At 41.6% G+C, this 144,179-nt stretch overlaps 1 protein-coding gene and 1 long non-coding RNA gene across 4 annotated transcripts; one reads left to right on the forward strand and one right to left on the reverse strand.

Moving 5' to 3' along the window:
* Positions 1–42,796: 42,796 nt before the first annotated feature.
* Oma1 (OMA1 zinc metallopeptidase) lies at positions 42,797–104,203 on the reverse strand. Of its 3 annotated transcripts, none has more exons than XM_027402327.2 (9): positions 104,072–104,203; positions 94,134–94,646; positions 84,952–85,180; positions 82,746–82,919; positions 82,542–82,649; positions 77,825–77,953; positions 75,193–75,267; positions 54,134–54,283; positions 42,797–43,251 (listed from the first exon to the last, which is right to left on the reverse strand). In XM_027402327.2, exons 2-9 carry the CDS (start codon positions 94,619–94,621, stop codon positions 43,039–43,041), a joined length of 1,566 nt encoding a protein of 521 aa, XP_027258128.1. In that variant the 5' UTR covers positions 94,622–94,646; positions 104,072–104,203; the 3' UTR covers positions 42,797–43,038. The 3 variants fall into 3 exon arrangements, with proteins under 3 accessions (XP_027258128.1, XP_027258126.1, XP_027258127.1); XM_027402325.2 differs by lacking the exon at positions 104,072–104,203 and adding an exon at positions 102,008–102,090; XM_027402326.2 differs by lacking the exon at positions 104,072–104,203 and adding an exon at positions 101,995–102,050.
* Positions 104,204–106,456: 2,253 nt separating this feature from the next.
* LOC118238213 lies at positions 106,457–108,485 on the forward strand. The gene is made up of 3 exons (XR_004767980.1): positions 106,457–106,559; positions 107,359–107,501; positions 108,114–108,485. It is a non-coding gene; the product is annotated as an uncharacterized LOC118238213 (long non-coding RNA).
* The last annotated feature ends 35,694 nt before the right edge of the window (positions 108,486–144,179 follow it).

Raw genomic sequence — 144,179 nt, forward strand, 5'->3', positions numbered from 1 at the left:
GATGGGGTGAGATTTCACCAGCCAGACTTGAAGGAAGTCAGACATACTATACTGAGGTAATGAGCCCCATGACAGAACGTGGATTAATATAAACAGGCTCATTTAAGTTTTAAGAACTAGTTGGGAACAAGCCTAAGCTAAGGCCAACCTTTCATAATTAAATACAAACTCTCCATGTCATTATTTAGGAGTTGGCAGTCTAAAGAAAGACCAATTATGCTCCCCAGCTAAGCACTTAGGGGAGATTGTGATGACCTCAGTCCATCACAGCACTCAGGGGTTATTTGTTAAATTGACACTTGACCCCAAGGTCAGGAGTGCTCTGTTAGGGGAGGAGCACACTGGGCATGTCTTTCCTTCCCAACAGGAGGACAGCCTGGGTGAACAGGATTTCCCTGGAGGACCCTTCCCCTGCTCTGTCCTATTGGTGGCATCCAGGAGACAAGGGATCTTTCTGACTGCATTTCAGAGATCTCCACAAGCTGACTAGCCCAAGGTGAAGACCTGTGTTTCTGTGTGGGGAATGGAGTAGCAGGTTATTCAAGCAGCAGAGCCTGAATATACCTGTCTCATGGGCTCCTCACGATCGATGCACCAGGCAGAGCTGGGCCATTCTGTGGAAGGTAGCAGGATCATAACGAGTCTTTCTCTGTCTTGCCAGCCACCTCCCAAATAATGACATGAAGACTTATTAATTATGAGAGCTCAGCCTATAGCTTAGGCTTGTTCCTAACTAGCTCTTATAACTTAAATGACTTATATTAATTTATGTTCTATCACATGGTATTACCACTTCCATCTTGTACCACCTGTTTCCTCTCTATGTCTCCTGGCATCTCCTGTGCATCTAGATTCTCTTCCTCTTCCTTTCTCTCCCCAGAAATCCCAGCTATACCTCCTGCCTAGCTATTGGCACTTCAGCTTTTTATTATACCAATCACAGCAAATTCATCAAAGTATACAAACATCCCACAACACAGGACTGTGAATTTGATAGGTACCTTACATGCAGGTGTCTCACGGCCTGAGGACAAATAGGAGCAGGATTTAGGTGAGTCAAAAGTGTGCAGAATAGAAAAGGTAGGTATAATTCTAACTAGGGTGGTCAGGGCAAGTTTGGCTAAGAAGTGACAATGCAAAGAGTCCAAGGGTTTCAGTACTGCTGGGAGAACATCCCAGGCAGAAGGGAGAGCAGATACAGGAGTACCAGATGGAGACAGCAAGACTTCTTCAAGCCCCGGATGTGGTATTGACAGAAAGAGAATAACAGGAGGAAACTCCCTCCTACCTAGTCCACTTCTTATCTACGTTCCTCCTGGCATATAAGAGGAAAATAGTCCCCTTCTGTCTTTCTTCCTGCTTGTTCTGCTTCCAGCCTTGTATCCTGTCACTAAAAGAGAATTATACTGCAGGTCCAACTCAACTCATCTATGGCATGATTTATAAGATAGCTAACTTTAGTCTGCCTGAGATGTTGAATGAATGTAAGACAGAGAGCATGGATTTAGTCACTGATGAGCCTGGGAACTGTGGCCTGGGATCTGAGTACCAGGACAGGGTGGGATTAGACTCTTTCTTCCACAGTAGCCATGTAATCCAACAGCAGCAGTGTAATGTGCCGCTCTAAAACCACTGCTCAGTGTGGACTACATAAGAAATGCCAGGCAGTGATGCTCCCTCCCATTCCATGAGAATAAATGGAGTCACTGCAGACACCAAAGGCAGAGAGAGCATGCGGAGCTCTTGTATGGTCCCTGCCTTCACCTCCATCCTGCTGGTCACCATTTTCTTCTGAAACATCCTGGCCACTGCCTCTAACTCCACCACCTAAGGCTACAGACTTGCTTGCTTTCTGGGCTCCAGTTCTTCTTCAGCACAGGGCCACCTGCCAGAAGCATGACTGAGAAATTGCTCTCTTTTCCAGGAAGAGACACTGTGGCGCTCCCCCGTCTCTGCAGCTGCACACTTGAGAAAGCAGGAGTCCACACACAACTTGAGATGGTACAGATTCTCAAATATTGCTCTAAAGCAATGCTTCTCAACCTTCCTAATGCTATGACCCTTTAATACAGTTCCTCGTGTTGTGACCCCCAAGCAGAAAATTCCTACTTCCTTACTGTAATTTTGCTACCATTAAGAATTATAGTGTAAATACATGATGTGCAGGATATCTGATATGTGATGCTTCTGAATCTGTGAGGCTTGGGAGAGGTCTGGGCACCTGCATTTTTAACAAATACCAGTAGACCACACTAGGCATTCTCATACTCAACCATGAAGTAAGGAGGAAGGGAAGGAGGAGTGGTCAGAACAGGCCTAAGGACTCAGTTCAGTTCCTTCAGAGTGGCATGAGATCCTCACCCCTTGACACCCGACTAACTACACTGCAAAATGTTGACTCTGACCCCTTACAATAGTGACCCCGAATTCCCTATGCACTATGTCCTGTTTAGATTTTTTTCTATATCACACATCACCTCCAACACAATCTGACTCTCTTCATCTTCCCACATTACAGCAGAGTTCCAAAATAAGCAAAGACCAAATTGTGTTCACTTGGCATTTGTTGTTTCCTAGACCAATGGGACATTATTTACAAGTATTAGTGCCAGGAAGGGACATGCCAATGAATGCACTGGACACACAGTAGGCAGGCCTAGGCCAGGCTTGAGTACCAGGCTGCTTCTCTGAGGAAGTGGCATGGGGTGGAAATCTATGCGATGAGGAGAATTTGTCATATGAAGGGAACATGGTAATAGGAGTGAATCATGAAAGCTCTCAGGTAGAGATGGAGTGATCTAATATAAGCAAGCTACTCTAGGACATTACCCCCCCCACACACATACACACACACTCTCTCTCTCACTCACATACACACACACAGATACACACACACACACACACACACACACACACACACACACACACACACACACACTCATGGTAGGAACTCAAACAGGGCAGGAACCTACAGGCAGGAGCTGATGCAGAGGTCATGGAGGAGTGCCACTTAGTGGCTTGCTCATCATGGCTTGTTCATACTTTCTTATAGAATCCAGAACCACCAGCCCAGGAGTGGCCCTACCCACAATGAGCTGGACCCTCCCATTCAATCACTAATTAATAAAAGCCCTACAGGCTTGCCTACAGCCAAGTCTTATGGAGGCATTTTCTCAATTGAGATTCCCATCTCTCAAATGACTCTAGCTCACATCAAGTTGACATAAAACTAACCATCACAATTGCAATGGCCACTCTCCTGAGACCCGCAACTAGCCTTTCACCTTCTTGCTGTCTCTGACCATGTTTCCCATCCTCTGACAGTCTGGGGAAGTTCCCTCTGCAGTGGAACGGCACATTACACCACAACACGCGTGACCTTACAATGGAGCAACAGCTGCAACTCCTCTACCTGTGCAGTAACCCAGGAGATCTTTGTCTTTCTCCTTTTAAGATTTGTTTGTATTTATGCATATACATGCATGTCTGTGTGAGTATATGTTACATGCATACAAACCCATGAAGGTCAGAAGAAGACATCAGATCTCCTGAACCTGGAGTTATTGGCAGTTGTAAGCTGTCCAACATGGGTGCTTGGAAGAAAACTCTGTCCTCTGGAGGAACAGCAAGTGCTTTTGTTCTCCTGAGCTCCCTTGGCTCCCCAGATCTCATCTCTCTGATAAGACTTTTGGGAGGATAAATCTTTAAACCCCTGAGGAGCAGATTAGCTACATTTATGAATCTTCAGCAGGATGCAAAGAGGGAAGTATTTCCCATGGAGGTTTCCAAGGTGCTCCCTGCTGCCTGAATTTGTTCTCATTTATCTATGGGCTATGTTCCCAGATCCACAGTGGATGCCTGGAATGTAAGGTAGTAGGGAATCCTATATGCCATGCACTAAGACTTTTCCTGTGTACCCTGCAATGTCCATGGTGGCAGAGTTAACTTGTCCTTCTATAGTTTATGTCCTTTTGCCCCTTAGCATCAATATCCTTGCACTGGGGAGCTGGTTTCTTGAACGCAGAAATGTAATAAACAGTTTACTTCATAAGCAAGACAGTTACCAAGGTGACTGATGGGCAGGTACAACATATAATGTGGACACACTGGATGAAGAAGCAAGTCACATCCCAAGTGGGAAGGAGAGGAATGGCAAAAGACTCCATTTTACAGCTAGGATTAAAGGGCACTTTAAACCTATAATCTGTTCATTTCTAGAATTTCAGTTGAATCTTTTGGGACATCTGTTGACTTTTGATAACTGAAAATGAAGAAAGTAATGTTGGAATAAAGGGAGACTACAGCATTTATTACTCCCCAGAAGCCTGGGCATCAAGCTACAAGCTGGTCTTAATGATGCTCAAGGCAAAAATCACAGGTTTCAGAGTGTATGGCCTCAGGGGAAAGTGCAAGAAATAAGGCAATTTCAATACTGGACTGGATCTATGATGACAGTTGTGGCAGGACAGAGAACCCTTGATCCACATTGGGAGTGTGGAGAAAACCTTCTGGTGGGAGCAAAAACAGAAAGAAACAAAAAACTTCAAACATGGATTTGCATTCCCATTCTTATTAAGCTGCATGACTTGGAGGAAATTAACTTCTCCGAGCTTGTATTATGATATTTATACAATGAGCGTAATAGTGCATACAGAATGAGCTTAATGAGATAAGGACTAATCAGAAACGTGGTGAACATTTGCTGAATTCTCACAAAGTTGAGGTATTATGTGTGTGTGTGTCGTAAAAATACACACATGCATATGTGTGTGCGTGTGAAGGCAAGAGGTCAACATGGAATGCTGTGGTCTGAATGTGGACTGTCCCCCATATGTGCATGTGTTTGAACACCTGGTCCCCAGCTGGTGAAGCTCTTTGGGAAGGTTATGGAACTTTTAGGATGGAGCTTTGCTGGAAGAATTAGGTCACTCGAGTGGTCTCTGAGGTTTCATAGCCTGACCCCAACACCAGTTCTCTCTGTGTTTCTGAAGTACATTGTACAAGGTGGCCTCCTGTGCTTGTCAGGATGCCCACCACACCAGCAGGGACTGTATCCTCTCAGGAATAGTAAGTCACATAAATCCTTTCTCCCTGAAGTTGCTTTTGCCAGGGTATCTTATCAAAGAAGTAGAAGAGAAACTAGTAAATCAAGTATCTTCTTCAATTATTCTCTGTGATGTTGGCTCTGTCAACTTGTAACAAACTAGGATCACCTGAGAGTCTCAATGAGGGACTGTCTACATTGAGTTGGCCTGTAGGTATATCTGCAGGGGGCTGTCTTAATCAAGTTAATTGATGTATGAGAACCCAGCCCTTTGTGGATGGCACCATTCTGTAGGCAGGAAGTCTTGAACTGTATGAGAGTGGATAAATCTAGCTGAATACAAGAAAGCAAGTAAGCAAGCATACCTGAATTCATTTCTCTCTGCCCTTGACTGTGGATATTCTGTGACTAGATTCTTATTTATTTGAAGTTCCTGCCCTCACTTGCCCACAATGACAGTATATAGACTGGATTTGTAGCTGAAATAAACACCCTTCCTCCCTTAAGTTGTCTTTTGGTGTGCATTTTACCACACAGACATAATGAAAGTGGACTCCCTTGTCTTATTTTTTGAGACACTATCTCCCACTGAACCTGGATCTTGCCAATTCTTCTAGGCTAGCTGAGGAGCAAGCTTTTTGGACCCACCTATCACTGCTTCCCCCCCATGCTGCTTCCCCCATGATGCATGCGCCGCCATGTCCAGTTCTATGGGAATACTGACGACAGGACTCGGGTCCCCATGCTTGTGTGGTAGGCAATTCAGCAAGCCAGTATCATCCCTGCCCTTGATCAGGGCCACTCTTTGCACTAGTACCCTAATAAACATCACCATTCAATAGAACAATTGAGACACTGGCTTAGGAGAGGAGAACTGAGTAGATCTCAAAGCAGGGACTCAAGTGCAAATTGTGTCTGGAGAGGTGCAAAACCCACAGGAGACACTGGGGGAAAGCAGGCAGTCAAGGAACACATTCTGAAACTAGCTACTGTGGGTGACTGTGCCCGAGCTTATAAAGAACCTCTAGAAAAGTACACCATACACATGACTTGGAATTATCTCGGCCTATGGTTAATAAGGGAGCTAGGGCACTGATAGCCCTTTGTGTCAGTCTTTAGCTGACAAATGCCCCCAGGAAACTCTGAGCCTACAATGCATACTGATAAAGGAAGTTCTCAAGACCCAAAGGCAGCCCCCCTAAAGCTGAAACTGGCCATAGAAAGGTTGTCAGGACTAGATGCAAACCATAAGAGCCTACAAAGGTAGGACTCAAAACCTATGTGTCTCCTATAGACTCCAGAGGTCAGAAAACTTGCCAAAGACCACACAACCATGAATTGGAGATACCAGGATTTGAACTGGCATGACTCCAGAGCTACGCCACAGTACTATCAAGCACATCTCCTGCTGTGGTTGTCACTGTCAGGGTGACTACTGTCCTCTGGGCCCCCCCTCTAAAGACTGAACCCCAAGTGGTCAAGTGTTTATTATACCCATGTTGTGATAGAAAGAGACAGACTCAGAATCAGGGCTCCTTTGTTCAGTCCTGCTGCCCTGGTCACCATGCAGACCATGACCCCCCCCCAGCATCAAGATCCTTGTTCTGAAATGGATAATCTCATCAGGTGACTGCTCAGGAAGCTTCTTAGCATCTTTGTTTCCCTCAGCATATGTGGTGCCCTCTTGTTGGCCCAACCAGTGGGCGTCTCTCCTGTCAGGGTCTCCACCCCCTGGAGAATAGGCTCCTGATTAACCAGGACTGATGGGAATTTATGCTCTCACAAAAATCCTCCTCTTTGGGAACAAGAGAAGATTAAATTGTTCACAGGAGTCGGTAACAGATGGTTGGCTCCGTATTCTTTCAGACTGGGACCCCCCCAGAGAGAGTAATTGAGGGCATCCTGTCACATGAAGGGGACTCAGGGGCCAGGGAGGCTGAAGGATGGCCTGGAGTCCTCTCTTCAGCATGTAAGTCACTCTGATGTCTCCCCATTTCTCAGTGAAGTAGAAAATCAAATAACACCCAGAAGGAACTGCGGCAGTTTGTAAATAGGGCACGCCAGGGTGCCTCCTGTCTTTGTATCTCACTTCATGCACTTTATTCTGGTGTGTATGAGTACTCTCCAACACCAATTTGGAGATTTCCCAAGCATCTGGCCTAGGAAACTAAACTTGGCCAATTTCTAGGGACCCCTAGACAGGTCTAGAGGCTGATGGAGCCAACTCATCCATGTGAATGTGGGACCCTTCCAAAGGCCCACACAGGCTCCTATCGATGCTTTGTAGCGCATCCTGTCCCTTTCCAAAGTGTCAGGAAAACTTGGATTTTAATCCCTGTCCTACACTGAAAAGCAGTATGTTCATGAGCAAATCACTTAGCTTTACTGATCTCTCTTTTGAGCATTAAAATGTGAGTAGAGATCTTTACCGTGGAATTCTTATTTTATGGATTACAAGCTCTAACACAGGAAGACAAGCAATAGAGAGCCTCAGATCCTGCACACATTTCCTCTCATTTGCCACAATGGCTCACACTTGGACAAAATGACTTAAAGACTTTTGGATAGAAAACCCACTGGAGATGGACTCACAAGCAGTAATTTAAATGCATCCAGCCCCTGTCTGCGCCCAGTCCCCTCACTGTGTTGGTGGCGACTCTGCTTCTCCTTGGTCTCCCCCTCACACTGGGTACTTGCAGAAAGCGACATAGCCTAGTTTGGTTCTGATGACGCTTGTCTTCCACATCACAGGAGGCTTCCTCCTGGGACATCTCCCAGTGAGTGTAGTAAGAAGGTTAGAATTCCGAACGTATGAAAATCCACCTATATTTAAGCCCTCCCCAGTCCTTACATTAGCATGCATGCTTCCTCAGCACCTCCAGCTCTTCGTTTTGCTTCAAATTCAGCCATGCCCAGTAGGATTCTAAGGGAGGAAAAGGACATTAGGAGGCGGCTGGTGACAAGTGGAGTTAGCAAGGTGTACAATATTCATCTCTCAGTTTTGACAGACAGACATATCAAGGTAAAGAACAGCAGGACTTTATGAACTCCCTGCATCATCTCTGCAATTAGTCACTCTAAAACAAAAGTCCATTTCATTAAAATAAAGTGTAAAATGCCGTGTATTGTATGTAAGACTCCAGCAAATAAACAAATGATCGTGTTTATGCTTCTAAAGAGAAATAACCAGCCTTTTGTTGCTTACATGTAGTAACCATGGTTACCATTCTGCTGCTAAATAGTTGTTCATCTTAAATATCTCATCTCATTTATTTATCTATTTATTTATGGCTAAGGGCCTCAGCATATGAGTTGCATGCAGTGTGAGATAGAAATTCTCCCTTTTGCAGCTAAGGAAACTTGGACTCAGAGAAGTTAATCCCCTCAACCAAGAACACACAGGCCTTGATGTCAGAGTTGGACATAAACCAGAAGCTCCAGGCCCTGAACTTTGTACAGTTAGCCCTCCTGAGCAGAGGTAGAGAAACCTGTCTCTCTCCTAGTCACACTTCATTGCTCAAAACAAGCGACCTGCTCCCATGAAGGAAAAGAACTTGACACCAAAGGTTCCGCATTTAGGATAAAGAAAACCACAAAGACCTGTGAGCAGTAAGAATGGCAGGTGAGCAGTGTAAGTGGGAAGAGGTTTCCTTGGATGGTCAGAAGCACTTTTTTTCCCTTGAAATAGAGGTTGGTGTGAGCACTGTTGCATTAGACACAAAACATATATATGTATGTATGTATGTATGTATATATATATATATACATACACACACACACCAACTAAGGAAGGATCTATTTGGTTCACAGTTCACAGTCCTTCATCAAGAGAAGCCAAGGCAGGGACCTGGAGGCAGGAATTGAAGCGAAGGCCATAGAAGAACACAGGTTATTGGCTTGCTCTCCATGACTTGCTCAGTGACCTTTCTCTTATAACCCAAGAACACTTGCCCAGGCTGGCCCCGCCCATTTTGGGCTTTTTTCCTCATCAATTAACAATTATAAAAGTGCTCCACAGGCCAATCTGATGAAGGCAATTCCTCAACTGCAGTTTCCCCTTCCCAGGTATGTCAATTTAACAACTGAAGCTGTCATAATCGCAGTAATATACATATGACAATATTCATTGTTGTTGGTTGTGTTTTTATTAACCAATAATCTACCTTAATATATCCTAGCTCCACCACTTAATTGTGTGAGATTCTAGTTTAACCAGGCACCCCAGGGAATACCCAGGATGTGGGCTGTCCAGTGCTGACAAATCAGAAGAGTGCTCCACCCTACTCTGGCAAGCCTCTTAGCCCCACGTCTTACATTTGTAACATGGAAGATAGTAACATGCCCTGTTGTGAGGCTGAAATGCGCATCATTATAAGTGTACAGTGAATCCACTAAAATCTAGACATATCAATATTATCAGAGCCCAAGAATTGGATAGAAGGAATATCAATATTCCTCCATTCCAGATGAAGCCCCTGAAGTCGCCCCAGGTAATGAGACTCACCACCACTCACCTGCCAGAGCCAGCTCTTTGGAGCTACAAAATTTCAGGCAGAGCCTGTTCACTCTACTGTAAGCTTCAGGCAGCCATCAATCAAGTTTATATCCAAGGCTGCCAGCCCATACAAAGTAGCCTTTCAGAAGAACTTCCATGAATGAATGAACTGTTCAGTAAATGTGGTGTGCTTAAGAATACATGGCAATCACCTTTGTTTAGATCAGCATTTCCCAAATGCCTTCCTTCAAGATACACAGTAGTCACAAAACAAACAAGGGTTTCCTCTGAGAAATGAGCAAGCCCCAGGACACTAGGATAAGCAGTGGAAATCACTGTCTGGTATTTCTTTGTCTTATCTTTTGATTTCGCCGGTACTGTGTTACTGAATGCTTGGTATCCACATACACTTAGCAACAGGCATTTAGGGAACATCAACTCTGCACACTGTTGTCCGGGGGAGGCTGGACTAGACCCTGGGCATAGGTCCTTACTGTCTGGTCCATTGCCCTCGTCCTCCAAGCCCACAGCATTTTCTATGATTGTGGATGCTGTCATTGCTCACTGACCACCCATAAGATTGCTGAGAAGATCAGCTTCTCCCTGCAGCTTGACTCTCGGAGCACCCAGGTATTAACATTCCATGCAAACAAACACATCATAAAAATGAATCACCACTGTATTCTGGCTTGCTTCCAAAATGCTTGAGGCATCACAGGCAGTTTGAACTTCTTCCCAGTACCACCCTCTGCTCATGAACACCATGATTGCTGCTGAAAGGTGGAGGATAAATCTGGACATCCCAAGAGGATGTTGTTGAGGGCAGCTCTGCTCTCAGTTCATTGGCCAAAAGCAAAGCACTCAATGATGAGGGGCCCAGACTTCTACCAGCTTCAGCAGCCTCCTTGGTCATTTATCACAAGTAATGACTGATCAGTCACCTGGCGTCTACAGAGGGAGGGAAATCAAAGAAGGGGCTTGCTTAGCTGTCACAAATGCTAAAGAATAGCAGCAAGGGGTAGGGTGTTGGAATAGCGGCTGCTCCACTGGGGAAGACAAAATGGCACCTTCTAAAGGAAGTTCAAAATTGTTTTGAAATACATCAGCCAGTGATTGGGTACAAAGTCATTTATCAAAATGAGAAACAGAAGAGTTTACCAACTCTTCAATCTTGGAAAGGACAGAAAGGTAAACTTTCCTGCAATGTGCCATTTTCCTCCTTACCCAGTCATGTGATGCCCAATGACTTTCTGTGCATGACAGGCCACATGTCCCCTGATGGAGCAGTGGCTATATTTCACACAGCCAAGGTGTGCAGTAGGCTGTGTGTGTCATTCGGTTTGTGTGACAACACTGAATGATGTTCGGATCTGTGACTCAGAAACTGTCCCCATGATTAAATGACCCATCACTGTATAGGCACATATTAGTCCATTCACTCTGTCAATAGATCTTTATTGGGGGCTGATTACATGCTAGATATCCTGCTAGCCACAAGAGACCCAAGGGTCAGCAACGAAACATGGCGTGCCTTCAAAAGGCTTGTAGAACACATGAGAGTGTGAATAATTAAGTAAACTGGCAAGTCCCATGAGAGAAATGAAGGGAAGGCTTACGTGCTAGTGGCAAATGTATCACAGGAAAATAGGAACAATGGCAGTCGGGCAACACTTCTGTTTGGATTGAGAACTGCAGATGAGCAGAAAGCCTCTCATTTGAACATTGTTGAGACCCATTAGAACACACTACATATGGGTGTCTTGCCTTTGTATGGCAGCAAGCTTAACCAAAGCAAATCATGCAAAAGAAGGCAATCCTGTGAGATGAGAAGGCCGAGGAGGCAGTTTTAAGGTGTGTGAAGTAGCTTAGCAATGTCATCCAGAACCAGGTTTTCCAGCTTTCCACCTCACTATCAATCACAGTGTGGGCTTTTTTTCTTTTGGTGCAGTGGATGGCCACTTTAGCTCCAGGCTCCAAGGAGAGCCAATATTTGGAGGGAGAAAATGCTCCTTCCCTCACCTTTTCCTTTGATGTAATCCTCTCCTAATGCCGCCCATTAGACATGCCCCTCTCATCTTATTGGTTAGAATCATATCACATGACTACTCCTAACCAATCATCAACAAGATTAAAGAAACTACTACAATCATTTTGAATATGATTAACCCACTGGTGGCTTCAACCCTCCTCCCCAGAAGTTAGTGAATGCTAATATCTGACCTAAAATGGGATTGGTGGCAAGGTGAAAGTCAGGAATTTTACAATTAAAAAAATAAATAGCTGAAGCCAAGGAAGCATGTAACTTATCTCACAAAGTTTCATTCTGGATCACAGGTGATCTGACCCCAAATTCATACTCTTTCCCTGCCTGAAGTATGGAGTGAGAACTGTACCAAAACAGTGTGGGGTTGGTGTTCTGCCCCAAGATGTCAGGCTGGTCCTTGTGCTGAGCTTGCTAACAAAGAAGCCCAATTATGGGAGGAGAAAAGAGGCTGGGGACAGCATGATCCACATGCACTTTCAAGGAGAAATCTCTGGTCAGGAAACATGAAATGACTGTGACTCGGGAGAGACTAGGGTCTCAGAAATGAGGCAAGACAGTCAGCACCCAGCAAAGGGATTGGGTGAAATAATCTGCATTGCTCAGATAGCCGGTAGACTGCAGAAAAGAGGAGGTGGGAACAGGGTGGCCCATGAGAACATTTCAGAGGTGAGCCAGTTACATTTACAGAGAAGAGAAGAGAAGAGGGATGACCAAAAGGAACAGGAAGGTGCAGTCAGAGGCAGAGGAAGGAGAACAGCACAATAGTCAAAAGATCTCCAATGAATAGTGACCCCTACATCTGGCAGAGCATCATGTGGGATGCACCCATGTGCCAATCTAAAAGTAAACTGTCAGAGAGAGTGTCTCCAAAGAATTAAGGCAATTCTTTGGGAGAACCAGCACAATGCAAAACGAAGAGGCAAACTCAGCAGTGGGAGCTGTGTGCCATAATAAACTATGGGTGTATCAAAGAGCCTGAGGCAAGAGAAGATTTAAAGGTGAAACTGAGGAGGGCTGCAGCCAGTCTTCTGAAACAACAGTCCTGAGCCACAGTGATTAACTAGTGTGTCATTAGTGCATGGTTGTCAGTTGCTGGGCAGATGCCATTGAAGAAATATTTTTATATATGGTTGCAGTGGCCTCTGTGTGTGTGTGTGTGTGTGTGTGTGTGTGTGTGTGTGTGTGTGTGTGTGTGTGTGCAGAGTTGTGACTCTTGCAACCTTTTGTGGTGCTTGCCATCAGGCAGTCATGCAGAAGAACCCTACCCTTATAACTTCCTGGGGATTGTCACTTTCATTGGCGGCACTGGGGTTGACACCGAGACAACATTTTTATTATGAAAAATTCCACACGTCTTTCACATGCATGAATGAACAAATGAATAGGGTATGAAGGGAAAGTCCAGATAAAATGACTCACAGTTGGAATCCGGGGGTAAAGGAGGCAGACTGAAGGTTCTTACGGGTAAGCTGTAGATCTCATGCCCCAGTTCCTCATGGCTCTGAGCTCCACCCATTTCCACAGGTGCTTACAAAGGCAGCCCCTGACACCTTTCTACCTTCTCTGAGGTGTGAGACCTCTGACCAGAATCTTTGGAGCAATGCTTACATTTGTTTGTTTATTTATTTATTTATTTAGAGTGTGTGTGAATGTATATGCCCCTGCAAGCATGTGCACACACGTGCGTGTTTATGTTCATATTTTTGCCTGGAGGTCAGAGGACAATTTGTGGGAGTGGTTTTCTTCTTCTACCATGTCGATCCCGGGGACCAAGCTGTTATGTGACACTATTCCTGGAGAGACATGAACAAAATGCCTTCTCACCTCAGATAGGGAACTGATGACAGACCAAAGTATGGACACCACCTGTAGTGAGATATTCACCTCCCCCACCCTGCACTTGTAGCGCTGACGATGCCCACTTGGACGTGGTCACAGGTACAGATGTGACTGGTTAAAAGGATTGAATTGGGGCTTGGAAGGGCCTTCTTCGGTCGCAGAGAGCATTCTGGTGGCAGAGTCTGCATGCTTGGATCGGGAGCCTGCCACCATCACTCGTTTCCTGTGTAACTTAGTTTCTCCTAATAAACTCCACTTCATCTTACTGGTCAAGCATCCTGATTTCCCTGCCCAATAACCACCAAAGTCCAACTTGGTGAGCCAGTGGGTTTTATTGGTGTTACTTATAGGTATATAGGTGAGAAGTTACTTAGAGCAGAAAATAAAGCAGACAGCCACATCACCCAAAGCCCACCACAGCATGTGAAAGCTCGAAAAAGCTGGGACCCTGAAGCACAACCTTTAGGCAGCTCTACAGGTCGGAAAGCCTCCTTTTCAGGTGGTTCAGTTGGTCGGAGCCTCTTCTACACAACTAGGCTGGTTTCTGCTTCTTGTAGACTGCTTGGCTGATCTGTCTCCTCTAGGCTGGTCAATCTCAGTCTCTTTCAAGAATCTCAACTGGTGTGAGCATCTTCTTCATAGCTTGACTTCATAGCTTTACTTGTGAGGGAGGAACTCTTAGTAGCCCTCATTGCTCATATACTCTTGGGGAAAGAAGGGCCTAATGACTCTGATCAATTTCAGAGACTTCCTGATTTCTGAGGCTTATTGAGTTGTTTACTTCCTGTCTTAAGGAGCATCCCTGAAGAATGGAATGTTTCAGCATCGCTAAAATATCCTGTTGTTTCACTTCCCTTTTTACATACTAAATCTTAAAGATAGTGCCTATCAAAGCAGGAGCGAATGGATAAAAAATATGTGGTGTATATGTTCATGGAAATGTTTAGTCATAGAGAAGGATGAAGTCATGCTGTTTATAGGAAAATGGAAGCAACTGGTAGCACTCATATTGAGTTAAGCAAATCTCGGAAAGATAAATATTATGTTTTATTTATGACTCTAAGACTTTATATAGAACATAATGTACTTACACACTTTCATGTATGTAAACATGACGTGAAAGTAGAAGCAAAACTACCTAGAGGGACAAAGAGGACTAACAGTAGGAGAGGGGACAAGAAAAGAGCATCGAGGGTAGAAGGTAATATGTTCAACATACAATATTTACTTGAACAAGAACTTTAAAAAATAAGAATTTTAAGTGTCACATTTTCTCTCATGCAGTGGGAGTGAAGAAAAAATAAAGTCTAAAAATCTCACAAAGAAAGCCATTTTGGATGATGGATAATCATCATCATCATCATCATCATCATCATCATCATCATAATAATAATAAAAAGAAATGCTTAAAACACCCACAGATGCCTGGAGGAGGGGCTGACACGGACTCAAAGATCACCTTGAATATGAGGTAGGGCAACTGCACAGAACAGCTTTGGGAACAGATGAAGGGGCTGGCTGAAGATGACAAAGTGCATCTGGGAAAGGCACTCAAGGACAGCAGAGAGGAGGTTGGCCTCTAGGCCCCAGCTTCACAGTTTGAAGGTGTCTCATCTTTACCAGGTCCTGGTGGGAAGCGCTGTCTCAGGCTGCTCCTAGATCCTTCCATTCTGAATCCTCAGGATAAAACAATTCCTCTTACCCAGTTGGTACAGTCAAGGACTTCCCTCCCTTCCAAGAACCGGATGTTCATTGTCACACAAGTGAAGCTTGTGGGATGCTTCTGCCAGGGGCTGAGGTAAAAGCAAGTTCTTTCTTCCTACCATAAAACTCAAGGTTTTGTCCTTCTACTCCCACGTTGAAAACCATGCTTGAAGCCTCCCCTATGATCCCTCCAGCCACATTTCGGCAATGACCTGACCCACAGTCCTGAACCACACTTGAAAACACCCCTTTGTCACCCCTTCACTAAACCAGTTTGCTTGGAGGCATAGTGTTCTTCCCACTTGTTTCCTCATCGCCATTCCAAGAAGTGTGTGTTTCTGGATTCCTCTAGAAGCTGCTCTGAGAAAGCAAGCACTTCAAAGAGAAAAGAAACTAAGAATGCCTGTGAGGATAACTTTGAAGGTGGAGAGGTACAACCAAGAAGGCATGCAGAAAAACAAGAGTGGTTTTGGGCAATGGAATGTCCTACTACTGTGGATTCCAGAAATAAGGAATACCTGCTACTATACCCACCAGAGGCTAATGAGCTGTGGTAATCATATGCCAACATCCTTCACCACTAGTTGAAGTACATTTGGGTATATAGGTCTTAGTTCCCTAGGACTACTAGTCTACCTTAGTTCTCCTAGGAGAACTGGTCTACCCCAGACGGGCAAAGGGGCTTATCATAGTAAGAGAAACTCATTATAAATGGCACTCAGCATTATCTGATAGACTTGACCCAAGTCAGGATGAGGGGGTAATGGTATGAGGAATCAGAGCTGAGCAAACTTCTATGAATTCTGCTCAGAGATTTTCAGGAATTGGTTACTCATCTCTTGTATCTGTAAGTGATATATAAGAAGGAGTGAATGAATGCTATGTACTAAATTCTTCATAAGTTTTCTGGGTTTCTCGGGCTGCTTACTTAAGTACCTTTTCCTAAATAACAAAAAGCCAAAAATATATCCCTTAATTTGATATCTGCCACCCACTTGTAAACTTGTTCTAAAGCTGAGGTTGAATAATTAGGGTATCTCTTTCTCCTTTTCCTCCTTCAAGCTACCAACACTCTTCACACAGCTGTGATGTCAGAGCAGAAGAATGTCACTGTTATAGTTAATATTATCAACTTGACAGGATCTAGAATCACCTGGAGATGAACCTCTGTGGGCATCTGTGAGGGTGTTTCTAGATTGGGTTCACTGAGGTAGGCAGGTACCTTAAATATAGGTGGCACCATTCCATGGGCTTGAGTTATACATAGACTAAATAAAAAGAAGAGAGTGTGTTAAGTGCCAGCATTCATTGCCCTCTTGTTGAACACAATGTGATCATATGTCTCATGTTCCCAACACCATGTTTTTTCTACCATGATGGACAGTACCCTCAAACTCGGAGTCAAAATAAACCTGTATTTATTTCAGTCACATTTGTGAGGTATCTCTGTCACAGCAATGAGAAAAGCAATTAAGATAGAAATTTGGTACCCAGAAGTAGGACTGTTGTAATCTACATGATCATGTGGTTCTTAGAATTTTGGAACTGGTTTATGAGATGTGGAAGAGTTTGGAACTTTAGGCTAAAAACACCCCTGGCTGCTGTAAGTAGAGCTTAATGGACCACTCTGGTGGGAGTCTGAAAGAACAGAATGCTTAGAGAAATACAGACACTGGGGACCCATTTGGTGGGGTTTCAGAAGGGAAGAAGGACTCTATCAGGAACTTGGCCATCAGTGTTATACACCAGCACAGAACCTGGCTGTATTCTGCCTATAGTCTAAGAACTGGAATGAGGCTGGGTTTAAAAGTAATGGACTGATTTCATTGACAGAGGAAATCTCAAGATAGGCCAAGCCATAGACTGTCTTGCTATCAATGAGAGAACAACAAACAGCAAGAGGATACAAAAAATGTGTCATTTGCCTGCATCAGAAGGCATTTTAAAGTTGCAAAGTGAGTGCTAAAGCAGGTATAATTATTAAAGAGATTAACACTGTTAAAGATAAACCTGTCCTCCATATTATAAAGTATTCTGAAGGCAAGACTCCACCCTTAGGAGCCCTAGAGAATTAAGAGATGGCCATGAACCTCTAGGGTGGGATGTTATGACTTTAAAGTGCTATGTCTGAGTATATAGTTGACAAGATGTGGGCTTGTGATAGTTAATACTGACCATCATCAACTTGATAGGCTCTAGGATCACCTAGGAGATAATCATCCTCTGGCATGTCTATGAGAGAGTTTCTAGATTGTGTTAATGAAGGTGGGAAAAATCTACCCTAAATATGGGTGGTACCATGCCATGAGCTTGTGAACTGAACAAAAAGGAGAAAATGACCTGAGCATCAGAATTCATCTTTCTGCTTTCTGATTGTAGCAGCAATGTGAGCAGCTGCCTCATGCTCCAGGTCATAGGTGCCAAAGAGTAGAAAGTAGAGCCCAGGGAGGGAGGTAGAGGATAGTAACGGTTAATGACCCCAAGGTGCAGTTAGACAGGAAACTAACTTTGCCATTTGGTTGCACTGTAGGAAGACTGTGGTTACAGCGACCATGACGTAATGTAACTTCCAACTGTGAATCAAAATAAACCCTTCCTGGACTAGAGAGATGGCTAGCCACAGGTCTTAGGGTTTCTATTGCTGTGAAGAGAGACTATGGCCACAGCAATGATTATAAAGGAAAGACATTTCATTGTGGTGTCTCACAGTTCAGACCTTCAGTCCATTATCATCATAGTGGGACATGGTGGTATGCAGACAGACATGGTGATGGAGTGGTAGCTAAGAGTTCTACATCTTGCAGGCAACAGGAAATGAACTGTCTCACTAGGAGTGGCTTAAGCATGTATGAGTCTTCAAAGGCTGCCTCCACAGTGACACACTTCCTCCAACAAGACCACACCTACCCCAACAAGGCCACACCTCCCATTAGTGCCACTCCCTTTAGGGGCCATCTTCTTTCACACCACTACACCATGCAAACATGAAGATCTGAATCTAAATCTCCAGAGCCCACATAAAGCTAGGTACAGCATTTCTACTGCAAGATGGGAGGTAAAGAGAGTAGAATCCCCAAAAGCTCGCTGGTCAGACAGCCTGGAGTACACAGTGGTAAACAACGAAAAGACCCTGTGTCCAACATGGAGGAAGGTAAGGCTCAACACCTGAGGTCCCTGACCTCCACATGTGCACGCGCGCTGCCACTGCCAACAAAAGTCAGTGCTTTTAGGGGTTACGTGTGGAATCTGGGATTTTAAAAAGAGAAGCCCTGATAATTGTAATTTCTTAGACCACTAAAATTCATTATCTCCTGTCTTCACAGCACCCACTGGGAATATATTATTGTTGTCTCAGAAAGGCTAAATGACAGCTCAGAGGTAGCAGAGTCATAGGCCAGGAAAAGGGCTCAGGAGACTTGTCACCAAACCTGACACCAGAGTTCAGCCACTAGGATCCACATAGTACAAGGAGAGAATCGACTGCTGCAAGTTGTTCCATGAATTCTGTATACAAACTGTGCATATGTGAGCATGCAGGCACATGTGTACATACACATGCATGCATATGCACGCATGCAATATGTGTGTTAAATAAATAAATGTGTTTTTTTTAAGGAAGGAGTAGAACCATGGCTACAACTTAAGTGACTGTGAAATTCACTCTCAGCTACTAGGCAAACAGAGAGCTTAAAGTGGGATAGGGGTTGGAGTCTTAAAGTTTGCTGTTCAGTCCTTTTTCCTTTCACAGGAAAGAAGATGGAGGTCCTATGGCCGGAAATGAATTGAAAGGACAAACACTGGCAGTGTGAGAGTCCAGACTTAGTCAGAATTCACTGCTTACAGCCAGGTTGCGTTTTGTTGTAGACTGGAACATTGATCCACAGAAAGCAGTGGAGAAGCAAACCATGCTCCCTCCCCCCCCCCCCGACTAGAAAGACAGATGCCATGTTAGGAGAAGTAGTGCAGAGAAGAACTCTAGCAGGTCACCCCCACCCACCACCTCATCATGCCTGAACAATCACTCGGGCTTAGTGACAGCCAAACCCCTTATTAAGCCTCCTGTGCTATTGCTACTCCTGCCCTCGCTGAACTTACACAGCTCATGTTGTAGGGATTAGGGGAAAAAGTCCCTCCACCCTGAGGCATAACAATAACAACATGGAAGCCAAGGGGGAGGCAGTCATTCAGCTGGCTTGAAAAATAACGAAGGTGACATTTAAGAAGCTCCTCTGGCCTCCCTGTCACTGAGCCTCATCATTAATTTAACTGTCTCTGTTACTAACTTTCTAGTTAGTCTTGGAGGGTGGAGGGCATATCTTGTCTTCTGTGGCCCATTAGAGATTCGGGGGAATCTTTGTGTCCATCTCTTGGTCCCCTGAAATCTAGTCTCTGTCCAATTCCTGGGGCTCAGATGACATTTCTACAGGACAGTATAATTGGCTGCTGTTGGAGGGGGTTTGAGGGGGTAGGAGGGAGACAGGAAGGGTCCACTCCAATCAACACACTGCCTGGCAGACAGCGGCTGTGTACCTGGTGCCCACGATGGATCACTTTACTCTTTTGTATGCTCCTCACTCAACAATCCATTGCAGGTGCCTCTCTGTGCCAGGCACTGGGCTAAGTTCTGTCTATGCTCTGCTACAACAAGCAGATAAGGTCCCTGCCTCCCTAGAGATCACAGTCTGCAGCTGCCCTCTCTCCAATATGATAGCACTAGCTTCATGTGGCTTCTTGAATTTAAACTTAAGTTGAATACAATAAAAACTTTAGGCATTCATTTGTACTGGTCACATTTCAAGCACTCAAGTCACACACACATAGGTGAGTAGCAGCTTCCATACTGGGTAGGCAGGAAACGCTTCCCTCATCACAGAGAGTTCCTCTTGAGAGCACTGGTCTAATCAGACAGGCATACCCTCTAAATGTCATTGTCTCTGCTCCCCACAGAGACTTTGGGGTGCATTTCCCCCACTTAGAGAAAACAGTGTTCAGCTGGTCATTGTGGAGACAGGATTTGATGCTGTTGTTTATTCCAGCCCCAGACCTGTCAACGAAAGATCCCCAAATCAAAAGCATGGGTAGCAATGTGGTTATAAGCTGTGTGGCACATCCAAGCTGAAACATGAATGCAGGGCCCAGCTGTCAACCTCTCTGAGACTCTTTTCCTCATTTGATGAGAAAGCATAGTCATTTCATGTTCTTCTGGCTGAATGATAAGATAACACCTGAAGATACCATGCCAGCAACAGAACAGAAATCCTGTGCCAGGTTGTGGTATAGATAACCAAGCTGAGCTCAAAATAAAACATGAATAGCAGCACACTGGGATCAGACACAGAAGATGAATCTGGGAGTCGTTTGTTCAGAAAACTCAGCCAGGTGGCAGTGTCGAATACCTTTAATCCCAGTACTCTGGAGGCAGAAGCAGGCAGATCCCTGAGTTTAAGACCAGCCTTGTTGGTCTCCTGTAATGATAACTCTTTCCGCCAGCCGCCTGGGATCTGCAGCCACTTTAGGGCCCCCAAATAACACACAGAAACTTAATATTAGTTACAATGCTGCTGGCCGGCGACTAGGATTACGGTCTACAGAGCAAGTGCCAGGACAGCCAGGGCTATGCAGAAAAAAACCTGTCTCAAAAAAATAAATAAATAAAGGAAAACTCAAGAAAACAAAAATTTAAACTCAGTGGTACAGATGCAGAGTGGGTTTGGGATTTTGAACACTATTGTTGCATAATGAAATTACTAAACCAAAAATAGTATCCCAGTTTCCAAGGGTGAAACATTGAGGAGCTGCTTGGCTGTGTGGCTCTGGTCAGAGTCAAGCCTTTCTCTACAGCTGTATTATCTGCAGGCTTGACCCCATCAAGTCAGGGGTTGGTGACAAGAAAATAGTGAAGAGGCTCCTGGCAGGAGGTTGAATTTCTCTCTCACAAGGCTCCTGGAGACTTCTTAAGACATGGTATTGGCTTTCTCCAGGAAAAGAAAAGGGGGGCTGGGGGTAGGAGGTGAGAATCACATCATCATTTTAAAATCTAACCTCACAAAAATATTCTATGATTTCTGTTATTCATTGGAATGGCATTCATTCACTCATTCAGTTCACTGCCATTCATTCCGGTCATTAAGAGAATTTCACTAATCTTTGTGTCCTTCCTTATACGGGTTTAAGAGTAGAATGGGGGCAGGGGGAGCTAGAGAGATAGTTCAATGGTAAAGATCATTTCCTGATTTTGCAGAGGAACACAGCTCAGCTTCCAGCACTCATGATGGGCAGCTAGCTCTCACAAGTGCCTGTAATTCTAGCTCCAAGGGAACTGATGCCATTTTCTGGCCTCATGCCCTAAACGTACGAAGCACACACACACACACACACACACACACACACACACACACACACACACACACACGTGCACACACACAAGTAAAAATAAAACAATTCTTTAAAACAAAACATAATCACTACAGAAATGACAACATATGATGTGAGGTTAAAAGCATATATATTTAGCTTAATCTAGCCATCCCACTCATGTACATGACTTAAAACATCAACATCATGTGATGCTTGTGAGACATTGTTTAGCAATGAAAAATAAGACATAAAATGTAAACGAGAATAAATTAGCCTTCACTCAACAGAGAGAAGAGCTAAGCCCTGCACCTTGAGAGGAGAACTATTGCAGAATTTGTGAACACGTGTTAAAACTACAACATGAATGGGTGGAGTGCCCAGAGCTCCCCTGAGCTTTGAACTGTCTATCTATGGATAACTTGGAGGTGAAGACACAAGGTCCAAGCATATAAATGCCAGGAGCTTTGGGTCATACCAGGAGAACATCAAGCAGTCTGCCCCTGTATGAAAATGTGGCACCATTGCAGTATATCAGCAATGTCGTGGGGGACAGGCGAGAAGGCACAATATAATCAGTTATGGGTCAGTGTACACACATCCTTTCTCCAAAATAGGATGTTAACTTTGGAGAGATAAAGGAACCAGAAACATTTCTATTTACAAACATTTCCAAGTGTAAATATGTTGCATTTCTATTGTAACATCTGCTGTAAATTTCTGTCTCCTTCCCTTCACTTGACACCAAGTTGAACAGTAAAGAAGAAAACATAAAGGAGGGAGGGAGATAGGGAAAAGGAGGAGAAAAGGAGGGAGGGTAGAGAAAAAGGGGGAGAGAACAGGAGGGAGAAAAGGAGAAAAAGAGGAAGAAAAGAAGAAATACCCAGTACTTGTCACCTACCCTTTGTGAGAGATTCTGAGAAAAGTGTAAGATCCCACAATGCATAAGGTTTATACTTGGAGTCCTCATTAAGTTTTTGGCTTTCAATACTTCCTGGGAATGTTTGGCAATCAGTGTGTGCACAGGAAGGTTTAATCTTGTGTTGCATCACCTGAACACTCAGGAGAAAAGGAGAAAAAGAGGGAAGGAGGGAGGGAGGGAGGGATTCTTACTGAGCTCTTTCCAGTCCATTTAAATAACTCCTGGTAACTCTCTTATCAGGGATCAAATCACATTATTGGAAACAGGGAAATCTCCACATATCTAAGTAGCTGTCTGTGGTCCTGAAGAATCCAATTGTTCTCCAGGATCCAATATGAGGCTGACTTAATATGTGCACTGATTTGTGGAGAGGCATGATGAACTTCCTATGTAATATTAAAATTAAAAGAATATTAAAAATCTTAATATGGAGGTACATGCCTACAATCCCAACACTCAGGAGGCAGAGGCTAGAGTGAGAACGTCTGTGAGTTCAAGGCCAGTATGGTCTTGAATGGAAGAAGTTCCATTTGAGCAGGGCTAACTAGCAAGACCCTGTATCAGACAAACAAACAAACAAATATTAATGTTGACCAAGACACAACATTCATAGTCACAGCTTACCCTACCCAGGACTTGTCACCTACCCTCTGTGAGAGATCCTGAGAAAAGTGAAAGATCCCACAATGCATAGGGGTTATACTTGGAGTCCTCACTAAGTTTTTGGCTTTCAACACTTCCTGGGAATGTTTGGCAATCAGTGTGTGCACAGGAAGATTTAGTCTTGTGTTGCATCACCTGAATACTAGTGTTGAGAAGCTATGATGAAAATCTTCTGTAAGTACATAGAGTTTCATTTGGCTGTGTGTTTAAAGGGGTCATCTAAACTAAAACTGAGATAGGTAGGTATTGCTTTAAAAAATGTTTCACAAATTTCTGTAGTGATGAAACTATTCGTGAACTTTTAGAGATGAGAAAACAATTACATTCAATTGTTACTATAATCCGAATTTTGGATTAGATCTTTGAATAACTATGTCAGAAAGTAAATGAAGATTTTCAATGGCATTTTAGTGTGAGCAGGCATTTATGTCATTAATAAATTAATTTTAAAAATTTATTTTTATCTCTGAACATTATTAAGATCTCCATTTGTGTATGTTTTATACATGAAATGTTAATGTAAAAATAATGGTGCAATTTGCTTTCATAGAAACATGTATACACTGGCACTAGAATCTGAAAATGTCTATCCATTGTAGAGGTATACAATCAAAGACCAGTGCTGGGAGCCTCATTGTTGCTATTAGGCTTCAGTCTCGTGCTCATTCTCCTAGAGCAATTAAACATAATGGAAAGGCAAAGATGACTGAGAGGCTAGATCGACGATAGAGGTGCTCTAGAGATGAAAGCTCTTGAGAATCAGAGCTATGGCTACTCAGAGAATATCCAGGAGAGAATGGGAGAGCCGGCTCTGAGGGCACCTTCATGTAATCACAGTGTCCAAGGAAAAAACGAAGCCATCCCCAGTCAAACTACAAACAGCTGAAAACCAGAACACTGTGTATCCAACATGCAGAGTGCACATCAAGATGAGCAGTGGTGCAGGCGTTCTAGAGAAAACCAGCAAAGGCACTGACCTCTCCGTGCCTGAGTTATTCCAAAAGGCTGCTGGTTTTTCTTGTTTTTATTTTCTGTCTTGATGAGAAATGTGCTGATGTTCACCCTGTCTCAAGGCAAATAGAACACTGACATATAGTTCACAGTTCATGTAACTGGTTTCGTATTCTTCCGCCGGCTCTGTCGCGCTCTGATCTATCGCTCCTCTTTCAGAGGAGCCGTGGAGCATCTCCGGTTGTGCTGCTATGCACTCAGTCAGATTCTTTTCATCTTTCACTGCAAGACAGCAAATTAAGGGGGGTGGGCTGTGACTTAACCCATTGATTAATGGCAGAGCCAGGATTTGGACGCAGATCTGTCTGGAAGATCACTTCTATATCCCAAGAATCTCCATCCTGGATCCCCAGTCTTTCAGCATCTCAACCCGTTTAGGGTTTTGGAGACCGCCACAAGCATTCTCAAAATTTTAAACAGTCTCGTTCAAATGACACAACAATGTTATGTCTTAACAAATTCAGGGTTTGCACTAGATAAAATCCTTCGAGAGTCAACTGTAGACGAAAATCATATATGTAGCACGCTCACTGGTGGTTGGAATATAGGGAACCAAAAGGAAAGCTTGGGAGCCCTTCAGACCCGAGCTATTAGAGCTGGAACTTCTACCCTCAATTCCCGGTTTGCAGTTAGATGTGTCCATATGCTGAGTTGTAAGAGTTGGAGTATGGGTTGAAATAATGCCATACTCCTCTCTGGCAGCTCTGGTCCATGACACCCCCACCTGAAACCCCCAAACTCTCTCTCCCTCCATGACCAGACCTGACTGGGCACAACAGTCTTGGCATTTGTGTGTGATGATGGACATCCACAATGAAAGGAACCTCAAAGACAGTTGCCAGTCTCTGAAGAATGCTTATTTAAGACATTACATAGCAAGCTAGTGGGTATAGTGCCTGCTGAGCAAGCATGAGGACCCGAGTTTGGATCCCAGCCCCTACCAAAACAGCTGCACATGGCAACAAGACCCATTACACCCTCAGTGGCAGGCAGAGACTGGAGGCTTTGGGGGCCTTAAATAGCCAGCCAATCTAGCCAAATTGGCAAGCTCTAGTTTAGTGAGAGATCCTATTTCAAAAGGGAGGAACATGACTTCTGCACATGTATATCCAAAGACATACACATATACACACATATATGCTACATACAAAAAAAATCAGAAAAATGGATTTTACACCTCAAGGGAAACTTTTATTGTTTGAAAATAATATGGGAGATCTCATATTTTTACTCACAAGATAAATATCTTCTTCTATGGCCTTTACTTTTACAGAGCATACAAGACCCACAGTGCTTATTAAGTACGAAGCCACTGCCTGTTAACTTGGCCTGGCGTTCTACAGATCCCTCTTCTGTAAAATAGGGAAAATCACAGATAACCTCTGTGTCATGGCAGGATCTAAAGTATTGAAGCTCACAAATCATTGTGGGTGGAGCCTCTAGGAAACAGTGACAGCTACTGTGAGCTCAGCTCCTTCTTCTGTCTAATGGGGCCAGCCCACATATTGCCTGTCCCATGGGCTGTTTGTGAGATGCCAATGAGAGGGTGCGAAAGGGTTTGTAAGGTACACCATGCTCTGAAGATGGGAACACACACTGTTAATTTTCAGTCTTCCTGACTCACATATGAAACACGTCTAAGAACAGTGTATTCCAGCTGAGAAATTAAAAGCTTTGTTCCTTCAGTGTCAGACCATGCCCCTGCACAGATCAATGCTGCTGAAGTGGGGAGAGAGAGAGAGATTTAATTACCTTGAGCCTTAGTGTCTTCCCCGCTGAGAGCAGAGAGCTCCTGAGGAGAGGAGGGGCTGAGTGTAGAGGTGACAGCCCACCCCCTCCCACTCTGTCCATAGGTGGGCACCTAGGGAAGCCTAAGCAGCAGGCAGGCTCTAGCACCTTTGTAGGGCCAGACAACTTGACAAAGAAAGAGCTGGCCCCAAGGAAAAAGTGTGATCTTGCGTCTCTGAAAGGCCAAAATTCTATTTGTGTGTGACACCCTGTTAGAAAAGGGCTAATGTCATCCTGGCTTGAATGGCAGTGAGTCTCACATGACACACACTGCTATGTCTGCATCCACAGGTATGTATACTCCATGGGATACATGTGTCCACAAGCTTAGTATCACAGATGTAGGTCAACACTTGACAGTTATACATGCATGTATCTATGGGTCTGAACACATGCTGCATGCAAAATGCAAATGGGCTGTATATAAATGTTGTGTCTGTTTAAATAGACCAAATTGCACATTTAGATGTGGGTCCCTTGCACATGGGTCTGGGAATGGCTATGTGGCCCAAGGGGGAAAATCCATGCCTTTGCAGATCCATGAGGGTCTGTACACATAACTGTTATATGTGTCAATATTGATCAGAAACCTGAGACTGGAAAGGCAGTGGGGACTGCCAACTAGAACTATCTGTGGGCAGAGTCTCAGAGATCAACAGTGAATAGACAAGAGCTAGGAAAAGATGAAAAAGCAAGGGGTTTCTGTGCTCAGAGAGAGAGAGGTCAAGGATCACATACTGAAGACAGGAGGTGCCCAGCATGAGCTTGAGGAGGGAAATTGGAGTGCAGGGAGGAACACAGTGCACAGATAAGAAAGCAGAGCATTCTGGCCAATGAGTCTACAACTGCCCAGGAGTCCCAGGCAGGAAACTCACCACACCCCCAGATGTCTTCTTGAAGCTGCCCACGCAGCTACATCATGGTGTGCATAGGAGATGATGGCAATGTGTGTGCCACCATGCAAACGCAACAGTCTGTGTTTACACAGGCCTTTCCCAGGGTGGGATGTGTGAAGTAGCTGAATCTCAAGGACATAGCTTTTACTTGAAGTTTAGACAGCACTTAATATATGTACAAGGTGTTTGGGAAAGACGTTACTAGGGTTACTACTGCTGTGACGAAACACCATGACCAAGAGGACTTGGAGAGGAAAAGAGTTTATTTGGATTACATATCCTGAGTCACAGTCCACTGAGGGGAGGAGCCAATCAAACTGGGCAGGAACCTGGAGGCAGGATCTAATGCAGAGGCAATGGTGTGGTGGGGGTTGGGTGGGGGGGAAGGCAGGGAGGGTGATACTGCTTACTCGCTTGCCATCTATAACTTGCTCAGCTGTTCTTCTATACAACCCAGGACCACCAGCCCAGAGACGGCACCACCCACAATGGGCTGAGCCCTCCCCTATCAATCACTAAGAAAATGTCCTGCAGGCTTCCCTACAGCCCCATCTTATGGAAGCATTTTCTCAATTGAGGTTCCTTCCTCTCAAAATGACTTTAGCCTGTGTCAAGTTGACATAAAACAAGCCAGCACAGACTGGAATGAAGTAGAATCCTACCCTATTTCCTTGAAATTCTATGTGGAGACAAAGATAGGAAAACAGGCAATGCAGGAGAAAATTATATATAACAAAGGGGGCATAAGAATTCAATTGTTTAGATTTCTGCTCAAGCCTTAACTCTCTTTTGTAAGCTGTATGCTCTTAGCATGTTCCCTCTGTGGGTTCTCTTCCTCTCATCTCTGAGGCAATATGGTATTACTGAGCTGTTGTAGAAATTAAAGGGGAAATATATGAGAAGTCATCTAGTAAGCTATCAATTTCAAAGCAAACTTTATAGATGTGAGCATGTTAGGCTGGCTCCATGAGGAGCTGACACCTGACCTTCGAATATCTGAATGTGGGGACAGAGGGAACCTTAGAGAAATAGTAATCCAGCCTCTAACTTCACTAAGGCAGAAACAATCTCTGTAGGGCACACCCACAGCCCTTGCCAAAGCTTGTGGAAAGAATGGCAAAAGGTGCGAAGTCAACCATTTACATGGCACCTAAGCAGAGTTAATAACAGAGCCACTGTTGGCCAGCCAAGAACCTGTGTCAGATACAAAAGGAACCCTCTTCTAGGTAGGTACAGCCCAATGCTGCACACTGTGGTGGACTGCTGGAAACACTGTATGAATTCAAATTAGCTCACTGCCTCCTGTGTGCAAGCCTGGTCCTGAACATTTAGCTCAGCCTGCAGCCCCCCTCACCACTGCATGACTCTACAGAATGGGCCTTCCCAGTTCAGGGGCTAGTCCTCAGGTCAGGTACTGTAAAGGCAGCAGTCAACAGGACTTTGTGCCCACTGTTACAGGAACTCTGTCTTTTGGAAGCAATGACAACACTGCAAAGAAAAGTTATGCAACAAACAAATCATTATAAAACATTCTGTGGAGAACAGAGAACCTTAAACCAAGCCTCACAGTCAAAACTGATGCAAAAGGATTAGTGAAGAATCAAGACTGCTCTGAGCATCTTAAGAATGTGTGGCAAACAGGAGTAGGGATAAAGATTGTGTTACTTGGGCTTTCTATCGCTGTGATGAACATTACGACCAAAAGCAACTTGGGGATGAAGGGGCTTATTTCATTATATAAGTCTATCATCCAGGAAAAACAAAAGCCATAGAGGAATGCTGCTCACTGGCTTGCTCCCTATGGCTTACATATCATGCTTTCTTTCTTTCTTTCTTTCTTTCTTTCTTTCTTTCTCTCTTTCTTTTTTGAACTAAAGTTCTTTATTGTTATGTATATCTAATTATTCTAGTACCATTTGGGGCTGTATGTGAGTGTGTGATGTTTAAGTGTATGCACGCCTGTGTGAATACAGGTGTGAGCGTGCCGATGAAAGCTCATGCAGAGTCCAGAGGAGGATGTCAGCTTCCCCTGTCGGTCTCTGCCTTCTCCACATGAGACCACATCTTGCTTTCTTATAGCACCCAGGACCACCAACTCACAGTGGCCCAGGACCCCTCACACCAATCATCAATGAAGAAAATGATCCAGGCGGTGGTGGCAGGGTCCAGGAATGACGGGAGGTTGCTGAGCAACTCAGTTCATCTCTTTACTTCCTATTGGTTCACTATCACCAGCTGCCTTGTGCTCTGCCCCCTGCCTTCCCTGCCATGACGGACAGTAACTTCCTTCCCTAAATTGCTTTTATCTACCATTTTATTACAACAATGAGACAAGTAACTAATTAATGCATAGAACTAAGAACTACTGCTGCGATAAACCTAACCATGCAGTTCTTAGGCCTAAGGAACTTAGGCTGTAGGAGGAGTGTGTGCCTACATAAGCAGAGCTTAGTGCACCATCCTGGGGGTGTTTGGGAGAACAGAAGGCCAGAAGAGTGTGGAAGCAGAGGCTCAGATCATGGGGTTTCGGGAGGAAAAAGGACTCTACTGGGAACTGGGCTAGAGGTCACACTCTGGTTACATTCAGGCAAATCATTCTGGCTGTATTCTGCTCCTGTCCTGAGAACTGAGTGCAGATGGCTTTTTTTTTTAGTTTCTTTTTGTTTTTCTTGAGTCTTTCACTGTATGCATTTGGTTCCCATTCATTTACCATCCCCTTGTATCCACCCTCTGCCCTTGCAACCTCCCTGTGGTGATACATTATTTATGATTTATTAAAACTTGCCTGAGGATATAGAAAGCAAAGCCAGCATCAAGCTGTAGAGATCAGGCAGTGTGGTGGTGGTCCACACTCTTCATACCAGGACTCAGGAGAAAGGCAGATGGATCTCTGAGTCCAAAACTACCCTGGGCTACCAGAGAGTGAGTCAGAGCTCAAGCCTTTAATCCCAGGATTTGAGAGGTATAAAAGGGAGAGAGGCATTCAGTCTGAGAGTTAGTCTCTAGCCACACTCAGGACAGCATAGCAGTCTGAGTGAACCTGAGGAGCAGTGAAGTCGGGAGCAATTTGAGGATCGCCCTTTGGTCTGAGCTGAGGTAGAGGTAAGAGCTAGTGGCTGGCTGCTTTGCTTCTCTGATCTGCAGCTTGAAGCTTGAACCCCAGTATCAGTCTCTGGGTCTTTTATTTATTGTGCTACACAACCCCCAGAATAAAATTAAATGGAAGGAAGGAAGGAAGGAAGGAAGGAAGGAAGGAAGGAAGGAAGGAAAGAAAAGAAAAGATAGGAAAAATCTTGTCATGGAAGCTTCCTCCTCAGAGCCATCTATCAAGGCAGGGAGGGCCTGGTGGCAGGAGCCAGAGGCTGCTGATCACATCCAATCCACAGAAACAAAGATGAAAGCTGCTACTTAGTTCCTTTTCTCTTTTCAATTTAATCCAAGACCCTAGTTAATGAAATGGTGCTGTCCATATTTAGAGTGGACCTCCACACATTAGTTGACATAGAAAATGTACAGGTCTGTACTGAGGCTTGCTCCTAGATTATTCTAGATCTTGTCATTATGACAGACATTGTTAGCCATCACAAGTCTACTTGTCAACTTGATACCCAAATACACTTTAAAGCCACAATCCTGCAGTGGTAAAATTGTTCATTTTCTTTTTGTCACCAAACTATATACTTAAAAATATCATTTTTTCTCCCATTTGCTTCTGTCTCTCACTTAGACCTTGATAATAGCAATGAGCAATAGCCATGAACTGGCCTGAATGCTATCTTGTCTTGAAATTTCCTCTGGAAAATACATTCATTTCTTTAAAATTCATCTGCACTCCCAGGACAGACAAAGAGACCCACATATAGGCCTGAGATAGAGTCCCACTAACTGGTAGTTTGGTGGGGAAAGGAGTGTAACTGTAAATAGTTAAGTAGATTTGTTCCTGGATACAGTGCATCCAGAGAGAACTTGGCTGTGAACTGGTTCTGGCCATCAGTGGTTCAGTGGCTCTGGCTGCTCAAAGATTTGCTGAGCATCAATTTAAATAACTGTAAAATGGAGGGACGGTGCCCAAGTTTTAAGTGACTCTGCAGATTTTTTTAAAAGAAAAATCTTATGTAACATTTTAAAAAGTAACCAACACAGAAACAGGAACTCAAAGTTGTGTGCCTGGCCTCAGCCACACACAGTGGACCAATCACTGAAGTGTGTGGTACTAAAGGACAGAGGCTCTTCTTTCTGGCTCTTCAGGGATAATAGCTACTCATGCTCTGCCTTCCATCTTCCTTCCCAGTCCATTTTCTCATCCACCAATAATTAAAGCTACAATAGGCATACATTGTCCTGCTGCCACCATAGGCACTAAGGATTCAGAAACGAACATAGTCTTCTTTTGTAGAGCTCATGCTCCAGTTGAGGTCAGAAAGTGGGAACAGAGACAGAAACAAGAATAAAAATCAGTGGTTGCTACTCAATGCAGTAAAGCCCACAGTAGACAAAGAGTCAGGGCTGGGGTATGGCAACATAGATTCAAAATGTTCCAAAACATATCCAACTTCAAATCATTTCATCATTCTCATCAGAAGTAATTCATTGTATATAACTTAATTTTTTTATTCTGAAAAAGTTTAGGCACATTGAAAAGCAGAGGTACAAAGAGCAATTATGGACCAATCATACAACTTTAAGTACCAAACTTTTTAATCTTTTCTTTCTCTACTCATTGGTAGAGATAATCACTGAATGTGATATTTATCATCCCTAGTGTGTTTCTGTACTTTCATTACATATGTATGTGTTTACAGCTGATACATTGCATTAACTTGGTTAGAACTTTATATAAGTATGACATACTGCACCTTGGTTATTGCTCAACATTTTGTCCTTGAGATATATTTGCATTAATCTCTAATTTATTCATTTTCTCAGCTATATCTTTATTTAGTAGCATTATAGTATTGGTCTGTTTTTCTGATGATAAACATTTACTTTGGGTAACAAAACCATTATATGTGTCCTTTAGCATCTTCCAAGATGAAGATACCAGGATAAAATCAGGTGTGCATGAAATCAGTTGGAGAAACTCTTACAAATAATAAAGAGGAGAGGTGAGCTTCAGATCGAGTTGTGAGCCTGACATGTATGTTAGGAGAGTAGGAAGGAAGGAGAACAGACTAGGAGTTTTGGCTACTATAGCTCTATGAGAGTCTCAGCCAAGGTGACAAGTAGTATACAAGTAAACAACCTTTCATTACAGTAGATTGCTCAAAACCTTGCCCTGCCTCTGGCTGGAAGGCACCCAGGTAAAGCACCATAGAGTATCAAAAGTGATGGTTGATGGGGCATTCACCAATCATAGGCCCACAGGGGAGCCTCCTGAAGAGTGATATTATCATGTTGCTTCATGGCTTCTATACTGTATGTGAGCAGAAAAGATACAAAACTTACTCTCCCTGGGGAGCTTTTCTTCAATCATTCACTCATCCATGTTTTAAGATGATTTGCTATATTTTTTAAGATGACAAGTTAGAGGAAATTTGCATCATAATGGAATATGTGAGTTTCAGCCTAGGACTAACCCCATAACAAGCCACTTCCACTCATTTCTTGATATCTATGTTGAGCTTTGCTGACAAGGATATATGGTCAATTCTGGAGACTCTACAGTAAAGCAGTGAAGTCAATAGGTCTGCATCATTGTCTCAGCAACTAGACTCTACAAAGTCATTTCATTGTTGTGCCCTCACTTTTCTCACATGCAAGGCAAATATAATCAAACATACCTCATAGAGGTATTCTGGGAATTACAAGAGTACATAGTAGGTGCTTTCAAAAACATCAGTTGCTTCCCATGGCACTAAGCCATTGTTAAGGATCGAGGAGTCTATTCTTGGAAGCAATAATTTTTCTCAAGCTGAGAAATGCCTAAAAAGTTAAAACTTTGGTTCTGTAAACTCTGGCTATCGCAACGGGTGAATCACCAAACCTTCTCATTCACACCCATCACTCTTGCTAAAGTAGCATTTGTGATTAATCTCACTCCGGGACTAAATCGGTCCCAAGTGCTTCCAAAGCACTTGATAAAGAAGTTCTCTGATTTATTGCAAACACCATTATTGAGCAGTGGCAGAGAGAGGCCATTGGGGGATTTGTCTTGCTGGAAAGTCTGTCCATTGGAACCATTTCTTCTACTTTCCTAGATAAGAGTTCAATTTATTTCAAAATAGATAAATGGAGTCCTATGTTTTTCTTTTTCCTTGTTCCCTTACTGGGGTAGAAGGTGAAGAGGACTTGGAAATTTTTTAAACAAAGACTACATAGTATTTCTAACTTGGGGAGTATTCTCCAGCTCACACAGTGTGAGCACTAAGCTAAGGTACATAGCAGGTCATCAACACATACCTTTGGAAGTATGTCACCATCCCATTTACTCTTCACAGCAGACCTGGGAAGTAAATGAAGGCCATTTTCCCATTTGACGAAATAATAAGCCAAGGTTTATAGCAAAGAAGTAGCTATCTGACATTTTAATAGCGACCCAGCCCTGAAGCTTACATTCATGATGCCAATGCCCTCTGTGGTACAGGAGCAGACATCAGACCTATCTCAAGCAGATTCCTGAATCACTGTCTCATCACACTGAAACTCTTGTTTGCCAAGTCTGTGATCCTGGTGGTTTCAATGAGAATGCCCATAGGCTCACATGTTTAAATGTTTGGTTCCTAGTTGGTAGACTATTTAGAAAGAGTTAGGAGATATGGCCTTACTAAAGGAAGTGTGTCACTGGAGGTGGACTTTAAGGGTTCAAAAGCCCATGCCAGGCCCAGGGCGCTCTCTCTCTCTCTCTCTCTCTCTCTCTCTCTCTCTCTCTCTCTCTCTCTCTCTCTCTCCCTACCTCCCTCAGACCTCCCCCCCTCCTCCCCCCTCTCTCTACCTGCTGTCTGTGGGCCATGCTCTCTGCCATGATGGAACTATAACTCACCCTCTGAAACTATAAGCAAGGCCCCCATTAAACGCTTTCTTTTATAAGTTTCCTTGGTCATAGTAGCTTGTCACAGCAATTGAACAGTAACTAAGACAGCAGCTTCATTTTCTTCTCTTCTTTGAGCTCATTTGGCTCCATTCCAGGACACATTTATGGAGTGTTTGCCTCTCAGTCATGGGCTATCTTTTATTTCCATTGCCTTTAGAGCCTGTGTCTCTTCTCCAGCAACCCCGACAGATGGCTGTCTTGTCTTTACTCAGACAGTTCCAATAACTGAGAACTCCCCCACTCAGTCAAGCTGCCTAGTGTTGAGGTTTTTATTTGCTTGGCCAGCACAGTGTCCCTGGTATATAGTTCCTGGGTCTTAGATGACCTCTAGCAGAACAGTGGCAGGACGACTGGAGGCTCAGACAAGACCTGCTTTGAAACCTTCCCATCTAACAGTGTATGATGTATATCAGTTGATTAACTTTTCTTAAGCCCTGGTTTTCTTGTTTGTGTAATGAAACTGTCTGACCATTAGCTCATCTGTACATATACTCCTTGGTGCAAGGGAGAGGATAATCAAATAACAGTAGCATAAATAATGGAAATATTAAACATCTCATTCCATGAGATACTTACAAGGGAAGAAATACCAGTGCCAGCTCAGCCACTCAGTGATGTTGAGGCAGCATCTCATAGAACACATAGGTAAAAATGAGATCTTCAGGCTTAGATTCCTAGCAAAGACAGCCTTGTCCGTAGCTTCTTTTAAGAGGGAAGAAGAAAACACTTACTGCCCCTGAAAATATTTGCTTTGCTCTATTTCTGATTAGCAGATCTAGCCACTCATTGCTTGTAGATCAGTTACTAGCTGGTAAAGAGCACTAAGCTCATGATTCATTCTCTCGGGCATGATGCACTGCCACTAAACGTGCAGTTTGCTGGAAAAGGGGAAGAAGGCTGCTGACTAGTATATAAAATTGAATAATATGTACAGGTTGAGGAAGGTCCCAGACACATTTCAGCTCATGTTAACTATTACCCTTCCCTACTATAATAAATGTTAATAGAAAGTAACCAGGATGAATTTCTGTACACCCTTAATGATTGTTTTAGTTAGGGTTTCTATTGCTGTGAAGAGACACTGTGACCATGGCAACTCTTATAAAGGAAGCATTTAAATTGGGCTGGCTTACAGTTTTGGAGGTTTACACCATTATCACATGGTGGGAAGCAAGGCAACATGCAGGCAGACATGGTGCTGGAGAGGTAGCTGAGAGTTCTACAGCTTGATCTGCAGGCAACAGTAGCTTGAGCATATAAAACCTCTAAGCTTGCCCCCACAATGACACACTTCCAACAAAGCCACACCTACTCTAACAAGGCCACGTCTCCTACAGGTATCACTCCCTATGAGTCAATCATTCAAACATGACTCTGTGAGGGGCATACCTATTCCTACCACCAGATGTTTTGAAAAGGTACCATGGATGAGGTTATCTTGATCAATAACTCCATAAGGTGTTATTCATATCACAGTCTGGATGAATGGTACCCTAAGGAGGTCCACAGTTCAGAATTTGTGTGGTTCTAGCTTCGGTTCTGGAGAGGAGAAAGGCAGTTCTTTGGTGTCATCTGTATTCACATCATCTTCTCCAAATAATCACCCCCCTGTCAGTGGCCCATACATAATGTTATTCTTAATTTTGTATTTTTTTTGACACCAACATGCTTCAGACATCTCACATGATCAATCCTGATTGTCACCCTAACGGGACATGAAAACACTATTGAAACACACAAATGGATGTGTCTATGAGGGGGTTTCCTAGAAAGGGATGAAAGATTCGCCGCTGTTGTGGAGCAGAACTCCATGGTTTGGGGGTCTCAGACTAAACACAAAAGGAAAAAAAAGAGTTGTATTCCAGCCTTCATATGGACCTTAGACTATGGATTCTTTTCCCTGGGATTACTCCATCCTACGAAGCATTCCATGGCACCAGTCCCTGGAGCATGTGAGGAGGCAGGCCTTTATGGAGGCAAGTGCCTGGCACAGAGCTCACAATCATTCTTCATTGTGCCCTTTCCTTCCCACCGATGGCTTCTGCTCTACCTACATTCAAAGATGATTTACAAAGGAAAGTTTGGGCCAAAGCCTAAGAGATAGCTGCTGGCCAGACCACTGAGTGTTATCTGCAACCTGTTCTGGCTGTTAGGTTAACTGCTCTCAGAAAAACTGTCCTGTGCATATGAACATCACCTGATGAATGCATGGACTTTAGAGTAGCTGCTAGGGTCACTCTGGACCATATGAATCATGGATAACAGATGCAAACATGCTGCTCTGGAGGCTATGCGTAGAGTAGCTAGTATCCTTGATCATATTGGTGGCCGGCCACTCTGTACTTTATAGAGGATTGCCCTGTGTCTTATTAGAAGTGGCACCTGCTGTAGCAGATACAGCTCAGTGGGGAGAGCCCTGTCCCAGCACACTAGAAGTTAAACTATGAAGAGGCAAAAAACAATGTGTGCACAATGAAAAAACAAAACAAAACAAAAAAAAAACCCAGTCACATTTCTGTTGTGCAACTGACTTGTTGCTTTCTCAAAGCAACCCCAGGAGTTGCAGATTCTTGAAGATCCTTTCTGTGCAACCAGGAGCCTGAATCCACTCTCCTGAATTTTAACTTCTTCCATAGAGTGAGTTTGTTACAGGCATTTGAAAACATTTGGTAGTTAACTTCATAATTTGGGTTCCCCAAAAGCTTGGCCTTAAGACAGACATGAGCATGAGGGAGGGACAGATGGACTCTAGGTAATTCAGTTGAACCCAGGAGGGACAGATGGACTCTCAGTAATTCAGTTGAACCCAGGAGGTACTTGGGAGGGGAGGTGAGGGTGAGACAGGAAAAAGAGAACACTTGGCAATGGATATATGGAAAGAAAAGCTGTGGGCCTCTGGAGCTCAGCCCTGTGGGGTAATCTGGTGCCTCACAAGAATGTACCTAAGAATCATTCCAAGGGATGAGCGTGGGGCACTGAGCCCATGTTCACCAATTCCAACCCTGCTAGCTTGGGATTCCATGTCAAATAGCAAAACAAAACAAAAGAACAACAACAACAAAAGAATCAGCACATACCAGTACAGACTTCTGCATGCTGTATGAAGCAAATGGCTGCTGTTTCATTTAAAAGTCACAAGAGCCCTGGGAACTGGGTAGGGCAAATGTTAATGACCCCTCTCTCCAAAAGGAAAATGCAACCAGTGACTTTGTTTGTACTTGATTCTCTACAGTAACATCAAAAGGAATTGTGGAAAAAATTAAACTCAATTTGTTTCTGTGCAAAAGCAAGTTACTTTAGAAAATATATCTTTAAAATGGAACAACAGAATCCTTGAATAGATAACCCATCATTTCTACCCTACAAAAATAGTTATACTTTTGATCTACTGGTTAAAATTAATCCATGTTAATTGTATTGTGTTTTATGGATTCTGGAGGTGGGGGAAGCGGACTGATTTTAAACCAGAGCAGCCTGAGTGAAGATGGTGGCAATATTTCCAAGGGTCTCCCTAAAAGTTTTACATTTTCTCACATAAGTAGGCTACCTACCTCAATTAAAATCACAAATATCAGTTCTGGCTAGAATTTTGGTGACACTGGAGACATGCATAGATCACATTGGTCTTGTGGAAGAGGATGTATGCCTGTGGTATCCATGTGTGTGTTTATAATGCACATGCATCAGTCTATGTATGTGCACATGGAGGCCAGAGGTCAATGTGGAGTATCATCCTCTCCACCCCAGTTTTTTTTTTTCAGACAGTATCACTTTCTGACTGTACTGGCTACAAAGAACAACAAGGACCCATGCATCTCTGCACCCAAAGCTGGGGTTACAGACACAGGTCATTGTGTCCACCATTTCATGTGGGTGTAGAAATCTGAATTCCGGTTCCCATGCCTGTTCAGCAGTACTTCACCCACTATCTTTTCAGCACCCCAGTTGGTAGCTGATGACATCATAGAGTTACACAAGCTGGAAACAGTACCACACTGAATGCCCCTCACTAGTCTCTACTCCTAAACAGCCAGGCTACTGAGAGAGCCTGGTTATGCATCAAGATGTTCCAGAACTGTGGCATGGGGAACAAGGTGTCAACAGACAGAACACTAGGGATTTCTGCTCAGAAATGACAGCTGTTTCTCACCACTGTTAAATAATTCCCTGGGCTCCAATAAACACACATTAGAAGACAAGTAGCAAGGACTTCACTCTTCACAGGTACAAACAACCATAGGAGAGCCTTTTCTCTCCCACTCTCCATAGACTAGTGAAATCAATGCTTCTAAATAAGGGAGAAGTGTTGGCCCTGCTATCCAAAAGTGAGGGTGAATGGAAATACACTTCCCAGCTTCTCTGGCTTTATGAGATCTACCAATAGAAGTGGCAGTATATGGATGAGAAGCACACGTTGGAGTCAGAAGATGAGGGTTGCACTCACAGCTATGCCATCAACAAACAAGCAGTGCTGAACACACACTGCTTAATTTATCTTCCAGTCTGGGCTTCTAAATAAAAAATGGAGGCAATACCTGCTCCTCACAAGAATGCAGGTTTTCGGGAAGAAGGCTGGCTTACAAGTCAGCAGCCCTTTAATTCCAACTCCAGCTCAGCTGTCCAATGGAAGACCACACTCAATTACCCAGTTGCTCTAAGCTTTTTTCTTCCCTAGAAGTGAACACCATTTATCCTTCAATCTCAGGCTGGTTTTGAAGGCATGGTTCAGATTAAAACAAATCTAGTACAGTTAAGAAAGCATATAAATGCAAACTTACATTACAGCAATATGAAATTTTGCTCAGAGTGAGCATTTCAGGTCAGCTGTTTAAAGAATTAAGCTTGTTTCTTAATTCTGCTGAAGGAGACCAAACACAGCAGAGTTCAATTCTAGGCTCGCTACTCACTGACCAATCTAGATGTACTGTGCCTGCATTGTTCCAGCCCTCTGATGTGATTCTATTTGGGTGCTGGAAACTGCACCCATTTTCAGTCACAATGATGGATGCTATGCATGAGGTCCAAGGCAATCAGGATAATCCCAGCTGCTACCATGGTAACTGCTTCAGGAAGCAGTTAGTGTTGAAAGTGTGTTTCAATGGCTGTACGGACAGTCACTCTTCACACTTGGGTGAATGAGGCATATAGCCCTGGGAGTTACTGGCAGCCATTTATATATCAAAGCAGAGTGAAGCCAGAGCTGGGAAAATGGTAGAAAATGAGCCACTGCTTTGATGACATCATGATGCTTTGTATTCAACTGTATCCCAAGCTAGTATCTTCTGGGGAGTTTTATTAGGTGAGGCAACACATTTTCTTGACAGAGTTTGAGTTTCTCTGTTCTTACTAGACAAATTTCTTCCTTATCGTGTACCAGATTACTCCAAACAAGTTTTCATTATCCCTCTGAACTTCAGTTTCTTGATCTACAATGGAAATGGGATGATATCCATCTACCCTATATGAGATTGCTGTGAAGTCCAATAGTGCTTTTAGCACTATACTTAGCACAAAGTGAGCATCAATAAAAGTGGTGTGAATTGTCTTATGTTCAGCACCCAGACTATGCCGGATGCCTTATGTGCATCTCTCACTGAATAACTGCATCAGAGTCTGAGGGTTTGCTGTGCTCATTTTACAAATGAAGAAATGAGGGCTCAAAAATTTCTTGGGACACACAGGTACTTAATGGGTATCAGATAAAATTTTCACAAAGTACAGTTCCTTCTCCTTTAAAAATAATATTTGAACAAATGATTCATATTGATCATATAATAGAAATAGAATGCCTGGATGCCTATAATGCGCCAAGTACTACTAAGTTTAAGAATATAGTGGCAAATACCTACACATTTGGATTACAGAAGAACTTAGATTAAATTTGTACCTTGGATCTATTGTCATCATCCTAACAGCTGAGCTAACTGCCATCACCTGCATGCTATAGTTACAGGAAAAGCACAGACAGTAACAGGAAGTTATACAATGGGAAGCATATAACACTCTAGAATGTGAATGTGTCTTACCATCAACCCCAAAGAGAATCCAGAGCATCCTGAGGGGAAATCAAATGTTTCTGTTTGATCCCTGTAGTGATATATTGTTTATGATTTATTAAAGCTTGCCTGAAGATTCAGAAAAGCAAAGACAGCCTCAAGATATAGTGATCAGGCAGTGATGACACACCTTTAATCCCAGCAGCCAGAAGCTAGGAGGTGGTGGTACACACCTTTAATCCTAGTACTCAGGATTAAGAGAAAGCCGGTTTTCTGTGATTCCAAGGCCACTCAGATCTATACAAGAATGAATCAGTCTAAAACAGAATTATAGCTCACACCTTTAATTCCAGCATTAGGGAAGTACATAAGACAGAAGCAAGGTCTCAGGGAGGCATTTTAGTTCTCCAGCCACACTGAGGAGAGGCAGCAGTTTGAGACTCGTGTGTGGATCAGTCCTTTCAGCCTGAACTAGAGGTAAGAGCTAGTGGCCAGCTACTTTGCTTTTCTGATATTCAGCTTGAAGCTTGAACCCCAATATCAGTCTCTGGGTCATTTATTTATTGGTGTTACAGATTCCATAGTTAAAAACTTGTATGCAGTTTCTAAGAAGGCTGAACAATACAATTAGTTTTGCCAGAGGGACAGAAGAAAAAAGACCAGGGACTGTAGCATACTATTTTCTTAGGAACTCTCCAGGGAAGTCAAATGGTATGCTTCACTGTTTATCTGTGGGTGACATTCTCCAAATGTCTTTTACATATGGGGTGCCTCTTATAAAACTACAGTCACCAGTAGCATAAAGAATGGCAACATGGATAATAGCTACCGTGAAACTCCCCTTACAACTGCCGTTGTGTGTGCAGATCAAGAAATAGTATATAAAAAAGACATAACAAGACCAGAAAAACATAAATAAGCTCAAACTTGTCTTCATGACAACTAGGCATTTTGTCTAAGCATCAGAATACATCCCAAGTGAGATTTCACAAGCTTTGGGGGTGGGGGACCTGCTCTCCCACTCTCCCTTACCCCAAGTTTTTCATGAAGATTTGACAGAAGGATCTAAGAAGATGTTAGAAAACATTCCTGTAGCCAACACAGTGGTTTTATGCTTGTATACCTCTCTGATTTTATACTTGTATGATGTTCACCTATACTGAAGCAAACAGATGATGGAGAATGCAATTTGTTCCTTGTCTTTTTATAGCTTTGTCTTTGGTACGTGAGAGTTGTGCAAACGAACAAACTGGTAACCAGAGATATAATTTTGTTCTTTCTAGGTAGGAGACATTGGGCACATTATTAAGACTCTCCAAGGCCATTTATAAATATAAAATGAAAATAAAACTTACCTCATATGATTGTGTAATAACTGAAATAAAAAAGGGCTCTGCTCAGGGGGTGGAGAGATGCCTCTGTAGTTAAGACCACTTCCTGCTCCTTCAGAGGACCCAGGTTCAGTTCTCAGAACCTGCCAGATGCTCATCACCACTTGTAACCCCAGCTCTCAGATCTGGCTTCTTTGGGCATCACATTCATTTGCATATCCTCCTAACGCATGCTGAAGTAAAAATAAATCTTTTAAGGGCTCAGCTCCTAGATAGCAGTTACTCACAAAAAGAATTTTCTTTCACTTTTAATTTTCCAGCAAGGTATCTATTTAATGTATGTGGTGGTTTGAAAGAAAATGGTCCCCAAAGAGAGTGGCCCTATTAAGAGGTGTGGCCTTATTGAAGGAAATGTGTCACTGTGGGGACAGGTTTTGAGGACTCTTTTGCTCAAGCTTCGCTCAGTGTGATACTATTTCCTGTTGCCTGGAAGATGTAGGACTCTCAGCTGCTTCTCTAGTACCATGTCTACCTTAATGCTGCCATATCCCACCATGATGATAAAGGTCAGAACCTCAGAACTGTAAGCTGCCACCTCAATTAAATGCTTTCCTTTATAAGAGTGGTGGTGACGAATGCCTTATTCCCAGTGCTTGGGAGGCAGAGGCAGGAGGCTCTGTGAGTTTGAGGCCAGCCTGGTCTACAGAGTGAATTCCAGGACAGCCAGGATTGTTTCACAGAGAAGCCCTGTCTAAAAAAAACAAACAAATAAATAAATAAATAAATAAATAAATAAATAAATAAATAAATAAAAAGAGCTGCCATGGTCATGGTTTCTCTTCACAGCAGTAGAAACACTAAGACAATGTGTTTCACCGGGGGTTGGTGGTGCATGCCTTTAATCCCAGGACTCGGGAGGCAGAGGCAGGCAGATCTCTATGAGTTCAAGGCCAGCCTGGTCTCCAGAGCAAGTGCCAGGATAGGCTCCAAAGCTACACAGAGAAACCCTGTCTCAAAAAAACCAAAAAAAAAAACCAAAAAAAAAAAAAAAAAGACAATGTGTTTCAAGAAAATCATCCCTCTAAAAGATAAAACCTAAGGTTTTACCAATTTGAGAGCATAAATAAACTGCCTAATGAACTCATGTTTTAAATTTTACTTCCATTCCCTCACAGCATGGTCATCAACTTCTGGCTTCACCAGGGATATTCCTGGAGCACCTTCCCCCATGTCCTCCTTCCACAGCACCTGGCCATAAGTCAGCAAAAGAATGAGGGCAGCGCTCTCTCTTGCATCTCTGGGTACTGCCCTCTGTGAGAACACAGTGGTGTCCTCTGGGATCCTCCAAATGCCCATATCATCACAGCACGAAGACCATCCTCCCCTCTACCGTACTGCTCACTCTGTCACCTGAACCTCAAGCAGCACCTTCTGTGCCTCTGAGTAGGAAAGGCGTCTAACACTTGGGGTATTCCCCTTGAGAGTTCTTCCTTTTTCCACACACCCCCACACTCCAGTGCAGACCATCACCTTCAGACTGTCAGTTACCCATTTCATAACCACCCAGACTCCAATTCATTTTGGCTGAGCAGGAAGTTCTTTATAATAATCACTACACTCAGGGTATGCATCCACGAGAGGGGCCTGATTTTCAAATCTAAACCAAGTATGGATGACAATGAGATGCACAATATAAATTTATTCTATGACATTTTCCTCATTGTAAGTATTGTAAAATAGATTAAAACACATCAATATTTCATGAAAGATACGAATCTAGAAAAAAATTCAGACATCTGTAATATACATGACTTGACCTTAATTATCCCTTTTTGTCCATTTAAAACATCATTTTTAGGAGTTGCATAAAAACGATGAGTACGGATGTATTCTTCATAGCCCACGTCTCATACATTTTATTTCAACTTGTAGTTTTTTTCTCAACTATGTATGTCAGTGGTATCTGTTCCTGCTTCTGAATGGGGAGAGCTGCCGTTTTCTGTTTCCTAACGGTGGTGTTTAGGTCCTCTTTCTCTGAGTCCTCAAGAAAACGCTTCACAGTAAGCTTGAACAGCAGCCGAGGGTCTGGTCCAGAGAGCGGTGGGCAATTACAGACCTCCCGAAGTTTGAGAGCCTACAAAGAAGAATACAATGCAGTTCCTCACATGGTCTGCACAAGACAACCAAAAGTAAGAGAATGCATCTTCGTGTTTAAACAGAAGTTAACTCAAGTACAACACATGAAGAAGAATCACAGGTAAGCTTGTCATCACTTTTCCATGGCCTGATCTGGTAACCGCCCTTTTTAAGGCAGAAGCTGTATGTGTGACAATAGTCACATGGTAAGGTAACAGGTCTCCCAGAGAGGAAACGGTTTCGTCACCCTTAGCAAATCCTGAGAACAAAGTCAGATTAACCAGGCTCTGAAGATTCTGTAAGAGATTTTATTTTCAACCAAAGAAAACTAATAGAATGTCCATGACTGAACTCACTGAAGAAAAACAACAACAAAAAAGTTGCTCGCAGCTGTGACCTTCTAGGGTGGAATAGATGCTAATGACAGAGAAGGAGCAGAAAATCAAAATCACAACAATTTTTAAGTCTAGAGAGAATAAAATGTTGTGGGGAAAGGAAGAGTAATTATAACACACTTCGTAACTTAGCTGTAACTGATGTTTATGGTTTAAAATACCAAATCTTGAATCAACCCAAATCACAATTTAATCATTTGGGGAAGAGAGCAGCATGCGTGTGCTTGCATGGCTGTGACAGTGGAGACAAGAAAGCTTGATCCAGTTCTCTGCAGTAGAAAATAAACAGAAGGCTTAAAACTGGAACACTAGGAAACGGCAACATAAGCCTGTAATTTACATATGCTGGGAAAACCCAAAACAGCATGTAACAGCATAGATAGAGTCACTACAGACCCAGAGGGCGGCCTCCGAGCGCTGGTACACATAACCAGCCCCAGACCACCTAACTCTGCAGAGGGCAGGGAGAAAGAAGGATAAACAGGCATGGAATGTTTAAGGGCAGAGAAAAACAACCCTCTGAATACTATAGGTTGGATACACACCATACCACATGTCCAAACCTACAGAATGTATAGAACCATGAATAAACCATGGTCTTTTCACTTAGCACATGCACTTTGGAAATGATTGGTCTGCTTCCTTAATCGCCAGGATAACGATTTCCTATTACTGTTTTCTTGTGTGAGGACTGTTGCATTCCACTAGCTCTCAAGAAAAATTGTATTACATATCATATATACATATATATGCAAAACCTTTTGAATAGTAACATTTATTTAATATCGTAGTAAAATATTTTCTAGATTTTTTGGGCTTTCTTTCTATATGTTTTATTACATTTCAGTGTGCTAACATCTTTTCCCTTTTATAAATTCAAATCTATCATATTAAATAAATCTTCAAAATTTCTTCAAAAGTGAGAATTTTCCCCATGTGTACCTAGAATATGCCTTGCACTGCCCTTTGTTCTGTCTGACTCTATGAATTGCACGTAAGAGACATTTCATAAATGCAGGCTGGATTTTAAACTATGAATAATCATTTTAATAAGTGTAAAAATATCATGAAGAGTCTACAGTGTATGGAAAAATAGAAAGATAATCCAATAACAAGAATATATAGTTCCAAGAATCCTGAGGAAAACTGAAGGGAAGCATGAATCGACCTGCCTTAAAGAATCTAAACTGTCAAGAGATCAACGGGAATCCAGTATGCACTCTGTACCTTGCTCTGCACCTGTAATTTACAAACATTGTCTAAGCTCCTGTTACAATGCAAAATGTGCAGAGGTGAGGAGGGCAAAGGATGGCAGGGCAGGGCCTTACCCACACAGACACATAGGTTCATAAAGCAGAACTTTGAAGGTTCTGATAACCTAACAATGTATGGAGAAAAGCAGAGGCTAGACTTTTTCAAAGTAAGGCCGGAATTAAAGCAAAGACTCCTAAGTGCAGTGTTATTTCTATATTGCCAGTTCCTGTGGGCATCTTTTTCTCATTACTGAGCATAATTTCCTACAGCTAATATCGGCTAAGCACTGCAGCACTATTTATTTCTACTGCAGAATATCCTATTTTTAGCTATTTTTCTATTATTATATATATCCTAGGGTCACTTAAGTTCTCACTAGGTATCTCAGAAGCTGTGAGAGCCACCAGGGAGACCACAGAAAATAGGGACCACATATTCCACAATAGAAGACAACCAATCAACAGTAAACAAGATCGTTCTAGTTCAAAAAGTGAGAATGACTGCATGAGAGACAGACTATTTGACACTGAGGGACCAGAAAAAGCCTCTTTGGGGAGGTGATGTCTAGAACAGAGAAATCCACAACCAGGGGTCTATAAGGAGGAAACAGGCCTGGCATGAAATGAGTAGAACCAAGGAAAACCTTGGAGCAAGACTGGTGTAAAGCTAGGGAGCAAGACAGGCAGTGACCTGTAACCTAAATAAAACCATTCCACCCCCAAACTGGTTTTGCTCAGTGTTTCATCACAGCAACAGAAAGTAACTAGAATAGGGTAGATTCTTATTCTAAGTCACATGAGAAAAAAACTGAAGGATATATATATATATATATATATATATATATATAAAGGTCATTCTTGTTACAAGTTGCAAAAAGGTCATTAATGGAAATAATGGACCAGGGAGTCTGAAATTGGAGAGTGGTACAGGAGCTAGGAGAGATGGTGGTGACTTGTTCTAGGTAGTGGCAGTGGTGAGGCACCACAGAGATTCCTAATGCACCCTTGAGGAAGCCCAAAGACTGTCATGGACAGAATGCAGAAGAGTAGGAAAGACAGGAGTCAAAGATCAGGACTGCGTTTCTGCTCTTCTGTGCCTTCAAGATGCCACCTATGAATCTGAGGACAATTTAGTTGCTTGTAGTAAATAATAATTGTGATATAGCACTGACTTGTTTGCTAATTAATGATCCCAGTTCATAAATTTTAAAAGATGTTTCAATCAAATTGCCGAAACAAAATCATTTGTGTTCATAAAATGAATGAGATAGTTGATGTCCCTTTTTATTTTTGATGCTAGAATTAGTCACTAAGTAACTGTTCTTTGCACTTGTGGACAAAGTCTCTAAAGTAAAGCCCCATTATGGCTCGGAGTCCTTTTCTTAGTTAATTTGCTGTGCCTCTACAGGTTTCTAAAATAAATTTTTATTTGATTTACTGACACTTTACCTCTTTCCAAAGTTAGCCTAAGGAGGTTCATTCTATCTTACTGCCATTCTTATATTTAGCTGCACCTACTTTGACAGTCCACACATAAACCTATACATAGACACAACACCACACATTTTTTAAACCAGGCTCTATGACTATATACACATTTTAATTACTTCTGATTTTAACCTGAGCTACTAATATCATTTGGATAAAAATACTCACCAAATATTTGCCTTATTTCTGTTATTTTAAAATCAATAGTAATGAGAATTATATTTGTCTATGGAAATGAAAGTGAACTATGCCTGGTGAGAAGCAACTGCTTATTATCCCAAGAGAAGATCTGCTTTATAGCTAGTTATGTTTCTTACTGAGTATGTACTTATTTATAAGCATCAAAATGACTGCAGAATGGCTAAAGAGCATTAGGGTGAGAAAGGGAGGGAGAAGGGAAGGGAGAGACAAAGGATGGATCCTTTCCTGCAACTTAGAGGTCTACTGACAGAAGGATGATCACCACAGGCATCGTGTCAAAAACTAAGTCTGCCAGAAGGAACCATCTCCTGAAACCTAACACACCTTGCAAGGTTTGAGGAATGCTGGAGTAAACAGCCTTTTCTTTTGACCTGCACAGTGCAATGGGCTCACAGAATTTATGGCCACCGTATTTGGTGTCAGATCCCAATTCCGGGATTTGATCAAATACAGGCTCAGTTTCCTTCAACAGAACTCCAGCTGGGTTAGCAGAGCCTGGATTCCCCATTCGCTAGACTATACAACTGTCTTTTGATTTTATCATACTTATATCTCATATAGGATTTCTTATGATTGCTAAATTCCCCCTTACACCAGTTGTAACTAATTTTCCTCAATGAGTTAAATAAGACCTAAGGTATGCTCATTAAATATTTATACAAATCAGGGTTATGCTTCTCAAAATATTTATGTTTGAAATCATTTATTTCTTTTCACAAACTACAATGGAAATTGAAGTCTGACTCATTTTTGAAAAGGTCAAAAGTTAGGAAGTATAAGTAACTGAGGACTTTCAGTACATTAAAGTAAACTTTAAAAGGTTGCTTTGACAAAGGTAAGTTGCTCTCAGGAATGATAAGCAAGGGCAAGGTTTTTGAACAAAACTTTTTAGTCAGTCCCTCCTACCAGAATGATAAAATCCTAGCCAGGCAGTATACACAGGCCTAGAAGCCCAGCACTCAGAATGGAGAGCTGGGAAAACTGCCTCAAGCTCAAGGTCAGGCCCGTCTACAGAGCAAAGTTCCAAAACCAAAGCAGACACAGAAAAGGAAGTCTTGACATCTGTCCCAACACAGATGAATCTGAAGGCCACAGTGTGACCTCACATGGGACCTAATGAAGCAGCTCATAGATGCTGAGGGCATAGTGACCGCCAGGGTAGAGAAGAGATGGGGAGACGCTGGTCAGGGACAAGAGTTCAGTGAGAGGAAAGGAGGAAGTTCTGAGAGCCACTGTGCAGCAGACGACACAACCAGTAACAGTGCACACCTGAAACTGCCACAAGTGTGGACATGACCCGACCCACCAATGCTATGAGGTGATGGATCTGCTTGTTAGCTTGACCTGACCACTCCACGACGTGTACAAACATCATGCATCGTGTTGTAGCCCAAACAAAATATTTCAAAAGGTTAAAAAGGAGTGAGCAATGAGCACACATGTATTTGTTTTTTTTTTTTTTTAAAGGTAGTGGCTACATTTATTTCCAGTAACAACTAAAGTATGAACCAACTGCTGGCATACACTGGCATTTTTCTACATGCTACACATCAAGTAAGATAGAAATTATTTATCCGTAACATATAAATGATAACTAAGTGATAGGGGGAAGGGAGGTGCCAGAAGGGCTTTGGAATTAGATTAAAAGCGTCCATTGAAAACAAAAAGCAAGGTATTTGGGGGGGGGGGTCACCTCCATTTTAAACATCTATCATTGCTCTTTCCTGCCTTATCCCTCAAAGCAATTTTTCTAACAGTCCATTCACTTCATCCATATGCTGTTTTTTTAAGGCTTTAGACAATGTTAGTGCCAGGCATTCTGGCTTCTTAGGATTCGGAGGCCGATTCAATTATAGTAGCTGCTGTTTCCTTCCTCAACACTCTCCATGTCAGACAAAATGAGATTCAGTAAGGTGAACAGTGTACGTTTTTACACTTGGCCAACAATGACATTTCATGGTAATTCCAAACACTTACATTCTCTGCTCATGAGATGCACAATATTAATGATTTATTCATTTGTTTTATCCAATTACAAATGCATAAGAATGATTTACACATGAGTTCAAATTCCCAGCTGCCTGAAAGTTTAAAGGATTAAAAATAAAATGAGGTTAAAATGAATGCATCTACAGTCTGCTACCAAATGATTCTCATGCCTAGAGATGGAATGCTGTTTGCAATTAAAATACTTAGAAACAAATCCTATTCAAATTATGATCATAATTATATAACCTTAAACAACAATTCCAAATTAAATGTTTTCTAGCTCTTCTATCATTGCCCACCCCTGCCACCCTCATGAAGAGTGATGGCAGGGAGAAAGAAAACCAGCAGGAACACAGAAAAAAAAAGCAATCTGACGGCTTTTGATTTTAAAATAAACCTTTCAACAAAATTTCTGTTATTCACACTGATTCATATTTTATAAAATACTTAAATAAGGTATTTCTTTCAAGGACAAATTATGATGTACATAAACTCAAAGTCTAAACAGCATAACTGTGATTCTGAAGCTCACGCTATGAAACATCAACAGGTTGACATAACATCTGTTCTTCAGTTTTTCACCCAAGTTGTTATGGTAACCAAAATATGTGGAATATGTTTCCTAAATCTAACTGATTATTTCAAGTAAATAAAATTATATCATATCAGCTTACTAACAACAAATAATATTATTACTACAAACCTATATTTATCATTTCCATATACTAGTGGATCACATGATTATATTAAATAGGCATTTACACATGTTTTTTTCCCTAGAATTCACATTTAAAAAATAGTAAGGGCATTTTTCTTCCTAATTTGATGGTTCTATCTTTATTTAAAAACAAAATAAGGGGCCAGTGTGGTGGTACTCACCTTTAACTCCAGCACTGGGGGGGCAGAGGCAGGAAGGCAGATCTCTGAGTTTGAGGCCTGCCTGATCTACATAGCTAGTTCCAAGATAGCCAGGACTACACGAGAGACCTATCTCAAAAAAAAAAAAAAAAAAAAAGGAAGGAAGAAGGAAAGAAAGAAAAAAGAAAGGAAGTAGTTTGTTCTCTGAACTGTTTTGCCCAAACTGTGAACCCCAAAATCACCAAGAGACCTGATCTGATGCAAAAGCAAAGAGTCTTTAATTTTACGAGTTAACTCTGTTCCCCCATCCAACAGACAAAGCAGGTGAAGCAATCAATGACTAGGAGGGACCTCAAGCAGCAGCAGGGCAGGTAATATATTGGGGATAGAGCAAGGGGAGTATCTGGGGGTCTGCTAGTTGCATAGCAACAGTCTCGGGATTGGTGCCCCTCTGGGCTTGGGCAGCCTGTCCTGTGTTGGTTGGTTGGTCAATGGCAGCTGCAGGAATGTTGCTATGCCTGGAGGCCCTCCCAGGGCAGTCGCTACACTCTGCGCTCCTCTGTTACTGTAAAGCACATCCAGAGCCTGCCAGCTAACTTCTGATTGGTTCCTTGCCACATGGAAGGTATCTGGCTTCCTAGTGACTAGAAGGTTGGGCAAGGTCAGGAGCACAGCACATGTTGCTGAGTCAGGGGCCTCTGTCTTGCCGGGTCTTTTCTGCAGCCAGTCATGGCTGTCAAAGCAGGAGGCTGGGTGAGGGTCTGGTCCCTTCAGAACAAAATGCTGTGCCAATTCCTCTAGAATAAAACCAGCGGACAAGTCAGGATGGCACGTCTCCTGAGCAAAGTCAGAGACCTCACTGGGACCAGGGAGATAGTCATCCCATTTTTGTTTCTTTTTTCAACCTGTGAGCGTGTGTGTGTGGTGTGTGTGTGTGTGTGTGTGTGTGTGTGTGTGTGTGTGTGTGTGTGTGTGTGTGTGTGTGTGTGTGTAGTGCTCATGAATGCAGACAGATGCACCTGTCTAGAGGACAAAGGGCATTCTCGAGTGTTGGTCCTTACCTTATTTTAAAAGGGCCTCTTCTAGTTCAGTGCTGTGTACACTGGGCTAGCTGGCCTGAGTTTCTGGAGATTCTCCTGTCTCTGCCTCCAATCTCAAAGTAGGAGTGCTGGGATCACAGGCTATGCCCAGCTTTACACACTCACATCCTCACTCTTTCATAGCAAATAGCTGACCCACTGAACCATCTCCCCAACCCTGGCCATTCCATTTCAACTGCTTCCCAACAACCCTCCCATCTCTGCTCACACATTAGCCATCCACCTGAGAATTAATTGTTTTTCCCAGAAATGTATACTTTGAAGTCTTATCCCCCAGTATGTACATATTTGGGGGCAGGGTCTACAAGAGGATAATTAAGGATAAATGAGGTCAGAGCATGGGGTCCTTATCCAACAGGTCTAGTGTCTTTACAAACAGAGACCCCAGAGAGCCTCGCCCCTCAGATCTCCCCCACCGTCCCTCTCCTTTACTAGAGAATAAGCTTGATGAGGGTGGGGGAATGCAGGCATGGGGGATGAGGGCGCAGAGGATGAGGGTGTGGGTGTCTCTGCTGTTCACTTGACCTACGGTATAGTAAGCAATAGTGATTCAACATCTGTTGAATGTGTAAAACATTTAAAGTATCTTTAATGCTAATAAATTAAAGCAAGAAATATTTTATAATGGCATTCAAAGAACGTGACAAAATAGACTTAATATCTTTAGCACATGGACATTAAAACTTTATGGACACCAAAATTTATGTTCCTATCACAGAACGACAAGGTCTTGCTTTCTTGGTTTCCTCCCCACACATCTGATCCAAACAGGCGCTGTCCTCCTCCCTCCAATTAGCACAGAGGACCTCTATTGTGAATAAGTCCTGCCCTTCACCTTGTTCTCTGCTCAGTAGCTAGATGAACTTGTCAATTTCATCACTTCTGCTACCTCTTGAGGACAACACCGAAAGCACTGTGCCTGCCATAAACCAGGTTAAAGCCAGTGCTCTAGACCTTAGAGATGTGTCTGACTATCCAGATGTCAGAGGACAGAAGCCATTAGTAAAATTCAACCCTGTACACATTTTAGAAAAAAAAATCCCAAGTAAACAATCATGTTAAGAATGTTGTCTTGCCAGGTGGTGGTGGCATATGCCTTTAGTCCCAGAATTCAGGAGGCAGAGGCAGGCGGATCTCTGTGAGTTCGAGGCCAGCCTGGTCTACAGAGCAAGTTCCAGGACAACCAAGGCTGTTACAGAGTGAAACTGTCTTGAAAAACCAAAACAAGAAAAAAAGGGGAAAAAAAAAAAACAACAATGTAGTCTTCAGTGGTATGTAGGCACACATCTTCCATACATGGCTGCTTTCTTCGATTACAGAAAGCAGACTTAGGAGAGCAGCACATTCCGATCTTTATGACTGTGTGTTCTAATTAACAGTATACCCTTGTACTAACTATCATTCTCACTTCAACCACTGAATTATTCCCAATGTTGTAGTAGAGTTTTATTGCTTCCAAATTGAATTTAATCACATGGGGGGGAAATATAAGAAATTTACCTGCAGTTTTCAAATTAAATTTCTGTGCTGGGATGGTTTATTTTTAGAGAGAAAAAAAAAGAAAAAGAAAAAGAAAAAAGACCTCCCCTGTTTTCCTTCCTCACTGGCTCCCAAATAACACTTGTTTCTCCAGCCATGTTCCCTACGCTCTCTAATCAACTCCTTACTGTTCCACAGACCTCCTGAAAGCACATCTTTTTTACCTGAAGATCCTCAGTGATTTGATCAAATGACAGTTTCAGAATTTAGGGAAGGCTTCAAATCACAGCAGGCGAGTAGAATTCACTATCTAGTTTAAACAAGCCATGTAGTTTAGAATTACACTGAGTTAAAACGAAAAGAACTTGTGTGTGTCATGACTTTAGAGAGAAGCCATGACCTCCCTAGGGCTTCTAAGGTCAATAGTCCTCAGTGGCCCTCAGTATAATCAATTCGGGCAAAACACATGCACTACCCTGTTTAGGTGAGTAATATTACAGGTTACATCAGGTAAACTTCACTACTATTCGCGCTATGTTTTCCCTTCATGTTAAGGATCTCAATAAGGTTTTTGATTCAGGTAATAGGTGCTAATTAACTATGGTTTGTACCTCCAAACTTTAAATGCTGCAATCCTAATATTCATGTGATAGCCTTATAAAATGAGGCCTTTGAGGTGTGATAAGGTCATAAAAGTCAATCCCAAAGGGATCAGTGCCTTATTAAAAGATGCTCTATCCCTAGCATAGTGAACCATGCCTATAGTCCCAACACTGTGGAAACTGAGGTAGGAAGATTTCAAGTGCAAGACCACCTTTAGCTCCAGAGTGAGACTCTGACTAAAAATACAAAGATAAATAAACAAAGGATGGATGGATGGATGGATGGATGGATGGATGGATGGATGGAAGGAAGGAAAACTGACTCCAAAGACTTCACCTCCTAGCTCATCACGTAAGGTTGTACTAGGAGAGAGCCAAATGTGAACTGGAAACTGGATCCTTACAAGACACCAAATGTGATCTAAGATCTCCTAGTTTTTGAATTTAGAAACAAATTCCTACTGTTTCTAAGTCACTCAGAGATGGAACTGTACCTTAGTTGGTAGAGTTCCTGCCCAGCATGCAGGAAGCCTGCACTGGATCCTAGCCCTGTACAAAACCGGGTGGAGCAGCACAGGGTTTGCACTCTTGGCACTCAGAGTTCAAACTCAGCCTTGGTTATATGAAAAGTTCAAAGCCAGCCTAGGCTTATATAGCCTGTCTCAGACAAACAAAACAATTGACAAAAGCCAGACATGAGGGAACACATCTTTAATATCAGCACTTGGGAAGCAACGACAGAAGCAGGTAGATCTCTGTGAATTCTAGGCCAGGGCTTGTCTACACAGTAAGTTCAAAGCCAGCCAGGGCTATGTAGTTTGACCTTAGCTCAAAAAAACAAATAAACAAACAAAAGAAAAATACAAGCAAAACTAGAGTTAATATACATTTAATCCAAAACTTACATATAAGTTACATATAACATATAACATATAAAATGTTAACAGACATTTTAAACCAAAAGTTAAAAAAAAAACTATATTATGATCAATATATTGGAAAACACTGTTTTCTTTTCTTTTTTGCTTATTTTTATCTTTGAGACAGGGTATCATGTAGCCCAGGCTGACCTCAAACTCACCGTGGAGCCAGGGATGACACTGAACTCCTGATTTTCCTGTCTCCACCTCCCAAGCACTGGTATCACTGGTGTGCATCATGACACTCAGTTTACCGGGTTCTAGAGATTTGATCCAGGGTTTTCTGTAGGCTAGGCAAGCACTCACAAACTGAACTGTATTTCCAGGCCCAACTAAAGTTTTAAAACATTACCAAATCAGTTACAATTCAAAGTCAGACACAAAGAGCTAAATCTTCACATTGAGAAATCTCAGATATAAATAGCAATTTACTCCCCACGCCTAGTGGGTAAATAGGACTTTTCCTTCAGTCCAGCTCTGTGAAAGCCAATAATCATGGTAACCAAAATAATTGAATACCCAAACTCTCTTTTTCTATACCAAAAAAGTAACTGCATTAGCAGGGATAGCTCACCTGTGGTCTAGGCTAGCTCACCTGTGGTATGAGTCTGTCCAAGTGTTCGGCTCGGTTCCCGTGAGAAGGGTGTGTCGACAGCCATTCTGGCAACTTAGGGTAACCGTGAAGACTCTCAGAAAACTCCATCTGCTGCCAAAATACTGAGCTGGCTCTTACATCCACACATGCCTAGACACAAGAGTTAAGAAGGCACATGATGAGCTTAGTTATTACAACTTTAAAAAATTAGCTAGATTTTCAAAGGAGGGAGAATCAAAAGAAAGAGGAGGTAAGAGAGAGACAGGGGAAAGGAGGGAGAGAAGGAAAAATATGTTTGTTTACTTTATGTCACTACATGTTTTGGAAATATTCTAATTTTCTACCACCATTTTAATAAAAGAATACATTCACGACTTAAAAGAAGAAAACCTCAAGCTGGGAATTAAATTCAATAGAGTAACACTCCTAACACACACTCACTAGGCTCTGGGTTTGATCCCCAGTATTGCAAAACAGAATGGAGAGAAGAGCAAAGCTCACACAATATAGCATGACAGCAAGACAACCCTGACTCCTAACCCACAAACATTTTCAGGACAGTAGACACTAAAAACACGTATTAAGGGGAAAAATCTTCCATATAAATTAACTTTTCTACTAAAAATAATCTGAACTAAAGAAAGTTTATACTTAGTGATTCATTTAGAAAAAAATAAACATGCGTAAAATAGCTAATTTTAATATATACCAATGTGTCCAATTTTCTTAACTACCTGAATACAATACATTTAGGCCATTCAAAACACAGCATATTTTAAAGGATGTATATGGGTCTAGAATACAGGGGGACACAATTCCATCACAAATTCACATCCATACCTTACCATATACTTGAATACACAGAACACTATGGAAGGCTACTTAAGAACTGTTAATGGTGGTTGCCTGGGAGTTTAATTCAAGTATCTGAGGTGGGAAGGAAGAAAGAGTTTAATTCTAAAGTACAATAAATTGTTTATAATAATTTTTTAAATCCTCCATACGAGGAGTTACAGGTTTTTTAGAAGTCTGTTTAATTTTCTTCACATCTTAATTTACTCTTTCTATAAGAACTGGGAAACATGTGTTTGCATTTCCTATTTTACTTTTGAATAAATTAAGGACAAAATTATATCAGATTGGTCAAAATGTAGAAACAACAAACCTTCAATTGCGTGACTGTGATACCTAAAATGCAAGACAAATGCCACATGTTGTGTTGCTAGCTTTATGACAACTTGACGAGGCTAGAGTCATTTGGGGAAAAGGAACCTCAAGTGAGAAAATGTCCCCACCAGGCTGGCCTACAGGCACTATCTTGGCTGATGATTAACAAGAGACAAACAAAAGCACGCTTTTAGGATTTTTTTTTTTTCTTTTTGCCTTACAAATGTTAGTCAAAGGAGAAGGAAAATATTTACCTGTTCAATCTAAGTAACATAGTTGAAGGCAACATTGAAAACATTTGATATGTAAAAATAGAGGAAAAAATTATCCTAGTAGATAGCAAAAGTATTTCAAACTAAAAGAGCCTTGCCCCACTGTGTTTGTCAATAGCTGACTGACCCTCAGAGAACATCAGTGAATACTACAAAAGCCAGGAGAGGATACTTCTCTGAGGCACAGAATCAATAGAGAGACATGAGTACAACCAAGAGTAAGAATCGCTGGGCCTGGATGTAGCTCTGTTGGTGGACAGCCTGCATTTGGTCTCCAGAACCTCATAACCTGAACACAATGGCCATACATCTTGGGAGGCTAACACAGGAGTATCAGAAGCTCAAGGTCATCCTTAGTTAGACACTAAATTTGAGGCTAACCTGAGCTACATGATACCCTATGTTTAAAAAAAAAAAAAAAAACAGAAACAAAAACTATCAGAGCACTTTGAAAAGAAACTGACAGGTTAGAATGGACCCTTCCCCCAAAAAATGAAGGTCTACAAAATGGTTGACAATTGAATTCAGAATAATACTCATAAGAAAAAAGTTCAGTGAACTATAATACAAGTAACAAAATTCAGTTAACAATTTAGAAAAAAATTGGAAAAATCCATTAGTGATAATCTTTAAAAAGCACTCAGGCACACCTTGGCCCACCCACTGGGGACCTGGCAGAGTGCTTCACCCCTGTATTCATGGCAAGCAGTACCATGGCTCTGGACACAACCATGACCAAAAAAGGTCCCTTTAAGAGACAAACTTTCCCGTGGCCCCTCTGTCGAGGCAGACAGGACTTTGTCTCTTTCTTTCTATCTCTCCCCCCTCCTTTCTCTCCTCTCTTCCTTCCCTTTCCCTACTCCCTTCCCTTCCCCCAATAAAACTTCCCAAGTAACCTGTCTGTATGGTGTGTTTGTCCCTCACCCACCATGGGATCTAACCTTGCACCACACATCAAAACACATTGACTAAACTAGAATGCTTAATGAGAAACTTCAATGGCAACTCTACTGGGGAAAAAAAAGGTAAGTTGAAAGATAGAACATTTGAAATTATGCAAAGGAACAAAAAGGATGAAAATGAACATCTGTAACATCTGTGTAAATTATGGGACATCACCAAGACAGGAAACACTCACATTATAGGAACTGCAGAAAGAGGAAGAAGAACCACAAAGAGGAGTTAAGGAAATGATGCTGGGAACTTCCAGGTGCCATCACTTGGGGACAGGAGGTACAGATGTCATCAATCAAATTCAACCCAAAGGAGAGCATACCATCACACATAATGCTCAAACTCAAAGGAAGAAATGTTCTAAGAGTAGCAAAAGAGAAGAGATATCTCTCTTTTAAAAGACTGCTTCAGCACTGCCTATCAGGAGTCTTCTCAGCAGAAACCTTGTAGCCAGCCAAGAGGGGACGATGATATAGTCAAGCAATAAAGGAAATAGCTGCCAATCAAAAGGCTTTTTCCTGCAAAGTTGTCTTTCATAAATGAGGGAGAAATGAAAACATAGTAGAATGGAGGATGGTGGCATGTATCTAAAATCCCCACTTATGAGGTGAAGAGAGGGAGACCACACAGTAAGACACTGCCTTAAAGGCAAAAGGAGTTCACAACCACCAGCCTGACTTCACAGGGATTGCAAAGGAAACTATTCAGACCAAAATATAAATACAAATAGCCATTGAGTAATAACCCAAAACAAACAAAAGTCAAAACTCTGTGTTGGGTGTAAATGAAAGCCATCTAAGCCATCTTCAGGGTATTCCGAGATTATAATGCTGGTGCTAAGGTGATCTCTTATCCTAAATGAGGGTTAAAAGATCAAATAATTAATAACAACTATAGGCAAAAATAATATCAAGAGTCTAAATCACTAACTGATGCAAGTGCTAACACAAACTGGAAAATGTAAGCAATGTAATCAATATTAACCCAACAAGAGAATAATGTCAATAATACACAAGGAAAACTTACAACTCAATAGCAAAATACTCTTAACAAACAATGGGTAAAGGCTCAAGAACCTCAAGAACAGCATACAAATAACAATGGATTTATGAAAAAATGGTCAACATCACAACACCTCCAAGAAATGCACCTCAGAAACACATGAGCTATCATCCCACACCTGTTGGGAGGCTAACACAAAAATAACAATAATATGAAAAAATTCGGCTCTTACACTTTGTTCATGGGAATGTAAAATGATGCAGTCTCTATGTAAATGAATACAGAGAGTGTTCCAAAAACATTAAAAATGGAACCCATATGATTCAGCAATCCTACTATGCAGTGTTTACCTAAAAGTTAAAAACAGGATCTACTTTTAACTTAGGATCTATTTTTATCTTATTTTTAAAGAAAAACTAGCATTCCCCATTCACTACTACACTACTGACAGCAGTTTTTATCCAGCAATCGCTAGAAACAACCTAAATGCTCACTCAGAGATGAGAGGGTGAAGATGTGGGACTGCATATACACAAAACAGCCTTACCCAACAAGGCACTCCTACCATGTACAACAAGATGGATGAACACTAGGGATGTTCAGCTAGGAAAAATGAAGTAGGCAGAGGGCAAATACTACTTGATTCAACTTACATGCGGTACCTACAATAGGTAGTCAGACACAGGGTAGGGCAGTTATGAGGGATGCAGTAGGAGGTGATGAGGACCTTCTATTCACTGGACAGTAGGTTCTAGATACTGGCTCTATGATATTGTTCCCAGAGGTCATTCTGCATTACACATTGAAATTTGTGAGATCTTTATGTTAAATACTTTTACCACAAAAAGGGAGGAGGGGCAGCAAGAAGGCTCAGTAGGTGAAGGCACTTGTCACTATGTCTGATGAAACAAATTTAATTCCCAGAAATTGTTTGGTGGGAGAAGAGAACTGATGTCTACAAGTTGTTCTCTGACCTCCACAGGTACACTATGGACATGCATGCACAAACAGACATATATGTAAATAAATGCAGGCACAAAAATTAACAAACAAGTTAATAAAACAAGACCTAATGAACTAGTGATGCCTCAGTGGTTAAGAGCACTTGTTGCTCTTCCAGAGGATCCAGGTTAGATTGCCAGCACCTTAAAGGTGGCTCACAACTACCTGCAATTCCAGTTTCAGGGGATCCAATGCCCTCTTCTGGTCTGTGTGGGCATAGCACAAAACAAGTTGCACAGACAAACATGCAGGCAAAACTGAAACACTTAAAATAAAAATAAATAAAAATCTTCTTTAAAAAAATAGACAGGATCTGTCTATGTATCCCCTGTCTATGTATCCTGGAACCTGCTCCTAAAACAGACTGGCCTTGAACTTACAGAGATCTGCCTGCCTCTGCCTCTGCCTCCAAGTGCACCATCATGTTTGGCATAAAATCTGTTTTTTTAAATAGTATCTACTAAAAGAGCATATGTTTACTAAGATTGTGGGAGTACATGAAGAAAAGATAAGGCTCTTTCTAGAACACCTTTCCTTCTTCAAACAGAGCCAGTGGGGATCACAAGTCCCAGGAAACGTAAGAAACAGATGTGAATAGGAAATGCACCCTAGAATGCAGCGGAACGAGTAATGTAGGGACCATCAGGTTGAATCAGTAGTGAACTGTAAGCACTAACGGTATCAACTCCTTTACTCTTCATAGCAGCCTTCTGTGGTGAGTGACGTTATTTTACATCGGTTTACAGAGCAGATGAGGAGAGCAAGGGACTGAGCCACAATCTGAACTCCAACAGTCAGGTGCCAGTCAGTACCCTGGACCAACAGTTTAGTCCCTAAGGCCACCAGATTTGCCTCTGAAACTTAATGCTGCAGATCATTGGGATGAAAAGCTGCCAGTTCAGAGACCAGAACACAATGCCCCTGTCCTCCTTCCCCTAGGGAGGAGTCAGGAGCCTATGGTAATTACAAGACACTATGTCTGGTCATAAGAGATGGTGTCATGAATTCATAAATAAAGAAGGGTCTAGTTAAATCCAGATTAAAATAAAACAACAACATGTATGAATATGCAATAAGAGACACTAATTGACAATGAATTTCTTCTATTTTATTATAAATTCAGCAGGATGTGATATCCATAAGACACACAGTACTATAAGAACCACCCTTAAAACCTGAACATTTCCCAGTACCAACACAAAATAAGAGAAGGACCAAGCTCTATCCCACCTATGACCAAAATGTTCACTGTAAGTACAAACTGAAAAGGGCTCTGGACTTCATAATTCTATGCATTCACCTCTCCAACTCCTGTCAGACATCACCCCCTCCAAGGAGGAAAAGCCTGATGTTAGCAGTTCTGAGTCTGTTTTGAACACCGGTAGCACTGTACATCTGAACCAGACGTTCTGGCATTCCCTACTATATTACACACAGACTTGTGGTAGGCATGAGGCAGTATTACAAAGGTCTGCTAAGAAGGGCCAAGAATGAGAAAATACAATTTGAGTGATATGATATTTGAAGGGAACAAAACATAGAAAAATGGGCATTTTTAGAGGTGATGCTGTGGAAGATGAAAATTGTTTCCAGCAGCCTAGAAGACAGAAGTTCCACATCCCACATGAATGCACCTCCTCCTGGAGTGGGGAAAACCACCCAGCAATGAGAGCTGCTCCACAGTATTTAACGTCTCTGCTTTCCAGTTCCATTTGTAAAACCAAGCAAACAACAGTGCCTGAACCTCAGGGCTGGTGTGAAGACTAAAAAAATAAATCGCGTAACCCACTCAGGAAGGACCTAGCACACAGAAAATATTACTGAGGCCAACAGTCAACAGCATCAGCAGCGTTGCCTGTACTGTCCTCAGCGTCTACAGGGAGCAAGTCCCCTCCATTTGTACACTCGAGTCCAGAGTTTGGTGCTCAGGGCATCTCCTGTCACACCCACTCTTGTTCTTTAAGTCACTTATTCTCTAAACAAGAGTTTTTCCAATCAACAATTTAAAACTTCTCTTTCCCAACTGAGTGTGACATAAGACACTTGTAGCTTAATCATCCTCAGCATGTGTCTATTAGAAACTTCATTTATCAAAAACACTTAGTATATGCCAACACAGGAGAGACATGCACTCCTGTTATTTTGTGGTTCAATAACTGTAATGTCCTTGCCCAAGTGTTCTGGATTTTTTGACTGCCATTTTGTTAGTTCAGTAACTAACAATCAGCAAAACTGGCAGATTTTTAGATGAATTTTACAAGCATTTCTTTCTTGTCTCATGTAGATGCAGTACTCAGTGCAAATCATAACAACTAAAAATCAAATTAATACTCATTCTTTGTAAGGAATGGGTTCAAACTAAGATTTGGGCATAACGTATGTATTGTGGAAGTGAAATGAGGCTTTTTCGTTTGTTTTTATTCATTCTTAGATGACTAATCTAAGAGGTTACCCAGTCATCCGAGTACAACATAAAGACTTCACTGCCCGTACGTACTAACCTGGAAGACAAGGGCCAAGAGTCCTGTTACTAACAAATACGCTACTAGGTAAACCGCGTCAGCACTTTGGACTCTAGTCTCCCTCCATGTAAAAGGAGGAGTTGAGTTAAATTAGCTCCAGTTTTCCTCCCAGTCCAAAAGCTCATGGCTCTATAATCTATTGTTTCACATGAATTTTAAAGCTTGGATTCTTAGTCTGTGATAAAGTGGGTCCTGCTGTTACCCACTTCCCTCACTAGATGGTGCTATGAGCACAGCTATTTCAGGTCACTCGCAAAAGGCAGCAGTGCTTTCAGAAGGGTTCTAAGCAGCTCTGGGGCTGGACAATCCCTCCCAGTGAGGGCTCTCAAACCACTCCGGTGTAGTTATCATCCTTAGTCCCCACCTACTAAATGAACACATCCACATGTCCCCTGTCTCTGTAATAATCAAAAGCAATCATATATAATGCCCTCCAAGGAGCCTGCCCCCAGTTTAGAAACATTAAAAGAAAATTAGCTTTCTTTTTTTAGATTTCAGTATGGATACTCAAAAATGAATACAGATGGTTTGGTTGCTTGTGAAATTAAAAAATAAGTCATTTCTACAAATGACTGCAAAGTGTCAAAATGTCCTTACAATGACAAATGAATAAACACATCAACAAAATCAAATAGTCTTTTGCCCAGCTGATTTGAACCATTTATTCCATCTCAGTTCACAGCAGACCTAAAAGTTAGTCACTAATTCTAAATTAATCATTCTAGTAGTTTCTAATAATAACTCAAAGCTCTCAAAAATGAAATTTTAAACTATAAAAACATAAGCATGTAAAATTAACTTCTTCACAGTGAACAGTAGAGAAGAAGCAGGAAGAATCTTAAGGAAAGAGATTCTTGATTGGAAAATCCCTCAAAAGCAACTTCATTTTAGTGAATTTCCTATATTCTATTTGGTCCTTGGCCTTGAGTGCTCAGGAATTCAATAGGGCAATGCATAACCAACAAATTCACCTCTCAGAAACAGTTCTCCAAGTCCCATACAGAATGGTACTGGCAACTTACAGCATCCAGGCCAACTATACCTGTGGCTATGTCTGTCTCTGGGTCAACACCTTTGCTCTCTTTTAGGCGTGTGACAACGGAAGCTACACTATAATCATAATTATGAGGAAATCTAATCATAATTTGACAGTGTGATGGGAATTGCAGGGCGGGGTGGGAAGTTTGTTTAACTGCTTCACACACATCTACAAAAAACATCTGGTCTGTAAATGTCCAAAGCAGGGTACAGGGCACAGGGCACAGGACATAGGGCACGGAGCACAAAGCACCAATAGGAATCAAGCCCAAGCCACCCAGAGCAACACTTTAAGTAGGAGCATCGTTAGCCTCTTTTCAGATAGAAAACAGAGAGGGTAAGTAATCTGCCTATGGTCACACATATGAAGTCAGAGTTCTAATATCTCTGTGACACCCAAAGTATCTGTCCCTGAGCTCAGGGTTAAGTCCTTAAGACCACTAAGTCTCTGCCTACCTTTTTCACCCCATCTTGCCTTGGATGCTCCTAAACTCTGCCTGTATTTTAGCCACAGAGAGATTTCAATTCCCAGAACAGGCATGTTTTCCTTACCTTCGGCCACACTAATTTCTACACCGCATCTCCCGAGTCTTCCCCAGACCACACCAGGATAATTACTACTTGTCTGGTAGAGCCATGCTTTAAATGCTTCCTTCTCAGCCCCTTTCCTGGGCTGTCATTTGAACCCAGGTCCAAGTTCTACCATTCTGCTGAATTCTTCCGTGGGATGAAACTGCCTATGTCTCTACCATGATGCTCCAAACATTGTTCAAATTATTAATTGATCATATCTGTGTCCTCCTAACATTCTGACTTCCAATCACCTGGCAGATAACAGGCATGCAGCAAATACATGTACAGCTAATAAATGAAAATCATGTAATACAAGGGGGCTACCATCTGCGTCTGGATCAGACTAATGTAATGTCAAAAGAAAGAAGAGCCATCTGAATTAGAGGCCTGTCAGCCCAGATACTGAGTGGAAGTCTCAAGGCCGCACTGGCTCACCAGCTCTGCTTCATTATGTGTAGCTGGGTGGAGAGTGGAATGGAGGGGAAGGATGAATGTAGTCAATGAGAGCTATATATAATGAAGTTGCTGCAGAAGCTCTTTCCAGTAAAAGATGCTAGCAGTGGAAACAGACATGCTGAGACATACTTTATAGATGGAATTGCCAGGACTTGGTGAAAGATCAGGTTTGAATCTTAAATGAGGAAGAATGACGACAGGCCACAGGCATTTAAAACAGCAATACCGAATACAAGGTAGAGCATTTGTCAGGGAGGAGTAAATGGGAAGCAGGTGGGTAAAACTCTAGGATTCAGTATTGAATATATAGGCCTGAGATCCTTGTGGACTAGAGGAAGCAGACAATGGGACATGCCCAGGCAGAAGACTGGTGCCCTGGGAACTTGAATTGCATTGACTGAATGAGAAATGTCCAAGTACTATCACCCCCAAAAATAAGGTGTTCAAGATCACACAGCTAACTGGAAAGGCAGAGTCCCAAATGTGGGTGATCTAGCTCAGCAGCCATGCTAGCATTAGGACTTGACTTAGTGTCTTTGGCAGCTGATTCCTCCATACCGCCAGTACCTGAAAGGTTTAGACTTTGAAATTAAACACAGAAGGGTAGCAGTATAAAGTTCAGACTATGGTCCAAATGAAATCGTCAGGAAGTAGAGCCTCACTGGAAGAAGCAGGTCATTAGGTGTGGGCATTGAGGTTGTATAGCCTGACCTCACTTCCTGTCCACTCTCTGCTTCCTGACTGGGGACACAGTATGGTCAACTGCCTCACGTTCCTACCTCCATGCTGCACTGTCTCCACCATAATTGTATCCCCTTGACCCATTAGCCAAAAGCCAATGACAACATCTTCCCTTTTAGAAGACGTCCTGCAAGTAGCTGGTCACCACAAGGAAAGTGACTACTGTGGCTCCTAACACAATAAATGTCTCCATAATGAGCAAGAAAAATAAATAAATAAATCTCTGTCCCATTCCAGTTTGAATGGCAACTTTTACCATAGTACCTTTTTAAAAAAAGCTAACACAGCTGTGTGGGCCTCAACTCCTTCATCTGCAAAAAGGAGACAATGATCATAGCCGTGACCACTCCATGGAAGCGCTGTGCAGTAGATAAGAGCAGGCACCACCTTCAGCACAGAGAGCAGTACTGGTAGAGTAAGCAGTAGCTGGAGCTAGAGGTGCTACTATCTAAGAGGATGCTTCTGCAGAATAAGGAAGCCTAAATACTGTATTCCAAGCTTTCACACTGCTTCTCTTTCTGACATGAGACAAATATTTGTACTTTAGAGATGGCATTTTTCATCCTGAGTGTTTCAAAAACAAAGGCAGATTTATCATCTATAGCAACATTTCTTTGTGCTTGACATAAACAGACCATATTGTCACAACTGGAAGTCTAGAGCTGCACAACACAACATTTGGTGTGCACTGGAAAATGCAACCATGCTCTTACCTGTCCAGATATACTTTTTCAAAATGGTTTGCCACATTCCAATCAAAGAAGCGCCATTTCCTCACTAACTTGTCTGCTCTCAGAGGAAAGGACTTACCAAGTCCCCCAACACCGCTGGACTGAGACAGCTGTTGTCCTTATCTGCCTGGGCATCCCAGCATTTAGCTGCTCTTAAACACCTCCTCAGAGTTTCTTCATCTATAGCTACTCAGAAACTCCACATGCAATCTTAAAACACACATTTTAAACATCTAACCAACAAGCACAGTGAAGGCGCCCTGCAGTAGAGAATATTTAAGAGCCAATAAAACTGAGACAGTATGTTTAGCTTTTCCACGACACTAGAAAAAAATGAGATTTCAAAATCCATTGAGAGGCCAGGTGTGGTGGCTCATGCCTTTGATCCCAGCACTCTGGAGGCAGAAGCAAGTGAGTCTCTGTGAGTTCTAGGCCATCCTGGTCTACATAGTGAGTTCAAAGACAGCAAGAGCTACATGAAAGAGACCCTAGTTCAAAAATAATCAAAAGATATGAGTTTTTCCCCTCCAAATTGACAAAACCTAACATGATTGAACACAGCATTGTGGATATTAAGAAGAAAAAAAAAGGTATTCTCAAAAGTTGGTGAAGTCTGGCATTAGCATTTTTGAATACAGAGATTATTTCTTTAAAGTTAAAAAATATATATCCTAGTGACCTTAGTTACACTTGCTTATCCTAAATAAACAATAAAAAGCTCTTTATGAAATGGTGCTGGAGTTCAGCTCGGTCATAAAACAACTATCTGGTGGGTGCAAAGCTCTGAGTTAGGGCCCTAGTACAAGAGAGAAGGAGAAAGGAGAATGTGGGGGAGAGGGAAGAGGGGAGAAGGGGGAAAAGGGAAGAAGAAAAGGAATATTAATTCAGAGCGAAAGGGAGAAAGAAAAAGGGAAAGTTAAAAAATGAAGGCAGGATGGAAAGAGAGCAAAAGAGAAAGGAAAGGAGGAAGGGAGGGAAAAACTCATGGCGTTTAAGGATATATGAAATTATTTACAATATTACCAATTCCTAGGAATTATCCAACTGTTTATCAATGGTAAATAACTCAACCTATCGTTATGACAGAGCAAAGGTATTTGTTGGGGAGGGAGAAAGTCAAACATTAAATCTAGAGACCTGGAGACTGGTTCAACGATGGGGGGTAACTTTGTCCTTTGCTATTGCTGGTTAGAAACCTGGCACTGATAGACATCCCTGCATCCCCCATACACAATCCCAAACCACTTACTATAGAAACATATGGAGAAAGTAATAGTGAGATAACTAGGAAAAGGGTGTTACCTGGTGTCTACTCTACATACTGTTTGTCTGTAACTCAGAAAGGTAAAGACTGGAATTAAAAAATAGACAAGGGAGACACAGAGCCAAGGACAGCACTAATTCACTAAAAAACCTGCACATTCTTAAAGAAAATTTAAGAAATTAAAGAAAATATAGCCCCAAACCAAGTAGAGACTTGGTGCTGGAAGAACAGGAGATAAAGCTTAGGGCCAGTCTAGAGGAGAACTACAGAACACATGCCATCCATCAGGGGCCTCTCCTGAACAGCAACACTCTCCAGGATAAAGGCACCCTGACAAAGACAGCGAATGCAGAAGGGTATAGATGAGAATAAGATTGGTGAACTACAACAGAAAGCATTCATGCCGACAAGCACGGAAACTGTAAAAACAAAAAGTAATGAAAGAGGGACATGGCATTCTAAAATAAATAATCATGGATATTTCCAATCCCAGAAGAGAGAAAGAATGGAGGAAATACTTTATGTTAAAGTGTAACCAATGAGAATATATCAAACTGATGGAAAATACCCAGCAACCGTCAGCACAGTAAATACAAAGAAAACACATAGGAAGTAGATACTTCACATCAACCAACAGAAATGCAAAGACAAAAATGCCAGGTTAGCAGCCATGAATGAAGAAAGTTAAAAACAACAGAAAGACAGCAGGCCTGCATCTCAAATGGGACAGTTAAATTAGAAAGTGCTCAGAAGTCATCATCAGCCTGCCGAGAGAAGTAATAGCAGATCTAAAATCTGTGTCCCACAAAATCCCCCTCAAAAGCATGTCAGCTAGCAGTTATGGGAAAAGGGGCTGGTGGCCACACAGACCCTACAGCAGATGATGTTAAAACCTTGGTCAGAAGTAGCTATCCTTTAACAATTACAGGAAACTGTAAACCAAACAGAAGCCAGAAAAGAATGTAACACTGAAAAATTAGAGAAGAAATAAGACTCAACCATTCCTGAAGGTGCTGCCCTGCCACCAGAGCACCAGCCTCCCAGAGTTCACAGATGGAAGCGAGAAAGCTAACAGGGGACATGCTTGCAGCCAGAGAACAGAAGGACTGACACACTCTGGCTCAAATGCAGTCAGATTCCTCACTGGCTTCTAGCATGAAGGGGAGAAATGTAGACCATCAGGCAAATGAGAAATCTACTTTTTAAACAGATTCAGGTATGGGAATGATTTTCCTGAGAAACCTGTTCAGGATCCACTGGTCTTTAAGATCTTACTGTACTTTCGACTCAAGCTAAGCTGAAAGCTTGGCTTTGACTTTTTCTATATTACCTAGCTCTCCTTTGTAACTGACTCAGTATGATATATGTGTGCATAAGATGCAGTGGCTAGACCCAAGGCCATCTCCTGGAAGCAGTGAGGCATTAGAAGCAATGCCCCCACTGAAGGAAAACTGCTGAAAACAGCCATGTGCACATAGATTGCTAGAATCTGACTGTGGCTTGAGTCAATAGAACAAGAAAAGCAATCTACCACCTTGTGATACTCATTTAAAATACTAAGGCAAAAGTTCTTCATTCCAGTTGGCCCAGCTCAGTCAAGAGATCACCCCTAAGCAGGTGTACAAGATAAGCAGAATAAAAATAGTTGGTCTTTTATGGAAAAACTGAACTCTTCCTTTCCAGGATCCTCTCTCCTCATCCAGTGGCTTACAGGCCAACAGCCATGGGGCTTTGCAAAGTGCCCACTTTTCCAAATCATTCAGAAAAAAAGGAATTTCTTGGCGGGCAGTGGTGGCACACACCTTTAACCCAGCACTCAAGAGGCAGAGGCAATCAGATCTCTGAGTTCAAGGCCAGCCTGATCTACAGAGTTCCAGGACAACTAGAGCTACACACAGCCTTGAAAAGCCAAAAAAGGAAGAAAAAAAGTAATTTCCTTTCTTCTTTCTATAACTTTTCTAAGTATGCTTTTCCTAACACTTTGGGCTTCCTTACTCTTTCTCGGAAGCACCCCTCCCCACCCACACATGGCTGCCTGTCCACCCTGTGGCTGACCAATGAGACAGCATGGTTTCCTTTCCTCTTCTCCACCCCCCTCCTCTGGATCTACAGTTGGCCTGCCCTGTTTTTTTTGTTTTGTTTTGTTTTAATCTCTAACAAAACTGTTCTTGAGCTTCCACTGAGTTCATCCTGAAATTCTTGTATTAATGCAACTTAGAAAAACAAGAGGGGCCCCAATTTCCTCTTTGTCATCCAGTGACCATTAAGGGACCCAAAATTTGCAATAACACAAACAGAAAAGTGACAAAACTAAACATAACCATGGTCAATAATGTTTAAGTAAATCTAAGAGGCTTATCTACTTCACACCAAAGGCAAAGGGCAAACAAATAAGATAACTAAATAAGCATTCAGAATGCTGAGGTGGCTTCAAATTAAAAAAAAAAATGGTAGAGACAAAAAAGAAGAAAGAAAGAAAGAAAGAAAGAAAGAAAGAAAGGAAGAAAGGAAGGAAGGAAGGAAGGAAGGAAGGAAAGAAAGAAAGAAAGAAAGAAAGAAAGAAAGAAAAGCCAGTTGTGGTGGCTCATGCCTTTAATACCAGTACTTGGTATGCAGGTGCATTCTCTGTGAGTTCTAGGCCAACCAGGGCTACAGAATGGTGACCTGAATCAAATAAATAAGTAAATAAATAAATTTATTTCAAAATGATCAAAGAATTCAAAAGGAGAAAAGAATTTCAAGTATGTGTCTAAAACAGACTTCAAATTACATGAAGCTAAAACTAATAGAGAAGTCCACATTTATAGTTACAATTTTCAAACTCTTCTCTCCAAAGGAGATCAGAATATTAACCTGATGATACAGTGAACTAACTCAACACTTGTTTGTAGATAGCCACCCAGTTACTGTAGAGCATAGTCACCAAGACAGCCCAAGGGCTTCCCTAAACCAAGTTCCTATAGGTAGGTTTCTATTGTGAGAACTCCAAGGAGTAAATCCATTATCAAAGTAAGCTGGGAAGAATTCAAGGCAGGAACTGATGCAGAAGCCATGGAGGAGGGCTAGTGCTACTTACTGGCTTGCTCTTCGTGGCTTGCTCAATCTGCTTTCTTACAGCAGCCAGGACCACCAGCCCATGGGTGGCACTGCCTGCAGTGAGCTGGGCTCCCATCATCATAGAGAATACACTATAGATTTCCCTACAGGCCAATTTTCTGTGGACATTTTCTCAATTGAAGTCCCCTCTTCCCAGGTGACTATAGCTTGTGTCCAGTCGACATAAAAGAATCCATCACAATGACTAAAATTCTACAGAGCATGTTCTCTGAACTTGCAAGAATGTATAAACGATGGCAAAACATTTAGACAAACTCCAAATAGCTAGACATTAAATGAATTAAAACAATCTGTATACAAAAGAAGAAAATTACAAAGAAGATTAGGAAACATTTTTACTTAATGACAAAGATGAAAACACATATCAAAATGTTTCAAATTCAAATAATAAGAAATGGAAATTTTAGCTTTAACTGCCTGTGTAATTTAAGAACATGAAAGTCTAAAAATAATTATCTGAGCTCCCATCTTAGGAAACTAGACCAATAATTTTTTACCAAAGTAAAAAAAATAGACTTCACAAAAACTTTGTTCTTCAAAATAAACCCATTAAAAAATCAAAAGATGCCATCAAATGATAGAAATTAGAGATAGCTAACAGAGGATTTATAAGGCAAATACACTAGAAAGCACCTAAATTCAAGAAGGTCAAGAACTCAGTTTAAGAACAGGCAAAGTATCTGACCACACAATTCACAGAGGAATACACATGAAACTTGCAGTTCTACATCATGGTCTGTATGAAACACAAACTTGCCAGGTGTGGTGGCTCACACCTTTAATCTCAGCACTCAGAGGCAGAGGGGGACGGATCCCAGAGTTTGAGACCAACCTGGTCTACAAAGTGAGTTCCTAGACAGCAAAGGCTGTTACATAGAGAAACCCTGTCTGGGGGAGGGGGACAGAAAAGAAACAAAGGAAAAGAAAAAAGAAACACAAGCTAGAGTGCACACTCTCCCCCAAAAGCAAAGATTAAAGGGGAAAAAGTGTGTACTACTTATAAGATATGCATAGAAAGACACAAAGATGTTCAAAAGAAGAGAATGCAAGAGACACAACACTCTCACACAACCCAAAAGAAATATGGGAGGAGGGAGGTGATGAAAACAAAAATAAAGAAAAAAGGCAGACATTAGATAAGAAGTATTACCTGAGACGAAGACATTTTTCTTTAAAAGTTAAGTTTTAAAACATTATTTTTAATGGTGAGTATGTGAGTGTGTGTGTGTGTATGTGTGTGTGTGTGTGTGTGTGTGTGTGTGTGTCTGTCTGTCTGTCTGTCTGTCTGTCTGTCTGTCTGTGTGGGAGTGTGTGCACATGAGTACAGGTACCCACAGATGCCAGAAAAGGGTAATTGATTTCCTAAAGCTGAAGTCACAGGGAGCTGTGAGCCACTGGCATGCATGCTAGGGATGGACTGGACTCCGTTCCCACAAGAGCAGCAACTGAGCCACCTGTCCAGCCCCAAGTAATATTTTTACATTGATTAAAAAAAAAAAAGCATCAATCTAGGGGGTGGGTGTAAAGGGAAAGATATGGGGAATGAGAACATGAGGGTACAGAATGATCAAGTTGGGGGAGGGATGTAGAAGCAGAGCAATGAAAGAGATCTTGAAAGAGGGAGCCATTATGAGTTTAGGGGAAAAATGGTGATAGTGAAATTCCCAGGACTCCACAATAATGGAGACGGTGCCTGAAATGGCATTCTCCTGTTGTAATCAGATTGGTGACTTCCCTAACTGTCATCATAGAGCCTTCATCCAGTAACTGATGGAAGCAGATGCATGAATCCACAGCCAAGCACTGGGTTGAGCTCCTGGAGTCCAGTCAAAGAGAAAGAGAAGGGATTATATGAGCAAGGAAGGTCAAGATCATGATGGGAACTCACAGAGACAGCTGACCTGAGCTAGTGGGAGCTCATGAACTCTGGACCAACAGCTGGGAAGACTGCATGGTACATAACTAGGCCCTCTGCATATGGGTGACAGTTGTATGGCTTGGTATTTGTGGGGACCCTAGCAGTGGGACCAGGATCTATCCCTGATGTATGAACTAACTTTTTGGAGCTCATTCCCTATGGTGGGATGCCTTGCTCAGCCTTGATGGGGTGCTGGGTGTCTTGGTTCTGCCTTAACTTGATATTCTAGGCTTTGTTGACTCCCCATAAGAGGCTTTATCCTTTCTGATGAGTGGATTTGGGGGTTGGGGTGAAGGGACCAGCCATAATGGCCGAACACGGGCTTCTATGACCTTGTCCTAGACACTAGAAAGTCAGATGCCTGTCTCGTGACAAGGAACCAATCGAAAGTTAGTTAGTCACTAGAAAGTCAGATGCCTGCCTCGTGACAAGGAACCAATCAGAAGTTAGCTGGTGGCACTATGCTTTATGACTCTGGGTGTGCTTTACGAACAAGCACACAGCAATGACATAGAGAGCATAGCAACCACCCTGGGAGGGCCTATGGGCCATAACAACCAGTTGACCAATCAACACAGGGCAAACGCTCCAAGCCTGGAGGCACGCCAATCCTGAGCCTGTGCATACCCCTAGACACTCCCCTTACGCTGCCCTATAAAGATCTGTACACAGCGGCTTCTAACTGTCTTTGCTGGTCATCCGCCATGGTGGGTGGGTCAAAGGCCCGAGCTAACATGGGGTTAGCTCCTTAAACTACAATAAAGCCTCATGCAATTTGCATCAAGCTTTCGCCTCCATTCTGTGATTGGGGTGGCCGAGGTTCTGGGCTAAGATTCTGGAAGCCTCAGCTTTCTGAGGGTCTTACAGGGGAGCAAGAAAAGGGGAGGGAGAGGAACTGTGGTTGGTATGTAAAATGAATTTTAAAAATTTAAAATAAAAAAGCACCAATCTACCAGGAAGATAGCTAGTTATAAGCTATGCAAAGAAATAAATGACAGAAACAAAAAGAGATAATAAAGAAAACTCTATAATCGTAATGAAAGACTAGAAAGCTCTGTAAATAACTAGAAAGGGGGAAGAAAAACATGAACAATAATAAGTAATAAAATAGCTGAATAATAATAATCTCTTAAATAAAAGAGTTGAAACGACAAAATTAACAAACTTGACAAAACAGTCATCCACAGACCACTGGGTCTACAAGAGCAGAAGCTCTGCACACACACCCCACCCTGCAATCTTCATCACACACTGAGACAGAAGACAAGATGGCTTCAAGGATGCTTCTCACTCTATGTTCTCCACTGAGAATGTGAGCAAGATGTCAAAAACAAGTGATAACCAAAAATGACAAGAGGTCCAAAAACTAGGCAATAGCCCCCTACATAACCCATGAGCTAAGAAGAGATCACAGAGAAAACAAGACTGTTTTTAAACTAAACAAAAAACAAATAGTCTGTCAACACCTGACAGGTAAGGATGTTCTTTGAGGGAAACACACAGCCTTGAACACAGACAGTCCCCACCTTAAAAGGGTTCATCTTGAAATCTGCCAACTTCATGAATGTGAGAATGAGGGGAGCAATCAAGAGAAACCACTCCTGAAAATCTAAATTTCAGGCCACTGTCTCTTACAGACACAGATATAACATCTAACCAAAATACTAGGAAACCAATTCTAGTCATTTATCAAAGGATACTAAAACTGACAAAACTAGGCCTATTTCCAAAAACAAAAGGTTAGCTTAACTTAGAAATAAAAATTTCAAGGTAGTCAATCTACATTAACAGATTGAAGGAAAAAAACACAACCATCTCAATAAATTCAACAAATGTGACAAGCTGCAATATTCTTTCATGAGGCACTAAAGGCACACTCTTGCACCTGACAGACAGCCCCTATGTGAACTGAATGAGGAATGCCCCCACAGGCTCAGGCATTTGCACATTGTGTAAGGAGGTTTGGGTGGGGCAGCCTTCATGGAGAATGTGTGTCACTGGGGCTTTAAGACTAAAAGCTTCCAGGTGGCTCTCTTCACTTCCTGCTCTATTTGAGATCTGAGTTCTTGGCTTCCTGCTCCTGCTGTGCTCACTACCATCCTTCCCTGCCACACTGGGTCTTAACCCTCTGGAACCTTCAGCTCAAATAAAGACTTCCTTCTATAAGCTACCTTGGTCATGGGGTTTTATCACAGCAAAAGGAACATAGCTAATTCAGCCTCTAAACCTTACAAGAACCATGAGATGTGAAAAACTAAACATTTCCTTCTTCTAAGATCAGGAAAAACAAAAGTTATCCTCCATCAGCTTGTGCTGACATTTCTGGACATTACACTAATAATAAGATGGGAAAACACTGATTGGGAGGGAAGAGAGGGGATGAGGAGGGAGGGAGAAAGACAGGTAGGTGGGTTGGTTGCCAGAGACAAGGTCAGTTACAGAAGTCAATTATATTTCCACAGGCAAGAAATTTAGTTTCTCAAAGACAATATCTTAATATCAAACACTTAATAAATCAGACAAAATATGTGTCATCCCGATATGCAAAACCAAGTTCAAAGCTTTATTAAGAATAATTAAAGAACAACTAAGTAAATGACATTCATAGACAGGAAAATTCACTGTGTTAGACACTGGTCAGCTACCCCATCAAATGCCCAGGCAAGCTTTAATGGACATATAATTTAATGAGAACATTATAAAATGTATACAAGCATGCAAAGATCCAAGAACATCAACTCCACATTGCAGAACCACCCTAAAGGACAGGGCTATTTGTAATAGTCCCAACCCTGTTACAAAGCTATAGGGATCATGGGCTATGAATGACTAGTCACAAAGGAGCAAATCTCCAAACAGGCAATTAACTGTTATGACAAAAAAAAATAACAGTTTTTCTGTTCCGTCTTTCTGAGTCTCATGTAGCACAGAACACGTGTAAAGGGAAACTTGACAAACCAGTGCATTCAGATTAGGAGCCCAAACACACTGGCTCTTTGTACCATACTCGATAACCTCTTAATGTACAGAGCCTGACAACTCACCTGATCCTTCTTAACTCAACAAGAAACACTTTCACTTTGGCAAATACGTAATATCATTTACAGAGTCAAGTCCATTAAGATGCACAGTTCAAATAATAATGACTTTTAATAATTAATAACTACTCGGAACTCAACAAAGGGCCAAGTAACACTGTAATTTAATACATAAACTGTGTAGCTTATACTCTTTTAAAAATGTTCTGTTAACAATGATAACTCAACTATCACAGGTAATTAAAATATTAATTAGTGATGAAGGCTCCTGGCCAACAGAGAAATAGCACAAAACCTGTGAGGTCCAAGAGCTGTGCCTAGAACTCACAGCCAGCCAGCTGCTACACTGACCTACTTGTTCTCATGACACATCTCAGTAGTAGAAGCTCACAGCCTGGATTGTGACGGCAATAAGAGTAACCTTCTCCAGGTGAGGGAAATCAGCTACTCATGGTGTTATTTTCTCCAAATGCCCTTAGGTCAGAGGAACAAGGGGTGTAGAGCAGAGGCAGCACTGGCCTTCCAGAAAGCACACATAGTAAATAAGGGCCTAAAACATTATACATCCATATGTTTTTGAAGTTTTAATTTGCATACTTCATGTCTATAAACAAAAATTTCATGCATGCAAAAATGTTTTCTAGTAAAGATTAAAACTTTGAATACATCCTGCCAATTACAACTGCATATGGAGAAGAGAGTTGAATGTTTTCAGTTACTCATTAATTCCTTTAAGAGACACAATCAAGTATTTTAGATTTATAAAAAGTACTATGGTGTGGATGGGTCTAAGTAACCCCCCAAGGGTCCATTGTGACTAAAGGTGTAGCCCCAGCATAGTGCTACAGGGAGGTGACAGACCCTTTTAAGGGGAGTCAAGAGATTTCATATGTCATTGAGCATGTGCACTTGAAAAGGGACTGTACCACCTTGATTATCATCTCTTTTTCTCTTCTCTGGTTCTAGACATAACCGATTTGCTTCTAAACATGATCATGCCATAATGTGCCACTATTTACTATTCTCACCAGAACTAAGCCAATGCAAGCATTTGACATTCCACAATTGTGGGCTCAACAAACCTTTTATTATAGTTGAGATTCCTGCAGCATTTTGTTATAGCAATATAAAGATGAGTAGTACAAAGAGTTAACATAGCACATGACTTAATGTTTGGCCTGCGCTTGTGCCAAACATCAAGACAACACATATTTACCGTCAACTGTATGAGGGACACTGTATTTTCAGCTATTGATCACTTTACCTTTGCAGCAAGCTGTAGTCCAATTTTGTCAGCTTCCGCCTCCAATGTTCTACTGTATGGTCTATCAAACATATACTAAGAAGAAGCAGGACAGAAAAAACTCTATTAAGTGGATTGACTTCATGATCAAAGGAATTCAAAAATGAATGTTGAATTAATTTCACAGAAATCTAGTATGAGATGTCTATCCGCCAAGATATGAAATGTAAGTGTGGCCATTGCTTCTTCCATTAAACTTAAAACATGAAAATAAGAGAGGTAGGCAGATGCCTTCCTGGACAGCCTGTGCTGCCATTAGCTTATTTCATTTTCCACTTAGAAACTCCATTCCTAAAGAAAGTGCTCTAGGAACGCATACTAGTACAGATTTAACTATGGCCAAGGAACATTAATCTCACATTTCTAAAGGGAAATCGAAAAAAATACAGGTATGTGAGAGCCAATAACACTAGCAGAAAACCTTAGTGGGAAAATTAACCACAAAGGAGAGCCCCTTCTGTGATTCATTATCTTCATTTCCTTTTCTAAATATTGATTAGTTAGGAAAACTAAATTTTCTTCTGACTTAAATTTAAAAAAAAAATACAAGCAGCTATCATAACTTTAATTTTCCCAATTACTTGTATTTATGAGAATGTTTTCCAATTAAATTCTAATTTATAGTAAGCACTAAAACTTTGTAGAGGCTGGATCAAGAGACAGGACTTTTGATAAAGGGGCTATTAATGCAGGAAGCAGCTTTTCAAACATAGCAACATGCTTGTGATGGGTACAAGAAACCTAAGCTGCCATTCACAGTATGTGAGCATGGACCATGGCTTCCTTCCTGCTCAGTTACATCTGTTTTAGGCTGAAGAACTGCATAACTGGGGTCAGCAATCAGGCTGAGTGCGTACCAAGTGTGCACCACTGAGTGTGCTAACCCAATGAAGCATCAGCTTCAACAGAAGAACTCATAGGGTCATATGCAAAATGGAGCTAATAACGATAACTAACTCCTCAGATTGCACAGAGGATTACAGGGGCCAGCAATAAAATTAATCATCCCTATTAACAGAGTTCTTACTTTGTGCCAGGTACTATGTAAAGCACTTTAAAGCACTGGTTCTCCGCTGGTGTGATTTGTTTGTTTGTTTATTGACTCTTGGAGACACCGTAAACGTCTGAAGTCACAAGGTCATGGTGTTGTTACCTAAGTCATCTCAAATACATAACTCAAGCAAACCTCCTGCCTTAGCTCTTCAAGTAGCTGAGACTATAGTTGTATGCCACCATGCCAGCTTCCAGGGGCATTTTAAAAATTATTTTTCTATTCATTTTAATTATGTGTACAAGTGTTTTACCTGTGTGTCTGGACACCATGCATATGCCTGGTGCACACGGAGGCCAAGAGGGCATCTAATCCCCTGATTACAGATGGTTGTGAGCCACCACCTGGGCTCTGGGAGCCAAACTGAATCCAGGTCCTCTACAAAAGTAACACAGGCTCTTAACCACCTGAACCATGGAGACACTGTTGAAGGCAAGAACCATGGGCATCTACTGAGTAGAGGCTGCATATATCAGAAAACCCACAATAGCAGGACAAGCCCCCACAGCAATAATAATCTAGACTAAAACATCAGTAATTCTGAGTTTCTGAGTTAACAGAGCTGTAGTGTACCATTCAGTCATCATGGTAAATAAGTGAATGGCAGGCAAGGAATGTGGGCAATTCCCACTCTACAGTGCATCACTGCCAGCATTCCTTTATGCTCCCAAAACCCAGTGAGTGGGGCACTGCAGAGAGAAAAACATCTATTGACAACAGGGTCATTGAGAGGGAAAAGAATCCATACCAAAGGCATCCCTGTTCTCCAGTTTAATTATTAAGCTGAAAAACTATGTGTAAGAGGCAGGGTTCATTTAGTATTTCAAGAGAAAAACAGCCCCATGACCTTTGTTATCATCAATTCTTCTGATTCTATTATTTTGAAAAGCATCTCCTTGTAAACAAGGGGAAACCACATCAACTCAATTGACAGCCCAGTAGGTCAGTGACAGAACAAAGTTCCAAACGTGAAACACTACCATCTGAACCTAACTGTTCTTTCTTCTTCAATCTGGCTAACATGACTGTGAGGATCACAGGATTGAGCCACAGTGACTTAGCATTCTGAACAATATAAGAGACTTAGTCATCAGATTATTGTTACTATCAGCACTAACGCACCTAAAATTGCCCCCCCCCCCCAGTGTGTTGTAGGCAGTGTTGGTTTAACTGTGTACTGGCAACAATGGAGAATAATATGAATCTAAGACCAGTCCCATGTTCTTTAGAACTTCAGGCTTCTTGGAAGAGCTCTCTGGAGGAAGGACACCACTGTCACAGAGATAAGAAAAGGACCAGTGACTAGATTATTTTCTCTGTGATAACAGGGGTGGGGGGAAGTAGCTCTTTTAATCAATCCCAAAAGATCACTGGACAGATGTGGAATTCCTTAATTAAATGCTATATGGGAACAGCACCTAAAAATGAAAAAAAACAGGCTAAAATTCCATATCTGATTCCAACAGACATTAACATAGTTCTGATACACACTGCTTTACATGGATACTGTTGCATGTCTACCACAGGCCATCACAGACTTACCTCCTGCAACTTTGATTGTAACCACTGACCCAGAAGTGCCAAGCTGTCTCGTGGACAAACAGCCCAAATCATTGTGAGAAAAATCATACCAAGGAAATCCAGTAAGTGAGCCACACTAGCCTTTTCTGCCTGAGAACAATAAAATGATGAAAATCACATTTAGTAAATGGAGACAGTGCATATTTATATGTTCTAGCCACCACTTAATTATACTAAATAAATCTAAATAAATATGTGTTCAACTGGCCAACATGAACAAAGATCCGAATTTTTTAAATTATTTTTTATGTCTATTTCTTATTTGTGTGTATATATATATGAGGCATGGGCATGTCACAGTACTAGGCGGTCAGAGGACAACTTGTGGGAAGTCAGTTCTCTCCTCCTACATGTGGGACCCAGGATTTAACTTATGCTGTCAGGCTTGGACCAGAGATTTTACTTGCCAAGCATCTCACCAACCAAAGACACAAATTTCTTCCCTCATGTCCATGCTGTCTCCTGGAATACCCCCTTTTCCTTGCTTACATACTTGGGAGTCATTTGTGTCTTTAAAATTTGACTACTTTTGATGAGCTAACTATTCATTGTCAGAGACAGTGACAATTCATAAACTACTTCTTATATTAGCACGATTCCTCTAGTACAATAAGCCCAATTTTATAGATAATGAAATGGAAAGGGAGATTTTATGATTGCCCAAAATTCACACAGCTATTAGTAAAAGGACCAAAAAATCCAAGCAGAAGACTATTTTAGTTTCTAACGTAGACACTATATGCTACACATCAAATAAAAGTATTTATCACACTTACATTGTTACATAAAGTCTAAGTATACATAATAGATAATGTACTTAAGACAAGAAATTTCACGGCACACACCTTTAATCCCAGCACTCAGGAGGCAGAGGCAAGCGGATCTCTGTGAGTTTGAGACCAGCCTGGTCTACAAGAGTTGGTTCCAGGACAGCCTCCAAAGCCACAGAGAAACCCTGTCTCAAAAAACCAAAAACAAACAAACAAACAAAAAAGAAGACAAGAAAATTCAGAAAGTGGATAAAGATATTTTGGTGTTTATGACCTAATACACGAAAGCATAACTCACACACAAGTTTTTGATTGTGAAAGTTTGGTATTTCTCACTGAGGGTTGGGTTCTGTGAATTATGGACACACTCACAGCAGTAACCAGAAAAGGGTTGTATAGAATGTGTGTTCTGCCCAGTGATATCTAGTAAAAGTTAAGCACACGGGCTTATTCACCACTCACTAGGACTACAAACTAGTGCATGTTAGTGCAACGCTGGTGCAGCCTCTGTCCCACTCATGACCTGAATGGACACAACATGGCTGAAAACTAAAATCAGACTGTGACCATCACAAGATAATCTCTCCTCACAAAACAATAATCACATAACAGTCATTAGCTGTAAAACAGTTACTGAATTATTTTACCGTGAAAGACTGAAGTCAAAATGACAGTGTTTATGAAGATAACAATCTTGTCATGAATAAGCAGTATAACTGTTATTAGTCTTAAAAATAGAATTTTTTTTTTTTTGGTTTTTCGAGACAGGGTTTCTCTGTGTAGCTTTGGAGCCTATCCTGGCACTCACGCTGGAGACCAGGCTGGCCTCGAACTCACAGAGATCCACCTGCCTCTGCCTCCCAAGTGCTGGGATTAAAGGCGTGCGCCACCAATGCCCAGCAAAACAGAAATATTTTTAAAACTATGTATTTATAGAAAAAAAGGAAATAGCATAAAAGCTAGGTTTAACCAAAACTAAGACTTCCAAAAGAGAAAATACTGTGTTGATAAAAGAGACCTTTGTCAAAGAAACAGTAACTGTTTTCCATCTTGGCTGTTCCCTGCCTCTTCTGTTTCCTCTGACCACCATCCTGTCCTAGTGGGTGGTAACCCTACACTGACAGGCACTGACTGAATGCCAGAAATCAAGCCAGCTGAATGGTACCACCTTTTAAAGAGACAGCAGCCACAGCTGATTTATTTGCAGTGATGATGTAGTGATACATCTTTCTGAAAATATATCTCTTGACCACAAGAGAATGAATTTTTTCCAGACCTCACAGCCAATTTCATAATTGCCATGAGGTCATTTAACGCTATATATTTACCTGCTGTCCTACTATGTACTCAATCTGTTTAAGATTAACCTGCCTTTAAGAAACAATGTAACCAAACAACTCTAAGATACCATCTTACTCCTGTTAGAATGGCTAAAATCAAAAACATCAATAACAGTCTATGCTGGAGAGGATGTGGAGAAAGGGGAACACTTCTCCACTGCTGGTGGGAGTGCAAACTTGTACAGCCACTTTGGAAATCAGTATGGCGACTCTTCAAGAAAATGGGAATCAGTCTACCACAAGATCCAGCAATTCCACTCCTAGGCATATACCCAAAAGTAGCACATTCATACAACAAGGACATCTATTCAACGATGTTCATAGCAGCACTATTTGTAATAGCCAGAAACTGGAAACAGCCTAGATGCCCCTCAACTGAAGAATGGATAGAGAAAATGTGGTACATTTACACAACGGAGTACTACTCAGAGGAAAAAAACAATGGAATCTTGAAATTTGCAGGAAAATGGATGGAACTCGAAGAAACAATTCTGAGTGAGGTAATCCAATCACAAAAAGACAAACATGATATGTACTCACTCATATGTGGTTTTTAGACATAGAGTAAAGGATTACCAGCCTACAATCCACACTGCCGGAGAAACTAGTAAACAAGGAGGACCCTAAAAGAGACAAACTTTGTCCCCTGGAGAAGGGGAAAGGGTCATGATCCCCTGAGCAAATTGAGAGCATGGGAAGAGGGGGAGGGAGCTACAAGAATGAGAAGGGAAGAAGAGGAAGGATGCAGAGGTCATGAAGGAGCAGAAAGCTTGGGTCAGGTGAAGAATAGAAGAAAGGATATGTGACAGGTAGGGTTTTAGTTGGGGGGTGGTAGGGGAGGACAGGAGGGAGAAGGGAACTGGGATTGTCATGTAAATCAATCTTGTTTCTAATTCAAATAAAAAAAAATTAAAAAAGAAACAATGTAACCAACCTTACTATGCCTTGGATTTCTAATGTAATCAGCTTTTACAACGTAAGCTAATGTATAGCTTTAATCTTTTCCATGCCCTGACCCAGAACTCTGTGTGTGTGTGTGTGTGTGTGTGTGTGTGTGTGTGTGTGTGTGTGTGTGTTGTGGCAATCACGTCCTGCTAGCAGCCAACAGGCTGAAAACAACCTTAAACAACATATTTCCCATAACTATTGGAAGTAACACATAGATGAACGTTGGCAGCACCTACTTGCAATATTGGGTGCTATTCTGGGTCAGATGGTGTCAGTAAAGTCACCTTTCCCCTTGTAAAACCATTAAAGATTTCTGCTTAAAGATTATCATGTTTTCTGTGCTGTTCAATAAACACAGAGCAAAGTCTTTTGTTAGAGACAGGCATAAACAGAGACACAGACACAGATTCAAACATACACACACAGATACAGGCAACAGGGACAGATACATCACACACATAAATGCCACAGGCAGATGGAAGACACAGGGAGAGAAGTGGAGAAATCAAATCAGGGCTTACACTTTGTCAAACTAACTCAAGAGAAAGTTTCTGTCTCATTCATTAAGGAATCACTGATGCATTGATATCATTATTTGAAAGCTGGTGGAATACACTATAATGATACTATTTCTATTGCTCAGATTTATTTTTGTAAGTATTTAGGGAAAATATTTTTAAATTTTTTTCATGTAGCTCAAAAGAAATCAGGGATACTTCAAAAAAGAACAACTTTGGCCCAGCTCATTTTATTATTTCTTTAAAGAATAGGTAGAATTTTAAATGACTTTGACAAAGATTAATGAACATTATAGTTTCCATTTGAAGTTAATAACATTTGCACTTATGATTTAGCATATTGTAATCCTTTGACAGATATTTACCTACATATTCCAGTTAAAAATTAAAAAAATACTTATCTCTATTTATATGCACAAAAGACCCATTCACATTTCATTTTTAATGAATAGCAATCAAAAATGAGTACAAAAATATGCTTTGTGTTATTAAAGACCTATGTGGCCACTGTTAGTCTTTTAAATGTTAGTTTCCTAATATATAAACCAGGGGTGATAAATACACACTCATAATTTACTGAAGCTCTGAATGAGAAGGAACATATTAGATGAAGCTCGGTAAACTATTCTGGCAAGGTATCATTACTGCTCCACATTCAGACCGTATTGCGTATCATTTAGACATTTCTCAACAATATTCCAAGCCATCTTCTGAAAAGGAGGAAAAATAAAACTGACTTACCACTTAAATAGCAGTATCACTTTCCAACAATTAATTTTCTGACTAGATTACAAGTATGTTAATAATTATGGAAGTTTAAATTTTAATGTGAAATAATTAGAGGTTGAGGCAAATTACTTTTTAGCAAAAGAGACAGGTGATAAAACAGTATTTAAGAGAAACACTAATTATTCAGTATCATATACTAAAGACTGCAAAAGTCTCAAAACTAGCTAATCACTTTTTTTTCAGGTACAGAATAAGGCAATTACATTCCATCATTAAAAGAAAAGAAAACCCTGAAAAGAGTGGGTTCCTTAAAGGCTACAACTTGCTAATATCAAAGCAACATTCAACAGCTGCACGTCACGTGGGTACTCACAGCGTGCCCCAGGACCGCATGTGCAATCTCATGGCCCAGAAGGAAGGAGAGCTGGTGAGTATCGGTTACACTATTCAAAAGCCCAGTGAAAACAAACACTTGTCCGTTCTGTACATAAAAAGAGTAATATAAGCAATTAGCCCACAGTAAAGTTTAAAGATGTTAAAGCTTGCCACAAAAATGTATTTTAAAGTATCTACTTACTGGAAGAACAAAGGCATTTACATCTGGGGAATCAACCACATGAATCACCCAGTTGATCTCAGAGATCCCTGGGACATCCTGATTGCATTGTGTTAGATGATACACCACTTCTTTAACAGTCAGGTACCGGGGGTCTCTTTCAGGCAGCATGTCGTTTTTAAATTCTTCCATCCACTACAAGATTTTGTAAAAAGCAATGTTTAGGAGTTTTGTACTACAAAATGCTTATGCTGCTTCATGGGAAGTGCTTCATTTGACTAGTGTTCAGCATTTTAATTTTGAATTGTGCAAAAACTTATATATATTAAGCATTCATATTTCTGAAATGTGAATTAACTACATAAAAGCAGTATAGTTTCTCACAAAGGAATAAGTTACAAGATTTTTACATAAAAACATGATTGAATCCAAATTTTATTCCTCTTTTCTTTTAATCTACATGCAAGTAAAATGCTTAAATATTTCTGCCTTCTTAAGAATTTCAGAAAACAAAGCTGCCTAGATAACAAGGATTCACATTAAAAACTTCACACAAAATAGAAAAACCCATGGCTGGGGATGTAGCTCAGTTGGCAGAGTGGTCACTCTCATATATATGCAAAGTCTGAGTTCAACCCTCAGCACAGCATAAACCCAGTGTGGTTACACATCCTTGTAATCTGAAGGCTGGAGAGGTGGAACCAGGATGATTAGAAGGACGTTGTCTGCTGCACAATAAGTTCAAGGCCAGTCTGGGATACAAGAAACCCAGTCTCAGGGGGGAAAAAAAAGAAAGAGAATGTAAAAGAAAATTACTTTCATAATCCACTAAATGAAAGAACAACCTATTCATAATATAGACTTAGGCTTTTACAAAAAGAGATAATATCTCACTAATTGTAAAGCGTTTGATCCACGCACACTGAAAGAAAATTACTAAGATCTCAGAACTAATGGGCAAATCATTTTCTTTATGTGATGCTGATTCAAAGGCTAGCCATCTCAAATATGAAAACATTTTTCTGAGAGATTCTGTCATATATACTAAGAATATTAAGGATATTCTACAAATATTTAATTTCCATAAAAATACATGAATATATGAATGGATTTGTATATATGTATATACTATATGTATACATATGGATCTGTATATATGTATGTGTGTTTGTATGATTAGACATTTTTATTGCTTGAGCTATCAGTCTGTGAATCCAAACATTCTCATAGAGCTGTTATAAAGTTCTCTAATTACATAGTGTGCAAACTAGTGTTGTCAACTTGATGACACAAACTAGAAATCATCCAAGAGACGAAGGAGCCTCAACTGAGAAAATGCCTGTGTAAGAGTGGCCCATAGGCAAGCCTGTGATTCACTGTTGTGACTGATGACTGATGTGGGAGGGAGGGACATCCTTGCACTGTTGGATTACTCTTTAAAAATGGTAAATGATACAGTCTTTTAAGTTCATTTTCTATGAAAGCATGGATTTAAGTGCACCTTGAAAAAGGTTATCAACTTGGCATATATTTATATTTATATACAGGCATTTTCTCAATTGCAGCTCCTTCATCTCTCGGATGATTCTAGCTTTGTCAAGTTGACAATGCTAATCTGCACACTAGGTAATTAAGAGAACTTTATAACATCTCTATAAGAATGTTTGGATTCACAGACCAATAGATTAAGCAATAAAAATGTCTAATCATACAAACACTTATATCCATATGTATATACAGAATATACACATATACAAATCCATTCATATATTTATATATATATATATATTGTAAATTTTTAAGCTCTATGAATGGTAGAAGATATACCAATTTCATACAAGGTTTGTTCCAATCTTTCTAAATATTTTTCTCAACCTATCTTCCCATTAAGACTGAGTTCTAGGAGTATGGAGCACAATCACAAAATCCAGTTCCCAGCTCAGCCTGATCTAGTCACCTGTTTGAGCCAGTCTGGGCATCAAGCCAGGCTTTCCTGAGCAGGAGACAGTGAAATTCAGACTTGAGCAGAGCGGGGGCTACCCGGCTGGGAGGAGAAAAGCCAATATGCACATGGTGCAAAGACTTTCCCAGGTATGAGACCTGGGGAAAAAATGTGCGTGTTATATCAAAAACTGAAAAGAAAAGCAGTGCATCTTCAGTATTTAAAGAAGCCTCCTGTTTGGTGCTACCTTAGGCAATCTAGTTAAGGACAGTTCTTGCTACTTACCACTTTGTATTCCAGGTCTGACAGAAGTCTGAAGTGTTCCTTCCCCAGTAACAACAGTTTGCTCCTTCCGGTCACAGGGCTCACTTCCAGGTGAGTGAAATAAAACACTACGAACAGCAGTCCAGAGGCACTCAGACCAAGGAGCAACTTCCATTTATTCTTCTTCACACTGTCTTTAAACAGCTCCTTCTTGTTAGGAGGAAGCGCTTGCCACCATTTCCTTATGCCCCTGTGACAAACCAGACAGCAAAGCTGCTAAGTTCATGCTCACATCCCAACAAAACTCACACACATGTGCTAGGATTTTCAATCTTTATGTTTCTCTGTACACAAGCTTTATAACATTCTTAGCTAAAGGGTGAAAAAGTCACCAACTCTATAAAGCCATACTTAAAAATCCCAAGGCTCATTTGAGTTTCCCTCTTCAGCTAGTGTGAAGGCAAACACTCAACTGAGGAGTCGTTTCATAACTACCACTAAACAACACTCACTATGAAGTGCTGTTCTAATCGTCATGCACATGTCACCTCGTTTGCTCTTCCTAAAAGCTTGTTACAGAGAACAACCTAGGCAAGGTCACAGGTGGCAGGAGGAAAACCTGGGTGTAAAGGGAATGCCATTCCTGAGACTGACCACTTATCCACTTAACACAAAGTCCCCAGACGACCATCTTGGGGGTCATGAAGGATAAATCTGTACCTTTCAGCACTGTTCTTCCCACTGCACCTCAGACTCCAGCTCAATCTGCAATGCTCCAGAAGGGAATAAGAGAGGCTACCTCAGCACTGACTCCGGGAGTAAGCAGTGCCGCTCAGAAGCAGCAGCTCCACTATCATCGCTAGAACATGAAGAGGGAAGGGAAGATCCTAAGCACCACAGTAAAGAAATGGACACCTTACAGATGCCACATGGGGAGGGCCTTGCTAGCTGACAATAGTTCTCTCAAGTGCTGGCTGGTTTCCTAAACATTTTGACAACAAGTAATGTTTTCAATAGTGGGTCAAAAACTTTTCCTTATGCATACATTTGTCAAGTCTTAATAATATTTATCGCTCTGTCCTGCATTGGGCACCCAAGCCTCAGGTGAGTCTGGGCGCTGCTCTGCTCCTCAACCTCCCCCATCAACCCCTGCTTGCTTCTGCCTGAGCCCACCCAGGCAAGAATGGACCTGCCCTGACTGGGAAGGCGCACCCTGAGTCCAGACACACCCCACCCTTGTCCACCCACCACCCTCTGCCCTCCGCCTGCCACCAGAGAGAGGGAGAGACACCACCTGCCCTCACTGGAAGAAGGGATGGGAAGAAGACAGAATAAGAACACACTCAACAACAGAAAAACCAATATGACACCACCAGAGTCTAGAGACCCCACACCAGCAAGATCTGAAAAGCCCAACACAGAGGATGAAGAAGAGATGGACCTCAAAAATTATCTTATGAAGATGATAGAGGTCTTTAAAAAGGAAACAAGAAAATCACTTAAAGAAATAGAAGAAAAAAACAAGCAAAATATTACATGAGATGGAGGAAAAGACAAACCAAAAAATTCAAGAAGTAAACAAATCTCTTATAGAATCTAAAGAAAGCCAAGAAAAAACAACCAAACAAGTGAAGGAAGCACTCGAAAGAGTTGAAGGCATGAAAGCTGAAATAGACACAATAAAGAAAGCACACAATGAGGGGATGCTGGAAATAGAAAGGCTGTATAAAGGATCAGGAACTAAAGATGTGAGTATAACCAATAGAATTCAAGGGAAGGAAGAGAGAATCTCAGTTGTTGAAGACTCTGTGGAGGATATACAGTCATCGACCAAGAAAATCTCAAGTCCAACAAATCCCTAACACAAAATATCCAGGAAATATGGGACACCGTAAAAAGGCCAAACCTAAGAATAACAGGCATAGAAGAAGGACAAGAAATACAGCTCAAAGGTACAGAAAACATATTCAACAAAATCATAGAAGAAAACTTCCCCAACCTACAGAAGGATATGCCTATGAAAGTACAAGAAGTTTACAGAACACCAAACAGACTGGAACACAAAAAGAAGTCCCCTAACACATAATAATCAAAACACCAAATCTACAGAATAAAGAGAAAATATTAAGAGCAGCAAAGGAAAAAGGCCAAGTAATATATAAAGGCAGACCTATCAGAATCACACCCGACTTCTCAATGGAAACTTTGAAAGCCAGAAGATTCTGGATAGATATCCTACAAACACTAAGGTAGCATGGATGCCAACCCAGACTACTGTACCCAGCAAAATGTTCAATCACTACCGATGGAGAAAACAAGATATTCCATAACAAAACCAGACTTAAACAATACATATCCACAAATCCAGCACTACAGAAAGTTCTGGAAGGAAAACTCCAACCCAACGAAGATAACTACACTCACAAAAACATAGGCAATAGATAATCCGATTTTACAAAACATGAAGAGAAACAGGAGGGCGAAATCCACACACAATGATACCACCAACAATAAATCCAAAACAAACAAGAACCAACAATCAATGGACAATAATATCCCTCAATGTCAATAGTCTTAACCTGCCCATAAAAAGATACAGGCTATCAGAATGGATGCAAAGACAGAATCCATCATTCTACTGTACACAAGAAACACACCTCAACTTCAAAGACAGGCGTTACCTCAGAGTAAAGGGTTGGGAAAAGATTTCCCAATCAAATGGGCCCAAGAAACAAGCTGGTGTAGCAACCCTAATATCTAACAAATTAGACTTCAAACTAAAATTAATCAAAAGAGATGAAGAAGGGCATTTCATACTCATCACAGGAAAAGTCCATCAAGATTAAGTCTCAATCCTGAACATCTATGCCCCAAATACAAAGGTACCCACATTTGTAAATGAAACATTACTAAAGCTCAAACCACACATAAAACCACACACACTTATTGTAGGAGACTTCAACACCCCACTTTTACCACTAACAGGACCACCAGACAGAAACTTAACGAAGAAACAAAGGAGCTAACAGAAGTTATGACCCAACTGGTTTTAACAGATATCTATAGAACATTGTAGGGGAAGCTGTAGCTACGCCTTCTTAGGGGCTGGCTACAGGTGTGCCTGACCAGGCTTGTGAGGGCGTGGTCAGAGGGATGTAGTGTGACTGCATTTGCGGTTTCGGGCTCTCTTTGCTTCTTGCTGTACAGACCACTACCACGCCGGCTGGCTAGGTTGCTCTGTAAGTAAGGCTTTTCCCTATTAAATACCCTTATATTTCTACCTGACTCCGTATTGGTAATTTCCCACTATAGAACATTCCATCCAAACACCAAAGAATATACCTTCTCAGTGGCACATGGCACCTTCTCTAAAATTGACCACATAGTTGACAACAAAGCAAACCTCCACAAATACAAAAGAATTGAAATAACCCCATGTTTTAAAGCTAGAATTCAACAGCAATACAAATTGCAGAAAACATACAAACTAGTGGAAATTGAATAACACCCAATTGTACCATTTCTGGGTTAAGAAATTATAGACTTCCCAGAATTTAATGAGAATGTAGACACAACATACCCAAACTTATGGAACACTCTGAAAGCAGTGCTAAGAGGAAAGTTCACAGCACTAAGTGCCCACATGAAGAAACTGGAGAAAAGTCACACTATAGAATTGACAGAACAACTGAAAGTTTTAGAGCAAAAAGAAGCAAACTCACCAAGGAGGAGTAGATGCCAGGAAATAATCAAAATGAGGGCTGAAATCAATGAAGTAGAAACTAGGAAAACATTACAAAGAATCAATGAAACAATGAGTTGGTTCTTTGAGAAGATCAACAAGATAGACAAACCTCTAGCCAAACTAAGCAAAAGGCAGAGAGAGAGCATGCTAATTAACAAAATCAGAAACGAAAAGGGGTATATAACAATGGACAGTGAGGAAATCCAGAGAATCTTTAGGTCATACTTTGAAAACCTGTACTCCACAAAATTCAAAAATCTAAAGGAAATGGACAATTTTCTGGATAGATATCACTTACCAAAATTAAACCAAGAACAGAAAAGCAGTTTAAATCGACCTATAACCCGTAATGAAACAGAAGAAGTCATCAAAAGCCTCCCAACCAAAAAAAAAAAAAAAAAAAAAAAAAAAAAAAACAGAAAGCCCAGGGTCAGATGGCTTCACTGCAGAATTCTACCAGAAATTCAAACAAGAGCTAATACAAGTGCTCCTCAAATTGTTCCACAAAATAGAAGCAGAAGGGACATTGCCAAACTATTTTTACCAGGCTACAATCACTTTGATACCCAAGCCACACAAAGATACAACTAAGAAAGAGAACTATAGACCAATCTCCCTCATGAACATCAATGCAAAAAATATTCAACAAAATATTGGTGAATTGAATCCAAGAACACATCAGAAAAATCATTCACTATGATCAAGTAGGATTCATCCCAGGGATGCAAGGATGGTTCAACATACAAAAATTCATCAATGTAATCCACCATATAAACAAACTGAAAAAGAAAAACCACATGATCATCTCACTAGATGCTGAAAAAGCCTTTGACAAAATCCAACATCCCTTCATGATAAAGATCTTGGAGAGAACAGGAATAACAGGAACATATCTAAACATGATAAAAGCAGTATACACCAAACCAAAAGCCAACATCAAACTAAATGGAGAGAAACTCAAAGCGTTTCCTCTGAAATCAGGAACAAGAAGAGGCTGTCCACTCTCTCCATACCTCTTCAATATTGTACTTGAAGTTCTAGCTAGAGCAATAAGACAAGAAAAGGAGATCAAAGGTATACAAATTGGAAAGGAAGAAGTGAAACTTTCACTATTTGCAGATGATATGATAGTCTACATAAGTGACCCGAAAAACTCTACCACGGAACTCCTACAGCTGATAAACACCTTCAGCAAAGTAGCAGGATACAAAATTAACTCAGAAAAATCAGTAGCCCTACTATATACAGATAATAAGTCCAATGAGAAAGGAATGAGGGAAACATCACCTTTCACAATATCCACAAGCAACATAAAATATCTTGGGATAACACTAACCAAAAAAGTGAAAGACCTATACAATAAGAACTTTGAGACTTTAATGAAAGAAATTAAAGAAGATACCAGAAAATGGAAAGATCGCCCATGCTCTTGGATAGGTAGAATTAACATAGTAAAAATGGCAATCTTGCCAAAAGTAATCTACAGATTCAGTGCAATCCCCATCAAAATCCCAACACAGTTCTTCACAGACATTGAAAGAACAATACTCAACTTTATATGGAAAAACAAAAAACACAGGATAGCCAAAACAACCCTGTACAATAAAGGATCTTCTGGAGGCATCACCATCCCTGACTTCAAGCTCTATTACAGAGCCATAGTTCTGAAAACAGCTTGGTATTGGTACAAAAATAGACAGATAGACCATTGGAATCTAATTGAAAACCCTGACATTAACCCACACACCTATGAACATCTTATTTTTGAGAAAGATACTAAATCCATACAATGGAAGAAAGATAGCATCTTCAACAAATGGTGCTGGCACAACTGGATTCAGACATGCAGAGGACTGCAGTTAGATCCATATCTGTCACCATGAACAAAACTTAAGTGCAAATGGATCAAAGATCTCACCATAAATCCAGCCACACTGAATCTTCTAGAAGAGAAAGTGGGAGATACCCTTGATCGAATTGGCACAGGAGACCACTTCCTGAACATTACAGCAGTAGCACAGACACTGAGGTCAACAATTGATAAACGGGGCCTCCTGAAACTAAGAAGCTTCTGTAAGGCAAAGGACACAGTCAGTAAGACAAAACGGCCACCCACAGAATGGAAAAAGATCTTCACCAACCCCACATCTGACAGAAGGCTAATATCTAAAATATACAATGAACTCAAGAAGCTAGCCACCAAAACACCAAATAATGAAATTAAAAAGTGGGGTGCAGAACTAAATAGAGAATTCTCAACAGATGAATCTGAAATGACTGAAAGACACTTAAGAAAGTGCTCAAAATCCTTGGCCATTAGAGAAATGCAACTCAGAACAACTCTGAGATACCACCTCACACCTGTCAGAATGGCTAAAATCAAAAACACCAATGACAATCTATGCTGGAGAGGATGTGGAGAAAAAGGAACACTCCTCCATTGCTGGTGGGAGTGCGAACTTGTAAGACCACTTTGGAAATCAGTATGGCGGTTGTTCAGAAAAATGGGAATCAGTCTACCTCAAGATCCAGCAATTCCTCTCTTGGGCATATACCCAAATAATGCACATCCATACAACAAGGACATATGTTCAACCATGTTAATAGCAGCATTGTTTGTAATAGCCAGAACCTGGAAACAACCTAGATGCCCCTCAACTGAAGAATGGATAGAAAAAAATGTGGTACATTTACACAATGGAGTATTACTCAGCAGAAGAAAGCAATGGAATCTTGAAATTCGCAGGCAAATGGGTGGAACTAGAAGAAACCATCCTGAGTGAGGTAACCCAGTCACAAAAAGACAAACATGGTATGTACTCACTCATACATGAATTTTAGACATAGAGAAAAGGATTACCAGCCTACAATCCTCTTCACCAAAGAAACTAGGAAACAAGAAGGACTCTAGGGAAAAAATGCATGGACCTCAGGAATGGGAAGAGGCAGGAACTCCTGAGCTAATTGGGAACATGAGGGTAGGGGAGAGGCAACTGCCAGAATGAGAGAAGAAGAGGAGAGGAGAGGAGGAAATGGAGGAGCAGAAATACTGAGTTGGGGGAAGAATAGAGGAGAGCAGGATGAGAGATACCATATTAGAGGGAGCCATTATAGGTCCAAGGAGAGATCTGGCACTATGGAGATTTCCAGAGATCTACAAGGATGACACAAACTGACAATCTAGGCAATGGTGGAGAGGATAATCTAAATGCCCTTCCCCTATAATGAGACTGATGACTACTTTTTATGCCATCCTAGAGCCCTCATCCAGTGGCTGATGGAAGCAGAGGCAGACACCCACAGATATATACTGAACTGAACTCTGGAACTTAGTTGCAGAGAGTAAGGAATGAAGATTAAAGGGGTCGGTACCAGGCTGGTGAAACCTACAGAAACAGCTGGTCTGTACAAGGGGGAACACATGGACCCCAGACTGCTGTCTGGGAGGCCAGTACAGGACTGATCCAGACCCCTGGACATTGATGTCAATTAGGAGGCCTCGGCAATCTAGGGGGCTCCTGGTAGTGGATTAGTATTTTTCCCTGGTGTAAGCAGGGACTTTGGGAGCCCATCCCATGCGAAGGGATGCACTCTCAGCCTGGACACATGGGGGAGGGTCTAGGCCCAGCCCAGGATGATGTGGTGGACTTTGGGGAGCCTCCATTGTGGACCCTAACCTTCCTGGGGAATGGAGGGTGGATGAGGTAGGGGGTAGGTCAGAGGGATGGGACAGGGATGGGGGAGGGATGGGGAGGGGAAGGAGGGGGAGAAGGGATTGACATGTGAAACAAGCTTGTTCCTAATTTGAACTAATAATAAATAAATAAATAAATAATATTATCTCTCACACACACATATATACATACCTTGACAAGAATTCATTTTACAAAGCAATTTGGTAAAGTTACTGTAATTTACCAAGTTCCTGCTATCATAGTTCCACCAAAAGTTCTCTGTTTTAAATACCAAAGGCTTAGTCTTTGGCCTGTGGCACTACTAGGAGATGGCAGAACCCTTGGGAAACAGGGTCTAGTGGAAGGATGTGGGGTCACTGGTGGGTGTCCTTGAATGGGGTGTTAGGATCCCAGTCCCTATCCATTTCGCTCTTTGCCTTCCTGCCCATCATGAAATGGACAAGTCTCTGCCACGTATCCCCACCAAGATGCTCCTAAACATGATGCGCTGAGTGACCCTGGGGACCTAAGCAACCGTAGTCTGAAACTTCTGAAAGTATGTCTTTGCTCCTGTTATCTCAGATATTTCAGTGTCAGAAATCGGACAAACACAGAGACACATGAAATCCCTTAGAAAAGTGACAGGGCCAGAGGGGTCATAAAAACACTTACTTCCTTTTTTGTTGTTGTTTGGTTTTTTGTTTTTTTGAAACATGGTTTCTCTGTGTTGCATCTCTGGCTGTCCTGGAACTCACTTTGTAGACCAGGCTGGCCTTGAACTCACAGAGATCTGTTTGTTTCTGCCTCCCAAGTGCTGGGATTAAAGGCATTCGCCACCACCTTCCGGCCACTTATTTCCTATTTATAACATTTATAGCATTACTACTTACTTATATGTGGGACATATAAAAGGAAATTTGTAACAGTAAATCCAGTACCAAATCAAATCATTTTAAAGGAATAGAACTCGAAAAGCCATCATCCCTACAAACAAGGATGAGTTGGTTACTTAGGAGCCAACTTAGATACCTATTTTCTGACCTTCAATGTCAAACATAGAATTAAATACATTACAGAGGAATTCTTGAATTTTTAATAAAAGAAAACTGGGTTGTGAATATGAAAGGAAGTGGACAGCTAGGGGGAACAGCATAATTAGCAAACCTAAGAACACTTTATGAAGAGATGATTTGCCTTCTTCAACCTTCATGAAATAAGAAAAAGGGGTCTGAGAAACAACCACTTCGCTATAAAATGAGTAATTATAAAGGACTACCAAGAGACACATAACAAGGACACTTTGAAAACAGAATGGTAGAAATGAGCATTATTAATGAGGCTAAGTCTGAGTCCCTAATTATATATTAATTATATGCTTATTGCCTAGAATTCCACTAAATCCAAGGCAATATTCCTAAGTGCTGTTGTTACACACGTTGTTGTCAACACTCCCCATTCTCCCTGTAAGTAGAAATGTGAAATCTTTTAGAACCATCTCTAGCAACAAAACTTAAGGATCACATTTCCATACAGTAAAATTATTTCAAGATTATTAAATCACACATAAAAAGACTGGTAGAACTTACCTTTGGAAACTCAAATTCTGAACTGAATGTGGTATAGGGGAATATTTCTCTAAAAGTACAGTTTTATAAAATACTAAAGTTTAATTACTAAAAATTATTGTAAGTTGACATAAATGTAAATATAAAAACTTCAAGAACTTTAACACAATTGTCACCCCAGCACCACCACCACCCCCGCTCTGCCCCAGGTATTGTTACCTGCCCACAATGATGGCAAGGAGCTTCTGCACTGGTTTCAGAATGAGCAGCAAGATTGGGATTGGGGCTGCCTGAACCGGTGGAGATGTGTGGAAACTCAGGGCAGCTCTCACCGAAGGGCAGCTCATAGGACATGGGGTTATAAGAGCAGGACTGTCAAACACTTTCCTCACTCCATGTCTTGGAAAAGAATCACCCCACACAGTACGTTTGTAGGTAAACACCCCCATTTCCTGGCTTTGGGAATTTGAGAAGCATCTTGATATTTTGTTACTGGGAGTCCTACAGAAATGGAAGTTTCCAGGTAGTAAGGTCACCGAATGACACTGACTGACTGTGTTAGGTCCCCAACCTGCATTCACCACTCCAGTCCTTCGCACTTGTGGACAGCCGGCCAGTGGCTTCCACTGTCTCCAGTGGGCCAGGGAATTCACTCCAGAGAGAAAACGGTTTCTCAAGGCACACTGCAGTCCATAAAGGAAGCTCATCTTGCTCTTGCTCTTGCTTGGTTATCTAAACACAAAATATAAAATGTGGGAAACATGTATTTACAAACTGGGAATGTAATGTTGAAGAAATGTGTGTTAAACATCTTAAGATAAACACCAGTGTTTCCACCCATCGCCCACAGCAGCACCTTTCAACAGAACAAACCAAAGGAACACGTACACATGCTTGAGCATAGCATTAATTCACTACACAGTGCTTATTTTCGATACCTGAATATTTTATCGCAGGGAAACTATTTGATCAGTAAATAATTTGGCAAGAATGAGAAATAGCTTAATTAAAACAATAAATTTGTGTATGTTGACAAATAAGAAGGATATATTGGGATACAAAAGCCTAACTTACAAAATTCAAATGTATTCTTTCTAACAAAACCATGAGACTTAGCCAGGCATGGTAGTGCATGCCTTTAATCCCAACACTTGGGAGGCAGAGGCAAGAAGATCTCTAAGTTGGAGACCAGCCCGGTGTACAAAGGGAGGTCTAGGTCAACAAGGGCTACACGGAGAAACCCTATAGAGAGAGAAAATGAGAGAGAGAGAGAGAGAGAGAGAGAGAGAGAGAGAGAGAGAGAGAGACTTTTGGTTGGCTGGAGTCAGGATGTAGAAGAGAGACTTCAATGCCACCTAAAAATAGATTTAAAAACAGAATACTTCAATAAAAGAAGGGTTTCAACATTCTTGGCAGTAAGCAATGAAAACCGGAAGATGAGAAACAAGATGAGCACCTAGGACTGCCCCAGAGAACCACCTGATGAGTTTCCAAAAAACACACAGGCAGGAGAGACTAGCCCCTTAACTCCCCTATTCTGACTGTGTGGAGTTGGGAGCTCCTGTGAACCATCTGGATATTATAGACTGAGGACTTTACACAGAGCAACACGGAAAGAATGCAGTGTCTGCAGAGGCCCCTCCCTATTCCAGTGAGTACTAGTTGGTCACGTGAGTAAGAAATCCCGCCCCCAAGCTTGGAAAGAACCATCACTAAGGGCGCAATGCACAGGGCAGAGGGCACTGCCTGCTCCCACTGAGAAAAGTGGGAAAACGTAGCGTTTGGTGGAAAAGTCTGGCCTCGGCACTAGAGGAGAACTAGGACTACTCGGAGAGCTATTCTGCCCCAGTACTGAAGACTAAAACAAACACTGGTGAGCTGCTTCCTAGCTTTCGGGTAAGATCCAGCTTGCTACAAGGGCACTCAGAAAGATCAAGCTGCTTCTAATAACCACATTCCAGATTTCCTTCAAAAAAACCTCAAGAATCAAAATTACCTGACACTTAGCAACATACAGTTTACAATTTAAAATTACCAAGCAGGAAATGAGCTGAGCAGGGAGAAGAAACATTAATCAAAAGAAGCTAACGCCTAAGTAATACAAACGGCAGTATTAGTAGACACGGATATTTGAGTCATTGTTTTAACTATTTTCCGTGTGTTAACACAACTACAGAAAAATTCTGAGCATGTTTTATACAGACATGGAATGCATATTTTTATAAGACTATCTTCAACTTCTAAATATAACCACAAAATTGAGGATGAAAAGTACACTGGGCAACATTGACAGTAGATTGGTCATGGTGGAAATAAGGACTTGTGGACTTAATGGCCAATCAGAGCTAAAGCAAACTGACAGAAAACACAGGAGGCATCAATGAGATAGATAGCTTAATCCTCTCATGGCTAGAGTCCTCAAATGAGTCAAGTGTGAGTAAGAGAAAAAGATCTCAAAGAAGCAGTGGCCAAAGTTTGGCCAAACCAAAGGAAAGCTGTAAACCTATGAAGTTGAGTGAACCACAGAGAAAAACACAAAGGAAACTTAGATCATGGGCCTGCCACGAGTCAGCATTCTAGCTACTTCTACAGCCTGGTCTCTATCCTGCAGCAGGTGGGGCAGCAACTACTTAGGGCCTGCCACGAGTCAGCATTCTAGCTACTTCTACAGCCTGGTCTCTATCCTGCAGCAGGTGGGGCAGCAACTACTAACAGACTCCCTCCTCCATCTTTATAGCTACAAGAAATACAGTCCATCCAGCCCCAGGCCTTGAGTTACAGCTTTATTTTCATCTAAATGCCTATAAACTGTCCAGCCTCCCAGACAGGGGTTCCTTGTAATGACTTTAGTGCACCCACCCACTCAGCAAACTTACAAAAGGAATTCCTTTTACTTCTGCAAGCTCCCCTTAGGTGAGAATCTGGGTTCCAGTCTCCAGCATGGTGGTCAGTGTTATTAACAGTACCTGTTAACCTAAAGTTAAGTTTCAGCGCCTATACTACTGAACCAGCTCCCAAACCTCCATCCTGATCTAACTGGAACAACTCCTAAGCACAATCAAAGAAAAAAAAAGGTCACATTTGACATCTTAAGTAAAATAAATGGACTCTTTGAAAATACAAACTACCATAGCTCACTCAAGAAAACATAAAGAGCCTTATAACTACTTTACGCTCAGCAGGTTAGGGCACTTGTCACCAAGCTGATGACCTGAGATCTAGCCCTGGGACCCACATGAGTGGAAGAACCAACTCCTTCAAGTTGTCCTGTGATACCCATACTTGTGCCATGACATATACATGCATATAAACACACACACACACACACACACACACACACACACACACACACACACACACACACAAATAGATGTTGGGAGAAAAAAAGACAGAATCATCAAATGCACTGGATAAACTCTGTAGTTCAAAAGAAAACATCAGCTTCAGAAGTGAAGAGAGACAAATGGTATATCTGAGCACAGATCTGTTGTTGCAGGTAATTACTTTTCCTTGTTGATAACGATATGGAGACGAATATCTCATTCCTGATGCATGTGATAAAGTATTATACCCATGAATGAAACTTACTTCCAAGTACTCTTGTAAATACATGCACACATGCACACCTCCACACAACTGTATTTCCACACACACATACACATACAGGATGCTGTACAGACCAATGTTGTAGCTATGTGATTAATATGTATGTTCCTTAAATTTTCTTTCAATTTTTCTAAATGCTTAAAATCTTCATGGGAAGATGCTGTAAAACTAACTTTAGTAATACAGTATTAATACCTAAAAAGATGTTTCATAACTACCAATTTTAGTGACTAATGTTGTCTACATTTGACAATCTGAAGATTATTAGACTAAACTTTTATGTAATTTGTACATAATACCTTTCTGTGATTAATTTATAAAGTGAAAATTAACCTCATGGTAGCCCTTTTTGAGTTACTACCAATTAAAAATGAGTAGCGTCAACTTAACCTATTAATAGCTTGACATTAACAAGATACTTTCTGTTGCGGTTTATTTAATCGCACTGTGGTACTCTGAGGCTGTGTTAATAAAGCTAAACTTGGACCAGGGGGCAGAGCCAGTGACTTGTTGACAAGAATTGACCATAGAGATTTTGGAGGACTGAAGATACAATAGAGAGACACAGGAAGGAGTAGAGAGGGGCTTAGAGAGATTCATAGGCCTCTTTGGTCTGGGTTGTGTGGAGAAAAGGATAGCTCCTCAGCCGTTCTATTAGAGTTTTACCCCAATATTTGACTTTATTACTGATAATAGAACAATTTAGATATATGCTTCGGCTTTCTGGCTTTTTTCTTCTGTGTTGCAAAAAACCAAGAAGTGAAGATAAAATTAATGATGATAATGATGATGATGATAATTTACACCTGAAAATTATTTCAAACTTGTAGCCATGTGTCATGTATGGAAAAGTGACTAAGATCTGCACTGTTAGGCCTTCTCACCATGCAGACAGAGCATTTCCTCAGACCTAGCTGGCATAGGTCAGTCATTCTAGGTACTCTTGATACACTCAAGAGATGCAGATAGCAGATGTATGGGGCTGCTGCTGGTACAACACAGACTCCCGTCTTACAGTAGCTGTTTTTAAAAGTAGAAGCAATACCATCTATGGTATTAATAGAAAACACATCTACCATTAGCAAGTACTATGTGCTATATATAGCTGCAGGTCCTGTATGTGAGTAATCCCATAGACTTCATTAAGACAGATACTATGTCACTAGGCAACAGGAATGTCTAGGCTCCATAGTAACCTAAGAATATCTAGCATAGGAATATAAAGAAATGTGTAGGTAGGGCCTATAGTTGGTGCTGCAGAAAACCAAGCCCATGCAAGCTGAACCATGAGGAAAAGCTCTGCAAGTGCTTGCACAGAAAGGACGGGTAATATACCCATGGGAAGTGAGAGACCTTGGGAGGGAGAGGAGGAAGAGAAGGAGAGGGAGGGTGAAGAGAGGGGGAGAGGAGGGAGGGGGAGGGGAGAGGAGGGGGAGGAAACTACCCACTGAGGCACATGAACTCCTGAAGGCATTCCTGTTCTCTGACACACACACACACACACACACACACACACACACACACACACACACACACACACACACACACACAGTTTCTGTGTCTTACAAACAAATGATCTCAAAGACATTTTCGTGGTAGGAGGCAGTTGCACAAGGTCATGTGCAAGTTATTATTTCCATGTTCTATGTGTCACAAAGTACTCTGAGGGGACCCCTACACAATCCCAATCTTCCCAAGACTACATTCCAAACTATACTGAATTAGTGCTAGGACTTTTAACAACCAAAATATCAAAGGCCACTAAGTCAGTTCTACCAATCTACCTCCTTACTGCCTCAGCCCAACTCACCCTGGGTTCTGTGACCTGCCTGTAGACTTTACTATAGTTTATAACCACTCTGGTTTAGCTCACTACCAATCCCTCCTCCAAGCAACCTAAAGCAATCCTTAAGAAATGCAAATCAGGTGGTGGCACACACCTTTAACTCAGCACTTGGGAGGCAAAGGCAGGTCAATCTCTGTGAAGCTAGCCTGGTCTACAAAGCAAGTTCCAGGACAGTCAGAGCTGTTATACAGAAAAACCCTGTGGGGGAGTGGGGAGAAAGAGGAGAAGAGGAGGAGGAGGAGGAGGAGGAGGAGGAGGAGGGGAAAAAAAGAAAGAAAGAAAGAAAGAAAGAAAGAAAGAAAGAAGAGCAAATCAACAGTAGAAATCTAGCCCAAAGAGTCACACCACTAAAGACTATATTTTTAATTAAAATACAGAACTCTGACCCACAACAAAGAGAAAAGCTAACCTAAAACAAGTGCCTTGAAGCTAGTGTGTTAGGGCAGGCCTGTACTCCAGCACTTGAGTCATGGAGCTGTTCAAGATCACTTAAAAAACAAGACTTTATGTATAACAAACAGGATAGCAGAAGAGGAAAAGTTGAACGTCAAAAGCAAGACTGTATAAAACTTCTGCAGAAATGCTCTCTGTGCTGTCCAATATGGCTGTCCTGGCACGTGGCTAGGTGCATCTGAGGAGCACAATCTGTAGTCTGCTTCATTTTTAAAGTTAATAAGAGGAGTGATGAATTAGTGGCTGTCAGGCTGAGCAGTGCAGGTTTGTGTGGTAGATGAAGAGACGCTTCGGCAGAGCCAGAAGGATGTGAACACAGTCACCCAAAGGAAGCCCCACAATGTAACAGAATCAGACCTTTTCACAGATTTGCTGTGAAATTTACAATTTAAAATGGTGTCAGCCAAATTAATAAAACTTGATTATCTTAACCAAACATTCCCATATACAATTTAGTTCAGGATTGTTTTATTCATTAATCCATTATAGAATGAGTAAATGCCGCATGTCAGACCCCGTTCTGTGTAGTAGATAAAAAGCAGACAAGGAAAAAGACAAGAATCCCTACCCAGCCTGTAAAACTAGTAAAGATAAAACACACTAATGGATACAAAAATAAATCTCAGAAAAGACCTACATGTAATTTAATGGGCAGGATGGTAGTTATGAGGGATCCAGTATTTTCTCTTTCTGGGCAGTTTAAATTTTTTGCAGTTTGTTAATTTTGTAAACACCAAGCCAAGCAAGCACTTTTGTAATTACCATTGGTCCTCTATGAGTTTCAACAAACTTCCTAATGTTGCTTCCTGACTTCCCAGTTCCACAGGCACCCTCTCCAAGCCTCCTTCACCAACTGCTCAATTCTAGAATGTCTGGTTTACTGACACCCCCCTCAGAAGATAAACTCTCATCAACGTGCCATGCACACTATTCACACTGCTTGGCTCTGCCCATATGGGAAGGAAACTGCTCATTGCAGAGCAGGTGCAACCATCTTTAACATAGTCTACCAATAAACCGTAAAACAAAAGCCACAAACACTAGGTACATAATTAAAATCATTATCATTCCTACCATTAGCAATCACGTGCCACCCAGAATAGAAACAGTAACTGTTAATCTGTAATCATTAATCTTTAAAATGGAGGTTGTTTTTTTTTAAGGGGGAAAGAAATCTATACATTATCAAAGAGCCAATCACCACACTGCACAGCACCTAAGAAAGAACTGGGGTCTCATGTGCTCTTCAAAGAACCATGGCAGACCAACAAACATAGCTGGCAGACTTGTAGGATTAGGAAATTAATGATGTGTGAAAATTAAACAATTTGGATTGCTAGCTCCTAAGAACATTCCAAACCCTTAATTCTTCAAGTGCCTTCTCAGAATGAGCAAGTAGTGCTCTCACTGGCACTCACAGCTGATGTCTGGAAGACACTTTTAACGACTCTCACTGAAAACGACTATTTTTTTCTCGTTTCTATGGAAACAGCTGTCATATTGGCAAAAAATAGGACATGCACTTTGAAATAATCATTCAAGCTAAGTACGTGATGGACGGTTTCTTTAAAACAAAACAAAACAAAAAAGTTATCAGGCTTGGCTCTTAAGTTTCCAAGTGTCACACTGCACCCCTGAACCCTGGCTGGGGATAACCTCTATGAAGCTAAATCCTTTTAGAGAGGGCTTCAAGACCTTGAGAGTTGCTCAGAGGCCATCAACTCCTAAATTCCAAATGTGGTATTTTCATCTCCGGGGACTAAAGTTTCCGGCTGAGGTTTGCCCAGCACAGATGCTCCCTGTCACACCTCGGGTGACATGTAAATAACATTAAAAAACGACCCTTGAACACAAAGTTTTCAGGAAATCCCTGGGACTGCTCCGACTGTCCTGATGCTGCGAGCTGCAGCAGGAGTACTGGTCTCTGCAAAAGGACGAGCGGCGGGACGGAGGGGAGACCCGCACAGGCCAGGCCAGCGACTACACATGAGGAAGCGCTGCTCAGGCGGAACCCACCACCGGAGGCGAGAGGCAAGCTTCCAGAAAGCCCGCCACCCTGGCCGTTCGTGCCGACCCCGGCATGGCCCATGCTCAACGCAGCCCCGAACCCCTCCCTGCCCCTGCTCCCCATCTCCACCCTCCCCGCCCAGCTCAGGGAGAACGCCGAGCCGTCACCGTGAGCACGCACTCTAGACGTGGCCTGAGCGGGATCCAGCAGCCAGCCTCTGCGCAGGCGCACACTCTTCCCAAGCCCCGCCCACTCACTTCCTGCCCTTGGGACCTCCCGGGAGCCTTTTGCCCCGCCCACGTGGTGGGGCTCCGCTTGCCCAGTCCACCAGGTCCATGATCCGGTGCGTCCCCTGCGGACTGTAGTGTCGCAGCACACCCGTGTGGCTGAAGGAGGGTACTCCGGGATAAGCCACCAGCCAGGAACTACCCTTCCTTGGCTGTGTTGGGTCTCGGCAGAACCGCGCCTGCAGTAGTTTCTACACCAGTTCTGCCCAAAAGGAAAGCGATTCCAGGGGCTGCTGGAGGACGGAGAGGCCGTGATTTGAAGCTGCACTGCGCTGATGGTTTTGATTACGGGTGTAACATTAATTCTAGCATTCCAATTGGAGGAGTATCCCTCAGTCCTAGGGTGAAAAGCGCTCATGAAATTGAGACTAAAAGCCCGGCGTGGCAGTGCATGCCTTTAATCCCAGCACTTGAGAGGCTGAGAGTTCAAGGCCAGCCCGGTCTACATAGCGAGGACTGCCAGGGCCGGTTCACAGAGAAACCCTGTCTCGGAAAAACCAAAAAAAAAAAAAAAAAAAAAAAAGAAGAAGAAGAAGAAGAAGAAGAAAGGAGGAGGAGGAGGAGGAGAAAAGAAAGAGAAAGAAAGAGAGAAACAGAGACAGAGATTAAACATGAAAAACTGTTTCACCATGATCTCTTTGGGACACTAAACTTGTGGAAGTCAGCAGCATCCATGCCATCAGCTTCTCTAGTGACCTAAGACGAGATTTCACTGTGGGAATGGTTTGCACAGGGGTGTGACTACTGAAAGGCATGATTCCATAGGAGTTGCAGCTAGCCACCACAGCCAAAAGATGATCCTTTATGAATATATGAATTATCCTGTTTTCCTAATAGGCTACCTGAGAGACACATTGAAGCTAGAAGTACTATTCATGTATTCATTAATTCATTCCGCAAATATTTATCCAAGTGAGTGACAGCACTGTGCATGGTGATGACATTAAGATCAATATCATATAGTCACTATAATGAAAACGCCATGCAAAATGGTACTTGAAAAGGGTGGCAAGGGAGCTTGGCAACACTGAAGGTGCAGGCTTGCCAGATTTGCCACATCTGCTAGATGGGCTATGGAAATATTTATAAGCAGTCATAAAAATGAAAGTGACTCTGCAAACCAATGGGAGCTGGAAATATAACCCTAGGAATCACTGACAAGGAGGAAATGACCCAAACTTTGGGTATCAGTAAGGAAAGGAGTAGATGGGTTGAGAGAAAACAGAAGTTGGGAAACAGAACCCTGGGGGAACTTCAACATTTTAAAATTCAGAAGAGGGCACAGTGGTTCATATCTTCAATCCCAACACTTCACTTGGGAGACTGACACAGGAAGATCACTTTGAATTCAAAACCAGGTTGCCAGATTATATGGTCAGTCTCAAGTCAACCTGGCCTACAGAGTAAGACCCTATCTCAAAGCTGGGCAGTGGTGCGCACACCTTTAATCCCAGCGCTGGAGAGGCAGAGGCAGGTGGATCTCTTTGAGTTGAGGGCAGCCTGGTCTTCAAAGAGAGTTCCAGGATAGTCTCCAAAATCTACAGAGAAACCCTGTCTTGAAAAAAAAAAAAAGTATATTTCATGTCAAATTCCAAAGACAGACCTGGGGGTAATAAAACCTCCCTATTTTCTTCTCCCATCATGACCACATTGATTACATTTTTTTTCTCTGTCGCTCATTATTAATGTCTCTTTAACTGGTATATTGAGACTGATGGTCGTGCTTCACCTGGGAGGCTGCCAGGGCAGGAAATTTTTGTTCTAAAATGCCAGGTCCATTATTTGGAATTCGGTCTGAGTAGTTTCATACGAACACTAACTTATAAAAGTGAGCACTTAAGGACAGCACACACAAACACATAGCCATGTGTCTTAGTTAGAGTTTCTACTGCTGTGCAGAGACACCATAACCACAGCAACTCTTATAAAGGAAAACATTTCATTGGGGCTGGCTTACGGTTCAGAGATTCAGTCCACTATCATCATGACAGGAAGTAAGACAGCATGCAGGCAGACATGGTGCTGGAGAGGTAGCTGAGAGTTCTACATCCAGATGATGAGGAAGACAGAGTGAGCCACTAGCCTTGGCTCCAGCTTCTCAAACCCCAGACCCCCCCCCTCCCAAGTGACACACTTCCTCCAACAAGGCCACACCTACTCTGACAAGGCCACACCCTCAATAATGCCACTCTATGAGTCTACAGGGTCAGTTTTATTCAGACCACCACATCATAAATAAGGACAGTCTTAAAAACCAAAGACTTTAAAGCTTTTATTCTCATCTAAAAGTCTCTTGTTTTATTTTATGTGCATGGGCATTTTGCCTGCATGTATGTATGTGTACCATGTACATGTCTAGTTCCTGCAGACAACATTAGATTCCTTGGAACTGGAGTTACAAACAGTTGTGAGCTTCCATGTGTATGTTAGGAGTTGATCCTGGTCCTCTTGAAGAGCAGTCAGCTCTTAGCTGCTGAGCCATCTCTCTAGCCCCTCATTTGTCAGTGTTAAGCTAGCCTGTTATATGATTACTTCCTCAATAGGGTTACACAATCCTTAATCCAATATCTGGGCTTCAAAAGACACAACATGTCACATAAATGAAGTAGAAGGCTTCAGGTCACAAAGACACAAAGTCTAACCTGATCACTGCTGGTGCTTAAGCCGGTGAACAGGTGTCAACAGCTCAGCATTAAAATGACAATTGTTTTTCTCTAGTTTTAAACCAGACAAGAGAAGCTTCTTGGGAACCTTGGGCTTTTGTTGAAAGAGGAGAATGCAAGCAGATTGGTAATAAATCTCATGCCTTAAGATCACAACTGTAAGTTAATGGTTATCCTATATTTGAAAACATTAAATCTCTCTCTCTCTCTCTCTCTCTCTCTCTCTCTCTCTCTCTCTCTCTCTCTCTCTCTCTGCCTCAGTACACAGCCTTTTCCCCTTACATACACACAGAAACCCTACCCAGATTCTGCATGGTCCTGCTTCTTACTGAGATCCTTCTTACTGAGATCAAATACCTAACATAAAGGTATTTGACAAGCATATGTACCCACCATTTCATGTATAGTACAGCATCGATAAAAATCTCACAATTATCATTTCTAAATTAGGACTGTCATTGAAAAAGAAATCTATGGCTACCAATCTAATAGAAAGATTTTAATGTACATTTATTAGGGACATTTTGATTAACAGAAAGCAGTTTTAGGTATCCTTGTTTTTCTGTCACCTTTGACTATTAAAGAAAAATCTACTTTCTTTCTAGAACCTATTTTGGGAAAGAAATATCTATCAAAATTATGTAGCAAATGCTAACTTTTATTGCTTAGCAAAGCCTTCATATTATGGAGCTAGATTGATGATTCAGTGTCTCTTGCACAAACTGTTCTTACATAGGACCCAAGTTCAGTTCCCAACACCCATGTCAGGCCATCCCTAGGAGGGTCTGTCTGATGTCTCTAGTCTCTATGGGCATTCATGTGTACATACCAAGACACAGGCATGTGCATAATTAAAAACCATTTTAAAAATATATTAGAATACTTGTATTATACTTCAATGGGTGTTATTCTAACACACAAGTAGCATTTAAGGATATTAAGATTTTAGAAAGCTTATTTAATAGACCCCACAATACCATTTTAATAGTTTTTAGAAAGTTAAGAGTACCTAAGTTTGTAAGATAGTATCAGGTCTTTTACTATATCCCCCAAGCACTTGCTTTCACATATGCATTTTAATCCAAGATGACAAAAAAGTAATTTTATCACACAATTTAAAAATGAGCCAGGTGGTGGTAGTGCACACCTTTAATCCCAGAGCTAGGTAGGCAGAAGCAGGAGGATCTCTGTGAGTTCTAGACCAGCCTGGTCTACAAGAGTGAGTTCCAGGACAGCCTCCAAAGCCACAAACAAACCCTGTCTCCAACCCCCTCCCCAAAAAACTAATAATAATGTAATGATAGTAGTAGTAGTAGTAAAAGGAGTGGCCACAGAATTTGCTAATCAGTTATTTTGAGAAATCTTAGGAACAGATGAAGCTTTATCCATGTTGTCTTAGGCACAGAATGATGCACAATTACATGAAAACAGTTACCATGAGCACAGAAGACACAATTTCATAATATCAGAGCGTATTTTGTCAAACAAAGAAGAACTATTTTATCTCTCTTCTTTGGGGGAAACAAAGCTAAATCTTGGGGGATCTGTAAGGCTGCCTTTCTGTTTTCCTGTCACTCTATGTCCTTGGGTACCCTCAGTTGGTGGTTGGCTCCTTCCTGCTCTGGGAATAAGGACAAGGAGCCCTCTAGTGGAAGAGTTCTGTGTCCTTACTTCCTGGACATAGGCATGATGCTGACTGCTGCATTCACCTGTCCAGTGCCCTGGCCTTTGCATTTGAGCAGGTCTGGTCTCTGTCCTTCGATGTCTCAGCCTTTATCAGAGGTGGGTTGTTTATTTTGGTTTTGTTTATTAGATGGACCTGCCTCCCCAGTGCATGACACTGTCCTTGGCCTCTTTCTTTCTTTCTTTCTTTCTTTCTTTCTTTCTTTCTTTCTTTCTTTCTTCATACCTTCCTTCCTTCCTTCCTTCCTTCCTTTTTTTCTTTGAGACAGGGTTTTCCCTACCTGCAGCTCTGGTTGTCCTGGAACTCACTCTGTAGACAAGACTGTCCTTGAACTCACAGAACTCTTTCTGCTTCTGCCTCCCAAGAACTGGGATTAAAGGCAAGCACCACCACCACCTGGCTTGCCCTTGTCCTGTTTCACATGGGCTTGGTGCTTTTTACCGCTCTAGTCCTTGATTTTGCAAAGTGAGCACTTTATTGACTGCACCCAATCCAAGCCCTGAGTGAGAATGTCTCCCACTGAAGAAAAAAAAAAAAAAAAAAAAAAGACCTTGCTGAGCTTGGATCAGGCCTGTAATACCAGCACCTAGGAATCTTCGGCAAGAAATTGAGACTGACCTGTTCTAGATAACAAGGTCCTGAGATGAGGAAGAGGGGAGAGGGAAAGAGGTTTCCCTATTTCTATAAGGAACACTATTATAAAAGGTATCGATCAGGTCTCAGCAGCAACCAAAAGAAAGACGCCTGAAATAAAATATGTGACCTCAGCATTGATTAATCATTTCCACTGTTGTGTAGAAGCCTACACAACAGTGTACCCACTGTTGTAGGTTTCACAGATCAGTAATGAGAGTAAAAATGGCGGGAATTAAAAGTAAAACAAAATGTTTGTCCTAGAGGAAGTTTCTCCTGTTGACTGTGAAGCCCTGCTAGGCAAGCATTGCATAGAGCCAGCCTCCTTGGCCTGAGAAGGGTGCTTCTGGAACCTGCAGCATAAGGAACAGCAGCCTGACTTCCAGCCAGAAAGGGAGCACTTTGAGGTGATTTTGCATCCGTGGTCAGAAGACATTTGGTGCCATTTCAAGCCATATTTTGTTTTTAATTTTTCAACCGTCTTAACTTGGGTATACTGCCACCAAGTGGTGGAATCTTCTCTAAGACAATGCATTTCTCTCTGCTTTTATGTCTTTAAACTTCATTTTATTGTACTCTAGACACACAGAGAAAGGGGGAGGGAGATAGAGAGTTGGGGGAGACAGAGACAAAAAGAGACAGAGACAGGGAAATACATACTTTGTGTATTTGGATCCCTGTGGCCACATCTGTCAATGTCCACATATACCCACCCCTTCAACCTACTACTGAGGATACCTGCAGCTTTGCTGAAAATTCCTTTTCATGAAATAGCATCTCCAAAATCACCATGGCCAATAACATTCTTGATATTGATTCCATTCAAGCCTTTGCTCTTCAATGTACATAGTTTAACAAGTAATAGAGTACAATTACTTTTGTTTTATTATTGGGTTTCTTGTATGGTAAATATACATTGACTATGATAAATATAAATTGAGTTCATGGTGTTCATGCATTGGCTATAAGTGTGACTAGCAATCTCTAGCCATTTTTTCTTTTCTTTCCTTTATTTTTAGGGTGGTGATTGAACTCAGCGCTTCACTACTGCTGGGCAGGCGCTCTGCCACTGGGCACTCCGCCAACTTGATGACTATTATAGGGCACTACAGAACTGCTGTTTCAGAGTTCTTGTCCCTGACATGGTCTTGTCATTAGACCTTCTTGTTTAAGTTTGTCTTTTTCCTATTTTGCTGCATTCTCAAAATATTTACCAAGCAAACTCTTGACTGAAATTTTAATCGATTTTATATAACATTTCCTCCATTCCTGATAAAATTTAAGCTGTTTCCAAGGTACTTATCTTTAGCCTGTAATTCTGGTTTGCATATGAATGATGTGTGTGTGTCTGTGTGTTTGTGTGGTGTCTGTCTGTCTGTATCTGTGTGTCTGTGTGGTGACTGTGTGTGTGTGTGTGTGTGTGTGTGTGTGTGTGTGTGTGTGTGTGTGTGTGTGTGTGCTTGTGTGTGTATTCATGTGTCCAAGACTGCTACTTGGGTTTATATAATGCTGGACTGATCTTATTATATACATCAGATACTTCTTGGTCTTGTGGGTAAGAATGGAATTTTTAAACTAAGTAATGAAAAGAATTTTCCATTAAATTCTCAAATATAAGCTGCCAATTTCAATTCAGACTTGCAAGCTACATATGAGTTTTAAGCTTCTTGTTAAAATTTTCTTCATTTCTGTGAGAAACACCAAAGGAAGAAGGAATTGCAATAGCAGGTGCAAAGCCACTGCCCTTAATTCTTCCCTCTTCAGGCTCTCTGTCTCCACTCCTCCAGCACAAGTTTTAGGAGTACTTTACGAGTCGCTTTAGCTTTGGGTGACAAGAGTATGTTGAGTGAAATGCCTTGGAGAGTAAGAATGCTGGTCTCAAGATGGAAAGCTCTGGAGATGGTTTCTATGGATACAAGATGCATTGCTACCTTAGCTAAGTGGGGAAAGGAAAATAAGCAAGCCAAAAGACAAAGATGCACAGACCCGATTGTTTGAGTAGGGACCAGCATTAGAGAAACTCAACTGTGCATTGTCCTGTGGTAGGAGACAGATTTTCTGTGGCCTCTGAAGGTGGGTCAGGGTGAGGACCACATTTGGATGTGAAGTCATGGAAAAGCACATTCTGGGATGTATGAGGACAGAGGTGTAGGTGGAGCCAACAGACTTATCCCAGGTCTTTGAAAACCCCTTTGCTCTTTCTGTACTGAACTTTAGCGAGCTTTCTCAACTTCATTCCTGATTTTAGTTTCTCATAACACACTATAGGTAAGTGCTTGAGGAGGGTTTCCTCCACTCCTTTCCAGGGAATGTGCACTGGTAAGACATGAGAGGCAGGACACATGAACAAGGCCGAATTGATGGTTAGATTTCCTACTTGCTGAGGCAGAAGCAATCTGGAATGGCTAAAAAGAGTTCTATCAACTCTTGTGGTAATTATGGTATAATTACAGGTTGGCCTAGTAATTCTTTGAACTATTATTTGATTGGCTGTAGAAAAGCATCACTCTCCTGGGTTGCCCAGTGGTCAGAAGATGTCTCCAGGTCTTGCCCTCTTACTCAGAGAAGTGAAATAAAGGTTCACACAGACCTGTGAAAAGAACAAGAGAAAAAACCTATAGAATGAATGAGTCAGAGCTTCAGTCAAGAGTGACAGCAGGCCACATGAGTGAAGGCATTCAAGGACCCCAATTACTGTTTGGGGCTTCCTTTTGTGGGAGTCAAGAGAGGCTTTTGATTGCTAAGAGGATATAGGGACGGTGGTTCTCTATTTTGATTGACATGTTGAGTTATATAACATGTACTGACTGGTTTTGTGTGTCAACTTGACACAAGGTAGAGTCATTAGAGAGGAAGGAACCTCAGTTGAAGAAATACCTCCATAAGATCTAGTTTTAAGGCATTTTCTCAATTAGTGATCAGTCTGGAAGGGCCCAGCCCAAGGTGGGTGGTGCCATCGCTGGGCTGGTGGTCCTGGGTTCTATAAAAAATCACAATGAGCAAGCGAGGACAAGCAAGCCAGTAAGCAACTCTCCTCCATGGCCTCTGTATCAGCTGCTGCTTCTGGGATCCTGCCCTGTTTGAGTTCCTGACCCGACTTCCTTCGGTAAGGAACAGTAATGTGGAAGTATAAGCTGAATAAACCCTTTCCTCCCAAGCTTGCTTTTTGGTCATGGTGTTCTGTTATATCAATAGAAACCTTGACTAAGACACTAAGTTTCCACAGGCAGGGAAAGGTCCTAGGCTGTCCAGAACTAGGAGGTGTGTGTATAATTCAAACCAAGTCTAGCCCTAGGCTGCTAAACTATTCCCTATGCTTGCCTGCCCATGTGTGCATGTTGATCATGCTTTTAAAATCTTTTGATAGTTTTCCTTTAAACATGAAATCTTGAATCAAACTAGTGACAGAAAAATCGTGGTAAAGATTGAAAATGAAGAGTGGGTCAGAACCGTGAGGTCAGAAACAGCTCAGCCACTGGCTCACTGCATTCCTCTCAACCCTGCTAATTGCTACGCCAAGAAAAGATGGCAGCATATGATTCCAGAAAGGTGTAGGAGAAGTCTCACCAGTAAAACTCTCGGTGAAGCTATAGGAAGCCAGGGATGCCAGGTGGACAAACATTTTCTTCAGTAGCGTAGCCACTGGGAGGTTACCCACATTCCTGTAAATAACCCCTCACTTAGAATTTATTGTGCTTCTAAAGTTATTTTTTTTATTTTGTTTGTTAACCCTTACACACATCAAAATGATCATTACATATCAAGCGGTTAAAACCATGTGATAGCTTCCTTCCCCTTCTGCCCACCTGATCCATAACGAGGTGAGTGACCCTCTGCTCTTACCCAACTCCCGTCCAAAGCCCCATTCACCCCGATCTCTCTGGTCCTAAGCCCACTTGGAGTAGACCTGTCCAGGCAGGGAGGAACTCCCTGAGTCTGGAAACACCCCACTCTACCTTCCCGTTCTGCCGACCTGACCCCTAGGGAGGCCTAACTCCTTCAGAGTGAGGAGACTACCAGGAGAGGCAAGACCATCCAGAGCTGTGGACATTGAATCCCTGGCCCACACATAGCACTGGGTCACAAGAGGAGATAGAGAGACCCCACCTGCACCCACTGGAAGAAGATAAGGGAAGAAGACAGAATAAGAATCCACTCAACAACAGAAAGACCAATATGACACAACCAGAATCTATGGACTCCACACCAGCAAGATCTGAAAAGCCCAACACAGAGCATGTAGAAGAGATGGACCTCAAAAATTATCTCAGCAAGATGATAGAGACCTTTAAAGAGGAAACAAGAAAATCCCTTAAAGAAATAGAAGAAAAAGCAAGCAAAAATTTACACAAAATGGAGGAAAAGAAAACCAAAAAATTCAAGAAATAAACAAATCTCTTAAAGAATCTAAAGAAACCCAAGAAAAAACAACCAAACAAGTGGAGGAAGCTCTTGAAACAGTTCAAAGCATGAAAGCTGAAATAGACACAATAAAGAAAACACAGAATGAGGTGATGCTGGAAATGGAAACGCTGGATAAACAATCAGGAACTAAAGATGTGAGTATAACTAATAGAATTCAGGAGATGGAAAAGAGAATCTCAGTTATTGAAGACTTGCTAGAGGATATACATTCATCCACCAAAGAAAACCTCAAGTCCAACAAATCACTAACACAAAATATCCAGGAAATATGGGACACCGTTAAAAGACCAAACCTAAGAATAATAGGCATAGAAGAAAGTGAAGAAACACTGCTCAAAGGTACAGAAAACATATTCAGCAACATCATAGAAGAAAACTTCCCCATCCTACAGAAGGATATACCTATGAAAATACAAGAAGCTTACAGAACACCACGAAAAAGAAATTAAAGACTTCCTAGAATTTAATGAGAATGTAGACACAACATACGAAAACTTATGGGACACTCTGAAAGCAGTGCTAAGAGGAAAGTTCATAGCACTAAGTGCCCACATGAAGAAACTGAAGAAAAGTCACACTAGAGAACTGACAGAACAACTGAAAGCTTTAGAGCAAAAAGAAGCAAACTCACCAAGGAGGAGTAACACCAGGAAATAATCAAAATGAGGGCTGAAATCAATGAAGTAGAAACTAGGACATTACAAAGAATCAATGAAACAAAGAGTTGGTTCTTTGAGAAGATCAACAAGATAGACAAACCTCTAGCCAAACTAAGCAAAAGGCAGAGAGAGAGCATGCTAATTAACAAAATCAGAAACGAAAAGGGGGATATAACAATAGACACCGAGGAAATCCAAAGAATCTTCAGGTCATACTGCGAAAACCTGTACTCCACAAAATTCAAAAATCTAAAGGAAATGGACAATTTTCTGGATAGATATCACTTACCAAAATTAAACCAAGAACAGCAGTTTAAATCGACCTATAACCCCTAATGAAATAGTAGAAGTCATCAAAAGCCTCCCAACCAAAAAAAGCCCAGGGCCAGATGGCTTCATTGCAGAATTCTACCAGAAATTCAAACAAGAGCTAATTCCACTACTCCTCAAACTGTTCCCCACAATAGAATCAGATGGGATATTGCCAAACTCTTTCTACCAGGCTACAATCACTTTGATACCCAAGCCACACAAAGATACAGCTAAGAAAGAGAATTATAGACCAATCTCCCTCATGAACATCAATGCAAAAAATACTCAACAAAATATTGGCGAATTGAATCCAAGAACACATCAGAAAAATCATCCACTATGATCAAGTAGGATTCATCCCAGGGATGCAAGGATGGTTCAACATACGAAAATTCATCAATGTAATCCACCATATAAACAAACTGAAAAAGAAAAACCACATGATCATCTCACTAGATACTGAAAAAGCCTTTGACAAAATCCAACATCCCTTCATGATAAAGATCTTGGAGAGAACAGAAATAACAGGAACATATCTAAACATGATAAAAGCAATATACACCAAACCAAAAGCCAACATCAAACTAAATAGGGAGAAACTCAAAGTGATTCCTGTGAAATCAGGAACAAGACAAGGCTGTCCACTCTCTCCATACCTCTTCAATATTGTACTTGAAGTTCTATCTAGAGCAATGAGACAAGAAAAGGAGATCAAAGGGATACAAATTGGAAAGGAAGAAGTGAAACTTTCACTATTTGCAGATGATATGATAGTCTACATAAGTGACCCGAAAAACTTTACCACGGAACTCCTACAACTGATAAACACCTTCAGCAAAGTAGCAGGATACAAAATTAACTCAGAAAAATCAGTAGCCCTACTATATACAGACGATGAATCCAATGAGAAAGGAATGAGGGAAACATCACCTTTCACAATATCCACAAGCAACATAAAATATCTTGGGGTAATACTAACCAAAAAAGTGAAAGACCTGTACAATAAGAACTGTGAGACTTTAAAGAAAGAAATTAAAGAAGATAACAGAAAATGGAAAGATCTCCCATGCTCTTGGATAGGTAGAATTAACATAGTAAAAATGGCAATCTTACCAAAAGTAATCTACAGATTCAGTGCAATCCCCATCAAAATCCCAACACAGTTCTTCACAGACATTGAAAGAACAATACTCAACTTTATATGGAAAAACAAAAAAACCCAGGATAGCCAAAACAACTCTTTAAAATAAAGGATCTTCTGGAGGCATCACCATCCCTGACTTCAAGCTTTATTATAGAGCCAAAATCTTGAAAACAGCTTGGTATTGGCACAAAAAATAGACAGATAGACCAATGGAATTGAATTGAAAACCCTGATATTAACCCATGCACCTACAAACACATTATTTTTGACAAAGCTACTAAATCTATACAATGGAAAAAAGATAGCATCTTCAGCAAATGGTGATGGCACAATTAGATTCAGACATGCAGAAAATTGCAGATAGATCCATACCTGTCACCATGCACAAAACTTAAGTGCAAATGGATCAAATATCTCACCATAAATCCAGCCACACTGAATCTTCTAGAAGAGAAAGTGGGAATTACCCTTGAACAAATTGGCACAGGAGACCACTTCCTGAACATTACGCCAGTAGCACAGACATTGAGGTCTGCAATTAATAAATGGGACCTCCTGAAACTGAGAAGCTTCTGTAAGGCAAAGGACACAGTCAGTAAGACAAAATGACTGCCCACAGAATGGGAAAAGATCTTTACCGATCCCACATCTGAGAGAGGGCTGATTTCCAAAATATATAAGGAGCTCAAGAAGCTAGCCACCAAAACACCAAACAATGAAATTAAAAAGTGGGGTGCAGAACTAAATAGAGAATTCTCAACAGAGGAATCTGAAATGGCTGAAAGACACTTAAGAAAGTGCTCAAAATCCTTGGCCATCAGAGAAATGCAACTCAAAACAACTCTGAGATACCACCTCACACCTGTCAGAATGGCTAAAATAAAAAACACCAATGACAATCTATGCTGGAGAGGATGTGGAGAAAAAGGAACACTCCTCCATTGCTGGTGAGAGTGCGAACTTGTAAGACCACTCTGGAAATCAGTATGGCAGTTGCTCAGAAAAATGGGAATCAGTCTACCTCAAGATCCAGCAATTCCTCTCTTGGGCATATACCCAAATAGTGCATGCTCATACAACAAGGACATATGTTCAACCATGTTAATAGCAGCATTGTTTGTAATAGCCAGAACTTGGAAACAACCTAGATGCCCCTCAACTGAGGAATGGATAGAAAAAAATGTGGTACATTTATACAATGGAGTACTACTCAGCAGAAAAAAAGCAATTGATTCTTGAAATTCACAGGCAAATGGATGGAACTAGAAGAAACCATCCTGAGTGAGGTAACCCAGTCACAAAAAGACAAACATGGTATGTACTCACTCATATATGAATTTTAGACATAGAGAAAAGGATTACCAGCCTATAATCCTCTTCACCAATGAAACTAGGAACATGAAGGACTCTAAGGGATAAATGGACCCCAGGAATGGGAAGTGGCATGAACTCCTGAGCTAATTGGGAGCATGAGGGTAGGGTAGAGGGAGCTGCCACAATAAGAGCAGGAGAAGAGGAGTAGAGGAGAGGAAATGGAGGAGCAGAAATATTGAGTTGGGGGAAGAATAGAGGAGACAGAGCAGGATGAGAGTTACCGTATTAGAGGGAGCCACTATAGGTCCGAGAAGAGATCTGGAACTAGGAAGATCTCCAGAGACCCACAAGGATGACACGATCTGACAATCCAGGCAATGGTGGAGAGGATAACCTAAAAGCCCTTCCCCTAACAAGAGATTGATGACTTCTCTTTATGCCATCCTAGAGACCTCATCCAGTGGCTGATGGAAGCAGAGACAGACATCCACAGATATACACTGAGCTGAAATCTGGAATTTAGTTGAAGAGAGGGAGGAATGAAGATCAAAGGGATCTGTACCAGGTTGTAGAAACCCACAGAAACAGTTGGCATGAACAAGGGGGAGCACTTTGACCCCAGATGCTGTCTGAGAGGCCAGTACAAGACTGATCCAGCCCCCTGAACATGGATGTCAATAAGGAGGCCTCTGTACTCCAGGGAGCTTCTGGTAGTGGATTAGTATTTTTCCCTGGTGTAAGAAGGGACTTTGAGAGCCCATCCCACGTGAAGGGATACACTCTAGCCCTGGACACATGGGGAGGGGCCCAGACCCATCACAGGAAGATTTGGTGGATTTTGCAGAGCCCCCGTTGGGGGCCCTACCCTGCCTGGGGAGTGAAGGGTGGATGGGGTGGGGGGTACATTGGGGGTCAGGGAGGAGGGATGGGGGTGAGGGGAGGGAGAGGGAAAAGGGACTTACATGTGGAACAAGTTTGTTCCCTAACTTGAACTAATAAAAAAAAAGATTAAAAAAATGTGATGGCTTATGTTTTTATTTTATTTGTTTTGTTTATTCATTTGTTTGTTTGTTTGTTTGTTTTTCTAAGACAGGGCTTCTCAGTATAACTACCCTGCCTGTCCTGGAACTTGTTCTGTATACCAGGCTGGCCTCAAACTCACAGAGTTCCACCTTCCTCTACCTCCCAAGTGCTGAAATTAAAGGTGTGCACCACCACCACCTGACTATGACTTATACTTACAAGTCCCAGCATGTCAGGGGCTGAAGCAGAAGGGCTGCCATGAGTTCAAATCCACCCTGGTCTATAATGTGAGACACCCCGCCCCGACACACACACCTCTCTCACACACACACAACAAAGAAACAGTCCCAATAAACTCAAAACCATAAATCCAAGTTTCCTTTAAAAACAATTGTACTGAGTTTAATATGGCAAAAGCCACATTTCATAACAATGCACCCCGCTTGATATTTCATCCTCTAGAAAGAGAATCAACCTGAAGTAACACAGCCATTGTAGGCATACTGGGGTACACACTCAACCTAAAGTAATATAGCCATTGTAGGCACACTGGGGTACCCACCCATCCTGAAGTTTCACAGTCATTGTAGGTGCGCTGGGGTGCCCACCCATCCTGAAGTAACAGAGTCATTGTAGATGCTCGGGTTGCCCACCCATAAGACATTCTACTTGGAGACACCTCCAGATTAAATTGCATTGTGTAGCTTGCCTGTGAATATAAAATACTGGTGCTGAGATTCAGAGGGGAGTGATACAAGTCTTCCTGCAAATGAGCTTCAATACTGAGGAAGAGATGAGTCAGAGAGTCGATCTTTTTTGTTTGTTTGTTTTTGTTTTTTTTTTCAAGGCAGGGTTTCTCTGTGTAACACCTTTGGTTGTCCTAGAACTCACTTCATAGACCAGGCTGGCCTCCACCTCACAGAGATCAGCCTGCCTCTGCCTTCCGTGTGCTGAGATTAAAGGTGTGTGCCACCACCACCCAACTGAGAATGGCTCCCTTTAGGAGAAAATAGTATGAAGTATGATAAGAGCACACCAAAGAAAGAGATGTTACCAAAACAGAGAGGAGGTCAAGGGAAGGGTCACAAATGAGGCAGGCTTTAAGCTGGGATTTGACAGGCAGGCTTATGATTAGACATTCAGGTAGAAGGAAGAGCTAAGGGTGAGGACATGGCGGGGAACGGGTGGGACCTGTCTGAGAGAACTTGAGGAGGTATTGTGGGGGATAAGCCAGAAAGATAGAGCCACATCTTGCATTGTCTTTTCTTGGGTATCATCTGAAAACCTGGAGACCCAGTCCTCAGATAAGGTGGAGCAAGCCATGGTTTGTGGGCTAAAGCTGGACCTTATCATTGTTCTATTAAAGATAGACAGATCAGATGGCATGTTGAATGATTCAAGGATAAAGAACACTGTCAGAGGCAGGCAATTCAGCAGATTGGATATGCTGCAATGACCTGGGGAGGGAAAGCAGAAACCCAAAAGGCTGGAGTCAAAGCAAGAATGAAAAGCCCATTACTGTGTGTAAAAGCACAGCCCACTGCTCATGGAGCAGTGTGACAGCCTTGAGATGGGTTCTAACCCGAAGGGTCTGGAAGGTTGGCATTGTGACATGTAAGAATTCTACATTCCAGAGGAGACCACTGCCCGCAAAGTGTAAGGGCATGTGAGAGCTTTAGTCAGATCTTCACAGACTTTAGAAGCAAGCACATCTCTCCTGCCCCCAGTTATATCAGCAGAAAGAAATGTGATGAAAACTACTGACCACAATACTACTGTTGGCTGCTGAGACTCCAGAGTAGAGACACAGGGATGCTGAACACGGTTTCTTCCCTCACCAGTTACAGGGCATTCAGGGCCTGTGGGTCTTGTAACACACAGCTTTAGTTTCAGCTCTCAGAACTAAAAAGATAAGACTTTGATCTAAAATTCAGCATAATACTGTGAGTCAGATAGGGACGGAAAGGAAGCAAGATCATGGGAAGTAATCGTACGGAAGTCACGGAGTTGCTAAATAAGAAAAAACACTAAGTGGCTGTGACACTCTGGTCATTTGCTGAGTTCTGAGAAAGTTGGTGTGAGGATAGCCGAAGGAAACAAGCTGACAGACAGACAAATGCAGGTCTTCGTTGATTACACTGTGGCAAGAATGTCAGAAGATGAGATGGTCTGCAGCCCAAGAAGACACTTTGTGCTGCAATTATAAGAAAGGAATCCCTCACACCTCGCATCTAACTAGTAAGTCTAACCTTACTTAGTTTTATTTATCAAACAATTATCTCTCACCTATATCTGCACAATTAAAGTTTATAACAACCACATGATTTCCATACTTTGAGTGTTTTGGCTTTTAACAAGTTACAGTCCATCATTGAGGAAAGTCAGGGCAGGAAGCAAAGTACAGAGTTTGACAGTTGTGAGCTGTGATGTAGGTTCAGGAACTTGAATCTGGGTCCTCCTGAAGAGCAGTCAGTGCTCTTAACCACAGAGCCATCTCTCCAGCCTCCTGTTCCGGCTTTTTAAATGAGCCACACAGAAAGGTTAAGCAACAAGCACACTGTCACACAGCTGTCATGTGACGGCGCTAAGCATTTAAGCTCAGTCAATCTGACTCCAGAGTCCATGCTTTTAGGCACGACACAAATGCCGTGGTACATTTGAAAGTGGAGAGAAAGAGGGCATGTTTAGTTGCTTGTTTGGTTTGTTAGGTTTTGTTTGTTTTAGACGTTTTTTCTTCTTAAGGAACTTTATGCATGACTTTATGCAACGACTGCACTTACATCATTTCTACCTCCTCTTACCTGCAACTCCTCCTATGCCTCTCAACTCACCCTGATGCAACTCTCCCTTAACTTAATCCTTAACTTAATTAATTGTTTTATTACTACTGGTGTGTGTGTGTGTGTGTGTGTGTGTGTGTGTGTGTGTGTGTGTGTGACAACCTGCTGAGTCTGTTTAGTGCTGCTCATATGTTTAGTGTTTGTCAAAGTGCCCTGAATATCGGCTCTGTTGCTTTCACTCTCCCTTCAGTTTTATTTTCTATTGTTATTTTTTTTTCAATTTGATGGCTTGATCCAGAAGAACCTCAAGAGGGTGCAGAGCCTTGCTGGAAGCCAAAGGCAGTCACAGCATTCACAGCTGTCCATTTTCTCCCTGGCAGCTAACCACTTACATTGTGAGGGTATTAGAGATTTGGAGATGTGGTTCCTACCTTCAGAAAGTGCATAGTTCAGAGGGGGTAGGCACTAGGCTTTCTTCTGCATGCAGACAGTTGCTGTCCACATTCTGGTGCACAGGGACTACTTCCTATAGAGGTGTTCCTTGAAGAGAACTTAGGAGGGAGGGCGTGAAAGACTGGCCTTATAAACAGAGAATATTAAAAAGTAACAAATAAGGAAGATGAATGCACATGGGAAGTCACAGATGTTCCTCATGGCTGGGGAATCCAGTATTAGTGATCACAGAATACTGAATTCAGAGGCCACACTATGAGCCTTGTATAACAGAGCAAGGAGTTCTGGTGCTGTTTAATATGTTTTTGAAGAAATGGAAGCTATAAGTAGGAAGACAAATCATTGTTCCTTGAAAAAAACAATGCAAATATATGGAAATAGAATTAATTCATCAAATATGTAAAGGAAAATTTAAACTATTGCAGTTATCCAAGCAACAACTTATAGACTCCTAAACTGGGATTATACTAGGTAAACAGGAAGAGCTAAGAAGATACTTAGAATGGGTCCTATGCCGGATAAAGTGATTGTGCATATTTACACAAGAGGTAAGGGACTTCTCCATTAAAGTGGGAACCAGATCCAGGTTTGGGAAGACCTGCATCAGAATAACACTTAAAAATAGATACTTAGAGTCCATGAGTCAATAATCTATGCAGCACATCCCACACACCCCAGTAGATTCCTAGACTGGAGACTCGGCAGCCAAGTGCTTGCCTACTTCAGTTCCCAGGAAGAGAGTGAGAGGATTCCTAATCTTCACCCCCTGAATTTTTACTTTGGAGGCCTGAGGTGACACTAGGAAATCTGCATCCGTGTTTTCAACTCGTTTTGTAGCATGGTTAAGAAGGAGAATTACTATGATGCCCCAATGTGTGAGCCAGAATCCTGAGAGATGCTAGTGTGATCACATGGGTTGGAAGAGAGTCATGGTTGCAGAAAAGGAACGATGGAGGAAGTTTGCACCACTGATGGGAAATATAGTAAGCTGGGCTGTGTGCATAGACTCACAACTCTGGAGAATTTGTTTGGAAATAGATAACAGTAGACGAAGCCATGGATTCATAAGAGGTTATCTTTGGAGAAATGTGCCACAATGGGAAACATGATGCATCCCCTGGAGATACAAGTGTTTGAGGAGAGGCCTGAAGACATTGGTAAGAAATATTCCAGGGAGGTAGGGAGACTGATGTTACGGAAACTGAGAGGGACAAGAATTTCTATAGCAAGGCACAATCAATGTTCACAAGTTTGTAAAAGTTCAAATAATGTAAGAGCGAAAATAAAGTATCCATTAGTTCATAAGACAGTGACCCTGAAAACCCTAGGGGCTGATCTAATTAGAAGCCAGATGATGGTAGACTGGGAACAAAGGGGATGTAGGAAATTGGAGCCCTGAAGTACGGACTGGAATTTAAAAAAAAAACTTTGCAGTTAAGAAAATAGGAGACAGAAAATAATATGAGTCGTCATGATTATCTTTCCCTGCCACAGCAGCACATGTATAAAATGAGGAGGCCTGTTGCACCTTACCATTGAAGGTGGAGGGCACTCAAAGTAGGAAACATGGGACACCTCACTCGAAAGCAGTGGTTCTCAGCCTTCCTAACGCCGCAAGCCGATAATACAGTTCTTCATTGACCCCCCCCCAACCATAAAATCATTTCATTACTGCTTCATACCTGTAATTTTGTAACCATTATGAATCATAATGTAATATCTGAAATGTGACCCCCTCCCAAAGGGGTCGTGAGCCACAGGTTGAGAATTGCTGCTCTAAAGAGACCTGCTTTATTCATTAGCGTAAATAAGCAGCAGATCTTAGTGTTCTTGTGTCATCTATAACTTTCTCTAGCTGGGAAAACTGTTCTCTTCCATGTGCTAATTCACCTTCCTATGTCTCACTGAGAACAGTCTGTCTCCACTAGAAGTCATTTTGGCATATCCACTTCAGTAATGAAAACAGGAACCCAAATTCCATCCTTGTTTCTCAAACACAAAATGACCTGTTCCTGGCTCTAAAAAGGGAAATCTGTAGCGTCCAGGTAAACTATTTGTCTCTTCCAAAGTCTTCCCCTGCCTTCCTGCAAGGAACACTCAAAGCCTGCAGCATCCACAACGTGCTGACACCTAGAATCAGACCTCCCTCTCCCATCTGGAGGAGCCTAAGCCTGTGTGGATTAGCACATGGCCCGTGAGATCTCCTTTTCCCACCTGCAGTAGCCGAGGCTTGCGTGAATTGTCAGATGGCCCATGAGACCACCCTTTCCTGCCTTAGTAGCCATGAGCTTACCTGAGGAAGGCCTGCTGTCTGTCTGTGTCCCCATGGCCCAGATTTTTCCAAGCACATGTTCTTTCTCACATTGGTACTTTGGTTTGGGCATAGTCTCCTCTCTAAAGGCATCCTCCCTCAAAGTTCATGTATTGAAAACTTAGTCCCCAGTGTAGTGATATGAGAGGAACTGAGGTCACTGGGGATCCTGCCATGGAGGGAGTTTGTATAGCTCTCTTGGGAAAAGTCCAATCTGACAATGGAGCAGATATAAAAGAACAAAACTGAATCCTGCCTTCCCTCTGGCTTTATGTCTGACAGCATGGTCCTGGTACCTTCTGTCACCATTGTCATACCATTTGCCATAGATTTCACTCAGAGATCAACAAATGAAGCTTCCAAATCTTAGACTCCGGCACCAAAGCTATGACCTAGATAGGTACTTCTCTGTTTTTCATAAGGTATTTTGTTACAGGAACAGAAAGCCATCTAAAATCCATTGGGTGGCCCGGAGTCCACCGAGAATGGTAATGGGGAAGGAACTATAGGAAGCATCAAGAATACATTCTTGGATCTTAAGGCAGGCCAGCATTTTCCATAAATAGAAAGGATATGAAGAGAAGGGATGGGGTGTGTGAGTGTCAGAGAGGAAATGACAGGAATTAACTGCCCACTTAAAATACCCCCTCTTGAGTGAAACAGACCCACATGAGGCCAGAGGCTCAACATTTAAAAAACAAGTTTGGGAGCTGGAGAGATAGCTCAGTCAATGGCAAGAACACTTGCTGTATAAGTATAAGAACCTGAGTTCAAATCTCCAGACACATAAAAAGTCAAGCACAGTTGTACTCATTGTAACTCCAGCAATGGGGCATGGGGAGAGATCAGGGATCACCACGGTTTCCTGTCCAGCTCCAGTTGCAGTGAGAGTTTCTGTTTCAAGGGAATAATGCAGGGTATGACACAGCAGGACACTTAACATCCTTTTCCTTTGGTACTCATGTACATATTGTGCATACATCACACATATCACACACACACACACAGAGAGAGAGAGAGAGAGAGAGAGAGAGAGAGAGAGAGGGGAGAGAGGAGAGAGAGGAGAGAGAGAGAGAGAGTCATGTAAGCTTAGGCCACCAGCTCAGTCACATCTTCAACATTTTCAGATCTTACCCCAACAAGATGACAGACATCCTTCCCAGCCTCCTGGCTGAATTCAATTGCCTCAGCTCATGTTCACTGTGTAGCCAGGTAAGTATCAGAGTCCACCCACACAGATGTGAAATGGAATCTCAAAAGATCTGCATTTATCCTATTTGATTTGTATAGAGATTTTACACACACACAACATACAAACACAGATGCACGCATACACACATACAGACATATACACACACAGACACAGAGGGAAAAGAGTAGAAGAAAGTACATGAAGTATTAAGCAATGTGAATCTGAATCTTTGCCTTTCAGGCATGGCTGTCCCTTGTAATACTGACTGGATAATATCCAGTATAATATAAGAGAGTTATGGAAGAACTTTTTGGACTAGAAGGCAATTCAGTATTGACACTGACTGGTGTTCTTTAAAAACACAGGTGAGCTCAGTACTTCCAGTGAGCCATGACAATTTTTACAATTAAGTGCCACTGGATCCCATTCAATTCACTGAGCAAAAACATGCAATCATCTGCCCAAATTTTAAAAATAAACATAAAAGAGAGTTCTGGATACCAATTCTGCATTCATTTTTTTCTATTTTCTTGTTAAAGTGTGTGTGTGTGTGTGTGTGTGTGTGTGTGTGTGTGTGTGTGTGTGTGTGTGTGTGTGTGTTAGCATGTTCACTTGTGTGTGGATGCATTTGGGGGCAGCATATCTGTGTGGGTATGTGTGTGGGGGCTGGAGATGGATGCCAGGAGCTATCTGCCTATTTCCTGAGAAAATATCTTCCAGTCAAGACTAGATCTCACCAACAAGGCTACTCTCACTGGCCAGCTTGCTCTGGGAATTACCTATTTCACCTTGTTGATTTAGAATTATAGGTGGTTAGCCACACCTACCCAGTATTCACCTGGGACCTGGGGATCTGAACTCAGGTCCTCGTGCTTGTTGGCAAGTTCTTCACCCTCTGAGTCATTTCTCTAGCCTCCAGTACCCCTGTGTTCATGCCTTAATTCTACCAGTAAGAATTAGTACTAAACTGACAAAGTCCTGTGTGACCTCCAGTTTACTCATCCAAAAATAGAGAGAAATTAATTAGACCAGATTTTGATGTCCATCCAGTTCATATTCGTTATTTGAACCACAATAAGGATTTTCAGATTAGCTGCTAAGTGCTGTGCACCAATGGGCCAATTTAAGTATAATTAACTGTATGAAGTTGAGGCCTTTGCATGCTTTTCATTTAAATTATATCATGAGGGCTGGAGAGATGGCTCAGAGGTTAAGAACATTGGGGGCTCTTCCAGAGAACCCGGGTTCAATTCCCAGCACCCACATGGGAGTTCACAACTGTCTGTAACTACAGTTCCAGGGGATCTGATACCCTCACACAGACATACATGCAGGCAAAACATGAATTCACAAAGAACAAATATAAATAAATTATTTAAAAAAATAAATTATATCATGACAAAAGAGAACAGATGTTCAATCACTCAGCCTCACTTTCAATAGGAGCACACCTGGCTCTCATGTGACAAACTTGAGGTTCTGGGGATTTTTTTCTTATTAAAAAACAATCGAGTATTTTTATAATTCTGTGACTGTTTTGTGACCAACAAAGCTCTGAAATGTACCCAGAGCAGAAATAGAAATGGACTCTCTCCTTATGCCTAAATAACCATCATGTGTTTCTGTCTGAATTGAATTGTATGCTTCTTATTCCTCCCTTTTAAACAGGATTTGTTTGACACAGGATGATGCAAAAAATCCTGTCGAAGTTAGATGCCCTGGATGAGAGTGCAAGGGTACTTGAAGCCATCAGAGCCAAGGTATATGAAGTGGATGCTAAGAACACTGTACTCCTTTAAAAGTTAACATTTCAGATAAGATTTGTACTTTATAATGAATGATGTACTAATATGACAAATTCAGTTATATCTTCATATAAATGACTTTCAACTTTATAAGAAGATCAACTAAAAGTCATTTATCTAAGTAGATAATAAAAAGACTTATTAAGTAATCAAAGACATAACTCAGTGATAGAGAGCTGGCCTAATATATTGGAAGTCCCAGTACCACAAAAAAAAGAAGAGCAAAGATAAAAATTAACCATACAGTATAACTTCTAAGTAGCTGTTATGTGCTAGGTCACACATGTACCAAAACTGCTTTATAAAGTACTGCCTCCCAAAATCTGGCTACCCACAGCTGTTACCAATATGGTAAGTATATACGAAGTTACTTGTAGATACATGAAAAGCACCAAGACCCACACCTAACCACAAGCTATTTGCAATTGACAGCTGCTGGAAGAGGGAAAAATCAGTTTTCTTCACTGGAATGACACCAAATATAACAGTCACACTCCAGGGCAGGCCTCATGCTTAGGAGTAGCTAGCAGGTCAACACAAATTGGACTATATATTTATCTGTGTGTTTTGTCTTGGTTTGGGGTTTTTTGTTTGTTTAAGAAAGAAAGAACATGAGGGGGGCATATCTGAGGGGAGCTGGATAAGAGGAAAAAAATATGATCAAATGTAGTGATGAAAATTCTCAAAAAAATAGATAAAACTTTAAAAAGGAAAGGTAACATTTGGCATTGTTATTGAGTTAAGAATAATTGGACTATATATAAACAAAGTAAACTAAAATAGGCAGGACTCAGAATTCAAGGCAAAACAGTTGGCAAAGATAATACTTTCCAAATACTAGAGTTTCAGCATATATGAACAAGTAGATTTCTGTTGCCCGGAAATTGTTTTTAAAGTGTATACTATAGGCTCACAGCCGCTTACAGCTCCCACAACCACCCAGCAGGGAAGAAACTTACAGCTTAGTCTGTTTGATTTCTCCATGTCCTGCAGCCAAAGTGTGTGACATCTCCAGAACCTAGTTCAGTTCTAACACTCAGCCAACAATACAGACAATAGCTTTTTGGTTTTGGTAGTCTTGGGGACCTCCATGGGCAATCACTCATAGGAAGGCAACCCACCATTTACACTGGGGTGGTCCCCTAAGCCTTGTTGCTCTTGGAAGTGCCTTTTCAACTCACACTTCTTTCAAAATCTTTGACTGGTATTTCTACAGTTCTTCCATAATGTTTTTACAAATCTGTAAAACACTCAATGTATAATAAATATATGTTATATAATATATAAATGCATTATATAGTTAAAATCCTTTTTACACTCATTCTAACCAAGTGTTAGTTAATTTTGGGATTTAAAAATGAAGGGGATTTTTTTTTAAGTTGGCAAAATATAATACAAGATTCCATCCCTTGAACCAATTGTTACATCGAAGTGGCAACTCTGAGTACAACAGCGTGGATGGAAATGCTACTTCATTTAACTTTCCCTGATCCGCTGTCATCTTCTATGAGACATCTGGACTCTTCATGCTGGGGTGCTGCCACTGCTGTAGGCCCACTGTACATCTCCCCACCCCCAATGATCCCAGTAAAGCTGGGACTTCCATGGAACAGGGCCAAAAGCATTCATGCATGAACCTTGGCATTCCCATCTCTTGAGCTGGCTCCCTGGGTGAGGATGACAAGCTCCAAGAAGGGACTAAGGCCCCACCTCTCCATCAGTCATACCTAACTAGTTAAAGAGCTGTGGACTGAGTGCACCATCTCCACTCCAGTGTACTTTCTTGCTGGGAAAAGATACAAACAACATATTCTCTAGGGAAAATAATCACCTACCCCCAGGACAAACTTCATCATTTCTGCTCCTACTTACCTCTCTCCATATCTATCCATCTATTGCTGGCCATTGCCTCTGGTACTTTGGGAAGCTGTCATTAATTAAAGTATACTTAGCTCCGGTATTCATTGAAACACAAGTGTTTTAGTCAGGAGTCAACAAATCCATAGTTCAATGTGGAGCCTGCAATCACAATTTGCCAGTTGCCTTGGGAAAACTATCAGAGATTGCCTTCCTCTACACTGAGGAGTTGAAGCAGGAGTACCAGGTACCTACCTCCCTGTGTTTTACTCCTTTCACACTGGTGAATTTCCATCCAGCCTTTACAGCATAGTATTTGGATCTCTAGTAATCTCACCTCCCAGAGGGAACTCTGCTTGACAGAGATCCTGCCACCTTTGCTTTCAAGTAACCTGGACAAGTCCAATCATCCTTTTCATCTTCTGGGTGTTTTTTAGAACCTTCTGGTTCCAACTTACCTGCCAGTATACGCCATTCAGATCTGGAGAACTCTCCTTCCTCATAAATATTGCATCTCACTGTGGAGCTCAACAAGGCCATTGAAGACCCAGTTCAGTGTTTGATGCCCATTCCTACTGGGCTTTGTGTAATGGGCATCAAACACTGGCTCTCAAAGCCACATTTCCCTCAGTCATGTTTGTCCATCGTCTGCTGCCTTCCAGTCCCCAATACACGGGCACCCAAGGTGCCAATAACTGGCGTGTAAGTGGCAGTCTATCAGGAACCTGTTTCCCTCTGATTTCCTCAGATCCTTCAGCCTTGGTCAGAAGGAGGAATGAGTAGTTCTATTACTCAGTTCCTCTGCTTCTACTGCATGCAGACTCATCCACCCTTTGTCCTTTGACCTCAAAAGCTAAGTAGTGAGAAACTCTTCTCCCTACCTAGAAGCCTATCCTGGTTGAAGCCATTTGGATACTGAATATCCCTTGCTTGTCACAGTTTCCTACACTGTGCCTATTAGGGCCCTATCTGCATACTGAACCGTGGGTTTTCTTTGAGTTAACACTCAGACCTGAGAGCTCTTCTCTGTCACTTCTACAACACTCTCTTCACTCTCTAAACTTCTCCTAGGTTCCAAGTCTTTGGTTCCTAGGAAGGGCTGTCTGACAAATCCAGTTTCTACATTCCTCTCACAAAGTCCTCCATGCTGTGAGAAAGACCAAGTTAACCCCTACATCTTATCCTTTTATTTCATCCTTTCTACTAAATCAGAGGATAGTGTTGAGGTTTGCATCCACAAGCCTTTTTCCCCTGGAAATTCCTTCCTTACATGGGTAAGTTCACTCTGGGTGAACAGAACCTCCGTTATATGCAAAGACCATACAAGTGATGCCATAGCCTGCTTACCATCATACCCATGCCATTTACAGGGGTTGTACTAAATTATCTTGTTCATTAGCCAGTTGGAAAGCATGTCCTTACTCATGTCATAGATTTCACTCATCCAAGAGTAATGTCATTCCACCTAGAGGAAGATGATCACCCTATGATATCTTGCAAGGATGCTAAAGTCTCTGATGTCTCAATCCTGGTTGCATGCCTTATCACTCATAACAGGAATCTTGCAACTGACACACAGAAAGGAAACACAGTATCTCACACCACACAAGGAAAGAAAGCCATGTCGGGATTGCATACAAAGGATGGATCAATGTCAGTAGCATGTCTTATTACCCATCACAGGGGGCATGTAGCTGCACCTCTCCAAATCATATTTGATTGTTGGTCCCTGTACAGATGTGTACAGATGTCCTTCTGGAGAGAGACAAGCAAACATCTACTCACCACAGATGGAGAATAGACAACAGATCAAAAAACTGATGGAACAATATAAGCTTATTGGGGTTACTTATGAGAGCATGCATAACTTAGAGGCAGCTACAGCACCAAACAGCCCACCCCAGCATCAATGGTAACTCATAAAAGCCACATCCCTGGGTTCCCTTCCCAAGTTATAGGTGGCTCCATGGAAGAGGCTCCTATTTCCCAGCAGTTGGTTGCAAATCCTATAACTTTAGAGGGACGTTGAAAATCTTTAACTTTCTCTACTACCTAATTCTTATAAGTTTCATGAGCTTCCTGTCTTATGGCCCTCCTTCCTCTCTCCAGGCAGGAAGGTTTCAATTCAGAGGAAATGACTCTACAGCAATTATAAAGGTCTCTCCTTAAATTCTAAATATTTAGAGTTAGAAGGGCTCCTGAATGGTTATCAGTATGTTACCTTTATTAAGTAGATGGGAAAAAGTCATATAAGTTACACAGTAAAGGTAAAAGATTCTTTTCAAGTTTAAATGCATGTTTTCAGTCTTTAACTTTAAATCTTAAATATTTTCCATTATTCCATTACACATGAATTCTCTCGTCTCTGTCTCTGTCTCTGTCTCTCTCTCTCTCTCTCTCTCTCTCTCTCTCTCTCTCTCTCTCTCTCTCTCTCGTGTGTGTGTGTGTGTGTGTGTGTGTGTGTGTGTGTGAAGATTAATTTTTGTCCTTAACTTATAGAATTTTGCCTGTCAAAGGAGCACTTACTTTTTCATTTTGGTTTCACTGCAGAAATCCAGCATTCATTTTCAACAAGGAAAAAAGCATTTGACTACGCCCCTGCTATCTGATCTTCATGTGGAATCTGGAGGCACAGTTCTTCCATCTGCACTTAAAACAGAAACAGAGATCAAAGAAGATAAATCACCTAACCTTAAGAAGTCAAAATTGTAACTATCATAATTCAGTTGGAAGTTCAAAAGTGCTGTGTTTGCCTTAGATTATCTGATAATGTAAGATACTAAAACTAGCCCAGCATAGTGGTGCAGCACTCGTGAGGCTGAGGCAGGAGGATCTCTGTGAGTTCAAGGAGAGATTTAAAAGGGCTTTTATTAGAGAATTGACTCATGGGATTATGGAGACTAGGGAGCCCAGATAGACCCCCTGCAGGTTAGGATCCTTGGGAAGCTAGGCAATTATGTGTTTTGGCACCACATGAGTGTTGTCATCCTATCTGATGTGTGAACTGTCCCTGAGTCCATGTTTCACCACTTTCCATTCAAATCTGTCTCCCAAATCTATTGGAGCTAAGTTCTGATGTGTGTTCTTGTTGGCTTGTAAATATTGGTACCTTGTGTACCCTGGTTCCTGTCCTAACAGCAGGTTTGTCCTGTCCCCTCCACTTCGGGTTCCTTGTCCAGTCAGTCTCAGTCTTCTGCCCTCAATCTGTAAAATGGGTGTGTTTATCTTTCTCCAAATTTGTATCTTAAATCTGTTTTGTAAACTTTCTAATTATTTTCATTCATAATAACTTTCATTTCTTCCAGACATCTGTCTTTTAAATACAATCCTGAACCAAGAAGTACCTTTGAAGAGTCAGATTTACCTGGTCTTGCAACAAACAAAAAAAATGAACAAAGTAAGTCACTGGGTAACTCTACGTGTAATATACTCACTTCTCCTTTCACTTATTAATGAGTGCTACTAAGTAGTGATTTATTAATTACTTTCTCTTCTTTATTCCACTGTATATAAACACACACACACACACACACACACACACACACACACACACACACACACACACTTAAGTGTAATCTCACCTTATCACCTTATCACCCATACTGAACTTGAACTCCTGGGCTCAAGCGATCCCTCTGGATCATCTTCTCAGGTAACTGAGACTCCAGGTATATACCATCCTACCTGGTTCACAAATACATTTTTATGAATATATTTTTATGTTTATATGTTTGTTTCATTTCTTTTCCTGGGGAGACATGAAGACATAGCAATTGCCCCAGACAGATAGGATACCAACAGACCAAGAAAAATGATTCCATCCAAGTCAAGTTTGATAAATTAAAAATCCATTCAGATTATTTCCATGAGTATACATGGGTGAGGGGTTACTTGCAGGAACATGGATGATTCTTGCCAGGATACCACCAGGAAGCCCTTCCCCTAGCAGCTACTGAAGAACCCTAACCCTCAGTCATCCTTCCCACCTTCTCTACTTGCTGGTACCCCTTCTTCCCAGGCCATGTACACAGGGGCAAAATTATGTGCATCTAGGGCAGAGGTAGTGGGAATAGTGACTGGAATCTCAGTGAGAGCCTAGTGACCTTCACCTCTCCTAGAAAGGAATGTTAATAGTTTTTGCCATAGACTTTCTTATGTTGTCCTTATTTCCTTATGTACAGATGGTTAGGTCCTTCTGTGTGTCACCACAGCACTTGCTGAGTCATGATGGCCAATGGTCAAGTCACTCCTAGAGGAAATTGGGCTATTTTTCTTTTTCTAGGACATGCCAACTTTTTTTTAGCTCAACCCTAAGACTTTCCTTCCAGCTAAGAAATAAAAGTCAAGCATGAATCACTTGTTTAATAGAAACATAATTACAAGATTAGAAATTTTAGGAATCTGTGGTCCCAGACCCAGTATGTTATAGATTTTTAGGGAGGTTTAGTACTCTCTGCTATTTTGTTTTTCTTTGTTATTGTCAACCTGGTGATTACACTGTTATCACCCTCCTTGACTGAAGCTTCTTGTCTACACCCTGCCCTATAATGCCTACTGTCTTGTTGTGTGCTGTAAATTCTGGAAAAATGTTTATACACATGGCCTTTACTCTCTCTGTTCCCATTTAAACATCAGCCCACTCCAGTCAGGGTCCCTCCCTCACCTTCTGCCTAAAGTACGCCGATCAGGATTAGTAGCAGCCCCAGTGTTGCTAAATCCAAACAACACTTTTCATTTCCATTTTCTTCCACTTCTCCAGACTCAAATAATTGCTCATTTCCTCCTTCTTCAATTCCTCAGCTTTAAGCTTTTGGGACTGTTGACACCAAACATGGGTCTCACTCAAAAGAGAGAAAATATAGTTCATTTTTGACTCAAATATGAACCTAAGAACATGGGTTCCAGGTGTCCCAAATAACATGTTCCAATATGGAAATGTATTTTTGAAGTTATCATAGTTAAGACACAAAAGAAAGTCATAAACCAAGGTGTCTTCCAACTGTATTATTGGTGGGAACATTGAAGTTGCAGTCAAGAGGTGAGCTCTCAGCTAGAGGTTTCGCATGTTTTCTGATGACTTTCTTACCTTTGGGGATGGTGGAATCTCATGGTTGACTAAGTTAACACATTTGGAAAAGATTTACCTGAGAGTCACAAGGATGTTTGGTTATACACAGACATGGGCAATGAACGTCTATTGAAAAATCTCACCAGAATACCAGAGATTGTGTGACTGTCACTATAGCAATCAAAAAGAAGAATCTTGAAAGCTCATTTTATGTAGAGATCCAGCAATCTCAGAAACCACAGGACATCTGCCTCAAGCCAGCTCCCGCTAGTGTGTTGTCTGGGGAGCTGGTACAGAAGCGATTAATCATTTCAAAGCTTTGTCTTGAACTTCAGGTTGGAAAGTCAGCCTAGTTCAGGAGATTCATGGTGTCCATACTTCTCTTCTTATCGCTCCCTGCACATCCCCCTCATTATTATCTCTCTCTGTGTAGTGAGGCGCTCGTGTACACCCAAGGCTCCCTAGTCCTGCATTTTTCCTGAGTCACCATCCAGACTATCTCTACGTTAAAGGTTAACTCAGGACAAACAGATATGAAATACAATCGTGCTCTCAAACTGCCAATTATGAAGTTCCCCTATCTGTCTCCTGTTCTTTCCTACTGTTACAATAACCCATATCAGTTTTACATGAAATCTGGCATCTGCAGCTGGGACTATCGTTGTTAGTTCTTACGTTGTTAGCATCTTACCAGCAAGGGAGGCTGCATAAGTCAGAACACATTTACAAGAGCAGACAGATATGCAGAGGAATATAAGCAATGGGAAAAGCAGGAGGACTGCCCTGGGGCCAGGAAGGCTCAGAAGCCGAAGGCTCAAAAAGTTATCACTGAAGAATCCTCCTCTATTCTTATGTCAAAGACAGTGTCATCAACTGCTTTAGCTTTTTGTTCAACCAACTAAGCCTTGTCTATCAGATTAAAACAGCATCCTTTTACATTCTTTATGGTTACCTCACAGTACTAAGTGATCTAGCGTAGCCCATTTTCTAGGGCTGCTTCCTCAACTTGACCTGCTTTCTATCCAATACCCCCAATAGGTTTTTACCATAGATCAAGTCAGATGCTCAATTTCTGTGTAAGAGTCTTGAAGTGGCTTCAGAGATTATTTATAGAGCTATATATCATCAGGAATGAGTGACCTGAGTGCTTTACTCTCAGAAGTCAGGGTGTGGGAAATGGCACTCTTTTTCTTGCCTGTTGAGTTAGTTACTTTTGCCATTGCTGTAATAAAGTATTGTGACAGAAACAACTTTAAGAAGAAAGGGTTTATTTTGTCCCAGTTCTAGGGTTACAGTCCATCATAGTGGAAAAGCTTAAGGCACCCAGTCATGTGTAGATGGGAGTAGAGAGAGACAGATGCAAGCTCAGTTCCCTTCTCTCCATGAATGCTGTTCAGGATCTCCGTCCAGGGAATGGCGATGCCCATTCTTAGAGTGAGTCTTCCCACCTCAGTTAACCTCATCTAGAAAATTCCACACAAATATGTTCATAGGCTGTCTCCCATGGGAGTCTAGATCCTGTCAAGTTGACAAGCAGTGTCAACCATCACAACTGTAAGTCTGGCAGGCCTTCTGGGACAGCTATACTGTGAGTCTTCCTAGATGCTGATGCTTATTCATGGGTACAGAATACTAAGCCATTTTTTACAAGCTAGCAGGAGCCACTCCTCTAGTACCTTGGTTCATGGTGTATGCCTGGTGAAGGTGATATTACACCTCGTAGTCTACATCATAGTCCTTCCCCTCTGCCAGATTTCTAATAGTCTATGAAGATAGTACAAATACACATTTTAACAGGAGAGATATGCTAATCTCAAGGAAAACAGTCTCTCCTTTCAGTCAAGACAGGTCCCAAGGTACAATTATTAGAAGAGGTTTTAATATTTCTAAGTATAATTTGGTAGGCCCTGAAGGTATGCAAAGACCCATGAAGCATAAAGAAACTGTCTTCTCAAAAGTTATTTTTTGTCAAGTACATTCACATGTTTCCATCTCAGCTGTGCGCTGATTGGGAAAAGGCTAGCCATTAGTGAGAATGCAAATGGTATTACTCTCTTAGAGTCCCTTTGGATGTCTGTTGGTCTTTGATGTCTTCTTCACCTTGTGTTGTAGATTGGAGGCTTACATCCAGCAAGCTCCACTGCTATCAGTGTCACCAGAACTACCTCCCATGGGCCAGTCCACATCTCAGTCAACCTTCCAGAGAGCCTGTGTTTTCAACAGAACCTTGTCACTAAGGGCAGAATCTCTAATGCATGCATCCATTCTAGACTAAAAACATGATTCTTGATTTCCCATTCTCAGTCTCTTACCTAGTTACCCATTTAAGCATGGTCTGGAGTGACCACTCATAAACAATGTCATGAGGGCTCAAGTCAAGGAAAACTTAGGGAAGAAAGCTACTATTACTCTCTCAGAGTAAGAGGTAGGACTTGGTCCCAGTGGAGCTGCATCATGGCACAATTTCAAGATTGCCCTTTCTAAGACATGACTCATCCTTTCTACCTTATTTGAGGTTGGGGCCATCAGGATATAAATCATCTCCATTTGATTCATGTTTGTTTGCCTTCTCAAAAACAAAAGTAGGGCAATTATTATTATGCATGCTACTAAACAGTCCAAAATGAAGGATAACCTCTCTCAGCAGGGCTTTGATAACTTCTGTTGCTTTATCGGTCTATGTGGGAAACACTTCAACCTTCCTTTAAAAAGTATAAGTACAGGTTAGCATGTATTTCAACTCTCTTGGCTTTGGCATTTGAATAAAGTTGATTTGCCAGTTCTGGCATAGGTCTTGACCTTGGCTGTATAAAATTTTTGTTTTGGTTTGTTTTGGTTTGTTTTGGTTTGGTTTGGTTTGGTTTGGCTTGGCTTGGTTTTTCGAGACAGGGTTTCTCTGTATGGCTTTGGAGGTTGTCCTGGAATTCACTCTGTAGACGAGGCTGGCCTCGAACTCACAGAGATCCACCTGCCTCTGCCTCCCGAGTGCTGGGATTAAAGGCATACACCACCAATGCCCTGCAGTCTGAGTTATTCTTAAGATAAATTATATATCCAGCTAATGTTATGTTCTTCAGATGACTTTAAATAACCCCACCCCTGCAATCCACAGCTTATTGTAATTTATTGGAGCATCTTTCCAGAAATTGACTCATGCAATTGCTTAACTATCAGTCCCACCAAGTAGGCCAGAAGGAATACTGTTCCTTTCTCATTTCTTATCTAGTTGTCTTACCCAGATTCAGTAAATCTCCATTACTGTAAATAACCAGTGTTGTGGTTAGCCTTGACACAGTCTTGAGAGAGAAGCCTCGGGTGAGAAATCACTTAGATCAGATTGGTTTTTTTGTGGATAAGTCTGTATTGGCTTGATTACTGATTGATGCAGGTGGGTCAGGCTGGCTGTAGGCAGGCAGCACCATTCCTTAAGTGGGTAGCTGGTCCTGAGATGGATAAAAATAGCTAGTGAGTATAAGCCTAAGAGCAAGTCAGAGAACAAGCCAACAAGAATTCTCCTGTGTTTTACTTGAGTTACTTCTCTGACTTTTTCAATGAGGGATGGTGACCTGGAAGTATACACCAAATAAATCCTTTTCCCCTCAAGGGAAAAGGATTTGTTCAGAGTGTTTTATCCTAGCAATAGAAATCAAATCTGAACAAACAGCCAGGAGCCTTTTCTATGTCAGAAGCAGACTACTGAGGCTTAGATTCAGACACATCAAGCATGGGAATGCCTGTCACCATGTGATGAGTTTGAACAGCTTCAGAACCTGCATTGCCAGTCAGACTATGTCCTCTAGTGCAGTAGTTCTCAACCTGAGGGTCATGACCCCTTTGTGTTTGAATAACACTTTCACAGAGGTTGCCCAAGACCATCAGAAAACACAGATATTTACATTACAATTCTTTTTGTTTGTTTGTTTGTTTCAATGACATTTTAATTATTAGATCCTAGTTCCTTTACTTTTTTTCTCAACTTTTTTTTTATTTGAATTAGAAACAGGATTGTTTTACATGACAATCCCAGTTCCCTTCTCCCTCCCGTCCTCCCCTACCACCCCCCTCCAACTAAAACCCTATCTATCACATATCCTTTCTGCTCCCACTGGATGGTGAGGCCTTTCATAGGGTGTCATCAGAATCTATCCTATCCTTTGGGATAGGGCCTAACCGCCGCCCCACCTTGTGTCTTGGCTCAGGGAGTATTCCTCTATATGGAATGGGCTCCCAAAGTCCACACCTATGCTAGGGATAAGTACTGAACTTCTACAGGAGGTCCCGTAGATTTCCGAGGTTTCCTCACAGAAACCCATGTTCCTGGGGTCTGGATCAGTCCCATGCTAACAGTAGCAAAATTACAATTATGAAGTAGCAACAAAAACAATTTTGTATTTGGGGGTCACCACAACATGAGAAATCAAAGTGTCACACAGCATTTGGAAGGCTGAGAACCACTGCTCCAGAGGAGCCTGTAGGTGGAACTGTTGGCCTTCTAGGGGAAAAAAATTACCTATGCCTGCCTGCAGCTTAGTTAGAGTTCCCTCTCCCAGAGAGGAATTTGTGAGGCAAAACTCTGTCTCCTAAACAAGCCAGTAGTGCATGCTTGTAATTCCAGTGCTTGAGAGGTAAAGACTATATGACTGAGAACTCAAAGCCAGCCTTGGCTGCAAAGCAAGTTCGAAGCCAGATTAAACTACATAAGACCCCATTTAAGAGAACACACACACACACACACACACACACACACACACACACACACACACACACACACACTGCCACCACCACCACCACAAAAACCTAGCCCTGTCTCCCATTGTACATTCCAGAGATTTCGGAACCACAGATGCTCAGGACTTCTTGCTTTTGTGATTGGATGATTTATTACTAAATAACCAACCCCAATATCCACCAGCAAAGTCGAAGGCTGTCCCTCTCTGTTAGTTTTACCTGAGACTCTGGGGTAACTGTATTTGGCTGGCTAAACTCTGAATCTCAGGCCTCCTCCATCTCCCTCAGAACCAAGACTTCCAGCTTCTGGCATCACTTTTTGCTGGAACATTCAAATTTCCGGTGATATATCTCCACATCAGGCATACTAATTTCCCTTTCATGGCCTTGCATCCTTGACTTCATATCCTGAGGTTTTGTCCTAAGAGGATGGTGGCTGTCTATGTCTTTAGCTATACACAATTATCATATACTCTATGGGCATTGTCTGCCAGCTAAGAGAATTTCGTGTCAATACTCCTGTGTTTTGTAAATTCTTCTATCAAGCCCTCTGTGAAATATATAGTCACCATGGTGCATCTCCAATGTGCTTGACAGCTCTGTTCTGAAAATGCATATGATTCTCATCAGCCCTTTGTTGTACCACTGACCCAGGTTTAGATGCTTTTGCTTTGGTACCACTCTTCCTAAGACCTCCTGGGATCTCTACTATCTCTCTATGTCAGAAAAATGAGACAGAGAAGCAGACAGTCTCCAGCAACAGGCTGAGGATGCTTTATTCGAACAGCAAGAGACCACCATCCTTTCTACAGGATGAAGGTTGCATGTGCTTAGAGGGGCTGGGGGATGGGTACACACACACACACACACACACACACACACACACACACACACACACACACTTAGGTAGCTAGAAGGAAGTTACAGCTGGTTTTTTGTGGTTTGACTGGAAACATGATGGGTTGCTTTCAATACTTGGGCATATTGTTTCTGAGTTGAAGTTGATCAGTCAGGCGTGGGGGAGGGGGTAAGGTATTCTTTATGGCTAGGAACTATTGCCCCATGTAGCAGGATTAAATTCCTCATGACCTTAGGCTATTACCCAACACTCTAGATCTACTACTCTACCCTCATTAATATTACAATTAGGCTCTGCCATGAGACTGCCTCATCAAAGGTAAGAGTTTCAGCTGGATGGTCCTGATATGTTTTCCCTAGTTCCTCCCTAGCCTTATACAGTATGAGCCTTCTATCTGCTATCAGAAGGACAGTAGTGAACAGGGCCCAAAGACTGCCAACCTAGAGACTAACTCAATCACTCTGACAAGGTCATGCCAACAGGATGGCCCTGTGTGATTCCAATTTAGAAAATCTAGTGTGAAAAAGGAGGGTATGTGCCTAGTAGTCCCCAAGTCATTTTCCCCATTATTCTCCATGTCAAGGTGGCAGGGGTCAGGCGGGGGTGGTTTTCCTCTTAGTAAGAATGAGTAGCATCCAATGGGTCCAAAGAGGGGATGCCACTCCAGACATACCTTCATTTTCTTTGCTGTCTTCCTTAGTTTCCTCTGGGTGTGGGCAAGCAGATTCTGTGGCTACCACACTCGTGCTGAGGGGCTTATCCCCGCCAGTCTCACGTCCCTGACTGCCCACTAGTGGCTGCTGCTGCTCCATCCTCCTCCTGACGAGTTTTCTGAAACAGCTTCGGCATTTCTATTTTTATTGATGATTTTTCCTTCAGTCAAGACTGAATCCTGAGTGTGCACTACCACGAAATCCTGAACACAAGAATCTCTCTCCACCTTCCCAGTCCCTTGCAAAACACATCTGAAATGGGTGTAAAAAACTTACATAATTTAGAGAATCACTTGATGAACATATTTACATGGAATCAAATGTATAGAGTGGACTAAGTTATATTATATTAATTTATAATAATATGCCACTTTCTTTTTTATATAATGATAAGCAAAGTTGGAGTAATTTGCTAGAACAGGCCCCAAGGAGCTGTCACGAGGAATAAAGGCTGTGTCACCTACTCTAATAGTCTAAGTTCTGAAATACCCAGACACAACAGAATAGAAAAGAACTTTCAGTGGAGAAACAAGCCATAGCCTAGAAAGAAATAGAAACACAACAGAAAGCACTTTTAAGGCAGGAGTCAGACCAGCCTTAGGCTTCATCAAAGCAGAAGGTTCAATTTGCTACCTGAAGGTGATAGAAAGTGCCAGAGCCTTTGGAGAAAGGGAAAATAACATCCATAATTATAAAAAGGGAGATGCAGGTTGAAGAGAGTACTTCTCTTTTCCAAGGATTTATTAAAGACTATTTTATGACTTAAAGATTATTTTGAATAATATGTATGCTTCTATTTTGTTTGGAAAGCATTTATCCAAGAAAATAAAATTGTGCTGTATAATAAATATTTGAAAATTTTATTCTATCATTTAAAACATCACTTTTAAAAGAAATAATTTAAGAGACTAGCAACATGGCTCAGTTGGTAAAGGCCAAGCCTGATGACCTGAGTTCAATCCCCGGGACCCACATAGTGGAAGAAGACATCAGAATACATGCTCCGTGTCATGCCTGCACCCATGCACGTGCATATATACAAAAATAAATGAATGTGATGGAATTTTTAAGATCCGTTTTAGATCTGCTTAAGATCTAAATCTATTTTGGAATAGACTTCTCTCTACAAATATAAAATTGTTGCACATGTAAGCAAGTAGGATTATTAAAGTGTATGTTTGATAATGTACTAGTGGGGCAGGCAGTAGAAGATGAACAGACATGTGGTAGAGAGATGGATAAGGTAGAAAACGAGAGTGGTATGTTGGAAAGAGAGAGAACTGGAGACTCCACAACAGTAAGGACAAAGCGGACGTGGGTGGCCTACACTGCCACCTGAAGCCATGGTGATATCCATGTCCCTGCTGCTGCCCAGGGCCATGTCTGGGGCCAGGGTCCTACTGCACTGGGGTCTATGTTGATGTCTATGGCCCATATTGACTCCAAAGCCAGCAGATGTCCCTGGTCTTTGCTGCTACCTGAAGCCATGTAGAAGTCCTTGGTCCAGACTGCTGCCAAGGACCTTGCTAGGGCCATGTTCACAGTCTGTGCTGTCACCAGAAACCATGTGGAAGCCCGTTGTCCATGCTCCCATTGTCTATAAATAGGAAACTATTTTTGCAGTGATATTGATGATTGCAGACAAACTGTTGAGAAAGAGGGACATGGAGGGCTTCTGTGGCAACTCCTACCTCGGCAATCATCGCCCCCCAAAAAAAAGTAATAGCATAAACTGGAAGCCATCAAAGAGACCTCTTAAAAACGTGTGATAGGGCTGGAGAGAGGGCTCAGAGGTTAAGAGCACTGGCTGTTCTTCCAGAGGTCCTGAGTTCAATTCCCAGCAACCACATGGTGGCTCACAACCATCGCTAATGAGATCTGGTGTGCAGATATACATGGAAGCAGAATGTTAAATAAATAAAAATCTTTTTTAAAAAAAAAGAAAAAAAAACGAGTGATAAGGAGAGGTTAGCTCTCCACAATTGATGGCTTCTGGTGGGGGTGTGGGAGAGGAACAACTCAGTTCTATTTAAGGGCCAGCCCACTAAGAGTTTGACCAGGCTCCAGATAACGCAAATTGGAGTTAGTTTTTTTTTTCCTATTTTTTTAAAAAAAATTTTATTCTTACTTTGTATTTTTTGGGGGTGAGAGGACATGGAAGGCTGGGAACTAAGTGTGATGGGATACATGATGAAATTCCCAAAGAATCAATAAAATGTTATGTTAAAATATTTACTAGAGGGCTGGAGAGATGGCTCAGGGGTTAAGAGCACTGACTGCTCTTCCAGAGGTCCTGAGTTCAATTCCCCGCAACCACATGGTGGCTCACAACCACCTTGAATGGGATCTGGTGCCCTCTGCTGGCATGAAGGCAGAAGATTGTATACATAATAAATAAATAAAATCATTAAAAAAATGGTTTGGAGAGAACAAAAAAAAATATTTACTAGAAGTAGAGAAATTAAAGTAGTTATCTTTTAAAATCATTTTTTGTGTTTCATTTCTTAGTACCAAAAAGAGAAAATCTAAACTTGTATCCTACATCTCTTTGTTATCTTAAGGATCAACCTGAGGTGAGTGTAATTTGCATATTTGTGACTAAAAACAGTTATTTAACAGTTATGTGTTTCTGTGTATCACAACTTAAGTTTAGAATCCAAAAGTAAAGAACATAAAGCAATTTCATCTGATGTGATATAAAGTCTTGTGTATAAAGACAACATAAAAATTATGTATAAGTAGGCAAACCTCTGTAAGTTTGAGGCCAGCCTGGTCTACAGAGCAAGTTAGGCGACAGGCTCTAAAGCTACACAGAGAAACCCTGTCTCAAAAAAACAAAAACAAACAAACAAAAATTATGCATAAGCTATGCACATCTAGTTTAAACATTTACTTAAACTTATAAACACATAGACCTGTTGATCTTTTCACACGTATTTCGGGCAATTTTTTGAGCTATTGTTAGATGACACAATTACAATAACTACCAATAAATAGGTTTAGAATCAACCCATCACTGAGGGGACTCACCTGCATTCTGAATGCTTGCCCTCTTTCGACCCATCCACTATCAGCAGGTCATACATAGGGGACTAGAGAGATAAGTTAACCCAGAGAATCAGCGAAGGTAAACTACTTTAGAGTCTTTTAAGTCTATATTGATTTGCTATTAACTACTACTAACACGGAGAAAGAAACATGAAGTTATGCATGCTTACTGATGATCATTAGTAACTATTATATTTTATCCTTTGGGGGGGCAGTACTGGTATTGTATTGAGCTTAGAGCCTCGTGTTTTCTAGGAAATTCTTCAACCACTGAGCTGTGCCCCCAGCCGTATGCCTGTTATTTTTGCTTCACACTCCTAAATTTTAAAGTAAAAAGAAAGCATTAATAGTATCCATGCCCCCAGGATATAGGTTTATTCTTATCTCCATTTTTAAATTCCTGCTTAATAAAAATCTCCCAAGAAATGTATAACATCATAGTTTGCTCATTGTAATAATTCACTAGCCGTGTTAGTTAAGATATGCAAAATTCTTAAAATTTTAAGAATTTAGATTCTTAAGATATCTAAAATTAGCCAGGACCTTCTCTTTATCAGTATTATTCTGCATGGACTTGAGGATGCATCTAATGTTTTAGTTTCTTTTCCTAATGCTATTATAAAACACCATGACAAAACTGACTTAAGGAAAAGGAGTTTATTCTGGTTTCCAGTTCTGGAGAAGTTGGGTGTGTCACAGTGGAGGAGACGAGGTAGGGGAGGAATGATGGCAGCACAGGAGACTGGCTGCTCTCATCAAATCTACTCTCAGGAAGTAAAGCATGAGCACAAAGCCTCCACTACCTCCAGTGAAGCCCAAACTCCTGAAGGTCCACAACCACACAAACACCACCAGCAGCTGGGCTCTTACCGTGAGCCGTGCGAATACTTCCTAGTCAAACCACAGCAGCTTGGCATGACAATTTTACTTCAAACGACTCTATTTTGTGCTCAGTTGTCTATAACTTAAACTCAAACACATAAGTATGGATCCCCACAGAAACCAGAAGAGGCTGCCCCTGGAGATGGATTACATACAGGCAGTTGTGACCTACCAAAAGGCCCCTTGAGGGCCTTTAAAGTGGTTCAGTGTGGTGCTTAGAGTGATAACTCCTTTGGATTTATTGTTTAGATAAATAATGGCGATGTTGAGCAAAATTACGTTAATTTTGATTATTATATTTTCATTTTCATTCACTTTGAAAAGACCTTTTTATTTTACCCTAAGATTTCTTCATTGAAGTGTTTTGTAGAATTCCCACATATTTAATTTTTTTCCAGATATGTAGCAATGTTTGATAACTAATTTAATTCTATTTTTCATCCGAGAACATATTCTGTGGCATTTTAAACCTAAACTTCCATTAAGACTTGTTGAGGTTGTCTATTTAAGAATACTTAAATGTTTATAAAATACAACTTCATATAAATACTAAATATCTGGGGCTTTTCACATGTACATGGTACTTTGAGTGTCAGACTATACATTAAGAATTTCAGCAAGTCCCTGCCCAGTTTGAGTTCCTACCCTGACTTCCCCCAGTGAGGCTGAAATGTGCTGTGGAACTGTAAGCTGAAATAACCCTTTCCTTCCCAGGAGGCTTTTGGTCATGTGTTTTAGGAGAGAAATAAAAACCCCAACTGAGACAGAATTGTTTTTATTTACCTAATTGTTGCTTTTAATTAGGATGATTCATTTACAAAAATTTAATGTAATTATTATAACAGGTAGTGGTTCAGCCCATTGTTTTACTTTTTGTTGGTCTCCTGATGAGTTACATTTAATGCTTCTGAAAGAAGCAAATTAAGGAAGAAAAGATTGATTGAAGTTTGTGGTTTAAGGGGATATGGGCCACCACCATGGGAAAGGCATGGCAGCAGAGACTTGCTCAGATCTGGGCAAACCATGGCTGGAAGCAGGATCAGCCTAGGGGGCCTCACCCCACAGTGACTCAATTGTTTCAACTAGGCCTCGCCTCTTAAAGCAATGGTTCTCAACCCCTTTGTGGGGGGTCACATATCAGATATCCTGCATATCAGATATTTACATTATGATTCATAACAGTAGCAAAATTACAGTTATGAAGTAGCAAGGAAGTAATTTTATGTTTGAGGGTCACTACAACATGAGGAACTGTATGAAAGGGTCACAGAATTCAGAAGGTTGAGAACTGTCTTGAGGGTTCCACAACCTCTGGAAAAAACATCACCAGCTGGGAACCAAATTTTGAAGTAAATGAGCCTGTAGAGAACATTTTAAATCTAAACCGTAGCAATCCACTGCGTTCGATCCAGCCTCAAATATCCCCAGAGTCTTACAGTTCTAACACTGTCCAAAAGTCTAAAGTTTCTTCTGAGACTGGAAGTAATTCTGTAGCTGTGGACCCTTGCTCCCAACATACAATGGCATAAAGTAAAAATTCCCTTCCCAAATGCAACAGGAGGATGGCAAGAAATAATTGGATTAAAGTAAGACTGACTCTCAGTTAATGCCAAACCCTGAAGCTCCACATCCACTATCTGGAGCTCTTCTAGTCTCCAGCTTGCTTTGGGTAGCCTTATCTTCAGCTCTATTGACTGTGACACATATGGCCTCTCTCTTGGGCTACGTAATTCCCCGTAGATTTCCTCAGGAAACAGATTATTTGTGTGGTACCTCCATTATTCCTGTGGGTGGGTATGACCAGCCCACTTAGGAGCTCCATGAAGGGAACCCAGCTTTGCTATATATTACCTAGTCTCAGAGACTCTTTGGAACCTTGGTGCAAGCTTCCATGATCACCCCACCCTGCCACTCTGGCATCCTTCATGACTGAAAAAGCAGCACCACATGGATAATATCACGTTCTGCTGCTCACTAAAGATGGCTTATTGCCTCCTTTTAAGGTTGCAGTAGCCTTTGAACTTAGTAGCTTGGCTGAACTTGGGGAAACATTTTCCTAATAGGCATTGCTGGAGTAGCATTCCTAGCAATCTCTCTTGGTTTAGGCACTCTGTTTTCAAGTGAAATCATTTCAAATGTGTCTATGTTACTATGTACTGGAACTTTTGATGAGTTAAGTCTTATCCTTAAGACGGTTTATCCATTGTCTCTGTGCAAAGTGAGAATTTTATTCATAATTGTGCTAATCTTTAAAATTACATTTATCTGGGCAGTGGTGGTGAATGCCTTTAATCACAGCACTGGGGAGGCAGAGGCAGGCAGATCTCTGTAAGTTCGAGGCCATCCTGGCCAACAGATTGAGTTCCAGGACAGCCAGGGCTACACGGCGAAACCTTATCTTGAAAACTTCCCAAAAAATTACAAACATTTGGTTTGTACACACCTTGTCCACAATTTTCACAATGCCTCTGTCCCATTCCTCATCAAATTGAACACCATTCACATATACATA

The sequence above is a fragment of the Cricetulus griseus genome, chromosome 2 (assembly GCF_003668045.3).
Source record: "Cricetulus griseus strain 17A/GY chromosome 2, alternate assembly CriGri-PICRH-1.0, whole genome shotgun sequence".
Taxonomy (NCBI): Eukaryota; Metazoa; Chordata; class Mammalia; order Rodentia; family Cricetidae; genus Cricetulus; species Cricetulus griseus.

Bases quoted from the DNA above. Each gene is read 5' to 3' on its own strand.
- Oma1 (XM_027402327.2), bottom strand. From the start codon at position 94,621: ATGAGCTTCCTTTATGGACTGCAGTGTGCCTTGAGAAACCGTTTTCTC. The intron at 82,650-82,745 runs GTAAGTAGATAC...TTTTATGTACAG, and splicing joins TAAATGCCTTTGTTCTTCCA to AACGGACAAGTGTTTGTTTT. The intron at 75,268-77,824 runs GTAAGTCTGTGA...GCTTCTTCTTAG, and splicing joins TACAATCAAAGTTGCAGGAG to TATATGTTTGATAGACCATA.